This window comes from Spea bombifrons, chromosome 4 (assembly GCF_027358695.1).
Source record: "Spea bombifrons isolate aSpeBom1 chromosome 4, aSpeBom1.2.pri, whole genome shotgun sequence".
NCBI lineage: Eukaryota > Metazoa > Chordata > Amphibia > Anura > Pelobatidae > Spea > Spea bombifrons.
The window spans coordinates 45,232,889-45,352,201 of NC_071090.1; the positions used below are offsets into that span (position 1 = coordinate 45,232,889).

A 119,313-nucleotide genomic window follows, 5' to 3' on the forward strand; every position below is an offset into this window, starting at 1 on the left:
TTGGACAGGTGTCTTTTATACAAGGCTCCTAATCTTAGCTTGTTGCCTGTATAAAAGACACCCGGGAGCCAGACATTTTGCCGATTTATAGGGGATCAGACTTATTCCACTGAGTAAAATGCAAATCAAAATGCATTATTTTGGATTTTTTGTTGTTTCTCTCTCTGTTCAAATAAACCTACCATTAAAATTATAGGCTGATCATGTCTTTGTCAGTGGGCAAACGTACAAAATCAGCAGAGTATCAAATAATTTTTCTTCCTTCACTGTGAGATAAATAGACATTCAAGGTTAATGGTGGAGGAGTGATTTGGAGAAATGTGACAGCCTTGTTTTGCTTGAGCTATACCAGGGGCGTCCAACCTGCGGCCCTCCAGCTGCTGCAGGACTACATCTCCCATCCTCCTCAGCCAGCCCCTTAGCTGAAAGAGCATTATGGGAGATGTAGTCCTGCAGCAGCTGGAGGGCCACAGGTTGGACGCCCCTGAGCTATACCAAGCTTTATCAAAATGTGTAGGCATTGGAAATGGTTATACTATTCAGGGCAGATGTAGAAATTTATAGACATATATTGCATCTGGGTTCTTTGTTGAGATCAAGTGAGAATAACAAAGTCAGAGATCAATGTTTGGAGGAAGTATCAGGATTCTGTTATAAGTCAGGATGAAAGTCACAATACAAGGGTCACGTCCTGTTACTTTATTTTGTGTATTCTCTCTGCATCTTAATATCTCATTGTGTAGAATATATACATTGTATATGCTCTTCCTACAAATAGTATATTTAAGAGAGTAGAAGAACATAATTTCTATCCTCCAAATATAATTTAAAGGGGCAAAAGGGAATAAGTCTGAAACTCAGTATGCACTGGACAAACTATTCAAATCCAGTGGAAATACAGAAACGGGGGTAGGTTGTTTGCATGTATTTTACATAACATGTCCGCTGTGCAGTCATTGGTATGCAGACAGATTCGGTGCAGCTGTCAGATGAAAGGACAAAGGAAGACTAGCATTCGCTCGCGCTTGGAAGATGAGCATTACACAGTGGGGAGTGGTGGAAATTTTACAATGTGAAGATGCCAGAATTTAAACTTCTTTGATATCTCTTCATGTTCTGGTTGCCAGCTAGCTATAATCATCATTCAAGCATGCAATACCTACAGAATTTTTGTTTTCCAAGTAATAATTTCTTCTTGATCTAGAGGAAGGCAGCGGTGATGAAGAGGTGGCAGAGGCTTACTACACGTGAACAGTTCAACATCATAGAACCAGCAGGAATACTGGCACATGACTCTCGACAGTTCTGCGTTTTCTACTTTATTTTACATATAGATACAAAATATATAAATACCAACAAAGATTTATAAATGAAATTTAACAAACTAAGGTTTGAGAAAACTCTGATATTATCATATACACATGTGCGGGTAAGGAAGTATACCTAAATGAAAAGGGCATTCATTGGACAATGGAAGTTTAGGGTAAAATGAACTAGCCTAGGGGGTCAAATGAGTAAAAGTACCCTTTGCATTATACATAATCCAGCGAGACGATCTATTCATGTGTTCCCAAGATTTTGCATGTGAAAGGTAGAAAATGTCCTCTATTTCATTCTGATAATTGTTCTACCTAGAAACCTTTAGTCAGCTGGTTACCACAGTTGTTTCCAATTCCTTGCTATACAGAGATAAACTACGAGCAAGATATTAACATATACATTTTTTATCGTTTTAAAAAATCAATATGAAATAAAATGTGTTGGGGTTGAAAAATTATATTGATTTAAAAAAATCTCTCTAAACATATCAATCACTTTTTGCTTTAATGGGGTCAAACTTTCACAAGCTCACCAAAAATGATATATAGAGCCTATCGCCAACAGGAACCGATCGATGAAATGTATACATTTTAATAGGCAAGATACACCATCTATAGAGCAACTTTATGTATAAATCAACACAGTGCACAGCCTTCTTAGAGGTGGCCCAGGCTCGAAACTATACTTCTGGTGGGAAATGTAATCCCATGTCTGATTCCCATTTCTTTACATAACTAGATTTATCTGGATCAGACTCATCAAATAACAATAATCCTAATCTAAATGTAAGATTATCATCATCTTTTATTTATATAGTGCCAACAATTTACACAGCGCTTAATACAATACATATATTCAAGGGGTATGACAAGATGAGAATTGACAGTCTAGAGCAGGGGCGTCCAACATGCGGCCCGCGGGCCAAATGCGGCCCGCGAGACCTCGAGGTGCGGCCCGCGTAAGATCGGCAGCCAGGGCAACCGATCTTACGCGAGCCGCACCTCAAGCCCTGCTACTTACTTGTGGGAGGGTCTTCTGGACTGCACACAGAGGAAGCGGAGTTCACGTGACATCCTACTTCCTCTGTGCTTTAGCAGAGAAGGCAGAGGGAGGCCGCGCCCCCTGCTGAAGTCTGTAAGCGGCATCGAGGAGCTGCCTTGCAGGTAAGGAGGTGGGGAGGGTGTTTGAATGAGTGTGTGTGATTGAGGGAATGCATCTGTGAATGAATGATTATATGAATAAATGAGTGTGTGTGTGTGTGTGTGATAGCATGGATGTGTAAGTGCTGGAACCTAGGCATGATGGGTCTGTGATTGCTGTTAGCAATCACACTCCTATCATGCCAAGTCAGCCAGTACATGCTGAAACCTGGCCAGCTGCCCCCCTTGTGTATTGATGCTGCCAGCAGTATGGGGTCTGCACTTACAGCCACCCTGTACCAGCATGTACTGGCTGACTTGGCATGATAGGAGTGTGATTGCTAACAGCAATCACAGTCCCATAATGCCTAGGTTCCAGTATTTACTGGATGGATGTGTAAGTGCTGGAACCTAGGCATGATGGGACTGTGACTACTGTTAGCAATCACACTCATATCATGCCAAGTCAGCCAGTACATGCTGAAACCTAGTTAGCTGCCCCCCTTGTGTAGTGATGCTGCCAGCAGTATGGGGTCTGCACATCACTTACAGCCACCCTGTACCAGCATGTACTGGCTGACTTGGCATGATAGGAGTGTGATTGCTAACAGTAGTCACAGCGAGCACAGTCCCATCATGCCTAGGTTCCAGCACTTACTGGTTGCCAAGTCATATTGCTAATTTTGTCCAATTGTGTGTTACCTACTTTTATTAAAAATGTGAGTTTTTATTATTATTTTTAAAGGTGGGGGTCATTTTCGGTTTTGGCTAAGTGAACCCTGAATGTTTTGGTCCAGAATTTTCATTTTAGTTCATCCCTAGAATAAATCTAGGGGATCCTGAATTTGTAGTCGCAAAACTTTCTAGGCCCAGAAATCAGTGAGAGGAAGAGTAAAGGTTTTGTGTCATTTACTTTATTTTAATCTGCATATTTTATTAAAGGCCATATTTTTTGTCACAGTGAAAAATGAGTGCGGCCCGCACACGTATACAATTCTGATGAAGTGGCCCACTGCAGAAAAAACTTGGACACCCCTGGTCTAGAGTGTCTTTTAAGGTTATGAGAGAGAAATTTCCTAATTCTAATGTAGGAAAATTTCTCAGCAGATGGTAGTCTGAATTTAATTTGCAATTCATCAAATCTGATATCTATGCCAAGAGACTTCCACTTTTCTAGATTCATGTGACCTAAGGAAAACTGGAGTACTTTGGAGTGGCAGTAGTCAGATAATCTAAAATCTCTATATGTTTTTTAAATGAATACATTGTTTTGAAGGTGTTAGAGGTTACTGGGACTAGATTATCCCAATCTTTAGTCCTGTCTCGATCTCCCTTTATTGTATTGAGTTGTTTTCCTCTATTATATCCAATACATGCGGGATTGAGGACTCTGGCTCAGTTAGTGTTAATAAAACATTTTCAGCGTACATCTCTATCTTAAAATCATATGTTCCAAAATCCAGACCTTTACCTTAAGAAGACGGTGCTGCTTTTTATTAATATATTAGACATGTGGAAATGGGCCAAACACTATTTAGATTCTTTTTTCCATTAATTTCTTCCCATTTGTTTTCGAACAACAAATCCTGTTTCCTGCCTGTTCATTTTGGACAAAAATCTGGGGTCGTTTAAAATTCAGGAACAAAATTTGTTGTCTCTCCGATTTGCACTCACTTCAGTCTTATTGTCATTCACCCTCTTTCACGCTTTCTGAATGTTTCCCTACCTTCTCTGCCGTCCACTTTCATTTTCACTTCTGTTTCTCGCAGCTCCACCATGTCTCTCACATCTTGTTCTGCTTCTACTTCTTCTCCTTTCTCCTGTCTACTCTTTTTATCTCTTTGTCTTTGTCAAAACCTTCTGGCGAACTTCCACCAAAATGGTGGAGCTTCCAGAAGCTTTGTTATTTTGGCAGAAGTTCACACTAGGTTATCATAGTGCAAAATGACGGAGCTCCTGGTTATGTCCTCTGCCCGGTTATCCAAATGGGGGAGAGAACGTCACAATAAGTTCTGTCATTTTGGCGTAACTTCACAAAAGGTTATCGTAACGCCAAATGGCAGATCTTCCGGTGACGTCTTCTACCCAGTTCTCCAATCCAAGGAGAGGACGTCAACAGAAGCTCTACCATTTTGGCAGGAAGTCGACACAGGGTTATCTTAGGGAAAAATTGCAGAGCTGCTGGTGATGTGCTATCCCCATCTAGAGAATCGGGCTTGAGGATGTTACCGAAAGCTTCACCATTTTGACAGAAGTTTTCCCCAGGAGGTTATGTCAGTGGACATGCAGATGAAGAAAGAAGAGAGAAGAACAAGAAGTTGCGAGACATGGAAGCGAAAGTGGTCGGCAGAGAGGGTAGGAAGACATCCAAAGACTGAGAGATAGTGGAGTGAAGTGAAATTTTTAGCTTTTTGCTTTGTTTTCATGCATTCTGGGGCCTGGCCTTGTTTTCAGAGATTCATCCAAATTGCCGAAATCAGTACAGTTCGTTAAATCCGTATGCACAAGTCTACAATACATACTGTATGGATAAAAGCATTTAATAAATACTTAAATGTATTTAACAAAGACGAGAAGGGAACTTTATTTCAATGAAGTCAAAATGTTGAACATAATCCAAAACCTCCCATGAGAAGTGGTAGAGGCTAATAAAGTGAGGGAATTTAAACATGCATGAGATAGGCATAAAGCTATCCTGAATCTAAAACTAGATCAAGAAATGATTCAGGTCTGAGCCTTTACATCAGGAAAAATGGGAAGACTAGATGGGCCATGTTTGCCGTCACATTCTATGTTTCTAAGCACATGGACAGCCCAATATCCATTGTTTGCTGTAGTTTGCTGCCTAGGGTAATTATTATAGATTATCTATCCAGCTTTACATAGGTTTGACCACAGATCACATATTACACAGATGTACCTTACTGAAAACAAAAGTCAACCCTAACAAAATAAAACAGAAGAAAAAATGATAATAGAAGAAAAACGGCAATAGTGGTCTTGATAAATTTTGCATTATTTCTAGGGTGAACAAGGGGAGGGTAGCTGGTGTTAAATGTACAGTAGAACCAGTCACCAAGGAGAAGTAGTTATAGTGTATTTGAGCACCTTGCCTTTTCCTCTTCACTGTGAGAGTTCATTCTGTTAACTCACCTGAAGGTGAGAAATAACGTAAAAAGAATGGAAAGTAATTCACATTTTACTGAACGTATCCATGAAACAATGGGTTTTCGCACATTTAAACATGTGATATAACACAACTATGTGCTTATGTATATAGGTTATAGCCCCACAACCCAATACAGCATAGAAATACAATGCTGGGTTATACTCTAGATTTAATTTCTTAAGTAATAAAATAACTGAAATCTAGGAAATAAATCAGTGTTTGTCAAGGGTCACATTAGGTTTACAACCTGGGTCACTTTGATTCACGTACTTGCCTCTCCTCCACACTCTCTGAAGAATGTGAAGCTGTAGTTCTATTCTTGCTTATTAAACCATTAGCAGAAACTTACTTAGACAAGAACATAAACTGACGCCCATGAAACACAATTGGATATTTGATAGATCTATCTAACACTATCTGTATCCTGGTAGCACCCTTAAAAATATGGTGCATTAGGCAATTGGCTATGGTACGGGAAATCCATCGTTTTTTTGAGCAGGCTCATGTTGCAGTGCACATGCAAGATACCTCATGGATATCCTCAAGCTGGCAGCTCGAAATATACTGAATGTCACAGTGCACATTACTTAGCGGTGAGATGGACATGGAGAATGGGCAAAAGAAAACAAAATAGGAGGAAAGATGTGGACACAGGTAAAGAAACTGGGATGGGAGACATGGAGGAGAGAGACAGGCAACAGGGAAAGATGTAGGGTTTTGAAAACAGTAGGACGGCAAAGGAAAGGGTTGCAAGACCACCCCAGCAGTTCTGATAGAAGCTTTAAAGGGGAAAACTCAGCTTCTAGACATAATATATATATATTTTATTTTTATTTTACACCTGATGTGGTATATTTTCCATAAATTATAAAATTAATTCTGTAGATTATATCTTCTTGAGACACAAACACACACTATAAACACAGAGCAACACTGCATCAATCAAAAGGAGAAAGATGTTTCATGTACCAAAAATGTGCTCAAATTACAGACCGTATGTTTTAGCTCCAGTAACAATACTGAGTGTTTTGTACACACATAACATCCTTTCTTTTTCTTCCAAGATCAAAGCGGAGACATGTCTGAACAGAGACCCCAGAGAGTTGCAGTGAAACGTTAAGGTTATGCACCCCATTACAGCTCATGTTCAAATAAACAACAACAGATTTGTGATAATCTACATTGGATTGTGTTATGCTGATCTATGTATGCCTCAATGTGTGTGTTGGTGTTTTAGTACACACAAATTTGTGGGATGGGTGTTTCACCTTTTGGTCCTAGGTGGTCTGCCGGCTAATGTCTATACATAAAACTAGGAAAATATAAGCACCAGCTGCATTCTACAAATAAAGATCCCAGGTGTGGAGGTACAATACTTCTGTAAATAATAGCAAAGGACCCATAATCTTTTGTGATATATTGTCCAATGACAAAGGAATTTGCAGCAGAATTAAATGGATTCAGGGGACTCGAGAGTCTACAATGTTAGATTGCTTACTTAGAAAGATGGAGCCATTAGTTAAATGTGATACTTTTTATTGGGCCAACATAGAAAAGGTTGTTACCTTTACATTATTTCTTCTACACTCCTTTACTAAAGACTCCATTTTCTCTTGACCCTATTTGGGTATATTCATTTTCCTGCTTATCTGGATGCATGTACTTAAATGCTATAGTTTTGATTTTAGTCTGTGTTAACTTCTTCACAACTTTAGGACATATTATAACATTCTATAGAACATGATTTAGATGACCATTAGGCTGTAGTTATGTTTTTTTGTACAATGCTGATGCCACCAGAAACAATGTTTAAAGTGCCCTCTCAGACCCTCTTAGGACCTCTGATGACCTCCTTCCCTGTAGACCAATCACTGGTACCGCTATCAGCAATGCAGAGCAATAGGGCCCTTTTTTAACATTCCGCTCTATTTTTTAACATATTAATCCCCAAAAATATGGATTCTGCATACAAAACGTGTATCAATAAAGTGGCTTATCTGAGCGGGTACACCAAACGTAAATAGGGGAATTGTGATTGAACAAACGTATAATGAAAATGGCAAAAAAAACATGACAGATGCATACATGTTATCAATTTTTATTCTATAGTAAAAGGGGATTAAAACTCGTGTAGTTTGGATTGTTACTGGAGCATAAAAATGCTTGTATTCATGGAAGAATAGCGTTTGGCGCTCATATTATTTTGGAATTTAAACATTTTGGTGATTTATTGTGAACTTTGAGCTGTTTAGCTCTTTCTGGTTTTGTATGTTTAGAACATGTTTGGAACATTTACCAAAAGGTCTGCTCTCAAGGATTTTTATGTTTATCCTGAATTGGAGAAATATGTAAATATTAAAGGTCTATACTTTTAAATATGCCTTCCGATGTATGTCAGTAGGGAAAATATTTGGAAGCGGCGGCCACATAAGCAATTTGTGCCAAGCAGGCCTTAAAGCACAAGAATAGGAAAACGTACATAAAGTGCATTGATATCCCTGAGTTTGTGTTTTTGTAATGTAATTTAGAAGCAGTACATCCAGCGTTTGCTACAGTTATGTGTCGTCTTCTCTTGTCGTACATCAGACACTAGATTCCCTAGTAGACTGAGCTGATTTGACAATACGTGGCATTTGACGAATATTAAAATTTACATGAAGCTGCTCCGTGGATGACAAAGCGCTTAATGGGCAGAACTGTCTTTCTTTCTTCACTTACCAGGAATACTTGGCTTCTTAAACCGAAGGACTTCAGTGGCGGTTACCAAGCACTCACAATTGCATTTGTTTAGTGTCAATATAATCAGCTAGAATTACAAAGAACAGCCATTCACTTTATTAAATTATACTCTTCAGCAACGAGATTCAGGGAGCGACTGGCACGTTTCCATGGCTGCTATCCAAGCAAGTTTACCTATTAAATATATAGGGAAGTGAACTCACTTCCTATACTAATCAATAATTTGGGTCTGGATCTGTAAAATCTCAAGTATAACAGCCACATTTATCTCCTTTTCCGGGGCATACCTATTTCATACTATGTCAAATCATTATCCCCATTTAATGTCCCGCAATGGAAACGATCACTCCAGTATCCCGTCTTCAGCTCAAGAAATGTGCCATTCTATACTTCCCTTTCTAAAGTGTTACTTGGTCACACTGGGTCCAAATTGTTATGTGATGTATTAGCTTGTTAATTCCTATTTGCCTTTTGTACAACATTGCAGAATGTGATGGCGCTATATAAATCAATAAATGATAGGGTCTGTGGCATTTTAACCCCTTAATGACAAAGCCCATACACGTACGGGCTCATAATGCATTGTTTTCAATGGGTTTAGGGACAGCCCATTGCCCTTAAGGGGTTAAATGCCCATGTGCCACACAGGCCTCAACATACTAACTGGCCGAGATCTCATGGTCTTCCATAATCTTTGGAGTTTAATAAGAGTATTATAATAGGATCCCTTACCTCCTTTTATAAATACTAGATATTAAGGCCAAGTCAACATTAATGAGTACTTTGTAAATACTACTACTAAATACTAAGTCTCTCTGAGAGGCCGTGGTGAAGCGGGTGCTGTGAGGCGCCAGGTGGGTTCAGGTGCATTAAGTGACACTGAGGTAGAAGATAGGCAATGGTGCGGCAGGTCTCCGCAAGGTGAGAGAAGTAGTATATATGTATACTGTAGCGTACTGTAGTGTTAGATCAGTGTGTATGTGTGTGTATATATATATATATATATATATATATTGTATTGCCACAGTTAGCATATATGTATTGGTAGAGTTTGAATAAATGTATATATTTTATATATGTATAGTGTGTGCATGTGTATGTTGTAGGATAATGTGTGCATATGGATGAGTGTGTGTTGTTACTGTATGACATCACCTTTAGTGTGTATATCAGCATATAGTGTTAGACTGTGTGTATTAGTGTATGGTGTTAGCATATGTGTGTTACTGTAAGGTGTTTGTGAGCACATGATGTTAGCATGTGTCTGTTACCTGTGGTGTTAGAGTGTGTAAGTGTATTGTGTTAGCATGAGTGTGTGTTCGTATTTGGTGTCAGAGTGTGTGTTAGGGGTGAGCCTAGGGTTAGTGGCACCTAGGAGGACACTGCTTGACAGATGTGTGCTGCACGGGGTCACGTCAAGTGACAGGCCCAGTGAGCTCCATTCCAGGTAGATTCATGTTGATTCATTTATCAACTTTATTTAATGAACAATGAATTGATCTGTCTCCAGTTATTTATCAATTTATTTATCAATATAACATTTATCAATTATTAACTTGATTTAACAATTATTTGTGCTAATCAGCTTATTAAATGGATTTGTTTTCACTCATTTATTAATCATTGATTATCACTGATATATATTTGATAAACAGTTAATACTTTATTAAAAATGTTTTCTTTTTATTATAATTACGATTTGTATAATATTTTATATTAGAAGGGACATATGATTGTGGAGCATTACCATAGAAGGGAGATAAGTTTTTATTTTCATATATTTAATTTGTTGGCTGGCTCCTACATCCGAACCAATTTTGTATTGTACCCTAGTCTAAGATTATCTGTTTTGGACCTCCTGAACAAGTCAGCATCTCCTTCCCACATAACCTGATTTTCTGTAGAATTGTGGTGCCATTATAAATAAGCATGCATGTTACGACCATCTCCAAACCATGAGCCTTTCACACGGTGTATGCAGAATTTTGCTATGTCATACACTTGGATGGCACTGGCTAGGGTGGTGTTGGCTCTTTCTCTGTAGAGCCTACAAACACCCCAAAATAACCAAATTAAATAAACATAACATGTAAAAGGGCACTCCAGTATCCCAAGCAGCGTAAAGTACTTTGCAAGCACATAAATATGCATTCTTTCAGCCTGCCAAAAATACTTACCTTGAAGCTGCAGTGGATTGCCTCTTCCACGGTTCATCATTTGCTCCAGCGATTGCTCTAAGTATACCATACATAGCATGGCAAATAGCTGGGGTGCCGGAAGAGAGACAAGTGCATATCCTCCCATTCTGCAGAATTATCTCATGCGCTTGTAATACAAGTGGATATGATGGCTAGAGTGCACCCTTAATAATATCATCCTTTAAAAAGGATAAAGCTTAAAAGCTATGGTTTAGATACTTGTGTTACTGTGATATTAGAGGGTACTTTCAAGGGATTCAGTTCCAAATGCTGTATGATAAGTCAAATAGTGCTTAAAAAACACAGTATGCTGGTTGTTATAACATACATCAGGAATTTAGGCAAAAATATTTACTCACTACAGAAAGAATGATGGCATGTATAACACTGTGCATCTAGCACCCCCTGTTGGCTGTTTGAAGAAAATTCAGAATGCACGTGAAAAGGAATATTCCTAGTTCAACCAATGGTCTCTAGCACAAATTCTACAGACATTCCCATCAATATAAAACAGCATCAAACCAGAAAGTAAGGATGAGAAACAGTCCAAAAATGACTAGAAATGGAAAATCTGCCATCACTGTGCTGTAGGAAAACAAAACGGTACCAATCAGAATCACAACCAAAGGATCGGCAACTGACATCAATGTCCTTGACTTCTGAAATTACCGCCTATGGGGAATTTTGTGAATTGCCTGTTATCCCTGTTTGCCTGGAGAGGCACATTTATTCTTTGAATGGTAAACTGTGATTTAGATACATTGTATCATCCCCTTTTATAGATTAATGAGTTCATTTTATTAATGCATACAAAATATATGAGCAAAGCTAAACACTAAAGGCTGTAATTTTTCAGGCCTATTACCAGAATCAAATGGTTTATGTTGTAATATTAATAATATACTTCTGAAGCAGATTATTGATTGTTTTGCTTATTTAGTTGTATGTGAGGTCATTTTTACTCACTCTGCATAACTATGCATTAAGAATTGGGAACATAACCCATTTTACAATAAAAATTCCCCAGGGTAGGCCCTGAATTATTTATACTTCATGTTAGCTAATCGAAGACTTAGTTTTTTTAGTGAATAAACACAACCATCTTGCCCCTATGCTTTTAAATACTGTTTATAGTATTGTGATAGGTAGAGAAGCCATTGCTAAGAAATCCAGGTTCAGTGCAAAGCAGCCTGGTTACCTTGCAAAATGTTTTTCTATTGTTGGATTAAAGAAATAATCCATCCCAGCGGCTTCCAGAAATGCCGGCGGAATGGGTATGCTTATATCAAAATATATTTTATATATATTTATATATTTTTTGCCAGGAAATATACACTTATACCCCTGTGTAGCTGAAACCTCCCATTCCTGCAATAGTGGAAAAAAAACACAAGATTCTTCTAAGCATCCTTTTTAGAAAGGAGTGATTCTTGAAATCCCTCCAAGACCCTATTTCACCCTCTGATGCACCTTTTTCAAGGAGCATTTGCTGGGTATGAGTAGATTAGTGGTCTGCAGCCCTAAAAGTTATAGTAATATGTATATTATTAATATATTTTTAATTTTATATGTATCCCTTCTAAATCCCTTTCTCAACTTCAGAAACGCAAACACAACTATTCAGATAATGCCCGGTGGTCATTAGGAGTAGTAGTCCCAATACTTGAGTGCTTGGTCGTTTCTTTGTTGTTTTTGCTTCTCATCCTATACTGCAAATAGTATTTTGTTTTATATCCTTTATTATTTGTTATCTATGCATTCAATGGAAACAGCTAATAACCATAGTTATATGACATCATAATATCTGATAACTTAAAAAAAATTGATGCCTGTGATGCCAAAAAAGTAAATAAGTTTTTAACAGTACCATGATTAACCCCTGAAACTCAAAAATCACTGCAAACAGTTGGTATTCTGTCACCATACCCTGTCAGGTGAATAATACAATAATGGAATATGAAAATGTACACTAAAATCATGCAATTTTGCTATGTGTATATGGGTAGCCTATAAATATAAGGCCACGCACCTCTCTGATGGTATTGCATGATGGATGAGTATCTACCTGTACTCCTCAACATTGAGGAGACCATTAATTCAGACCAAAAGGTACCATCCATATTGAAGTAAAGCTTTGATGTGAAATAAAAAACAAACAAAAAAGAATTGCAATTAGATTTTAATTTAGCAGCTTGTGTTGTGACTTAAACATCCACCCATTAGTGCAGTCAATATTTATACCCGTTAAGCCAAAAACATTTTTAATGTAAAGATATTGCAGTAATATATTTTAAACACAAACATTTTCAAAACCATTAAAAAAACGTCAAGTCTTAAGTGTTACGCAATATTATAAAGAACCAAACCGTCAAGGTCAGTATGTAAAAATATACCGGTATTTTTTTTTTTGGACAACTTCCATCTGTTTCTTTCTCTATCCATTTTGCTCACTGTAAAAAAAATAATCTTAGGCGGCATGTTAACATCTACTCGGATTTTCATGAGCAATAACAACACATGTACACATTTACCATATTGACTGTAAGGCAATTTTAGATAATCGTGAAAAGTCCTTATAGATATTAAGAACAACATAAAGGGGAAGGACTGCTGTTGTGCCTGCTTTAAAGAGGATAGACTTCAGTACCCTCAAACATTTGCATTACTATAAGTAGCTTGAGCCGATCATGATGATACACAACAGCATTTATTGTCAGCACCACTAGGAATCATTTATTTAGGAGCACCTCTAATTTGCCAAGTTTCTATAGCATAATACTGTGTATCAGCGTTGTTTACGTATGTGAATAATACTGGGTTGTTGATAAGTTAGACATCACAGTTAGACCATTTGCTACCAACACATAGTATACATAAAAGTGTAGAGGGGGGGCACACTTCTCCATCCTTGGTCCTGAGCTGTAAAATGTAGCAGGTGGCCTCAGTCATGTACAAGGTAAGGAACCATGAAAAATAATGGAGAATATCCAAAGAAATCCGATGGACATTAAAGTAAGTGTTTTTGGTGACATCCAATGATAAGCTTCCTGGCTCCCCTAAATCTGTGCAGATTGATTTCAACCTTTGGAACCGGGCTTCAAGCTTGCAAACACTCTGGAGCTCTTCAGAGAGTGGGAGAGTTCATTGAGAAAAGAAATGAAATGGGAGTCTCTCTCTGACTTTTTTGACTCAAAAATCACCACAATTGTAAAATGTGGCTCGGGGCGCGTCATAAAGTATGTGCTTTGAACTTTTTCGTCATAGAAGTAGACAACCTTTTCCAAAGTATTGAGGTCAGAACTCTTGTCGCTCATTATCATGATGACGTTAGGCCAGTGCATTACAGGTCTATCATTGGGCAAAGACACTATCGCTGGGTACTGGTCTACACCTTTGGGTGCTTCCCTGTACGAATCTGGATGGTGATAACCATGACCTTGAAAACTATCTGAGCCTCTATTGTCAAAAATTAAGGAGACATTGACAGCATCATATTTTCTAATAAAGCTTGAGATTTTACCAAAATAGTCTGGATTTGTTTTAGCTGTAAGTGTCTTCATCTCCAATGTCTGTCTACTAAGAGCCTCGTGGAAGTAAAAGCTAAACTTGGCCACAAGAAGGTTTTTAAATTTCATAAGCCAAAGGAATAGATGTGGAGGCTGAACGGCCTTCTGAGATTGTCCTCCAAACAGATGTTTCCTTGTTTCTTTTTGTTTCTCAAATATTTGACCCAGAGTCTGTAGTTTTGTGTGGGCATTATGCAAGTTTACCAATGACAAGAGAAATTTCCACTCAAAAATCAAACACTGGGCTTTCAGAAGATGACCAAGAACGTCCAATTCAAGCTGAAATACACTTTCTAGTGGAGACAATATAGGGTGGTGAAACCTGAAGAACCAAATATATTACAAAAAAACAAGTTTACTGTAGGCACAAATCATGTATTTCTTATATAAATGTGATGCTTACAAAATTAAAAGTATTCCTGTTTTGTTGCCATGTCTATTTGTACCATTGTTCTACTGCTGTATGCTTTGTTTTCTTCTTGTAATAAAGAAGTTTTAAACAAAAGTATTCCTGTACTTTGTAAACAATCCTTACATGAATGCACCCATCAGCTAAAAATATGCCTATATGTCGTCTGTATGTATGTGAAGTAGTGCTGTAATCAGGGGATTTTGCTTTGGGCCGTTGTTCAACAATGGCATCTACTGTGTAGAAGATTTAGCGATTTTACTAACACTTATTTTTGAGGTCCTGGAAATGTTAAAATTGTGTAGGTACATCAAACAGAAATGGGGAATGTTGATTAAACCAACATATGGTAAAAATGGCATGGTACTAAAACCTCCCGCTACTGAACTAGGATAACTAGTTTTAGTTATCCTAATAACAGGTTTGTTAAACAGAATGGAAGTTATCAAAGTGACCTGTTTAATTTTGTACGGTGCAATATGCATATGTTCGATCAAAATCAGGGATTTTTCAGTTGCTTTATTCCCAAACTTCATATAGTATACCTATTTTTTGATTATTCAACTGACCTTGCGCTGTACTTTTTCAAGAGGGTATCCAAAATGCTGACCAGCTCCTCTGAGTTGATGAACTTTTGGCTGCTCAAAGTATACATCTTCTCGTAGAAGTCAGCAATTTCCATTCGCGCCTGAACAAAGAAGCACAGCTGCTCTGAAATGTGGGACAGCAGTTCTTCCAAGTGAGGAGCTGTCCCTCCAACAGCATTCCTACCCGTGGTCACCACTTTCTTCAGTTCATTGTACAAGGAGGTATAATTGGTTCTGATGGAATCCTTTCTACTGAAGAATGACTGTCCACCTGATGCAAACAAAGAACAAAAACTTTTTTATTAATTATCCCCAATATTATCAGGGCTAGAAAAAATCCACCCACCTGACTGTGAGGTGTCATTAATTCCCTTCCTATGACACCATGCATTAGTCTTTGCCCCAGCTGGCAATAGACAGACCTCTATGTGCCAGCAGGGGCGGCTGACTTTATATGTGAGAGGATTTACATGCTGTGTGTAAGGTCATGAGATGACTTCAACTCTATGAGGGCCAGAAGGCAGCTCCTTGTTAATAAAAAGGAGCGTTAGGCATGTCTCTAAGGGGCATCTGGGACATTAGAGAGCTTGATAATGCTACATTAATCCACGTCTTCGCATCTGGGGCAAGCTTGTTCAAACTCTTCACACTAAGCTGGTTGCCATTTTAAGAATGTATACATACGGGAATGGCTCTGCAATTTGAATTTATCAGTATTATAATACAAAAAAAGTTTTGACAAAACTTTGTCAAATACATGAACTGTTAAGAAGGGATCTTGCATCTTTAGTTATGGAGGGCTCAAGTCGTATTGGTATATCATAAAGAAATCATGGTAAATGGGGGGGGGCACCTTATTGATGAAGTGAATGAAAATACATCAAAGGCAATTAATATGGCAGTGGCTGTTGCTATTAATGTTCAATTTTGTATAAATAACAATAACAAGCAGCTTGGACATAAGTAGTATAAAGCGTTTAGGTGAAGTAAACATTCACTATTCACTAACTTTAGGAGAAGCAGTGTGACACTGGGCACAATAGGGTGGGCTAGGAACGCTATCAATAGTAAAATTAGAAATCTCTCCCGCGGATATAATGGGCTGGTGGGGTGGGGACCGGTACATTTAGTGTCACAGAAGAAGGGGACAGGTTACCCGGTTTCTGTCCCATAAAGCTCATGCTGTGATAAGCCTTCTCCGCCGCGGCCAGATGTGCCAGGGCTGCCAGCATGGAGCACCAGGAGGCGCCAGCATTCTTGTTGGCCTCCTTCTCCTTCTCCACGTGATCCTTGGCCTTGTCGTAAGAGAGGTTTCCCAAGTGAGTAAAGAAGGTCTGCAGCACACCCTGCTCCGCGGTGACCGGTGGGGACATAAGCGGAATCATCATAGAGGAAGTCATCAGGAGTAGCTCGTCGTCATCCTCGTCCTCCTGCAGCCCGGGGGCAGCCGGAGCATTGGGCACTACCATACAGTTCGCCGGGGTCCTGGAAACCAGGGTGATAACCGGTAGGTTACGTCCAGTTGCAGAGAAAAACCAGCTTCCTGGAACCCTGAGATGTTTACCTTACGCATGTGACAGGACCGGAAGCGTGGCGACGGAAATTACGTCTCAACGCTCCTGTTATTCGGTAGAATAAAAAACACAAGAGAAACACTTCCTCTCCCGAATGTCTCCACTAAAGGGGCTTCTGACCACCATTCGCAAGCTGCGAGTGTTTAGAATAATCCAATACCACTCGCCCAACGACATTTGAGCATCAAGTCACAATCGCCAACCGGATCGATGACCCGGCAGCCTGGCGATGCGTGCCACCCTTTATACATATTCATGCAATGTCATGGAAACACAGACAGGCAGATAAGAACCATTCCACTGTTCCTGATGTAAAGACTCCAATCTTAGTGAGCCCTTAGGCTTATCTCAGATTCAGAGCTATATGTCGATTCCATGCATGTGTAAATGGTTTTATTGTATTAGCATCTACCACATCTGCAGAGAGGCTGTTTCACTTATCTACCACCCTCTCAGTAAAGTCCCTTTAGACTATGACATCTTGTTCTATCATTTCTCGTCCTTTGAAATAAGCTTCTCGCCTGTCTGAGCAGCGATCTATAAAGTGTTACAACCACCTCTCTGGTCCAATCGTCTCCAACGATCGTCTAATCAGCAGAATACAAGCGATGGACAATGTCCGCAAGCATGTATCACGGGAGCCGTTATTCCATAATGGCCAAGGTGCAAGCTGTTTAGGAGGCGAGGCTTTCGCATACACCTCAATCATGTGAATGGCACACACTTTGTATAACGTCACACACTATTAGTCCTTGGTGCTCTGCAATGACAGTTCTAGCTAGGTTTAAGATAAATATTTGACTTGGTAGAAGTTTAGGAAATGGCAATTTAGCAGCATCTGGCCTCAGTAAATTTGTTTTATGTTGTGACCTGCCGCCTTCATATACAGGATAAGTTTACCAGCTATGAATTATTTTTCACCGGTTTCGTTATTAGTGGACACGCTATCATCCTTCATAACATAGGCAAGCCTGGTGTATCTTTTACATAGAATGCATGTAGAACAGTACTTATAAGGGACAATCCAACCAAAACCTGCACTTTCATGCATCTGATAGCTGTATGGTCCCTGTACATATTTGCCCCTTTACACCCATGCTGCGTATTGGCTCGATTATAAGCTGCACCCGATTATAGGCTGCACCCTAAGTGGTTTTTTTTTTAAACAAAAATTTAGATTCTTAAGGGGCAAACCATTCTGTAACCCCCCCCCCACCACTTACCAATGCAGACTCCTAGGTGTCTAGCGGGGAACATCTGCATAGTACGCATAGACAACTTCCGGTGATTGTTAAAGCACATCGTGCAGATGTTCACCAGCTACGGCGATGCACACGTAAGCAACCTCCGCTGCACTAGACTCCCCCATGGAAAGTGCTAGCAGGGGAGGCTGTCTCGGGGTATCTGAGAGTAGAATGCAGCGCTGTGGGGGTATCTATCCTAACCCTGCTGCCGTCGTGCAATACAAATTGAGCATTCCTGCGCTAAACCCCGATTATAGGCCACACCCCCACTTTAAAGGCTTAACGTGCCATGACCGATTGCAGCGGCAGGGCACCCTCTTCTGCGTCAGGCAAGTCATTTTGGAAGAGGGCATATTAAAGCACTTGAGTACTTTAATATGCATTATTCTTCTAGAGGGCTGTCAGTGACTTACCGTGTACTGTTAGAGAGCAGGGTCTAGAAAACCAAGCTACTGTGAGGCAAGTCTGACGGCCATGATGTAACTATCAGGTGCAAAACAAGACACCCACACCACCACAGGGATACCTTACAGTACCGGCTTGGCTTTCTGATAGGGCCCCCGCTGTTGATTATGTATCAAGTTATTAGAAAACAGGGATGCAGGGATAAGATTGTCAGCCAAGTCCTGTGACAATAGACTGAACTATTATTGGCAGGGGTTTGTTTGTTACAAGATACCTCAAGTCTGCAAGATTTGAGAGAAAATCTGTTTAAAAGCAATTTAAAGCCAAGGATAATTTGTAGTCAAGTGTATTCATATTTTCCAAGTTTTTTTTTTAATAAAGAAATATGTAACTGCTGTAAACTCTTGAGTTCCCCACCTCTGTACAAAGTAAAGGAAATATCATGGCATTAGGCAGGTAGTTAAGTGTTATAACCTATTGATGTGAGCAGGCTGTGATGTAGTCCTATCGCCCTAAACTAGAATACCAATGGACAAGACCATACAGATTACATTACAATAAAACAGAAACTAACTAGAACAGGACACCTGCATCTCTACATGATCACTTTACATAAGGTACTCCTTCATTCTGATGACCGATTGTTTTATTTGGGTGGTGAACAGGTTAGAGCCATTATAATCACCTGCATGATCACTGGACTGAGCATCATTTCTACCACTCAGTTTTACAAGTAATCGTAAAAGGCACCCTGATCCACCCTGCAGAAAATCCAGGTCATTGTCACTAAGTAACCAATCCACATACAAAAAAGTTTGAAACAAAAATTTATTAGACCACAGAACAAAGCTTGTTTCGCCTTGCTTAGAAGCAGGTGTTTGGTCTCTTGGTGGTGAAGCGGGGCTTGTGCTGGCGACGCAGAACTCTGTGAGGCAGAGGGAACTTGATCTTGGAGTCCTGGGTGGGAGAAAAAAAAAATGGCAAGAATTTGTTAATCTCCAAATGTACACAGGGCTTTTCTTAAATCCTAACACCAGCCATCTAGAGATGAACTGGGATATTGATTTAAAGTTACGCCATCAGCACTGTTTTGGCCTTTGGGTCTTTCACTAACCAGCATGTTTGAAACTGCATAGATTGATTGTAATAGACATTGACATAGTATAGTATAACCAATGAGTATACCAATGAGTAGTCAACACTGAACTTATTTTTTTGAAGACCATTTTGCTTCAACAGCATTAGCTCAATTTTTCAGTGAATGTGTATATAAATCAGTGTTAAGGCATCTTAGAAGAGGTAATCAATTTCCATTTTACATAACTTGTTCAAACCCTTAAACCTGTAAAATACTGTTGTGTCACAAAAATGTCAGTTATAAATTAAGCTGGAAACAATGCTTTGTAGGGTAGGACTCCGCTTTTTTCCATGCCACGCAGCAAACTGGCAGTTTCACAACACAGGTTGAAGTATAAAACAAATACATAGATGTGCAAAGAAAAGAGTAATGTTGTACTTACATGGAACTGCTTAATAGCAGGTCTGCGACATTTGTTGGCAGGGATCACCTCAACCTTCATGATCTGAATAGCGTGAGCACGAGCGCGATGGCGTGCACCCATATCACGGTCTGTAAATGGGTAACAATTGTTATTAACATAGCATGTCAACTGAAAAAAAGTTGAACATTTGAGGGCTGAATTAAGCTAGAGCCAAGCATGGCAGTGTTCAGACAGCAAGAACTTACAGCACTGGGTTACTGCAGCAGCAGTAGTCAGGTCTCTGTATTCCCTGTACATGTTGTGTGTTCCACTGCGAGAGTCATAACGCAGCCAGATACCAAAGTTCTTCACCTTCAGAGGAGATTTCTCAAACACCTGCAGAGTTGAACAGAACACAGCAATGAGAGAAGCCAAAAGTTACATCTATCAGACTTGTGCACATGAATGGGTTTTTGTAAACCAGACTAACAGAAAGATGTAATACCTTAATATTCACTGTCAGGAGCACATCAGCTCTTGAAAGGCGACAAGGTACAGATGATATGCGCACATCAGACAAGGTCAATACACAGGAAAGATAATGACCTTTGGGTTATATGTGCAAAGCTGTAACCAGCTCTAAAACCTAGACAAGACAATGCTAACCTCATACAGAAGCAAAAAAGCTCTGTGCCTAGGGCTCAAACACACAAAACAATGCTCTAATAAAAGCGACTGTTAGCAGTCAAAGTAACTGGAAACAGCAAGGAAGTCTCTATTCTCACTTTGCAGAAATGCTTTGTTTTGCATAAACAAAACAAAATAGTTTGGCACCCTTATAGCTCAAACCTACACATGGAGGTACAGAGCGAGACAATGACAATTTATGCTGTTCCTCCATACAGCCGTGCGGTGGACCATCAAGATTAGTCTGTTGCACAGATTCATGCAGTTTAAGAGTATTAATACGTGCAAGTACAAAAGTGGTAATACTAGAAAGTACTTTCTACATGTATTGCGGCAGCATAAAACGCAACTGCTCCATCTAAAAAGTAGTCTACATTGCTAGAATTGCCAGGCAAGCTGTTGTCCAACAAGTTGCCCTCAATGCCATGCACTGGTAGTGTACTTTCAGATTCCTACTAATGCACCACATATACGCACTTTTCTTTCCAGCAATCAAAGAAACCTATACAGATTCCGGGAATCAAAGTAACCTGTGGTAGTCAAGCAGTAATTTACATATGACTTAACATACGTTAGAACATATGGTACAAGTTTACCTGTCCGCAGTAAACAATCTCTCCAGAGGCCTTCTTCATCTTCTTAAGCTGGGAGACGAAGTACCAGAAGCGAGACTTGGCAACAACATGGTTGGGTGCGAAGATTCGCATGCGGTATAGAGGTGGGGATGGAACCTTTGCGGTGGGCAGGCTGCGCCCGATGACCTTATACTCCCTTAGCTAAAAGGAAAAACAAAAAAAAATAGTTTATACAATAGCCTTAATGTCCACCATAGCAGCTCATCAGAAATGGCTTCCACTGTAGTTCCTTCTGTTTCACTTTCAAGAACATACAAGCTCAAGAAAGGCGACAAGGTACCGTTAATTTCTGCACAACAGACAAGATCATCACAGTGAGATACAATGATCTTTGGGTTTTGTGTGCATTATTATAGAGGCATCCTTGGGGAGCAGGGCCCTCTACCTATTGTATCCCCCCAGTATCCCCCTGAACATATACATTGAGAAGCGCTGCGTAAACTGGTGCCACTATATAAATATTAGAACTTACTAGGAAATAAAAACGAGCATTATTCATTTTATACTCTGACAGAAGCACTTGAAAGGCATGCGTCACATCACAAGTTTAGTTACATACATGATAATATGAATAAAATAATCTCCCCAACCGAACAGGCACGTTAACCGATTTCACACTTTAAAAGGTAGTAGTAGATGAAGCTCGCTGGGCATTAACCAAGCTTCCCAAAGTGTCTATTTTGCCCTGTATTAACAAGTATTTATGACCCCTTAACACGAAGGGAGCCCGCTTTTACATTACACCATGCCTGTCTGACTCGATGGAATCCAGTGAGGTGACCCGCCAGCTATTACCCCCAAGCCCACCACACGAACGGCCCATGCATACTGACATACCGGGTCCCAAATCTTGCCTAGAAACTCGGTTTTGGACAGACTGTAAAATGCTAAACGCCCACCTTGTGCTTAATTTATACCCTCGCACGTAAATGCCGTCCCATCCCTGCTCTATCAGGTTCCTGCCCGGAGCCGCATGGCCGTGCGAAATCCGCCATGATGAAGGCCGCAAACAGACAGCCCACTAAAAGCTTGCTAAAAACACAGATTACCCCTCCCTATGCAGCTCATGGATACCGGGCTCTTGTAGGGGAACCTTCGCCCCAACACTTATACGCGAACAGTGCCACTAGGCCCTCGGTAATACCAATTTCTAGAGTTATTCTTACAGTGCCCGACGCCTTCATGCTGCCTCGATGCCTGCCAACAAGCGAAAGGAAGTGCTCCGGCAGGGGCCGCTAGACGTCACTCTTCTAGTGGCTTCCGATTGGCTAACGCAGAAAGAGAGGCGCGTCTGAATTGGATAAAATAACTGTCCGTCAAACGCCCTCTAAGGCTGTGTGGGGACGTTAGACGGCGTTATAGAGCGTAACGTGTGTCACTAGGCCTTCGGTACACTGTGATTGGTGGAAAATACAGAATAGCAGTGAGATTGTACAGGATGAACTATTCTATATATATATATATATATATATATATATATATATATGTATATACAGTATATGAAAAGGCTCCATTACAGGGTTATGCATCGTGCAAAGCAACATTGACATTATCCCACTGTTATAATGCGAACGGTAAATAAATTATAAAAGGTTCTTGCGTCCGTGATCTGTCTTTTGTAAATGTTTTCTCGCTACATTGTAGTATGCATTTTTCAAGTAGTATCCGTGGAATTGTTATACTAAACAGGCAGTGTTCAGTATCCCCCACTTTCTGAAAGTTTTGGCGGGTGCTACATAACTTTATACGTTACGACGCTAGCTTCTGAGGATACTGAGACCAAACTGGGTATGCCCCACTGCACCCTACGTGCGAATAATACGTAGCACCTGGCCGCACATATCCAGCCCTCTGCCTCACTTATGTCATCATGCCCTCGCTGGATCCCACAGCAGCTTCATCATCGCCAGTACAGTCCTGAACCATAGTACTTATTTTAGGTACCTGGGTTCCACCCTAGTCAGGTGAGAGTACTTTCCAATGCAGTTTTGTTATGATGAGATGGCCCCTTTACGTGACTGGAGTATATAGAATTTAATATAATTTGATGGCAGACAAGAACCATTTGGCCCATCTTGTCATTTAAATGTAAACATTGACATATTTATCCTGGTTGTTGCCGTAGGGTTAACCCAGGGAGCACCCCAAGCAGAACCCTCCTCACAGTGGAGCAAAGGACATCATATCACATGCTCCGTATCTTAAAGGCTCATGCAGCACAGACCTCATATTGTAAATGGACACTATGACTGCCTGCTTTCATGCCACTAAAAGTGTGCCAACAGATTGCCAGCAGATGTATAGCTAGATCCGCAGACTAGAACACAGGAAAAACTGTCCGATCCCTGGTGTGATGCAAGGATCAGACATTACGCCGTTAATACTAACTGATGCCAGAAGGACTTTATATTTGTAACATTAACAAGCCGTCATCGTGCTCCTTGAATCTGTTTCATGTGGTACGGCTCATAGTTCTACAAGTCATTAACAACCATTATATATATGATAATGCTCTGGAAAATAGCCCTCATCTTATATTCAAGGCCATCTTTTAATCAGACCTCAAACAGAGGTCTGCCTATAAGACTAAGCGCCAGATCCCTTGCAGCGCTGCAGGAGATCTGGATCCTCCTCTCTGGTAACCTCCACTGCTGTCAGCACTTCCTCTGGGGGCTTCTATGACAGAGGCGTGACATGACCTTCCAGTGCTCCATCATAGAAGCCCCCGGCGGAAGTGCTGGCAGCAGTGGAGGTTGCCTGCATAGCGCAGACATTCACCAGCTGCCAGAGAGGAGGATCCTTCGCAGCGCTGCACAGGACATGGATCCTCCTCCGTGGCAGCCGGTGAACGTCTGCGCGATGCACACAGTCAATCTCCGCTGCTGCCGGCACTTCTATGTCTGAGCACCGGCATGACGGCCTTCCAGTGCTCAGTCATAGAAGCCCGGGGGGAACTAACGGGCAGCAGAGAGGACACCAGAAGTATTGTGGAAATGTCACAATTTTTATCATACCAGAAATTATTTATAGATGCTCTTTAATCAGTTTGGAGAAAGTTTAGCATTAAGGAACTATTCAGCCGAACATCTCTGTGCACGTAATATACTTTCCGCCAGTGCTGGGGGTGTGTGCAGACCACCTGCGCACGAAACTCTCCCACTGATTCAGCTTCTTAGTGTTAAGATTGGGCAGCTGCATATTGTTTTGTTTGTTTCTTAGGAATGCATATTGAATAGTACTATAATATGCATTCTTCTGTTGAAGGCCTGTCAGGGACACTAAACTGTTCCTTTATGTTTCCCTCTCTTACTATGGACGGCAAGAACCACTCAGCTTCCACTAGTGAGGAGCAGATGCTTAACGAATGAGAAGGCACAATGCAAAAGCTCACATATTATATATAAAGGGATATACACTATAGGAACCTATAGATTAATCAATACACGTTAATAAACTTATTGATGCCTGACTCGTTTGCGTCTTGTAAAGTATCGATACTTTGAAAGATCGTGACTCTATTTATCGGTATTCTGCCGGCCTCACGTACGTGCGAATCTGCGATCATTCATTCTACGGATTCTCGTCACGTGCGCAGACAGTGACGTTGAATTTCTGAGACGGAAGTCACTTCCGGTGTACAGGCGCTAGTTATGTTGAGGAGGTAGTGAGTGGGGTAAGATAGTGCTGGCGTGAAGTTAGCGTGTTATATATACGCGTGCGTGGAACAAGCTTTGCTGAAGAAAAAAAAAAGCATTTTAATTAACCATGGTTTTTTTTCCGGAAGAAATAGGTGCAAGGGCTTAATTTAATTGCAATAACAAAAAACTCGTGATATCCAGAGAGGAGAATAACACTGCATTCCCTTACAGAGTACTCAGAGCTAAAATTCGGAGTTAGACTATAGCATGAACGGCCATATGAATTCCACTGACATTTCATAATCTACTAGATCTGTTACAGAGATCCCCACCCTTTACGAACCAGCCTCTGTCTCTTATTCCTTTACAAACCCTGCATCAATATATTGTGCATGGGGACAACACCGAGAAGCAACCTTGTTCCATATATATATATATATATATATTTATTTAATTAATGTAATGGGAAATAAAAGGAGAGCGAGCAGGGATTGTTGTATTTTAGGTTAGCATATCAGTGGTGCAGAATAGCACAACGTTTCAGTCCCAATTTATTCATATTTCTGTCAGTGGTGTGCCGGGTTACTACGTGTATATAACATAGCCGAGTGCAGAGCTTTTGGATGTTTATTATGTGCACTTGCCTTTTGAGCATCATATGCGTTTGTTTAGCAGCCGCAGCCTGGGTGCAGTGAGGTCAGTAGCTATCAGTCCAAAATCTCACAGGACTTTGCAAATAGTCTATTCACCAAGCCAATAGATGGTTCAGTGAATAAACTATTTCTTTGCTGAGTCCTGTGAGTGTGTGACTATTTTGGACTGATATATATATATATATATATATATATATATATATATATATATATATATATATATATAATGAAGAGTGCAAACTATGAATCTCTTTCCAAACGCATATATATACCCTTTTGTCTGATGTATTCATTTTTAATTTCTGACGCATGAGAACTTTTATTTGGTGATACATAGCTATAGCCGAAGTGCTATGCTAAAACCTCTGCCTTTTATCTATCCCATGTCTTACTGTAGTTTGCTTGCTCTGCTGATAAACTAAATGCAAATAATGCAATGCGTTTCAGTGAATTGTGTTCATTTCTGTCTCTCAAGGAAAAAGAAAATGCATCCTACTCCACTATATTCACACGTCGGTTGTGGTAATTTTAAAGATGTTTATGACCCAGCTGAAGACACATTTCTTTTAATTGATGCTCTAGAGAAAGATGCATTGGAGCTAAAGGATAGGTATGTTTCCCTACCAAGATTCTCAATAAATACTTTCAGAAATTGTGTCACGTGTTTATGATGAAAGTCATGCATAATCTTTAGTACCAGCAAGCACATGGAAATGTTTCATTTAAATGACTAGATTTTCTAATTATTTGTCTGAGCTTTGTCAGTAGCTTTTATTTAATAAAAGTGAGTTTTAGATGTATTGCCCAAAAAAAAGAATAAAGCCTGCATAAAAATGGAGTGGTAAATCTCTGTTACATGTAAAATATTTAACACTTCTTTATCATCTCACAGAGTTAATATCTGCCTTGAAGTGGGTTGTGGATCTGGTGTTGTGTCTGCATTTGTAGCATCTCTAGTTGGACCTACTGCTTTGTACCTGTAAGTATAAGTATACAAGGGTATTCACTTACCCGCCATGCTGTGTTCTTGTGACTTTGAAGAGTTATGCAGAGAGCGACTAATCATCTGACGTATTTGCCACCTTTACGCAAGCCACGTAATTGTCTCAAATATGGCAAACTATGTCTTTATTTACAGCCATACTGTGGCTTCATTTTCGGAGTGCTGATGTTAGCTCAGGCCAATTCCTCCCCTTACGTCCCCTTTAAGCAAGCCTTAATTGCTCTTTTGCAATTCTAAATAACCACTAAAGAAAATGATTACATTGGTCATTGAATGTGGTATATTGAAGGATGCTTGACGAAGATTAAGTTTTAAAGTTTGTTTATTTGTTTCTAGATGTACAGATATTAACCCACTGGCGGCTTTATGTACACTGGAGACTGCACAAGCCAACAGAGTACAAATCGAGCCAATAGTGACCGACTTGGTAAGATGCTTTTCTTTGCAATCCCAATTGTGTGTTTGATATATGTAGTCTATCTTTTTTTATGGATCAGGCACCCCGGTTTCCATGTTTAACTGTACATGATCTAGTGTCAAACAAACCTGCGGGATTTATTCATGCATGGGTCTATTTAAAAAAAAAAAACCATCCAGGGATGATCTAGAACCTGGGACTATATCTGAGAGATGTGTGTCCCTGCAGGATGTATATGATGGCAGAAAAGCCACATTTTTAATACATTTTTAATACATGAAAGTGTTATTGATATTTATTTGTATATTCCCTGGACAGGTTACAGGATTGCTGCCAAGGTTACAGGGACAGGTTGATCTGCTTGTTTTTAACCCTCCCTATGTGGTAACCCCCTCTGAAGAGGTACATTTTATCAGCTGTTGCCCTTTTATAAGAGATGCATGTTTCAAACATCTGTGAGAAAGTTGAGAGTAATTGTTTGTGAAGTTTGAAGTTCACTAGAGATACCTCAATGTCAATTTGCATTTGAGAAGCGGGTAGAGGGTATGATATAAGATCAGGGGAAGGGTATAAAAAAAGAGTGCATTACATAACATTTATTTATGTAGCGCCAGCAGATTCCATACAGCAGATTCAGTGGTATAATTTAACAAGCTGTTTTAACAACCATGTTAACGTGTGTGATGTTCTGTTTGGCTTTAGAGTACATTGTAGCTACAATCTAATGTTTAGTACAACTTCATCACTGCAGTCCTGCATGACATTCTCTGCTTCCTTCCACTCCTAGGTAGGAAGTCATGGTATAGAAGCTGCATGGGCTGGAGGCAAGAATGGCCGTGAGGTCATGGATAAATTATTTCCTTTAGTTCCTAAACTACTTTCTGCTTCAGGAGTCTTTTATTTACTTGTTTTAAAAGAGAACAATCCTGGTAAGTTTGCTTGCTGTTATGTTTCAAAACCAAGAAGCAGTTGCTAATTGTGGACTGAGATGGCAGTATTTTTAAGGGAAAATACCTGTCCTGCAGGAAGACCGACCTCTTTTAACTTAATAGCTTGTTACGCTGGTTAGCAGGCATGAGTGCCCTCTCTGGAGAAGCACTGGCAGGGTTCAGTCCTGGCACACTTATGTATGCCGCTAATGCACCCAGTGCTGCTGCCTTACAGGAGAAACAAAATGATTTCCCTTTCTGATTCATTCAACAAGATTTTATTATAAAGTGGCAATGAATTCCTCCATGCTATTTAACAGAATTACAAACATTTTCCATGACTACTTTGGCACTTACAACAGGGCTCGACAAATCCCAGGCGCCAGGTCGCCATGGCGACAGAGAATTTTGTCCTGGCGCCTAGGTTTTGTCAGCCTCTTACATCCAGAAAAAATTGTGGCTGTAAGAGGCTGAGTCACCACATGGGGGCGCTGTTCCTGTCTGCCCAGAAGTCTGGGCAGACAGCACAGCCACTCCGAGCCCGCCCCCAAGCCTGAGATCACTCCCACGGAGTGATCCTGTAGGCTGAAAACGCGGTTGCTGGAAAAGCAGCAATCGTGTTTTCAGCTGCCACAGGCAGCCTCAGGGAAGGGGTTTGTGTGTTGATTGGGTCCCCACACAAGTCTGGGGACCTCACCCAACACCCCCCAGCTGCCTGATCGCTCCATGGGAGCGACAGCGCAGCGTTAACCCCTTCAATGCCGCGATCGCGGCATTTAGGGGTTAATTCCCGTTTTGGGGGCTTTGCTGCTGGTGGTCTGCCTGGAAGCCCAGGCAGACCAGCAACAGCAAAAACGAGCCCCCACAAGCCCTTTGATGACTTCTGTAGGTATGGAAGCCTACAGCAGTCATCAAAGAGACTCCCTCTGCAATGGCTGGTCTATAGACCAGCAATTGAGTCCCAGCTGCCAGAGGCAGCTTCAGTGACAGGGGGAGAGGGTTCTTTGGTCTCCACATGAGTGTGGAGACCAGCCCCAACACCCCCCTGCTGCCTGATCGCTCCCTGAGAGCGACAGTGCAGCATTAACCCCTTCAATGCCGCGATCGCGGCGTTTTAGGGGTTAACTCCCGTTTTGTAAGGGGCTCTGCTGCCGGTGGTCTGCCTGGAAGCCCAGGCAGACCAGCAACAGCAAAAAAACGAGCCCCCACAAGCCCTTTGATGATTCCTGTAGGCATAGAAGCCTACAGCAGTCATCATAGACTCCCCCCTGCAGTGGCTGGTCTATAGACCAGCAATTGCTTCCCAGCTGCCAGAGGCACCTTCAGGGACAGGGTGAGAGGGTTCTTTGGTCTCCACATGAGTGTGGAGACCAGCCCCAACACCCCCTGCTGCCTGATCACTCCATGAGAGCGACAGTGCAGCGTTAACCCCTTCAATGCCACAATTGTGTATGACACATTCGTGGCATTGCAGGGGTTAACATTTGTCCCCACAAGCTTGTGGGGACTAAATATCTGTCAATGCTGTGCTCCAATGGAACATCAGCATCGAAAGAGTTAAAAAAATGAAAAAATGTATTTAAAAAAACAAACAAACAGCACTGACCTGAAAGTCCAGGGTGCTTCCAGGTCAAACGCTGTGAGTTTAGTAAGTGGGCTGATGATGATCGGATCACTCCTGACCAACTGTTAGTTTAAAAAAATCCTGGCTCCTAACTTTTTTACCTGGCGCCTAGATTCACAACAAATTTGTCAAGCCCTGACTTACAATATCATGTATCCTTCGGTCAGTGATAGTTTCTCTCTTTTTTTCTCTTTTATTTGCAGATGAGATTGTAGCGAGAATGAAGATGTATGAATTAGAAGGCTCCAAAGTGCTTTCTAGACAAGCAGGCAGAGAACATCTAACTATTTTAAAATTTAGGAAATTACTTGCATCACACTAAGCCGAATGTATGCTGTGAAGAGCAAGACAAGGATCTCACGCTAAATGCTAGAAAAGCCTGAAATATTGTCGGCTAGCATTTGAAGATGCTGATTATTAGAATATTTATTCCTCTGTGAGGAAATGAAATAATGGCATGAAATGATTCTAATTGAATAGGCATTTGGAAGTATTTTTATTTGTGCTTGTTGGGAACTGCAGTTACCTTTGTATGTACTTGCCTAAAATGTTACCACCTGGAGAAAAAAAAACAGCCGCAGTGTCCCATTAACCAGCACGATCATATGAGCCACCTACCTAAATATGCTTTGTTTTTGTGATTGCATTGTTTGTTTGTTTTTTGTAAAAATGAAAATACATTGATATTTACTTTTTTAAATGACTTTTTCAGTAAACTGCTTTCTGTTTTACTTATTCTTTGCATTAGTTAACTATACATGTATTATTCAGTGCAAAGGGATATTTTAATTTGCTGTCTTTATTAACCCCTTAGCAACCAGTGGCATACTATGACCCTGCAGAACAGTCACTTAATGACGGAGAATGTTAAATTATCTCCTGCGCTATTTTGCCTATTTCCTCCATATTATTATTATTATCTTTTATTTATATAGCGCCAACAATCTTTGCAGCGCTTAATACAATACATATATTCAAAGGGTATGACAAGACAAGAATTGACAGACTAGGTTCTAGCAGCTAAGATGATATGCTTCTCTGAAGAAGTGGGTTTTGAGATGTTTATTGAATGTTGGAAGGGAGGGTGAATGCTGAAGGTTCGGTGGAAGTAGATTTCAGAGATATGGGGCAAAAACATCCAAAAACTTTATTTGACATGGAGGATGTTAAATAAAGTAAAAAAAAAACAACAAAAAAACCCCCCGATGTTTTAATGTAATCCCTGTGCGGCCGCACACCCGTAAAGGCCGGCCCTGGCGGGGGCTTCCCGGCCCCTTAGAGTGGCGGACCCGGTCGCAGTTGCAGCTGGCTTAAGGGGCAGGTGCTTTACCCCATGTAAAGGAAAAAATGGGCGGGGAGCGGGGTGTGTCAAGACCCCGCTCCCGCGACCCGGAGGATTCGGGTCTTGACCCGGAGAACCGGAGGAGCAGCGCTTCCAGGGTATGGAGATAAGTGGTTAGTGGAGCAGATAGATAGTAAAATATAACACACAGTGACAGGCATGACATGAATTTTACCAAATAAAGTGGAAAAAATGCTACATATCCCAGTTTGGGCATTCCTAGGCTATCAAGCACAGACAGACAGGCAATTCTGGCGCAGAAACAGGAAAATAATAATAATAATACATAAAACAATAACAGATAATTATGGAGATCTCTTATTATGTACTTTCCTGAATGGGTCTTAACAAACAAGATTAATATTGAAAATTAGTTCCAATATAAACTAAACTGGGAGGGGATCAGAGGGTGTTATCCCAAAATAAAGCAAAGCCATAATAGAGATTTTTTTGTGGAAATGACGAATTTAGCACTAATGTGTGTAAAGTAGTACAAATGAAACCAATTTGGGGTTAATGTGCAATGCTTTCAACGTTTACATTTTTTTTTAATCAAGGGTATGAAATGGTTAATTGGTAAATAGCTTACATCAGTAAATATTACTAGATTTGAAATATGAAAAGCAAATCCGATTCGTACCAAACACCTAGAAGTGATCCGACTGTGAAAATACTTGGTGCTAGTACCTTGTAAAACATTTGCAGCTGCCTCAGTATGACTAGCAGAGTGGCGCAGCGGAAGCGTGCTGGGCCCATAACCCAGAGGTCGATGGATCGAAACCATCCTCTGCTAAATATTTTTTTTTTCCTATTTTTCTGGACCGTTAAATTATTTTAATGACCGTTTATTGCACTCGCTTAGTAAACCATTTTACTGAGTAAATTAATTTTCTTTTACAAATGAACATGCTGGACGCGGCAAACGAGCATTATGCGATGACGCGTAAGGCCGCAGGCGTGTCTCTCGGCAGTGGAGCGCGTTCTCGCGTTACTGCTGTTGGTGTGCAGGCATAGCAATCGCGCGTTGTAGGTCTTCACCCGTCTTGCTGTGGCGGTTGGTTTTAAATGCAATTGTTCCCGTTTTCCGACATCTTTGTATCTATGACAATGTCAGGATTCTATACAGCTTGGGTATCAAGCTCTGCTTGGGCCGAGCGATTCCTTCCTGGCCTCTTTTCCCCGTGAATGTACCCCGTGTAGTGGGCCACGGTATGTGCATCCCACATGCCCTACCTAAGCTGTGTGCTACAACACACAGGACTCGGCTATATTACCCAGGAGAGCCTGAGAGGGATGCGGCGGTAACCGTTACACTGTGAGGCAGTATCGCTTATAACCCGGCGCCGCGGTTTCGATAGTCACCGTAGCGTTATTGCCGGAGAGATATTTGCGCGGCTGTTGACACATATGAGAAAAAAAATACATCTATACGTATCACTTCTCGCCACACTGTGATATATATAGATAGATTTTAGTTTAGATATTAGATTTGCGTGGGTACCCCTCGGGAGTGTAACGGAAGTAATGCGTGGCGGACATGCGCAGAAGATGCATACCTTCATTGGTATTGTAAATGTATCAAACACACGTGGGTGTCTTGCTGCTGCTGGGTGACAAATAAGCTTCTTCCCTGATGCAGTACTTCGTGCGGCGGCTCCACAGCATTCAGCGTGCAGAATAAACCAACCTCTTGTGTTCTTTTACTGTGATGCAGTAAGTATGGAGGTCTTTAGGGCTTTATGAGCACACCAATTTGAATGTAATGGAGTGTTACCGGATTGCTTTGTTTGCAAGCCTTAGCATGGCTACTTCTGGAACGATTACTTTATTCCCTGCTGGCACCGCTTCAAAGGTTGTAAGAGCAAGATGTATTTTTCCTCCCGACAGTCCCAATTTGAAAGCTGCCACGATCACTTCCGGGGCGCCCCCCCCACCACAGGTGTCTCGATGTTAACACCTGAAATGCTGGGGGGGGGTGTATGTGAACACTGCTATAAGACTATGATTTTAAAAAGTGACATTTTTTTAAATTTGCTAGTGTACATATGAATGCTTCCTTTTTAAATAGAGGCAGGCGGGGAGGAGTTAAATGACAATGTTTTAAGCCACTAAAATGCATCGGACAAACTCATCGGGCGAACACTGTGGCAAGTCATTGATCGAATAAATGATACCTTTTCATGTTCACAAACTTCCGCTGTACCACCATCTGCTTGAGGTACGAGACAAACTATGGAAGCAATAATGCAGGTCAGGGAAAGCAAAGGGGGCGCCATCAAATTCCATAGCGCTGTACAATTACACAGGTGGTGTGACATTGTCGCTCTGTAACGGGAGTTACTATCCATGTGTATTTTCTTTTTACTATTGGATTATGAATTTTCAATAAAATTGTGTTAACTTAAATTGGCTTTACATGTCCCTATGTGTAATTGCATCAAAACAATGACTCCAAATACTTGGATCAGGCTACATAAAATTTATTGTTTTCTTCACATATAAAAATCCTGTAGGACTAGATGCTGCTATTTTTTTTATTTTTTTTTTTTTAACAATTACATACCAATCCCCCCACCCCCCACTTTATAATATAAGTGGTTGCATGATTTAATCCTGCATTTAATCAGACTTGGCATACAGACTCAGCGAGGTACAGAGCAGTTCAGGAAAAAAGTGCTGCAGAGGCATGATGTTGTAGTTTACTTAAAGAGAACAAAATGTGCAGTGTATTACAGAAATAGAAACCAGAGGTGAAGCTATGCCGTTTGACGCATTTATAATAATATGTCATGACTATGTACAAAATTAATTTGATTGTTTTTATTAATCCACATTATAAGATTAATGTCTTCAACTAAATTAGAATTTAAAAAAAAAATGTACATAAGGATTCTCCAGCATGGTAATACTATTTTACAGATTTTCAAATTTCCAAATAAAAAGAAAATTAAATTTCATATACTATTTGACATTGAAAAGGGCAAAAATCTTGAATTGTATGGCAATAAGAGGGTAGAGTCCAGCATCTCCTGTCCTAAGCATGTATCTCCACCGAACCAGCAATACATAGCAGTTATTTTTCTTTTAAATATATAATTAATGTTTTATTGCAGGCTGCAACTTCTGTAGCGAACATCAGTGGAAATCGCAAGTAAAAAAAATAAATTGTGTAAATCTACATAAATAACTGAAGTTCATGAGTAGCCAATGCATAGGATTTCCAGTTTATTTCTCAGGGTCTTGCTCTTTGAAAAAAAATCTGGGGGGAAAAATAATTAAAATATTAAGAGGGGAAGGGGTGCTCTACAGTCATTAAATCCAATAACATCTTCAAATCCAATACATACCTTTAGGTAGTTCTTAAAAAATTTAGCGTCTGGTTGTTGAAGAGCTTGACAAAACTCCTGCAGTAATAAGAAATATAGAAACAGACTACATTAGCATTGCCGTAAAGAATCAGCTAAGTGTGGTGTCTGACCCAAAAAATATCAGATAATGGCAAAAGCAGCAAGTTTATTGCAACACAATGAGAATGCATACAGCATGCCAAAATCGATTTTTCCTTTAAGTTTACATGCATCATTGTAAGGGTTTATATAGTGCTGTATAAAAAAAAATACAGGCATAATGACCGAAATTAAATGAATTTATCACTAATCTACATGTTGGGCAATATAAAATAATGTAGATAAATGCATGAATAGCAAAATCACCTGTATAATTTCTGGTGCAACTTGCAGCGAGGGTAGATATTCTTGCTGTAAATATTGGATAAATTCCGGCCCCTGAAAAGAAAAAAAAAATTAAAATCACAATAATTCACTTATTCATTATTATAGATGGTACCCAGGGACATAGAAATCACTCCAGCATGCCCTGCTCTATGTCGTGAAGGAATATTATCCCCTGCGCTGTTTTTTGCCAAGCAGAGTTTGGAGGAAACATTCAGGTAGTCCTGAAAACCAGGTAAGTTGTCTGAGCCTCCAGGGCAGAGAGTTTACCGATATAAACATTTCTGACAGGAATGCTACTGAGTCGCTTAGACGGTGGAATAAAATAGAGAAAATTTGGATAAAGCCTGGGTACACCAACCTGTTCTACTCAAATGTTAAAATTGGGTTTTTAGGTATACTGAGCTGAATGTTATATACATGAAAAACTGTTAACGTGATAAAATTAAAGCTACATGGACATTATTGTTGATAGCACATAATGTAGTTGAACAGAATGTGCACTTTCAATCTTAAAATATATATATATATATATATATATATATATATATATATATATATATATATATATATATATATGCTAAATTTTTACATAGCGACACCTTGCAGCTTTCTTGAATGTGCACAAAAGGACAGCACCTTCACTACTCATACAGGGCATGTATGAATGAACATGAACATATACACATCTATATATCTGTATCTATATAAATGGTTGAACTCGTATTAGTCCAATAGACACGATATCAAAAAACAGTATTGCACAATAAAATAAAAAGACAACACACACATATTATATATATTTCTGATGGCTTTCATTTAATATAAGCTTTATAAGTGGTATTGGAAACAGAAACATTGGTTTGGTTCACCTCCGGTAAAAGCAGGAAAGCTCCATGTTATATGTCTAAAAAAAAAAGCATGTCTTTCCCACAATCGTATTTTAATTATATTATTCATATTGGAAACAGTTCACTGTGATATTAACTACTTGCTAGTGAGAAATCAACCTTGTAGCACAGAAATAGTTACAATGGACTAAGCAGAAGCCTTACCCTTTTGAGATAAATGGTTTTAATAGTAACGGCACATTCTGATAAAGCCTGTGGTTGAGGGAAAAACAAAAAAAACATTGAAAAAGATCAAGAACAGAAAATAGTAATACACAAGGATTGTTTGTTGCACCATGTTGTAGAACCGTGCTAAAGTAAGTCAACTAATTTACTTAAAGGGACAGTTTAATGCATTACAAAGTTAATTTGGTAAGCTTTTTTCAGTGTTATAAACTATACATAATGAACAATGTTGGGTTGGCTTAATGTTTAGAGATAATAAAATGTAAGATGTCATGGTTTGGAGAATAAAGCCCCAAGTTGTATCTTAATAAAGGAAATCACTAAAATACAATTGTTACTAATGAAGTCCATAAATCAGACAACCTTTCTTTGCTTGCGACTGAAAGTAGTAAAATTATTTTCATAAGTGAAGCCAACTTTTGGCGTGGTCACGCTAAGCTAACAACCCAGTTCCTCTGAGGGACAACCTGGCGGCAAGGGTTGTGAGCGGTCCATTTTTCCCTTGCAATAAGGAAACCAACCATCTGTCCAAAAGTAGGTCTAAACTTACCAATACTGTCTGAGCATCTGCAAGGTCAAAGGTCGGCTTCAAAGGTGCAAGAAAACATGCAGGAACAATGTGCTTGTAAACAAAATCTGCAAAGCCCACCAATCCATCTTTGCCACCTGGAGGAAAAGAGAAAAATCGTTCAACACAAGTATAACACACAACGGTGTTTTTTTTTTTTTTGTTTTTTTTTTAAAGTGACATTGGACTTACCCCAAAGCTCTACTAGTTTCGAAAGGATAATGAAGCAAGTCTTCTGCGCGATTGGATCAGGATATTCCACAGCCCCTTGAATCACTGTGAATAATACACGTTCCACATTGTCTGCACCTAATTTCATGGAAAACAGTTTTTGTTTTTAAAAATCTTCAGAAGATACTAGCAAATTTTATTTTTTAATGGTATTTTGTTTTGTCAGAAATAAGCCCTACAGACACGGGTAGATGTCCAGCCCTCCATGATGGAAGAAGAATAGCTTCACTTACATAATAGAAGAGATAAGGAAAAAAAAAGTTTCTAATTTCTAACACATTAAATTATTCTGCTTGGTCAACCCAGCCCATCCCACCAGAGAAACTTGCTAGCATAGGCCTTTTATAAGGAATAAAGAAGTGAGTTAAAGCCACAACTTTCATTTTAGTGAATAAACCTTCTTTTAGCTGGAAAATGCACAAATCTGATCTAATACTGTGCACATAGGAAATATCGACAGTGCTTAAAAAAAAATAAAGATACAAGTGCCTCATAATTTGATATTCGTGCAATGACTCACTTTGATTGGCTATCACCTCATTCAACCCACTACCAGTAACTGTCTGAAGGAAGGCAAAATAACTTCTCCGTAACATCTGCTTGTCTAGAGCAGCAGACTGATCGTTTTCTTCTGCCGGACGGACCAACATCTCAAATATGGCGTGGAGAAGTGGCATGAAGACTTGTTGCAAAAATGGAGACACTTGCGCCTAGGGAATGTTTAGGACAAATAATCAGCAGAAAAAAAAATATTGCCACAAAACTAGCAGTTACAAAGTATTGAAATGCGGTTTCTAAATGAATTATTAAAACACTGAGCCAAACACTCTTCACTCATCTTGATGCAACACAATATCAAGGGTGCCCAGTGAGTTTTATAAATTGTATGTCTCGATAAACAGTATTTGGTTCACTAAACCTTTTTCTATTACACTATGTTGACAGGGTCTGCACAGATGGGACTGGTTTAACACCACCCTGTCATGGGACACATGCCATTCGCTTAAAACATACCTTAAACTTAGCAGTGATCTGATTTATTAAAGGAATGAATTCTTGCAGGTCCTTTGCTTCACAGTCTTTCAGCATGTGCTCTGAAGCTGTTGGGATGAATGGAAGGACCTCCTCCTCCAAACAGATGATCATTCGGTGAAGGAAAGTCCGCACACCACCTCTTAAGATTTCTTTCTGAACAGGGCAGTTGAGGGCCGGCAAAAATGTTCTTAAACAGTCCAAGTAGACTTCTGAACAACCACACTGCTTTACTGTTTGTTTGTTACTGAAGGCTTTACTTGTACGGCTGCATAGTAAATAAATTAAATTCAATATTGGCACATTCCGTTTCTTACATTAAAGAATGAGTGACATTACCTAGGCTAGAGAAGAACAATGAAACTGTGCGGGGGGGAAAAGTAAAGAATAATTTGGAAACAAATCCGATCACCTTAGCATAACTATATTCATTAACAGTATGTGCTTTATAGAGAATTAGGATTACTACATTAGAATCACCACACAAGTTCTACATGTAAACAATTTGAGCCTAGTTGGTACCTACCTAGCAAATCCCACAGCATGATTAAGGCAATCTGCCAATACTGTCTGTCTCTCTTCAACTTGCTCCATCATCAATTTTTCCAACAAAATTTTGAACTTTTCCATCAACGGAGCCAGTAGATTTCTCATTAGAATACTCTTCCGATCTGCTGGGTAGTCACTATTAACTATGAGTACACCAGCAGCTTCATATATGAAAAGCTGGTCATCGCTGCTAAGCAAGGTCTGAAAGCCATTTTCCTGAAATTAAAAACAAGAAAAGCTGGGAAACAATCTCTCAAAATATCCATAATGTGGTGACATACAAATGAATATGCAGTAGTAAAAAAATATTTAAAAAGGATCATTTGTCTAGCCTACAAGAATCACTTAAGGCAGCATATGTAACTATCCATTAGAGTTTGATTTTGCCGCTGCCGGATGCATATTAACAGATCCTACTCTATACATCTATACATCCTGGGAGCTTATCTCTTACCCAATCCTAACAAAAGTTGAAATCAGAGGGATAGCCCTCTATGCATACAGTCTTGCATGCATAGAGGGCTATCTCGTTCTGAAAGGATGATAGTGTGTATGTGCTTTGCCAAGTGAGAGATCTATTTGCTGGATGCTTTTACTGCAGGTGAAGCAGCTGGGTTTAGGGAAAAGGACAAACTCAGAGGGAATCTACAAGGCGTGTGTGTTATTACATGCATGGAAGTGCATATGATGGCTGGAAAGTGAAATGAAAGCACCATGGGTTAACTGGAATTTACTGCATAGGGTAACTAGTAGGGGTGGATTATATCAGCAGAAGGGGAGGAAATCCCTTCACGTGCAGGTAGGCGACAATAGATAAATGTAACAAATTTACACAACCACTACTTAAATGAAATGAATATACATGACCTGCTGGAACCATTATGCATCATTCGTCACAATCTCACAGTCAGCCTTTGTAGTTGTGATTCTACATTTGTGTAAAGGTTTAATTTTTTACATTTGTATTACCAAGCACACAAAGCCACTTATAAATGTATTTTAGTCTTTGTGGTTGGGCTGCCCAGGGCCTTACCTGTTGCAATCTCTTGATAATTAAAAAAAAAAAAAAAAAAAAAAAAAAAAAAAAGAAATCCATGCTTTACCATATAGAATATTTTAATAGCTCTACAGTATATACACACACATTAAAATAAATGCAACCAACTTCTGCAAAGAAAATACTCACGGGTGGAGACAATTGAAGTAGGTCTTGAATCCTACTCAGAATGTCTTCAACATACGCATTCATCTGTTTACTATATGAAAAGAGAACACATTCAGCAGGCATACCAAAGTGACTATTTGTAATGAAGCCAGATCACTGGATGTGAGTTTGTGGAGAGATCACGCCCGACATGTTTCACTGATGCAGTTAGGTATAAGGCAAAAATAATGAGTATCTAGCTTTAGGACGCATAAGCCATTCATTAGCAAAGCTTCAAAAAGAATATGCTCAACTGGCAATAGACCAGAAATAGCATGAAGCAATAACCCACTATAAAAAGACTGCTTCTCAACGAAACCTTATTATTTTGATACACACATCGAAGACCAAAAGAAATGATATACTATACATTGTTTAATGACAGTTACACCCAACTTAATGTTGGGGTACAATTTCTATGGAAAAATTCCAGGTAAAAAACAAAACAAAACAAAACTGCATATTAATGGACTAATCAGAAAATCAGCCATACCAGTTAAGACAGATATCAGACTGCAGGTAAATAAAATATTAAAGTTAGGTTAGAGTCCGCTTATGAGATAAATTGTCACGGTACACTGCACCAAACGTCATACCATTAATCAACAGCAATTAATTCAAACACTGTGAAGCCATTGCAAATAAAATACAAAACTAAAGGTTTGTATATAAGAAACGCATACTTACTGAAGAGACTTTACAAATCGTGAAAAAAGATATGTTGTTCTACTGCGAACTTTAGGACTAGAATGTCTCAGTCCTCTATGATCCAAGAATGCCATCTGCCGAAAATAAACAAAAAATACCTTTCAGCTAAGGTTCTCAGTTTTACCCTTAATGACAATGCATTGTGAGCCAGTACATGTACAGGCTTTGTCACGAAGGGGTTAACTAAAGCAATCCAGGCAAATTTAAATCATTATTGAATAGTCAAACTAAATTGACAGACAAGAAGCTTACAATGATGTAAATGTTCTCAAAGTCCATTGCTGTGCGTAATTATTGCTAATGATTTAATAGTATAGCCCCCCCCCCAAAAAAAGAAAGGGTCTTTTTCTGCTGTACACTATGGTAGACAAATGTTTTGATTTAAGACTAACACATGGCTGTATTTGTTTCTATAGCCATACTCATCTGGCTTGAGAAGGTAAAAAGTCTCAAAATAATCAGGGAAATATTTTGCTGACTTCACTCACAATAGAACATTTTTTATGAAATGTAGTTTCATAAAAAAAAAAAAACACTCCATTTCTATGACAACACAGACTCAGGTATGTAAGCATTGCGCTTTCTAGGGCAAAACAAGAATTTAGCTTATAAATGAAACAGATGCAATCTAAAAAACGTGAGACTATTTTAAAAACATGACCAGCGCAAACTCAAGTACGAAAAGAAATCTATTGTACAGAATGCATAAAATTGTACAGTGAAAAAAAAAATAAAAAAAAGACTTACCAGAACATTCGGAATGTGAACAGGCTCAACAGCAAAGAACTTCTCATATCTCACCACAGTCTCAAAGAACTCTAATGCAACAGATGTGTGATTATAAGAACTCACGCCAGATGTTACAAGCTGAAAAAAAGAAAAGTTCATTCATGCTAAAGACACTGTACAGCCAATGGGAAAAAAGAAACCACAGCAAACAAATGGGCACATAGATCTGTACTATATCTATATAACCTAATTATATGTGTTGTGCTGTACATAATGCTATTTCCTTTTACATTTTATTATAAATTAAATTAAGGAGATTTAATTAAATTTAATTCTACTCCACTCTTCACGGACAGAGTAAAAAGCGTAAGACTTACAGTTCTCATCATGTCTTGTAAAGCACTTGCTTTTGCAATATCGCCGCAGAAGTGAGCACCGTGGGATGCTGGGATCGCTTCTCCCAACATATACAGCAATCTTATCGCAACTTCCACTTCCATAAAGGGTGAAGACTGCCAATTCCTAAAAAGAAAAGAAACCCAAACAATCAGCCTGTTCTAGAGCACATATAGCAGACGAAGCCATGGCCCAAAAAAATCAACAGTGGTGGCTTTTTTTTTATGGTCATTCACCAAAACTAGGGAAGCATCTACCTGTTACGAACAGAGTTGCACGCAACCACATCACAAAGACTTACTGTAGTGTGCTGTTAAAGATTCTCCGAACAGAGGCCAACAACAACTCTGGTGAGACTTGTGCAAGACGATCCAGTAATAATTTTAACTGTTTTCTGTATTCTACAAACATTGCTTCATCTTCCCCCTGCGGACACAAATATTTTTAAACCTCTAGCAAAGGATTCAAAACCGTTCCTTGTAGAAGAAGTAAATATCACAGAACATCGCCGTCAATTTTATGGTCCATTTCTACAAACCGCTCTCTGAAATAATTGATCTGATGCATCTACCAGCTGAATCAGAAGACAACAAAGATGAAACAGTTCTTTAAATTTACACTATGAGCATAATTACAAACAGTTGCCCAAAAATGTTAAAGCACTGCTTTGCAACCATTGATGCAACTTTACGTTAAGGTGTTTCCTGGCCCAAGACTCAGGCCTTGGAAAGCATGCAGTGTCACTGTCGCTAAACCTGCAGAGAACATGGTGGGTAGAAGCTCGAGCTTGACAATTTAGAGCAACTGAATGATTATGGAAAACTATCATAATTCTGAGGGTAATGATTGGATTTGCAGAAGCCATCAACTCAATAAGCATGTTTAACATACCTCATTTTCAAAATTATATTCTTCATCATACGTTAACTTCTTCATAACAGCCAGCATTACCGCCTAAAACATGGAAATCATATTAGGACAAATATAAGGGAACCATAAATTGAGATAAAAACCCAATCATGTCTCAGGTTTTGCTACAGAAATAGGAAGACTAGATGGTCCGGATGGTTCCTATATGTTGACAAGTCCCAGAATATATAAAGAAGGGAGACACAGAAAACGGCAGCAGCTGCAGTAACTTCTTATATGATTAGTAAATATGGATGCTGCAGGAGGCATTTGATACCACCACATTTTGTCCACGTACACAACAGGACAAACCCTACTTGTTATTGATACAAGATACCAAGGTTACAAATTATATAGCAATGAATACACATTTCACAAATCAGGACAGGTCTGATGTTTGTTAGAGCTGCATAACACATTTGAATGCATGAATGTACATTTAGGTCATAGAATTCCAGGCTGAACCGTATGTCGGGAAATTAAGTGTCAACAAAAGCACAATGGACTTTAATCAGGTACCTGGTCAACACAGAAACATGTGTCAACAATCTACCCATTTTATCTAGCCATTACTGTAGAAGCTCAACCCGTTCTTGGTTTTAATGTTCAGAATAGCATTATATTATTTCTCATTCATGTGCTTGCCATGGTATCCTTTAATATTTCTACTGTTGGGCAATTCCACTGCGGTAGTATATGTGTGAAAGAGTGGCGCAAAAAGGGTGCAAGTCAAATGACTCAAAGGCATTGCATCCAGTAGATTGAGGAAAAGCACTGGCTTAGCAGGAGTTATGTCTTGTTGGATAAGACAAGAAATACTTAAAAAAAACATTAATAACCTACCTCAACATTTGTTTTCTGCTGATCTGAAAGCATGACAAGCTGTAAGAAAAATAGTAGGTTAAATATACCATACTACCTGCAAGATCATGTCACCTTTATTTGTAGACACAAGAATACCCATATGCATCTATGGATAGCAAACAAAAAAGTTCACTTGTGGAATATGGTGTTTACACTGATGTGTCTGACCAAGTATGTGGACACCCCACATAATTATTGGGTTTTAGCCACAATCATCAAACAGGTATATAAAAAATTAAGCACATCCATCTTTATAGACAAGCATTGGCAGTAGGATAGGTCATGCTGGTCCAAAGTAGTTTTATGCCTATCCCATGCATGTTTAAATCCTCTCAATGTATTGGCCTCTACAGAAAAAAATCTGTCAGCAGTTAGCTTCCTGCTAATTGGCACCTCCCTTCCACCAATCAAGCGTTTTATACACTTTTAAGATCTCCAGGTCATTGACTTCTGCCCAAACAGTCCCTTACCTTCTATCTCATTCCCTCTCTGCATCCTCATACATTTGTACACACAAAATGCAAAGTCACTCATTCCCCCCTACCTGTTTCAGGATGTGTAAATACTCATAACAAAATCCAATAATGTTGGAAGAAATGTCATCGTCTTCATGAACAAGCAACTGTAACATCAGAGGCACTTTGGATTCAATGGACTGTAGTGTGTCTTGGGCACTCTTCATGTCGCCGCACTTAACAAGCTTAGTCCAGCTTACAATAAGAGATTGACCCATTCCATTAACAAGTTTTGAGAATCTGGCAAGGAAATCCACATCTTCCTCCTGCAGCAATTGTTTAACAAAATTGTTACTAGTGGACGGACAGGAAGCAGATAAAACAAAGAGGAAAAAAAAGGACTAAGGCTTCAAGAAGTAATATGTAGCTTGGCAGCTGCCCAAACCTCAACCATATTGAGAGAAAAATAACTTTCATTGATTAATATACAGTGCACATTCCAAAAAATATCAAACCAAAGCACTTAACATTCAAAAAGTAACATAAACATAATAAAATACAAGGAACAGTAACCTTTAGAGCATTTATTGAAACAAAACAGTTTTTTGGTCCATGTAATTGTGTTAAATATATCTAAAGCCTGGAGACATTTTATACGGACATGTTAGGAGTAAGAGAGGGGCAGGGATGGGGTGCTAGAGCTCTTAGGGATCTCCATCAGCCATGCCCCCCTCTATATACACCCTTCTTGCTTGGTGCGGGCACAGCGTATAGAGCTATGCCAGAACTAGGTGGCGCAAGGTAACACTCTAGATGTGGGGTCTTCAGTAGCCCTGTGGGGATGCCACGTGCATTACCTTTTGGTTGGTGCTGCTGGGCTCTGTGCTACACAGTGGGCCTGTGGCAAGAAAATGCAGCAAAGGAGGTGTGCATGTGGTGGGATGGTAGGGCCAGGCAGAAGGATGTGAATGCTGAAGGCACCTGGTATCATCATTATATAGTTTATTGTCAAAGAAGACAGAGGGCACAGCCAGAGAGATTTGAAAAATGGAATACTGAATTAGGGGTCTGAGAAACGCCTGGTCTTCCATGGGAGGTGGTTGTGGCGGTGCGGGGGAAGGTGGGCAGTAACAAATGTGCTGGTTGGGAGACAAGAAGTGTTCAGTAAATTAACTGGCTTACACACCTGATCGATTCTGAAAAATCCTGCGGACTGTAACACTTGACACAAGGATTCAACTAATTTGGTTTTATCAATTGGATCCATTCCTTTATTTACAATTTCATACAAACAGTCACAAGCTTCCTCCCGAAGAACCTCTACAGACATATGACTTAGCAGCATATTGATAAACCTGAAGAAAAAAAAAAAAGCAGGAAAAGGTGAGACTTTACATGACAAGTACACCAACACAAATTGTGAAACAAATCAATTAAAAAGTACCTGTCATTAGCAATTAAGGTTAAGTCAATCCAAGAGACATAAGCTCCAATCACTTCAAGGCACTGGCATGTCAATTCTGAATGACTCTGCTGATAAGTCTGAAGGATCTGGTACCATGATTCTACCAGACTTGGAATACACTGTTCCCTCATTGTGTCCTTTAGTAATGTATTTCTCCGGCCTTCCTAAAATACAATAAAAAAAAAAAAAATCAGGCAAGTTATTCAGTTTAGGAAGATCCTAATAAATAAAGCTGATGTAATATATTCAAAATGGTCAAAACGTTAGGCAAGAGGCTTGTTTAGACTACTACTGAGAAAGAAGACAGAGGGGAGAATATGTATGAAAACATGTTCTTTTGACATAAAAGTACTTCTTACCTCTGGACTATGGATTATATCCCTGTCCACTACCTCTGCATCAATTGCCATTAGGATTCGGAGGTAGAGGTCCACGCCTCTAGGATTAAGGCCTACTACAGACAAAATATCGAAGAAGAACTTGGGCCATGTTGTGAGGTACTCTGTCACAAAGACCAAGGCAAACACTTGGGCTGCTTTGTTACGGATAAATGTTTTTTCTGGTTGTGCGTTAAGCATCTGCAGAGAAAATAAAAATGTTAGGTAAAATATGAAACTTATCTATATCCATTAATTCCAAATTTGCATTACCACCATATACTTTTTTAACAAATGCCAATGCAAAGTATTATTATTAAGTTAACAGAGAAGTATTATTGGGTCAGCACAACTTATTTATCGGACATGTGCAAACTGGCCAAAAATGGATTGACAAATCTTATCTGTTCTCTTAGTCCCCATCTCTGCGGACATAACCTGGGACAAACTTCCGCCAAAATGGCGGCTCTTCCGGTGAAGCCCTCTACCCAATCCTTCAATCAGGGGAGAGGATGTGATTGAAAGCGGCACTATTTTGGTGGAACCTTAGGGCAAAATAGTGGTAGTTTCGGTAACGTCCTCTTCCCCAATCCTCCAGTCACCGGAAATGCCGGTATTTTGGCATTAGTTTGCGCCGGGGTTACATCCACAGTGATGTGAACGGCAAAAGATAGAAAAGAGAAGATAAATGATGAGAGAAGAGAGAAGATGAACAAGAAAATGCGGAAAAAGAAAACAATTACATGAATGAACATGTATATACCTGAGATTGAAGCCATGTCATAAGAGTTTCCCTTATTAGTTGTTGTTGTAAACTCGTCAATTCTGAATACCTGCAACAGAAAGAGGCCATTGGACACTACCACTCAAAATCATTTTCTTCTCAAACGGTTCATAATGCCTTCTTATGCAATAGTTTTAGATAAAATAGTACAGATAAGCAAAAAGCTGTAGAAAAGGAATTCAGGTCTAACTGTACATTTGTGACGCTTTTTTCTTTTTAAACTAAAGTATAACAAGATGCTACTGTACCATATCTGTGGTTTTGGCGCCGTCAACTGAAATTTAGCAATACTCATTCGTTATCGGTTAATTTAGCAACATCATATTTGACTGTAGCGGGCCTCGTCATACACATCATATGGACAACGTCAACTTAAAGGCAGCATCAAAGTATTGTATAAAGACAAAAAATACAGCCCTTGTCATGTTTCCCTGGATCCAGTTGTGTTAGTCAGCTCCTGTACTGCCAGAGACTGGCTCTTTACAGGAACAGCGGGGAGAAGGCAAAACAAAACAAATTGCCAATTTAACAAATACTATCTCTGCTCTAGAAACAGTAACATTATATGCCATATGTGAACACATTACCAATACATTTTGTTCCACGAAGGAACAGATTCTCTTAAAAAAAGTTTCAAACCTAAGAGGCACAACAGACACTTACTTGAATTTAATTTGGTGTTCCAGGACCTGAAAACAGAAGAACTTGACATGATCGTCGCTGAAACAAAGAAAATAGATGTACAGCATTACTCATTGTTCCAGATCTGTAGTAGTTGCATGCAAACTCAACAAACTGAATCAACTTGAAGGGGCAAACAACCATTTCGGAATGAGTGAAGAAAACAGTTTAGTATTTGAAAACTGTAAGCAGCATTTTCTTCAGAAATATTTCAATATATATATATATATATATATATATATATATATATGTCACTTTCCACAGCAACTGCCTCCTTAAGCCAGTAAATAGTAGCAGGGCACAAGCATAACATTTATTTGCCTTGTTGTTGGGTTGAGCATTAAACAAATTATATATAAATATATGATCTTTAGTAGAAGAAGAAAAAAAATCATTTTAAAAAGGTCATCTCAGAGAGGGAACACTATCTTGAAGTGTTCTGCTCTTTATGAGAATTCCAAGGAGTGCTTTAAGGGGATAAATTATTAACTTTAATGATGAGCTTTTATTTAACACCACAGCAGAAATCACAAGATTTATAGTTTTGTTTAAACAACTAATAATAAAGTGTGAGTGCAGCAGCAAAAGAAAATACACTATATAATCCTAAGGAGAGGTGTATTCAACCAACACAAGGACAAATAAGAGTACAGAGAATGATCTCCATTCACAGGGAAACAAGTTGTGACTGTGTCCGAAAATACCACCTAATACACTATGTGCTGTACACTTAACAATATCCCTGTTATTGCAGTGCTTGGGTGAACTGGCTCTCACAAATACTAAACCAAGGTTTCAGTGACAAACTAAAAGAAATGAGCTCTATGCGTATTCCGTGCATGATTAAATTCCCTCACTGTTTTAGCCGTTAACACATCTGAACTAAATACAGCTATTTAACATTAATGTATATAGAATTCTGTTTAATGCTTTAAATTATTTGTTTTCCTGGGATGTCCCCCTTTAAGTTGTGCAAATGAAGATGTAAAATTAAAGGGGCATCGGGGGAAGTTCAGCCATCACAAGAACTGTTATAATAGCTGTGTTGTCCTTTTCGCAAATGCTCCCCCCATATTCATTTGTTTCTTAATCCACCCCTCAGCTAAATGCTGTGCAGGAGTTGTCTTCAGATAATATACCCCCCTCCAGTGCTGGCTTGGGGTACACTGCGGGAGCAGGTCGCTCAGACTCCTGCACGGATGTATGGAAAGTAATGCCACTGATTTCAGTGGGAGCACCTTCCTGCCAGTCATTGGCTGCTTATTAAGATTTGTTGGACCACTAAGAAGGTGGGCAACTGCAGCAACAGGGCTGAATCTTCAGTGTCAGGTAAGTGCTTTTTTCCCTTTTATGGAAGAAGTCATATTAAACTACTCATTTTTCTATATTAGGGGTGCCAGGGACATTAAACTGTCTCAGGCCTGGAAACAGGACACCATCACAAATGGAAGAACACATGACACACTGTAGGAGTGTAACAGGGAAAACGACGACCAGCAAAGTTATGACTCTCCCAGCCAGTGTGAGGTATTAATAGCTATGCATAAGTATTAGGAGACTTGCCCCAACCACAACTCAAAGTAAAACAGTATTAAATGCACTGGAAAATGATGAGGGGAAAAAGTATTTTGAAGCTTTCAAATGACACTAGTCTTGCAAGAAATTCCGAGCAGAGGCAATAATACCTTTAGCTATTATAGGTGCTTTTCATAAATTATTGGAAATAACAGCACTGTTATGTTAATCTTGTAAGCCAAAACAAACCAAATACCTACCTATACACACGCTGGGCTAATGCTTCTGCACAGGCCTGCCATGCATCATGGGAAACCTTTAGTTGCTCAAAATAGGCCAAGGCCTGCAATAAAGAAATTGAAAAAATGTATAGAAGATATGTAAAGCATTAACAAATAAATGGTCAATATTTATAATGGGAAAAACTACAGTTTTTGTGGCACAAAGTGGGAAATGTGGCATAATGATCATTTGAATACTCCTAAGTTGCTGCTTTGCACTGAAGTAGGTTTAATTTTGGGCCTACATTACATATACTTACAGCGCCAAAATGATGTATCTTCTGAAAGACTGAGGTCCCAAAAGCTACTGTAATTTTACACTTTATGATGGAAAAATAAAAGGTATCATCAACTACAGTGCCAACTGATTAGAGATATTACAACTGGGAGAATTTAACACTGATAAAGCTGATATATACGAAATTGGTAACACCACCAATTATTTACTTTTCTGAACGATCTATTAGCGAATATGCTAAAACAAATGTGCACTCAAAAAAAAGGGGGATTCATGGACACGAACAAGAACACCATGATTAAGAGAGCCCTTAACTTCGACTACATATTTTAACTTGGGTATACATGGACAAAAGATCAAAACGCCCTGCATTTATCAGGCCCCTTATAAAAGTATGTAATAGTATTTACAGATACATATCATATAATTACATATTTCTTATTTTCCTAGACAAGAAAAGTATAGAGTCTTTCAGACTGTGCCTCATATTCTATTGAACAAGACTCAACCATGATAAAATATTAAGTTTTAAGTTTTTTATTTTGTAAAGGTTACTTTTTCAAAAGTGTGTTAAAAAGAAAAAAAGTTTTTGTTTTGAAAACATACTCGTTCTCTGAAGTCAGCATTGGCATTTGGGTTTAGTCCAAGCAGTGCCTGTTCATCCATGTCTGCTGCTATACTCCCAGCTCCCTAATTCTGACAATAGGTTTGCCCCTTTCTGGTACAGCAGAATCAACCAACATCTGCCAAAGAATGAAAAAAGCAAAGTTAGGAGAAACATGGCATTTGCGAAAAACAATAGTGCTGCTTGTCTCAGCAAAACACAGGACAAGATAATCATCATAGCTGGACACATCTAAGCCAGTGAGGTAAATCTGCCAAGCTTGCTCGACATCAAGAACATTTTGGATCTCAGAAAGCTTGGCAACATTGTGTCTTACAATAACATTCACCAAACAAAGGAAACAATGTATAACTCTCCATCTATAGCTTAAAGACACATTCAGTTACACAGGTGTAAACATTAAAAGCGTACAGATCTGAAGAAAGAGTGGGAGACTCGGGCACAGCTGCCACGATGAATAATTACACTTATAGGTAGAGAAAATGTCAATACAAATGAAGTGACATGGATGTGAAAATCCACCAATGGGAAGATGTTCCCTACTGGAGATAGCAGCCATAACACGCAAGCAGGTGACATGTTAGCGAATGTACACATACATACATACGAGAAAGTATGAAGGTGTATAGTCAACATAGCCAGAGCGACACGACACACAAGTGGATAAAACCGGTATGAGCTGATCAGCTGCACGGACATGTGCTTTAGTACAGACAGGACACGAGCTGCAAGCACCGGGCTTTCACAGGTTAATAAATATTTGACCCTTTATTAGCCCAAAGCAGGGAGATGTAAAGTCTGGGGCAGTGAAAGTCGCACTGTGTCTGACACGTTGCTTTCAACCAGGGTGTGTGACACGTAGGACCACGAGTCAGCGTGTGTGACAAACTCGCGACAAAAGCTGTCTCGCCGACCAAGCAGGGTATCCCAGGCCAGCTCCATGTGCTGCTCCTGGGACCTGCGTGTCCCCTAGAGCGAGGTCGCCTCTCACAAGCGGAGGACCACATGGCGATAATGATGCTGAAACAGACCGCTGCTCTCTTCTTCTTTCACCACCTTCTTACCTTTCTCTAACCGCTTACTGCTCCATGCGAGGGAGGCTCCACCTCCCGGCCACCGTTCCGTTACACCGGCGCAGCGAACGTAGTCTCTGCAAAGCCGCGTATGACGTCACAGCGTCGGCGAGCGAGGACGAGTTGAAAACCGGGACCTAGAATTACACGTCCTGCCTCCACGCGCTTAGGGTGTGTGTCGTCAAGACGCACAGGCGCGCGTGCGCGCGACTGTATAACACGCCGACTTCCGCTCGTATGTCACGTGAATTACAGACGCAAGGTGCTGCGTTAAACTTTCACGTGGATTAGACCAAAAACCATCTCAGGCCTACGCTTTACGGACAAAAGTATCGAGAAACACCTTTCAGGGGCTTAACTATTAACCACAGGGCTCGGTCAGAAAATTCACCAACACTCTGCTGATTCTATAACTGAAGACTTCCACTGGCATTAATATCTGTGCGCAAAGTAAGCCCAATCAAGACAGAGTTGGATGAGTTTGGTCTGGAAGAACTAAACTGACCTCAAGATCACAGAAACACTCCAAAATCTTGCAGAAAGCCTTCCGAAAGAGTGGAAGCTGCTATAGCTACCAACTACAATGCAATGTCATGAAAGTCCTTATTGTTGTTAATGGTCAGGTGTGCCAATACTTTGGTCCATATAGTGTATATTGCTCGACGCAGTAGTTTAGATAACCTAGTGCGCACTCTTTCTAAGGAGAACATTTATAAACCTGTAAATGTGGAAAGTTATACATGTTAGTTATCATGCTTTGATAAAGGCAGCGCTGTTAGCATATTAATAGTGTTGTACTTATATAGTTATCTAATAGTTCTCCGGACCAGTCACTGGTATCACTTTTTTTTCTTCTGTCACCATTAGCATATAGGTATTATTTCCTAAAAGTACACCAAACAGTAATGATTATTTATGGACATAAATCAGTAGTGTATTGTGTATTAGTATTCTTCCAACTCAGAGACCTCTTCACACATAATGATAAAGCCTGCAACCATAGGGCAGGGTGGCATGAGGTTGTGGGGGCTAATAGAGGTCAGGGTTATCATTGCAGGTATAGGCTATGGGGTCAATAAAGGTCAGGTATCTTGCAAAATAAAAAAAAAAAAAAATGTGAAGCTTATGTAAGATTTTGTGTTTGCGCATGCGCTAGCGTCTTTGCCGCGTTTTTTAGCGTCTCGCGCTGCCGCGTGCCTGCCTCGCGCCTGCCTCGCGCCGCGCTATCGGCGGGAAAATCAGCTATAAATAGAGCGCTGTGAGGGAGCTGTGCACTTACCTGGCGAACCGCTGAGCCGATACTGCACTGACCTTGAGTCTGGTGAGCAGTGGCGAGGCTGGTAAGCTGAAGACTCCATGGAAGACTTGATGAAAATGCGCCCTCCCACCCACCCTGGATTACAATGTATTTTTTGTCGTGGCTTTTATCGGGGTATAGTTATCCTATAATTTTTAGGGTGAACTGTAAGTTTAAGTTATGCCGGCTGGCTTTTATGGCGGTTTGGCAAGGTTATGTGGTTTGTACGGAGGCTCTGGGCTTGTGCCAAGGGCTTGTTATGTTTTGATACATTGGTTGCAAAGTTATTTCGTTATATTTGAAGTTTGTATGTTTGATAAACCAAATAAAAGTCCACGGCCTGTTTCATCCAATTTTGGTGTGTTTGTTTTTATTTATTTATGTGTTATTTTGTATGGTTCAATGCCCCTTACAACCTCATGAAATACAAGCCATGTATTGAGAAAGCGTGAGCATTTACTCCAATTTATTATGCTTGGTTGTTGTATCAGCCAAATACATCGCGATGTCATATTATGCCATTAAGGCATTCGGTAGTAGTAATTTTACACTGTCCACCATTAACACATTGTACAAAGCTGTATTGTTGGCACTCACTATATACCGGTATATAAATAAATAATACATTAATGAGTGGTAACCAATGATATATAAACATATGCCCAGCTCTTGGAGGCTGCTGTTACGACCAATGCCAGAGAGAGACATCACAGTTTGAAATGGTTCCTCCATTAAGGCAGAACCAGACCAACTATATACTGGCCTGTCTAGCCATATGATGTACAAACATATTGATTAATGAAAACACATAAGGACGATTAACAAACACCATACAGGTTTTAATTGGGGGGGGGGTTAAGTTTCTGTACAATGATTGGAAACACTTAAATACCAATAGAAACAAATAAGATGTTTTTATTGACATTTTGCCAAGATGGGTTTCAACCAAATTTTAAGGCAAAATCTCCCATGTTTCCTAGTGTTAGAGCCAATATCCTATACCAAATCACATTTTTAACAGCAAATGATCCTTATATTTTTAATATATTCATATTTCAAGGCCCTTAATCTTATAAATTCGCTGGCCAACAGGAGAACGCAACTTTTATTCACCCTTAATTCTGTTAATTACCTCCCAAGTGTACCATATGGGTTTGTAAAGAGAAACCACATACTTTGGAACTCTATTCCTCTGCCTTCCCCCCTCTACCTGTGCTGTGAGATTGAGGCTAAATAATGGGCACGAGTTCAAAAATCTAAATCTAATATGATGTGGATACTACCCCCTGCTATTAGACAACCACCCCAGAGTATGGAGGTGATGGACAGGAGGCATTTAGGAGTCCCCTGAACGTTAGATCTATCCCACAAGTCTGGATCAATTATAAACTCACCCCTTATCATTCCACAGCATGGTAGACTGGGGGCAAGTGATTTAGGTTCTGCCCTCTAACCTTAGTTCTTCCTCCTCAAACTCAGTTGTCGGCCATAATGCTACTCACCAACAGAACTGAAGAGCCCTGCCGCCTAAATAGCGCTGGGCGACATGTAGTTGTGGGGATAGGGTTAGGGTTCACACAGAGGTCAGCAGTTAACCTCTGTGCCTAACCATTAGGTGTATGGTGGGGTCAAAAGTTCAGGCGGCTGCTTTGTAAAAAAAAAAAAAAAATAGGTGAGGTTATATAACTAAGAAAGTTCTGGAGTTGCGCGCGCCGCTTAGTGGTTTGCCGCCTTTGCCTCGAGGACGCTTTTGCAGCGCCTCGAGGTGCCTCGCGCCGCGCTAAAGGCGCGAATCTGCCCTATAAATAGAAGTGTCTGAGGTGCTAGCGTTCATGCCACAAGGCGAACTGCTAAGCTGTTGGTACTTACCTTTCGAGGCTGGTATTCTCGGCTGTGCAGGAGAGCCGCGGGCGAAGATGGAACTGCTGCTTGAGAAGATCCGGGAGAAAGCCCTGTCCGAAGGGGGTGAAGCCTGGTTGAAGAGTTGCCTCGGTGTCCATGCTGACGAAGAAATGAATCATGGCTGGTTGGGGAGTGAGCAGGAGGTCGTCGCGGAGGCGGAGTTGGAAGAAGTAACAATTTCGGCTGCAAGGGACGAGTCATCGCGGGAGCTACATTCAGTATCGCGGGATTTTGCCGGAGCATCGCGGGATTTTGCCGGAGCATCGCGGGATTTTGCCGGAGCATCGCGAGATTTGGACGGGTCCTCAAGTGAGCTGCCTGAGTCTGCCAGGAGGTCTAGCAGACGAAGAAATGTTAAATCTCCGGTCGGCGAGGAGCGGGGAAGCCGGGGTAAGAAACCGGTGGCCTGCAAGAAAAGGCCCCTACCTCGCTCTCCAGCCGTTAGAGGGGTAGGGGTGAAGAAACAGTTGCTGCTGCGGAGCAGTGAAGAGGAGCAGGAGAGACTTCAGGACCGGTATGGGCATCAGGAGAGGGCAGCAACCGGTTCTGGTCTGCAGCAGGAGGACTTGGCAGAGGTTGAGCAGGACAGAGGCAGAGCTGGGTCTAGCAGGGGTGAGTATGCAAATGAAAATTTGTGTAAATTGAATAATTTGGTGTGTTTAAAGGAGTTACAAGGGGCCAGCCCAGCTCAGGCTTGGGATAAGTCTGCTAATGTACAAAGAAAGAATGTGGTTAATGAAGCCTGCATGAAAGAGGCTTTACCTTGTGAAACTTCAGCATTAGGTTTTCATTTAAGTAATGCTATGAAGGAGAAGATATGGGGTAATGATTATATTGACATTTTAAGTGTTTCGTCAGAAATTGTCTGTGCACAAAAATCTAGAATGGGGGATGAAGGACGTGGGTACATGGATAAGTACGATGCTGCCTCAGAGAAGTACATCAGTGGTGCGGTCTCAGAATTCTGCAGGTCAGCCGCGTGCTAAAGGGGTATGTTGGGCGTTTAATGATACACAATGCAAGTGGCCCAATTCGTGTAAATTTAGACATGAATGTTCAATTTGTGCGGGTAGCCACCCGGCGGTGCGTTGTTTTCGTAGGAACCAGTCAAAGGAGGTTCAAAAAAGCGGAGACGCCGGTGAGGTGGCAAAGAATGCTCCCCTTTTTAGAGCAATACCCAAGCAGACGGAAGGCTGAGTTGTTGTTTTCGGGCTTTTCAGAAGGTTTTAGAGTTCCAGTTTTTTCAGGAGAAGAGTGTATTTTTGTCAGAAACCTGAAAACTGTGGAGGAAAATTTGGAGGTGGCTAGAGTGAAGATTCAGAAGGAATTAAGTCTGGGTAGATTTGAGGGTCCATTTTCAAAGCCACCGTTCGTTAATTTTAGGTTATCACCGTTAGGTTTGGTACCTAAGAAAGAGGCAGGTGCATTCAGATTAATACACCATTTGTCTTACCCTAAAGGCAGTTCACTTAATGATGAAGTTAAGCAGTTTGAGTTTCCAGTGCATTACACTTCATTTGAGGATGCGTTGAAGTGGGTTAAGTTGCTGGGTAAGGGTGCACTTTTGGCAAAAGTGGATATAGAGGCAGCTTTTAGGCTCTTACCTATTCACCCAGATTGTTTCTGTTCATTAGGTTTTCATTTTGAAGGAAAGTTTTATTTTGATAAATGTTTGCCCATGGGTTGTGCAATTTCGTGTTATTATTTTGAGGCTTTTTCAACTTTTTTAGAATGGGTAGTGGTTCAGGTTTCGGGTTCGGTTCAGGTTATTCATTATCTTGACGATTTTTTATTCTTAGGAAAAGCGGATAGTTTAGATTGTTTAAGGTTGCTTAATTCGTTCATGGGGGTGTCGGAATATTTTGGCGTTCCCTTGGCAGCGGATAAAACAGTTTATCCAACAACTAGATTGCAATTTCTGGGTATAGAGATTGATACCGAGGAAATGATTTTTAGGCTGCCGGAGGAGAAAGTTAGGAAGTTAAAAGATAAGATTCGTTTGGTATTGTGTTTACGGAAGGTTACGGTTAATTGTTTTCAATCGTTGTTAGGTTTATTGAATTTTGCGTCAAGGGTGATACCGATGGGGAGGGTTTTTTCAAGGCTTATAGGTAAGGGTATTTCGGGTAAGAAGGAGCTTTATCACAGGGTTAGAGTGTCTAAGCAAATTAAAGAGGATTTGCTGGTTTGGAGTCTGTTTTTGGATAAGTTCAATGGTGCGGCAGTTTGGCAGGAGGATTTTGTTTCTAATGATCAATTGGAGTTTTTTACGGATGCGGCAGGGGCCACAGGTTTTGGGATTTATTGGCAAGGACGATGGGCGGTTGACAGATGGCCGGTGCAGTGGATAAAGGCTGGCTGGACAAGAAATATGGTTTTGCTTGAGTTATTCCCTGTATTGGTTGCGCTGGAATGTTGGGGTAGTTTATGGGTGAATAAGAGGTTGTTGTTGAATTGTGATAATATGGGAGTGGTATGGGTTATTAACACGTTGAGAGCGAAATCGTTGCCGGTTATAAGCATTTTAAGGCGTTTGGTTTATTTATGTTTAATACATAATATATGGTTGAAAGCTAAGCATATAGCTGGTAAGAAGAATGTGTTGGCTGATGCACTTTCACGTTTTGATTTTAAGAGCTTCAGGAGGTTGGCGCCGCATGCAGAGGAGGAGGGAGTGATTGTTCCGAAAAGTGTTTGGGAAATAACTTCTCCCAGATAAGTGCTTTACTTTCTCAATCTTTGTCTAGAGGGACATGGAGTGCTTATACAAAGGCTTGGAAGTTTTGGTGTGATTTTGTAAAAATTAAAGATATGGATGAATTTGATGAAGGGCAGGATTTAGCTTTGGATTTTGTATTAATGATGATTAATAACGGTTATTCTAGAGCTGTTATTGATAGGTATTTACTGGGCATTTCTTTTTTCTTTAAGTTGGCGGGGAAGCGTGCGGGTTTTAAGGAATTCTTGATAAAGCAAGTTTTAAAAGGGTATAAGAAGGTTGTTAAGGGGGTGGATAACAGGAAACCGATTTCTTTTGAGATCTTGGGTAAGTTGGTGAATGTCTTAAGTGAAGTTTGTTGGGATGCTTTTGAAAGGCGTCTGTTCAGGACGGCTTTTATTTTAGCGTTTTTTGGAGCATTTCGTATAAGTGAGTTGGTGGCGGCGAATAAGACGGGTGGTTCGGGTTTGAAAAAGGTAGACATTATATGTGGGGAGCATTTGAAAATATTTTTGCGATCCTCTAAAACGGATAGGTCAGGTAAAGGTTGTTGGATAGTATTATACAGGATGGAATCGCAACTGTGTCCAGTGTTAAATGCGGAATTGTTTAATGCCATTAGGCCAGCAGGGGAAGGTAATTGGTTGGTTCACAGTTCAGGTACACCGCTGACAATTTTCCAATTTAGAAGCGTGCTTAGAAAGTCGCTGGTGCAGCTTGGGTTGGGTAATGATGACTATTCGTCGCACTCTTTTCGGATTGGGGCAGCGACAGAAGCCGCTATGTTGGGTTTGGACAAATCGGTTATAAAGAGAATAGGTAGATGGGAGTCAAATAGGTTTTTAAGTTATATTAGACCTAATTTATTGTAAGGTGTTGATGGTTTTTCTTTCAGGTGAGCGCCCATTTATAGTATGGATTGTGGGGCACTCCTTCATTTATTGGGCCCAGAACAGAGCGTCTCAAAGGAGCTACGGTGAAAATCTGGGTTTTGATAGCAAGTTTGTTAAAGTGTATTGGTTAGGTATTAGAGGTTTAAATATTTGCCAGTTAGAATCTATTGTTTTAGATTATGTAAATATGTTACCAATGCCAAATGTTATTATTATTCACTGTGGGGGAAATGATTTGGGGAAGACAAAATCAATTGAGTTGTTATTATTGTTTAAAGGGTTAATTCTGAATCTCAGACGTTATTTTAAGGATGCTATGTTGGTGTGGTCCGAAATGATTCCTAGGTTAATTTGGACCTCCAGACCTGAACTGAAGGCGCTCGAAAGAGTGAGAAGAAAATTGAATAGATCGATGGAGAAGTTTATGTTAATGGAAGGCTTAATTAGCTTTCGGCATATTGAGTTAGAAGGCAGTTGTGCTGGTTTATTTCGTAAGGATGGTGTGCACCTATCAGATATAGGTTGCGATATTTTTAATGTGAATTTGCAAAACATGGTGGAACAGGCCGTGTCTTTTATGGGTTAGGGCCGCAAATGTGGTTATACATTTGCGGCTGGTGGATGGACTGGTGAAATGTGTCAGCCTTCTGGCTTTTAGGGGCGGATGGCTTGGTATTTATATTTATTTGGTTTATTTATTTGGAGGTGAGACTCTGGGTTTGGGCCAAGAGTCTTTTAAAGTATGTTAAGTTGTTAAGCTAAATAGAAGTACACGGCCTGTTTATTCCACATTGATAGTGTGTGTCTTTATTTCAATTAAATTTGAAAGGTTACATTGTTTATACATTATCCCTTACAACTACATGAAGAGCCCTGCCGCCTAAATAGCGCTGGGCGACATGTAGTTGTGGGGATAGGGTTAGGGTTCACACAGAGGTCAGCAGTTAACCTCTGTGCCTAACCATTAGGTGTATGGTGGGGTCAAAAGTTCAGGCGGCTGCTTTGTAAAAAAAAAAAAAAAATAGGTGAGGTTATATAACTAAGAAAGTTCTGGAGTTGCGCGCGCCGCTTAGTGGTTTGCCGCCTTTGCCTCGAGGACGCTTTTGCAGCGCCTCGAGGTGCCTCGCGCCGCGCTAAAGGCGCGAATCTGCCCTATAAATAGAAGTGTCTGAGGTGCTAGCGTTCATGCCACAAGGCGAACTGCTAAGCTGTTGGTACTTACCTTTCGAGGCTGGTATTCTCGGCTGTGCAGGAGAGCCGCGGGCGAAGATGGAACTGCTGCTTGAGAAGATCCCGCCCACCCTCCCAAAAAAAAAATTATTTTATTTTGTCGTGTGCTTTTGTTGGGTTAAAGTCGTCCCTTATAGGGATGGACTGGTGAAATGTGTCAGCCTTCTGGCTTTTAGGGGCGGATGGCTTGGTATTTATATTTATTTGGTTTATTTATTTGGAGGTGAGACTCTGGGTTTGGGCCAAGAGTCTTTTAAAGTATGTTAAGTTGTTAAGCTAAATAGAAGTACACGGCCTGTTTATTCCACATTGATAGTGTGTGTCTTTATTTCAATTAAATTTGAAAGGTTACATTGTTTATACATTATCCCTTACAACTACATGCAAACTGCAACTTTAGTAAAATATCAGCCTCACCGAGACGACCTTGTGCCTTAAAAACAAATACTGATTTCCACCTAAAAAGTTTAGATGAAGTAAATTCAACTTGGTATGATTTTTTAAAGCACAGATTGAAAAAAGTTATTTGAAATTTATTATTGGTCATATACCATATACAGATTGGACTGTGTTTCTGTTAAATAGCATAGTTTATTAGTTACCACAGACCAAATTGTTGGTAGGGGATTTCTCCTACAAACGACAGCCTGGCGGTTAGAAATCATTTGCTTTATTAAAAGTCTCTTTAAATATACACTAGGGGTTCAACATTTTACAAACCAGCCATGACCGCACTCCAGTGACGACACTGCATTCACGTGCACATAACACGTACAAAGGCCAGTAGAGTGCGTGCGTTGGAGCAGAAACACTACCAGAATTTGTTTACAGATAAAAGTCAGTTTATTGCAAAATTAAGATGGTTGAACTCATTTAATTATAATTAATTTATTTCAGTCCTTCTCCAGAAACATAAAAGCAAACATTTCCTTTTGGCAATTAAAAACACTGTGGATTATTTCCTGTTGAAAGCTTCCAGCAAACGAAGAAGGTGCAGAAAAAGGTTAATGATGTCAAGATAAAGGTTGATTGAAGCCAGGATGTGTTCTTCTGGTGACAGTTTGTGCATCAACAAATGAGTGTCATAGATGATGAATCCGCAGAAAAGGAGCGCTCCGGCAGCAGCAATCACCACCTCTACTGTCTCACTGTAAAAGAATAGCTGGCAGGGAAAGAAAAGGTTACCTCTTTTTTAATGTAGTAAACATACACAATATATAAATTGGATCCATTAAATCCCTGCAAATGCCCCTTGACCCCCCAAGCTATTTTCTGTGCAGTAGACACGCTTGGTCACAGACACCTCCTTGCATGTGGGCCCTTGGAGCCGGCGTGCGTATGGGCGGAAATCGCTGCCATAAAATAGTCATACAAATGTCACACATGATTACATAATTAAATGTTTTGGTGTGTGAGTTTGATTTTCTCAAAGGCTTCTTATTGGTTTTAGGGATTAAACAATGACGTGCATTTTAGACTGATATTTAACTCCATGTCAACACCCTTGAAGTGAACTAAAGCATTATGGCTGATGAAATATATGATAATACAGCCATTACCAAGTAAGCTCATAAGTACACAGTATGAGAATCGCTTACCCTCAGAAAGCCAGCAATAATCAAGATCCACAGGCCTGCAAAAAGACTGGGGAAAAAAGAGGAGGTCATGGATTATTCTTACATATAACAAGTGATACAATCTTTAAACAGCGTGTAAGTTATTTCCAGCATGGTTAGTTGACATTTAAGGGCAAGTAACAAAATATCACACAATCTAGCAGGATAGCCGACTGGCTGGTTGGGTATGCTAACGTTTCAAGAAGAGATCACTAGTAATGTAGGGGCAGATGTGAACATCAAGAGAAATAAGCCTTATCACACTAAAAGTAAGATGAAACATATCAAGTCTGGGGCAAATGTATCCTAATTCAATAACAAAAAGGGCCTTCAGTCCTGCATAATACATGAAATGACATTCAAACACTCTCGCTGCATTATCTCTTTATTATGCAGGGACCTCACCTTGTTTAAAGGAGAAGCTTGTACAGGTCACCAATTATAGTGCTTGGAGAAGTCAGCAGGAATTATGGCAACTCACACTCACTGTTTGATTGCTTCAAAACAGACAAAAAAAAGCATACCCAGCTCCAAGCTTGCTGAAGTCTCTCTTAGACTGGAAAGTGAAGAGGGTCAGCCCGAAGAACACGGCTGCGGTCAATACGAAGGCCTGGATAACCACTGCTACTTCATAGAAAGTCACTGAAATGGAAACAAGGATACTTGTCGAAAATCATTCTCTACGTGAGTGAAAAAATAACGTGATCAATCCCGCTATAAGTTGGTTAACATGTTTATTTCTACCGTGATAAACACAATCAAAATATCTACCTGCAATACCAACTGTTATCGCCTCCAAGAGAGTCTGTAAAACAAAAAGGAATGGGAAATAGATGCAAAAATCAGTTACAGAACCACGCGTCATGTAATATATCAGCAGTGGACTGTATACACTGCATTTAGGTTTAATTCAAGGTAACCACAAATTCAGCCATCAATTGGTTCAATATGTACTGAAGAGTCACTTCAGGCGTTCAAAGATAGAATAGCATGGATTCTTAAGACTTAACAGTGTTATTAGCCATACATTACATATGGAAGCATCTGTTTCTACTAATTGTGAATGCAAGCCCTGCCACGGTAACTAAATGCGAGGAATATGCATGGTCCTACTGCTGAACTAAACATATTACATACCAGTAGTTTATGATTAACACTGCAGTCAGTGAAGAAGGAAAAGACAAATCTGAGCGTTCTAACTTGTAATCAAGCAATATCACCATGGGGCATGGAGAAAAGGGAATTAGAGCAGAGGTATGCAGGAGCCATTATCAGTAGCTGAACATTTGAGGACATTATTCCAGGGAATTACCGAAGTCTAAGTGGATTTTGGTGGGCCTGTAGCTTTTACGCAGCTGGTGATGGACATCTGGCTTAGAGATATTGGTGCTGGCTGTTTTAATTCACATTGGAAAAATTAGGAAGAAGAAAGGAGGTATGGCTGAAAAATCATCAGAAATGTTGCAGATGTCAAAATTTGTGGCCAATGCAGATGTGCCCATTGACCCCATCAACAATGGGTACATGATACGTCCATACTTTTGTGAGTACCATTCTCATATAGCACAGCGGTAACCAAACCTCCCTGGATAGAAACGACGGAACATATCCGATTCCAGAGCTGGCAGGTTTAGAGACACTAACATGTAACCATGGGTGGCGTATCCAATAGAACAATACAAATCCACGGAAATCACAAAATAATCTGCACATTAACAAATACTTCTTAAAAGTTTTATATAGTTAGAGAAAGATGCTTACGAATCCAAACAACAAGTACAGGTTCGCTGGATACTGATGCCTATAAATTGTCAGAGCGACTATTGTGACGAGTGATCCAATGGCAGAAATCAGAAGCAGAGCAGGACTGGAAAACAAGGGCAAAATAGGAACAGTAAATGTTAATGTTAAAAATAAATACATTGTATACTTACAAAGAAACATATACATTATTAAAACTTATTAAACTTATATGAACCAAAACATGTTAGCTTCATGTATAAGAGCAAGTTAACTCAGACTAGAACTTGGCTTGACATTTCCCAGAAAATCAGATAGCCATGGATCCTAAAATTGTACTGCTGGCTGCTATATTATATATAAGATTTAGCCAAACCCCGGACAAGATAGAATGATCTACAAGCAAGTTTGCTATTACTAAGCAATGTGAATTGTGCCAATCGGTTTACTTTATAATGCCATAAATCAACGTGTGGAATTTAGACAGCACGAATAGAGATGACCTGAAAGATAATGAACAATGTTGTCTATGGATAAACACTAGGTAAACTCAAAAGGCTGATGCATAACGTTGTCTTCGATGATCCTCCTCCTATATCCGACACACGTATGCAATCCGTATACAAGTCCAAGACACACACTTTACAAACTTTTCATCCACCTGTAACACCCTCACAACTACTACGGCACACCAGTCAACTCATTACTCTTCCACACCTATATCAAACACCAGCACTTAACCCAAACCCGAATGCACGTTTATTTTCTCTCCTTTGCCTACCTTTCATGCACAAAACTGCGAATAGAATCAAAGTAGAGGAACACCGCAGAGGTTACAGCTGTTAGGAGAACTTGGACAAATAGGGTGCTGTAGACCTTTCGCAGGAATGCTAAGGGGGGAAAAAAGTTCATACTGTTGCTGTTGGTTTATTCAATAAACAGGTTGGGGTGAGAAAATACCATCTTACTATGTCACTTACGCATTTAGAAAGACCAAATCAGCCAGACGTGGAGAAGGAACTTGCTGGGGTTTGCCCTTTGTAATATTTAAATGCATCTATTATGTTTCTATGTTTTATTATTTTATACATAATATTATTATTAATAATAATAAATCTATCCATGATCAAACATAACCCTTGATCAATGTATATGGATTGATTGCCATGCCAAGTTATCAGTTTGATTAGGGGTTAATAGGTATTTGAATCATCCATTGACAGATCTGCATTAATTCAGGGAGTTTTATTTTATGACAATTCAACTACAGACATCATATAATGACTAACCCTCTATTACAAACAAGACAATTGTTAGAACAACTAACAAGGGGCAGATTTTAGAAGGGAACAATGATCAATGAAACCAATGCAATTTGAGGGTTATATAACGATTTGTAAAGCAGGTGCATCATACATTTTACAGTTAAGTGCATTGATTTAATACTGCTATGCCTTCTTAAATGTACAACCCGGAAACATAAGTCTTTACTCTCCGTTTTAACCATATGCATGATTATTTCTCCCCAGTCCTTCCTCATTGTTGAGTAGGAGAAGGCAGTTTCCATAAACAGATTAGGCAATGTCGTAGATTGCGTATGAAGTATGTTTCAATACGAGGTGTGACGTCAAAGAGAGGACGAATAACCGTTTTTATCATCGTACAGTGTAACCCATTACGTTACACATATATGCTACACCATCGGGTATCCGTTTTACGGTAAAGCAGATACAGGCGTTAAACGCTTGGATTATCGACTCTTCTATGGATGGATGAGAACTGAAAATCAGGCATAACCGATCACACGGAGTGTACTTACCCATGCGGATGTAAGTACTGGCCGAGGCCACGTTAGTGCCATAATTAAAGTCATCCTCGATGGAGGACATGGGGTAATGGTCCGTCCCTGTCATCGTCAAAACCAGATTACCATGTCCATCCACAGTCCTTCCTGTTGACGACTCGTCAGCTGTGGGCAGGCCCTGCGCGTTCCACACCTCACTTTCATTCAAGAAACGCCCACACGCTTCTCTGTTTAGTTTTTTTTTGCTAGTCAGCGACTCTCCGAGTTCTAAACACGAAAGACACAACATTGTTGCGCTGACGTTTTCTGTAGCCCACTACTTTTGAAACCAGGTGCTTGTCCTGTTAACTACTTCAAAATATACTTTAAAATATAATGTGCCGAGAATAGTGCTACACCACAGCAAACATTTATTCGGGCCACCGTTTGGCTCCAGATAGGCGACATAGTGAGTTATTTTCATAGAGCTCTATAACCCAGATAGGGTGCCGTTTGCGTTCTTCCGTCACTGGGAAGTGCGTTTTGAGCTGCAAAGTGGTTTTGTATTTCCGGTTCAGTAGCCGCATGGTGAGTAACGTAAAGGAGGTTGCAGGAATCAATCTAACGTGTTTATTCTTTAGATTTAAGATTCTGGGTCTAAATGCGCGACGATATTCATATTCTGTAATGCGATGCGAAGTGCACATGTGTAAAGTAGAGTGACGCTAAATTACGGGAGTCTTGGCTTAAGCTTAGAATATGGCTAATGTCGCATCGTCCTTTGGTTTTATAAAGAGAATGGTTTTAGGAACGGACAACCCTTTCCCAGTGTTGGGAGTAACACGTATAAAGTTACGCTAAAATCGCTATATGAACACATATAAAACTTTACTGAACAGATCATTACTGCCATTTGTTAGGATCCCAGCTAGCGGCATGCAAAGCCCACGATCCAAATGGTCACCCATTGATCAGTTCCATCCTCTCCTAAAGTAAAGTACCAGCAGCATCTTCTCACTGACCTGTTATAATCTAAACACTCATTCAGGGCCAGAATTAACATGTGCAAACCCCATCGCCCAACTGCTTCCTGTTATCATGTTATTGCTCTAATATCGCTATGGAATCTGCTGGTGTTTTTTTTGTACCACCGGGTTCCTGTGCACATCAGTATAGATTGCTGGGACGTACTAAACAGCATATTGGGGATGATGGGATGATGGGATGATTGGCTGCAATATTCAGCACTATCAATAGGTGTCAGTATACTTTTTACACTCATGGTAAATCACAGTATGTTCTTTTTGGTAGTTCTTGATACTAAGTTGCAACGAATACATTGCAAAAAGAAGCTGCAAATGTTTAACTATTTATTTGCTGAAATATATACAGTTTTATAACGGAATCATGGTAAATTCTATAGAAATAATAGAAACATTTTAAGTAATCAACATATTGATATAATATGGTACATGTATGTGCAAACACTATATTTTACCTGTTTTGATTGGCACAATATGGGAATATATATTATTATTATTTTTATACGGGGATTATGGGTGGAATATTATAGTTACACATGCCAAGGAACATATTTGACCCATTTCTGATAAGAATATGGGTATAATTATTTTTTTACATGGGGATTATGGGTGGAATATTATAGTTACACATGCTAAGGAACATATTTGACCCATTTTTGATAAGAATATGGGAGTATTATTATTTTTATATGGGGATTATGGGTTGAATATTATAGTTTCACATTCCAAGGAACACATTTGACCCATTTCTGATAAGAATATGGGAATATTATTATTATTTTTGCATGGGGATTATGGGTTGAATATCATGGTTACAGATGCCAAGGAACAAATTTGACCTTTTTCTGACAGGGATATGGGAGTATTATTATTTTTACATGGGGATTATGGGTGGAATATTAGAGTTACACATGCTAAGGAACATATTTGATCCGTTTCGGATAAGAATATCGGTATAATTATTTTTTTACATGGGGAATATGGGTGGAATATTATAGTTACAAATGCTAAGTAACATATTTGACCCATTTCTGATAAGAATATGGGTATCATTATTTTTTTTACATGGGGATTATGGGTGGAATATTATAGTTACACATGCCAAGGAACAAATTTGACCTTTTTCTGAAAGGAATATGGGAGTATTATTATTTTTATATGGGGATTATGGGTGGAATATTATAGTTACACATGCTAAGGAACATATTTGACCCATTTCTGATAAGAATATGGGTATAATTATTTTTTTACATGGGGATAATGTGTGGAATATTATAGTTACACATGCTAAGGAACACATTTGACCTGTTTTTGATAAGAATATGGCTATAAATATTTTTTTACATGGGAATATGGGTGGAATATTATAGTTACACATGCTAAGGAACATATTTAACCTGTTTTTGATAAGAATATGGCTATAAATATTTTTTTACATGGGGAATATGGGTGGAATATTATAGTTACACATGCTAAGGAACATATTTGACCCATTTCTGATAAGAATATGGGAGTATTATTATTTTTACATGGGGATTATGGGTTGAATATCATAAATACAGATGCCAAGGAACAAATTTGACCTTTTTCTGACAGGAATATGGGAGTATTTTTATTTTTACATGGGGATTATGGGTGGAATATTATAGTTACACATGCTAAGGAACATATTTGACCCGTTTCTGATAAGAATATGGGTATAATTATTTTTTTACATGGGGATTATGGGTGGAATATTATAGTTACACATGCTAAGGAACACATTTGACCTGTTTTTTATAAGAATAAGGCTATAAATATTTTTTACATGGGGAATATGGGTGGAATATTATAGTTACACATGCCAAGGAACATATTTAACCTGTTTTTGATAAGAATATGGCTATAAATATTTTTTTACATGGGGAATATGGGTTAAATATTATAGTTACACATGCTAAGGAACATATTTGACCCATTTCTGATAAGAATATGGGAGTATTATTATTTTTACATGGGGATTATGGGTTGAATATCATAAATACAGATGCCAAGGAACAAATTTGACCTTTTTCTGACAGGAATATGGGAGTATTTTTATTTTTACATGGGGATTATGGGTGGAATATTATAGTTACACATGCTAAGGAACATATTTGACCCATTTCTGATAAGAATATGGGTATAATTATTTTTTTACATTGGGATTATGGGTGAAATATTATAGTTACACATGGTAAGGAACATATTTGACCCGTTTCGGATAAGAATATGGGTATAATAATTTTTTTACATGGGGATTATGGGTGGAATATTATAGTTACAAATGCTAAGTAACATATTCGTCCCATTTCTGACAAGAATATGGGTATAATTATTTTTTTACGGGGGGATTATGGGTGGAATATTATAGTTACACAAGCCAAGGAACACATTTGACCTTTTTCCGATAGGAATATAGGAGTGTTATTTTTACATGGGGAATATGGGTGGAATATTATAGTTACACATGCTAAGGAACATATTTCACCCATTTCTGATAAGAATATGGGTATACTCATTTTTTTACATGGGGATTATGGGTGGAATATTATAGTTACACATGCTAACTAACACATTTTACTAGGGCTGCAACTAACGATTATTTTAATAATCGATTAATCGGCCGATTATTTTTTCGATTAATCGGATAAAAAAAAACAATATGCAAATTTTTCGTTTATTTAAAAGAATTTAATGAACTGGATGTTAAAAAACAACTTAAAATTTACATTAACATTCTTATTTTGTTATGATGTAATAAAAAACAATATTTTCAAAGTACAAGAACCCAAACACAATATTTATGAAACAAAATAACCCCAAACATTCTGAAAAGAGGTGGACTATTACTGTTCAAGAAACTTTGCCCCAGCACTTTGCACTTTGCACCCAGCACTTTGCACCCAGCACTTTGCACCCAGCCCTGGCACTTTGCACCCAGCACTTTGCACCCAGCACTTTGCCCCAGCCCTGGCACTTTGCATCCAGCACTTTGCACCCAGCATTCAGCACTTTGCACCAGCACTTTGCACTAGCACTTTGCACTTTGCACCCAGCCCTGGCACTTTGCACCCAGCCCTGGCACTTTGCACCCAGCCCTGGCACTTTGCACCCAGCACTGGCACTTTGCACCCAGCACTTTGCACTGTGCCCCTGCACCCAGTCTCTAACTCTGCCCTGCACCCAGCCCTGCCCCCACATTCTGCCCTGCCCCCACACTCACACTCTGCCCTGCACCCACTCTGCCCTGCACCCACACTCACACCCTGCCCTGCATCCCCACCCCCACTCTGCCCTGCACCCAGTCTCCCACTCTGCTCTGCACCCACACTCACACCCTGCATCCCCACCCCCACTCTGCCCTGCACCCAGTCTCCTGCCCTGCACCCCCCACCCCCACTCTGCCCTGCACCCCCACCCCCACTCTGCCCTGCACCCCCACCCCCACTCTGCCCTGCACCCACACTCACGAACCGCTCTGTGCGAATGGAGCCACTCGCACAGAGCGAACCGCTCTGTGCGAATGGAGCCACTCGCACAGAGCGAACCGCTCTGTGCGAATGGAGCCACTCGCACAGAGCGAACCGCTCTGTGCGAGTGGAGCCACTCGCACAGAGCGAACCGCTCTGTGCGAGTGGCTCCATTCGCACAGAGCGATTCGCTCTGTGCGAGTGGCTCTGTGCGATCCGTGCACATAGACATGAAGAATACTTACCTCCGGAACGCGTCACATCCGTCACGTAGCTAAAAGAAGGCGGAGACTGCAGAGCGTGTAGCAGAAGCGGGGAACGCTCGCGGAGGTAAGTAAAAGGAGCCGAGTGCTCCAACAACGAATTGATCACTCGATTAATCGATAACGGAAATCGTTATCGATGATTTCCGTTATCGATTATTATCGATTTTATCGATTCGTTGTTTCAGCTCTACATTTTACCCATTTCTGATAAGAATATGGGTATAATATTTTTTACATGGGGATTATGGGTGGAATATCATGGTTGCAGATGCCAAGGAACAAATTTGACCCATTTTTGATAAGAATATGGGCATTTTATTATTTTTACATGGGGATTATGGGTGGAATATTATAGTTACACATGCTAAAGAGCATATTTCACCTGTTTCTGATAAGAATATGGGTATAATTATTTTTTACGGGGGGGATTATGGGTGGAATATTATAGTTACACATGCTAAGTAACATATTTGACCCATTTCTGATAAGAATATGGGTATAATCTTTTTTTAAATGGCGATTATGGGTGGAATATTATAGTTAAATATGCTAAGGAACACATCTGACCTTGTTCTCATAAGAATATGGGGGGGGGGTATATGGGGATGATGGGTGGAATATTATGGTTATAGATGCCAAGGAACATATTGGATCTGTTTCTGATAAGAATATGGCAATTATTTTTCTACATGGGGATTATGGGTGCAATATCAAGGTTACACATGCCAAGGAACATAATTGACCTCTTTCTGATAAGAATATGAGTATACTCATTTTCTATATGGGGATTATGGATGGAATATTATGGTTACACATGCCTAGTAATGTATTTCACTTGTTTCTGATTAGAAAATGTGTATGGTAATTTTTTTAATAGGGATTATTGATGGAATGATATGATTGCATGTAACATATTTGATCTATTTCTGTTAATAAAATGTGTATAAATGTTTTTCTAAATGGGGATTATGGGTGAAATGTCATGGTTACACACCCCTAGTAACATTTGACACTTGTCTTAATAGAATGTTGGTATATATATATATATATATATATATATATATATATTTATTTTTTATTATTTTTTTTTTAAATTTATCTCAACGAATTTTGACCACTGAACATGAATATAAATACCTTTTACAAGGCAATTTAGCTGCTATTATTTAGATAATTTAATCTGTTTTTTTACTAAAATTGACGGTACCATTGACACATACTTTATTGAATTTAAATTTGAATAATTGCAAATTGAAATATTTTGTGTTTTCTGATGATAAAGCTTCACATTTTGAATGAACTTTTATAGGTCTTTACTAGGTATAATCTGTGCTCATTGCAACTCTTTGCTGGCCGATCAATTTTGATGATTTAGCTACTGGGTTTTTTTTGTTTTTTTTTTACGAATATTCTTATAAGGCGATTTAGCTATCACTATTTAAAAATTAATAACTTCACTTTGAACAAGCGGAAACTGAAAAGTTTTGTGTTTTTTGATGATTAAGCTTTAGATTTTTGATGAATTAGCTTTTTTTTTTTAATTAATTTTGACCACTGAACACAAACATAAATATTTTTATAAGGTGATTCAGTCCTTATATAGACAGTGTATTTTCTATTCACTGAAAATTTGATAGAATTTATACATGAATAATTTCACTCTAATTAATTTGAAATTGAAACTCTGTTTTTTGATGATCTCGTTTTTACTTACTAAAACTTTGGTGTCATTGACATGTAGTTTATTGAATTTAAACACGGATAATGTATTAATTGGATTAAAAACTGTTTGTAGATGGTCACCTTTTAGATTTTGAATGAATTTTTAGAAGTTCCTCATCAGGTATAATTAATGTTTATCATAGGATACTATATAGATAAACTATGAATGTCATATTTATAGCCATATTCTTATAAAAAAAACAGGTCAAATATGTTCCTTAGCATGTGTAACTATAATATTCCACCCATAATCCCCATATAAAAATAATAATACTCCCATATTCTTATCAAAAATGGGTCAAATATGTTCCTTAGCATGTGTAACTATAATATTCCACCCATAATCCCCATGTAAAAAAATAACTATACCCATATTCTTATCAGAAATGGGTCAAATATGTTCCTTAGCATGTGTAACTATAATATTCCACCCATAATCCCCATGTAAAAAAATATTTATAGCCATATTCTTATCAGAAATGGGTCAAATGTGTTCCTTAGCATGTGTAACTATAATATTCCCTCATAATCCCCATGTAAAAAAATATTTATAGCCATATTCTTATCAGTAATGGGTTAAATATGTTCCTTAGCATGTGTAACTATAATATTCCACCCATAAACCCCATGTAAAAAAAAAATTATAGCCATATTCTTATCAGAAATGGGTTAAATGTGTTCCTTAGCATGTGAAACTATAATATTCCACCCATAATCCCCATGTAAAAAAATAATTATACCCATATTCTTATCAGAAATGGGTCAAATGTGTTCCTTAGCATGTGTAACTATAATATTCCACCCATATTCCCCATGTAAAAAAATATTTATAGCCATATTCTTATCAGAAATGGGTCAAATATGTTCCTTAGCATGTGTAACTATAATATTCCACCCATATTCCCCATGTAAAAAAATATTTATAGCCATATTCTTATCAGAAATGGGTCAAATATGTTCCTTAGCATGTGTAACTATAATATTCCACCCATATTCCCCATGTAAAAAAATATTTATAGCCATATTCTTATCAGAAATGGGTCAAATATGTTCCTTAGCATGTGTAACTATAATATTCCACCCATAATCCCCATGTAAAAAAATATTTATAGCCATATTCTTATCAGAAATGGGTCAAATGTGTTCCTTAGCATGTGAAACTATAATATTCCACCCATAATCCCCATGTAAAAATAATAATACTCCCATATTCTTATCAGAAATGGGTCAAATATGTTCCTTAGCATGTGTAACTATAATATTCCACCCATAATCCCCATGTAAAAAAATATTTATAGCCATATTCTTGTCAGAAACGGGTCAAATATGTTCCTTAGCATGTGTAACTATAATATTCCACCCATAATCCCCATGTAAAAAAATATTTATAGCCATATTCTTATCAGAAATGGGTCAAATGTGTTCCTTAGCATGTGTAACTATAATATTCTACCCATAATCCCCATGTAAAAAAATAATTATACCCATATTCTTATCAGAAATGGGTCAAATATGTTCCTTAGCATGTGTAACTATAATATTCCACCCATAATCCCCATGTAAAAAAATAATTATACCCATATTGTTATCAGAAATGGGTCAAATGTGTTCCTTAGCATGTGAAACTATAATATTCCACCCATATTCCCCATGTAAAAAAATATTTATAGCCATATTCTTATCAGAAATGGGTCAAATATGTTCCTTAGCATGTGTAACTATAATATTCCACCCATAATCCCCATGTAAAAAAATATTTATAGCCATATTCTTGTCAGAAATGGGTCAAATGTGTTCCTTAGCATGTGTAACTATAATATTCCACCCATAATCCCCATGTAAAAAAATAATTATACCCATATTCTTATCAAAAACAGGTCAAATGTGTTCCTTAGCATGTGTAACTATAATATTCCACCCATAATCCCCATGTAAAAAAATAATTATACCCATATTGTTATCAGAAATGGGTCAAATGTGTTCCTTAGCATGTGAAACTATAATATTCCACCCATAATCCCCATATAAAAATAATAATACACCCATATTCTTGTCAGAAATGGGTCAAATATGTTCCTTAGCATGTGTAACTATAATATTCCACCCATATTCCCCATGTAAAAAACTATTTATAGCCATATTCTTATCAGAAATGGGTCAAATGTGTTCCTTAGCATGTGTAACTATAATATTCCACCCATAATCCCCATGTAAAAAAATATTTATAGCCATATTCTTATCAGAAATGGGTCAAATATGTTCCTTAGCATGTGTAACTATAATATTCCACCCATAAACCCCATGTAAAAAAAATAATTATAGCCATATTCTTATCAGAAATGGGTTAAATGTGTTCCTTAGCATGTGTAACTATAATATTCCACCCATAATCCCCATGTAAAAAAATATTTATAGCCATATTCTTATCAGAAATGGGTCAAATATGTTCCTTAGCATGTGTAACTATAATATTCCACCCATAATCCCCATGTAAAAATAATAATAATATATATTCCCATATTGTGCCAATCAAAACAGGTAAAATATGGTGTTTGCACATACATGTACCATATTATATCAATATGTTGATTACTTAAAATGTTTCTATTATTTCTATAGAATTTACCATGATTCCTTTATAAAACTGTATATATTTCAGCAAATAAATAGTTAAACATTTGCAGCTTCTTTTTGCAATGTATTCGTTGCAACTTAGTATCAAGAACTACCAAAAAGAACATACTGTGATTTACCATGAGTGTAAAAAGTATACTGACACCTATTGATAGTGCTGAATATTGCAGCCAATCATCCCATCATCCCATCATCCCCAATATGCTGTTTAGAACGTCCCTAGATTGCTGGGCAAGATGTTTTTTTTTTTTAATGAACTCACTGGCAGCTGGTTCGGTTTTTGTTTCACTGGAGCCTTGTCATTACATTCAGTGCAGATGCCTTATAAAATGATGTCGCCAATGGAGACCACAGGGGAGAGACATAGGTTGGGCTGGATGGGTGTAGTTGTAAGGTCCTGGGTCTACATCCTGATGTAGTTGCAAAGCACCGCTACACCTGAGAACACCATTGCTCAATCTTTCTTGATCTTCCATTTTTTATACATTAATCACTCGCTGTGTTTCCTCCTGTGTACTCTAATAGTTACTTTATATGAGACAGCTTAGCTTCGATACAGCTGCAGTGAGGTGCCGTTGATATGGGCTGTCTATTCTACATGTCTGTATGCAGTCACAGGCAGTCCCATAGACAGTCCACTAGGCTCTAGGTATGGTAACACGGGATAAAAAAAAGATTTTCTTATATAAATGTTAGAGGTACTTCTGTATTAAACATAATTATTCACTGTGGATTATTAAGTGCCATTATATTCTGCATATTTTTACGAATTTAGTGGGGTCTGGGATAACAGAAGGGCCCATCCTTTGTGTTGCTATGGAGTGGCTGTGCGTGGCATGTAACAACCTATGAGTCCATTTTCTGCCTGTCCAACTCACTGATTGTACTCGTAGTAGTTTAGGTGTACATTTTTGTTATACGAAGCCGTTGACGGTGGCTGCGGACATCCCGTCAAATTGTGTCAATATGTCCGGTGTGGGTTACATTTACATGAGATACATTCTTTGAAGCATTGATAGGAGGGATTATTATTTATCAAAATTATATTATAAATAATTTCTGTAGAGCCATCATATTCTACAGCACTGTATATTGGGTAAAGAAGACATAAGTAGTAACTCACATATACTGCTAGTTTGATCGGGAGGGATCATTTGAAGTATAAAAATGTATAACTTATTTCTTTTTAATTAATTAAAAAATGATTGATTTGGTTGTTTTTTTTTTCCCATCTCCCTGTCTTCAGTAATATAATTGCCGGGCTTTGCAAGAAAAATGGCAAAAAGCTTACGCAGCAAGTGGAAGAGGAAAATGCGGGCCGAAAAGAGGAAGAAAAATGCCCCTAAAGAGCTCACCCGTTTAAAGAATGTCCTGTCAAAAGTCAATGCCGATGTCTTGATGGAAGATGTGAAAGAGGTTGCGACTGTTGTGACTGCTGAGGAAGTTAAGGAAAAATCTGAAATGTTGGCGAATACGCCTGAAGGTGAGTGTCCTCAATATCTGATCTGTATATACCTAACCCCCCCTCCCAAAAAACACTTATTCTCTAAACACTTTTAGAAGCACCCACTAACTATTTCTTATGTGCATTTAATTACCAAAAATCCATCTTAGCATACTTTTTAAAATATTTTATTAGCTTAAGGGGCTAAAAGATGACCCTGACAGCCCCAGCATAGAAGAATGCATAATACAGTACTTGTAGAGAGACACCTGGGGTTGAAACTGCCCCCCCTCCTCCGTAGTCCAATTCAGTGGGATCTGAATTAACCCCCGCTCACAGCACTCGCTGAGTACTTTTTTCTGTGCACAAAAATATCGCTGTTTATACCACGGAAATTTAAAAGGGCCCCCTAGTTCATTATATGCCACCGCAGAGCTATTTTAATAATAAACTCATATTGGAGTCCGTTTTGGATGGATTCCACTTCATTTAACTGCCTGTACACAATCTTGTGCTTTGTACTTGACCCCCTTGACCCCCCCACCCCTAAAAACACTATTATCGCTGCATTCTATTGTTTTTACAGAGCTCAGGACAAGTTACAATTTTGTAAAACATTGCTAAAATATTGACTGGTCTTGTATGAGGTTGCTGGGCCCTGTTTGGTCCATGGGCCATATATTGGAGATCCCTGTTCTAGGCCTATATTGACATTTCTCCCAACTGTCCCTATTTATTCAGGACAGTCCCGTTTGTTGCATGTACAGTCTATGATTGAGAAAAATGAATTTCTTGTTTTTATTTCCTTTTATTTGCTAACCCGCCCCCCAGTTATGCACATTTGCCCGCAGTCTTGCCACTCTACCCCCCCAGACCAATGCATTCCCAAACTTGCCCCCCCCCATGATCCAGACTCTCTGGTGTCTAGTGGGGGTAGCCAGTGGACAACTGCGTGATGGGGGTAGACGCCCTCTGCTGCTGCCCGGCACTTGACAGATCGCTGGAAGGACATGTCGCACCGACGTTCCGTCATAGAAGCCCCAGCGGAAGTGCCGACAGCAGCGGAGGTTGTCTACGTCCATTGTGCAGAGGTTCACCGGCTGCCAGAGATGAGGATCCACATCTCCTGCAGAGCTGCGGGGATCTGGAACTTAGTCTTATAGTCAGAACTTTATTTGAGGTTTGATTAGAAGACAACCTCGAATACAAGACAAAGGGTATTTTTCAGAGCATTTGCTCTGAAAAAAACCTTCTTATATTAGAGCAAATACGGTAACAAAACAAATATTTATAGTATAATGTGTTTTCTTTTCCTGAAACAATATAATTTGGCTGAGCACTGATTAGTCGGACGCGGTTCTCTGTTAAATTGGATGAGAACGTAGTGTATGAAAGATTGGAGAGGCTGTCTCATGGAGATCATAATTATGATTGTTGTGGGATACAATGTAAAGGAAAACAGCATTATACCTTAGATTCTGTTTTTTCCTGTAATTACATTATTGTGCATAAAAAGGCACAGCTTATTTCATAGTTACAGCGATATTGGGAAGCTGCGTTCTCCCTGTCTATTCACTTTAATAGCACTGAGTATACTAGAACACTAAAGACCATTTCCCATCAGTCCATAACTAAAGTGTGTTGGGTTTCTATGGGTATGGTATAGTATGTGGCAAATAACTGAAGCAAAGCCAGTGTGAATTTTCTTCTCTCATACTAATAAGCCAGTTATTATTTCTGGACAGTTGCCTTTTTGTAATCCCACGTGTAAAATACACAAACACCGCAATTTAAGTATTTAAAGGCAAGAGGCCAAAGAACATTCTTCTTAGATGGGGGTGTGAAAAATAAAAAATCCCTTGAGTGTCATTTATCTTTTAAAATATTAACAGCTCTGCTTTTAAATGCAATTTCTTCTCCCCTGTGGTGTTTTATTAATTATATATATATATCTGTATATATATATATATATATATATATATATATATATGTTTACAAAATAATCAACACAATGCCAATTGGTGTCTAAATCAGTGTGCAATAAATAAAGGGGAAACGCATATTCTACATTATGGTACATTCTGTGCAGCAGCAGCCAGTAAACATATTTTTATCTTTTTTACATCTTGCAGGTGACTCCTGTAGTATGGATATGGATGTAAAACGGAACAAAAGAAGCCTTCTTAACGAGCACGGTCAGTATCCTGTATGGATGAATCAGAGGCAACAAAAGAAGCTGAGGGTGCAGCGTGGAAAGAAGAAAGGCAAAGCCAAATCTCCCAAAGGACTGGCGTGGTAGAAATTAGGAGTATACTGTCTGTCTATACTTTTACTATATGGATGTTTGTCGACTGACCTGAATAAATGAGACTAAGCAAACAGCCCTGTCTAGCCGCAGGAGAAGATATTAAATATATAATTTTTGTGTTTTATGTTTCGATAATTCTGGCTTGCTTGATGCCTTTATGTAAGATGTTAATGCAGCAACCGCTTTTTATATGATATCTCTCTTGAATGCACCGTGAATGGTGAGATGAATAAATGTTCTATTTACCATAATGGAGCAGACCGTCTTGGTTCCTTCTGCTGTGTTCTGTTCAATTGTATACTTTGTGCCACCTGTTGGAGATGAACGTCAAACAAGTAAACATTGTACATACATTTTTTCACCAGTCCTTAATTATTTCAATGCCTTCTCCTTACGCCACACTTACAAAGGCCTGATGGAACAAACAATAGTTTGGTATGCAGAAGGTGGACTTTTAAGACAAATAGCTTATTTTAAAAACCAGGACACCGTATGTCTGTACTTGGTTTTTGTTTTTTTACTAGGTAGCAGCAATATATTAAATAGGCAAACAATAAGAAGAGCACATTGCCAGCACTCAAATCTAAACATGCAAATTCATCATTTTTTCTAGTAACCACTATGGAAATGGTTTCTAAGCCGGTTTAGTTTAGCAAAATAACACAAAACTATATTAATGTAGTGTTTTGAATGTTTTGAAAGTGGGGGCACAAAAAATGGAACATTCCATTACCCTAACTTTAAAGTTTTTTTTTTCTGAAGCCTGTCTTATTTGTGACTGTTTAGCAGCCCACCAGCTAAAAATACCCCCACAAAGTATATATTGATTGCAAGAGAAGACAACTTATGCAACCAGTTGGTCACCTGGCAAAGGGAGCCGTAGTGTGAATTTTCATTGCTTTCTTCCCCACAAAATTTTTCACGTTTTTTAAGATTGTTTGCGCAGATTACATGCAACCGAAAATCCATATATGCAAGGTTTTTATTGGTCATTTTTTTAGGTTAAGCACGACATGTCTGTTCTTTTTTCCAAACTTGAAATTTTTGAGGCCTATGTCTCATTTGGGACTGTTTAGCAGCACACCAACTCAAAATAACCCCATAAAAGCATATATTTTTTGGAGCGACAACAAGCCAGGGTATGACGCTGGGAGCATTTGGACATTTAGCATGAAACCAGTTGGACAAAGGAAGCCAGGATGTTGAATTTCTTTTGAACTTTGTTTAGTGCATGTTTGTGTGTTTTATGTATTAACACTGTTTTTTTTGTTTGTCACTGAAAACCACCACCACCACGGGGGGCAGCGTGTCCTTAAAAATGGCTTTTGGTGTGTGGAGCTGGGGTGTGCCTTTTGGCTGTCACCTTGAAGAGTTCAATGTGTCAACTTTTTCTTGATATCTAGCCCCAGAAGAAGATGATTGGTGACAGTCCACTTGTTTCACCGAAGATAGGCCACATGAGTACCTCAGGGTTCAAAGAAAAATTAGATTCTTGGGAAGTAGGACTAAATGCTGATTGGAGGTTTCAGGCAATTAGAAGTCAAAAGTCATATCCCAATGGCATGAAATGTAGACATGCTAAAAAAAAAAACCCACTAAATGTAGTAATAGCTAATGCTACAAGTACCATCGCTGGTCACACACACGCTCACACTTAAGTATGTATGTCCACAAAACATGAAGTTCTACAGAAGAGGGATATAAGGTTTGGAAGAAAGGATTGACTCTTCTTAAATCAAGTCTGATTGGCCACATTTATGTAATTCATGTTTGCAACTACGGTAGTAAGTTCTACAAATTCAAATAATGACACGTCTTTAAGTACCCATATCTCCAGTATCTCAGTTCCCCACCAGATTCCCCTGTATTCTAGGACCAGATTCCCCTGTATTCTGGGCTCATTTTATATGGTGTCTCATTTTCCACGTACCACCTCTTGTCCTTATATTTGTACAACTTCATATATGATAGACAACAGCTACTATATGTTCCAATGTAAGCTATCCTGGGGCTCACCCTTAGGGAGTAATGGAGCTGCTGTAGATTGGAAGGTGAAACCAGGTTACTAGGACTGTGAGTCCACTCCCTAAACAGAATCATTTCCCGTGTCATGGGCCTGATGCATATAGCTTTAGTTCCCGGTTCAGCCACCATTATATTGAACCATTTTGTGTTTTTTGTGTGCGTGGATAGAGGCACTTCAAGAAAAAGCTTATAGATCACATGTTTGATCTTTGTTCTTGACACAAACATGTAAGATTTAGGTGACAGATTCTTAGTAAACGAAATAACCTAAACATCTGTTGCATGTCTGGAGGTGGTTAAACATTTGTCTAGGAGGCCATTGACTTGGCCAACAGGAGTACATAATTACAAAGGGAAAACATTAATTTTAAAATGGTATAAAAAGCCCTTGCAGAACCACAGAACTAGCCCTGCTTTCTTGTTTTAAAAAGTGTTTCAACCATATTTACTATTATTTTTTATGGAATTTTTTATAAAGTACTAGCTACAAATCTAATGAAAATACAGAACCAAAAAAAAAAGTTTATGGACATACCAGACCCCTCTTAAATGTAAACTTTCGTAAAAGACAATCTCTCCTGTTACATGTGGTCTTAGTCATTTGTATTGAAGTAGGACAAATAAGAAAATATGTTAATACTGTTCAGATGTTTTGATTCACTGTCTTGAATTTTCATTACTTTTCTCAGCATGGTCATGACATTTTTATTGATCTTTTCTAGAGATAGTGTGTTACTTAATGTTTATACGCTGAGGTCCCAGATGCTTCGTATTTTCAATTCCATTCATGCAGGATGCTTTCAATCAATTCAATATTTCTCTTTCTGTGCATGGCTTCCCTGTTTTAGGCTCCTTCATCTGCTGTGACCAAAGGTCTTTCTATAAAAACTTTTTTGTTATTTCTTTTTCTTTTGGGTCCAACATTTTAACCTTACAGTTTATGTGAATAAAAAAAAAAATCTTCGGAGCATTATGTATGTAATACATTTGCACTTATCTTAAAGACACTTGATACCCCACTTTTGTTATAAACCACATAAGACGTTGGCCTTAGGCTCTAGACACTGGGCAACACTCAGAACATATTTAACACTTTAAATTCCAGATCATATATTCATGGACTTTATTATGGATTCACGTGTTGTCATGAACATTCAGGATACACTGATTAATATTCAAAGAATATGGACATTAGCAGAATGTTTAATCTACTTTTATATGCTATTTGCAGGTCTTCAAAATTGTTTTGCTGTAACATAACACAGCATCATTTCTTGTTCTCCTGTATCTCATTATTCATTGTTACTGGTATAATTTGTGATGAGGAGGTTTTTGTTGCTATGTTTGCCACCTAGAAAAAATCATGTAATTGTGGCTACCGTTATATGCACAGAAGACATTTTCTATCTTAGTATCCAGAGTTCACTGGCAGAACTACATATGGAGATAAGCAAACACAGGAGAACAAGATATCCTATTCTTCCTGTTGTCAGTTTGCATAATGGATCGAGACGTTAACCAGTTCATTTCTTCTTTGCTATACATAAGAAAAATGGCCAAATAGTGGGACAGAATCCCCAATATTTAAGATAGGTGCTTTTTGAAATGTATACCCAGGGTATGTACTGAATTCTTGCAGCAACCAGGGATTCTGAATTTTCCCATTGATTCAGCTCCTTGGTTGGCATTATACCCATACCTGGGAACTTCTGGGCTCTGGCTACCCGGAGCATTCCCTTGCGAGACATGGCCAGGACTGCACACTGCGGTCCCGTGATGTCGGTGGGCGGTCGGGTGTCCTGATGTCGGGAACTCCCTTTTTTAAAGAAAAAATGGGCGTGGAGCGGGGCGTGTCAAGACCCCACTCCCGCGACCCAGAGGATTCTGGTCTTGACCCGGAGAAGGGCGCCCACCCGGCAATCTCCGGGTCAAACCTGGAGAGTTTCCAGGTATGATTATAGCCATTAAAAATGTAGACAGGACTCACCAAACTTGGCAGTCTAAGAAATATATGGCCATATAGTGTGATGGAATCCCCAACATGTATGCCTTATAGGTGTTTTTGAATGGTATTTGCTGGGTATGCGTGGAATTCTTGCTTTGTTTTGTATACAGAAAAGAAAAGAACATTAATGGTTGGACAATCTCGCCTCTTCTCTTTTCTATAGTCATATAGAAGTTTTTGTCCCATACCTTACTGTCTTACTTGTCTGTAAAGCAGAAATTATATTAGTGCTGTATCTTAACACAGATCAGGAAATACCATTTGTTGAAGTGCAATCAATTTTCATTTTAACTTTTGAATTAACAGTTTTCCATTTTTCATAATAATAATAATGTTATGTGAACAGATGTGCATTATTTCACATTTCAGAGAATTCCAGTAGGTGTCGCCCCTGACTTAATGAACAGCATTTTTCTTCAAAAACATGTTGCACCATAGGCAAGTTTTATAAAGCAAACCAATTCATCTAATAATAATAATGTGCTTAAATGTGTTTATTTCAGTATGCAATAGTATATCTAATTTATTTCCAAAATTAGGATTGAAAGTATTATTTGATTTTTGCAGGATGCAAAACTCCATCTAATCTTTCAAAAGTAAGTTATAAATCGGCATGCATTTTGTGAAAGTAGAGCTCCAAAATATTTAGCAAAAACATCAGTTTTATGAAAGCATGGGTAACATCTTATTTTAAGTGAAATATTTCTATCAAAAAGTCAATTATATATCGATGGTATTTACATATATTAATGCAAACAGTTTGATTTCATAATGCGCTGGTAAAAAAAAACTTCTTTAATAAAGCAAGAAATCAGTGCACATCCAACAAATATATACTGCAAACACTATTTAAATTCACCAATCCCAAGCATAAACATAGAAGCCTCCCCACCTAATGTATAGCTGTCTCTGCAGTAGAGACTCATTGGGTTAAAAGCCATGCAAAAATGAGATGGGAGCTGACAAAATTAGCATCTTTTGATGTAGTTGCCGGCTAAGCAATATACAATATGGCCATAAAGTGTGACGGAATCCCCAATATTTATGACCATTCACAATGGGTTTGCACTGATTCCTTGTTTTGATGCATCTACATTTCGTTAATTTTACCAGCACCCCAAAATCTGTGTTTATATGCTTATCAGGACGTGCTTCTTTTTTTTTTTTTTCTACAACATTGTCGTTGACCTGTGAGGCAATTGGGCATATATGGCTGCTAGTGGCTAATATGTGGACACCAGGAACCCTAAAATGTACATAGGTTCTACTGCATTACATCATTATATTATTATTTTTATTTATTGATATTCAGCGTACATCGGGTATTATTTTTATGCCTTCTATGAACTACAGGACTTAAGTGTAAGAATCCCTTAGGAATTCCTTACTTGAGATGGGCAAGCTGAGCTACACTCACTCTAAAAACATAAATGCTAAAATTGGAAAAAATAAAATAGAAAAGACAAATCAACAGAAGAGGACTAGCTGACCTTGCACTGGATTGCCTTCCTCCATTCTTGTCGAGCAGGGTTGGGCCACACAAAGGGCTCAACACCAGTTTGTCCAGCTATACAATTTACATTTTAATGTATAACTCCTTGCACTATTTTGATATTTTAAACGCACTGTATATCTGTGAACGGGCTCATTTGTTTGGCTCAATAAAACAGTGTCTGGCTTCTTAGTTCTACGAATTAACTATAAAAACTATGCTATATTAGTCTGTGCACTGTGTCTATTATGTGACTTTATATTACATTTCCACAAAAGTATTATCTACTTAATACCATAATATACCATAATATCGTATGTCGCGGTAAATAAAGTTGTCTTTGCTGTGCTCGAGCTGTCAAGACATATAACAAAATCTGCTGAGAGTAGGATGGTATTGGGAAAACCCAAACATTAAGCTTAAATATCTAAATAGAGATAAAAAAAATAGTCTGGTTTTCGTTCTATTCAGTTGTCTGGTGATCTCTTTTTTTTCAAGTGAAGTATAGAAAAAAAAGAGGCAATGCACTTCTGTGGTTGTCAAAGGCATAACACACAAAGACAATCGCACATTAATGTATCTGAAAAATGTGGGAAAGAGCCCATGGGACAGTAGGCAGGGCAGACCACCCAAATCAATTCACATGTTTAATTACAGTTGTTAGCTCACTTCACTTGTGATCAAAGCTAAATTAGAACATGTGTCTCCATTGGTGAGACATAAGTTGCAAGATCTGTACATATGGCACATTTAAAAGGCGGTGAAAAATTGTTTTAGGGAGCTGAAACAAAAGGTGATCATTAGGGTGAAGGAAGGAGGCTGCTTTGATAGAGTTCATGCTGAGGACAGCGGCTATTCAAAATGTGCAGACACTACTTGTAAACAGACACTAATGTTCTCTTTGGGAAAAAAAAGGAAGGGAGACAGGGAGAGACATAAAGCATCTACAGATATGAGAATTTTAACACTAGACTTGTGGTATTTCACCCATTAACTCTTTGTCTCTTGTATATGCACACATTGTTACCCTCCAGAATTGGTATTGCACTAATAGAATAGAATAGCAAGACCTTCTTAAGTGCAGTCTCAAAATGGTAATGTGTCCCAGATAATACTTTTGACGAGTTAGAGGTCTAACGGCCATGAAGTGTTGGCATATTTATTTGATCACATTGATATGATTATATAAAGCATTTCTGGGTTTTGAATTGAGGAAAATTGCGTCTGCCAGGATAGGATCCCGAGTCTTGGGGTTTTCGATCTAATCTCAGTTGTTTGCCGCAGATCCTTTTGTATTCCTATAATCTAATGTGGGAGTCTTCCAAATGTTAAAGAGGAAACCTTTACTCAGACATAAGTGAAGATCAAGTAGGCTTCCAGCCTTGTTTGGGAGGGGTTCCTTGAAGACTCATCATAGATGACAAGTGATACACAGAAGCACCCTGCAGTTTCTTATTAGAAGGTTTCATTTAAATTGTCTTTTTTTAAGACTAAGCATTATACCTCCCAGGTGTTCCACCCAGACTACGAATTATACTTCTAAGGAGGGACTCAAATCCTTCTGGTCGCTTGTTCCTCCCCTGATGTCCCTCTTTTCTGGATGACAAGAGTGCTTAGCGGGCATGACTATATTACACTATATACATATACATGCATTACTGGTTTAAACTTCTGCACATAGGGACAGTGCACCAAGAAAAAAAAAAAACCATACAAAAAACTGTGAAAATTTCCAAGGAGTTATGTGTTTAATTTGTGGTGCTACAGCAAATGCCTTATTACACCATATTCAGACTATGGTCGACATAAGGAAATTAAATAACTGCTAGTTTTGTTCTTATAAACCTGTTTCCTTTATTGTATATGTGTATATGTGTATTCTATAGGTGATTGTGGTATGTAAATGGTAAATGCCCAAAGTTGACGCTGAATATTGTGACTAAGAAACCGGTGGTATAATTAAGCAGGCATTTTATTATTGTTTTTATTATTATTGGAAATGAGTTTTGCTGCTGGAACAAAATATTACCATTGAACAACCTCTGTTCTGATTTTATTAACGTGTTTTGTATTTACTGCCATTTTAGCTGTTAAATATTTCAATTCAATGACCAGACTGTTGATTAACATATAAAACTGATACTTTCTCCGAAATATTTTGGACATCTAGAACTATAACAATTGCATTAGGCTAAATTATTTTTTGAGAAAAAGTAGACTAATACTGGACCAAATTTATTCTTGAAAAAAATGGTTTTTTTTGTAAGTACACAAGGACAATTGGGTGAAGTGGCACAGCTGATTATCTCGGAATCCAAGCATTTTTAACAAAATGTTCTTATATGTCCTCATTTTCTGTTAGGTATTATGAATGGTTCAATTGAAGACAAGATAACAGCATACAATAACAATCATGAGACATTATAAATCTACATAATAATGACAATACAATCATGGTATGGTAATCCCTTATATCCTAGCACTGATAAGTACCCAGTAGGCACACTGAATTCTGAAAACATCTCCTATTACATCCTATGGCACAATTATTACAAATGTTCCCACCTGCCCGTTATCTATATATATATATATATATATATATATATATATATATATATATATATATATATATATAAGAAAAACTAAATAAAAGAGTACAATAATATGAAGGTTATAGGCTGAACTGGTCAGAGGATGTTAAACACTAGGGACTCAACTGAATGACTTGACAAAACCTTAATTATCCTCAGTGGTGTAACAAAAATCACAGCAGTTTAAAAGCCTGACTAAACCTCATATGGTACAGCTGCACAGAAAACTATAGATCCTGCCCTAAAGTTATTAAATAACGTGTGCAGCATGTCTAAGCACATTAAAAGGATACATTTTTACCTGAACATTTTAGACCATCAAATCCTTCGCCTAAATTGACCAGAGGTCTGTGGCAGAACCACCTTCGTCTTCCTGCTACTGATGCCTCTTACCACACAACCCAGCACTCTGCTTGCTTTTTCCAAAGCTTTATTGCATTGTCTCCTTACCTTTAAGTCTTTAGAAATAATTACACTGACAAAACAGTGCCCCAAGTGCTTTTCCTGCCTTGGAATGTTTATGTCCCAAGTGCATTATTTTCCTTTTATCAACATTAAACTGTAGTTGCCACATACTTTTCTTTTGATTTACTTAAATCATTTGCCATTTGACTTGTTCCAACCAGGGGTTGATGCAACGCTATGTGCACCGCCAAATACCTCCGGTGTCAGCTCTCTCTGACTCTTTCTCTCTATCTCTCTCTAAAGATCCTCTGCTCCTTAGCCCTGTGTTGTAGCTCAACAAACGTTCATATAAAGACCATTGTCTAATGATCGTTGGAAAGGATGTTGCAAATTGATGCCACTGTTTACTGCTTACATGCATTTAGGCTAAGTATGGTCGTTCATTTGCTTTTAGACAGAGGCACTGAATTTACATGTTCATACCGTGTATAGAAGAGTTTTTTTTTTGGCTAACAATGACCAACAATGTTCAGGCTCTATGCATGAATCCTTTATCAAAGGCAGTATAACATTGGTGGTCATGCAGCCATGGGCATGTTGATTCCATAAAATATTTTGTTTTAAGCATTTAATCTTTTCCTTGAATCCTAATATGTGTATACAGTATTTTCCAGTTCTGAAATGTTCTGGTGTCCTGCCATGTAGTAAGAAATATGCATTAAAATAGAAAGGGGCAAAAAACGTACTGTTGGCTCATCTTCTGACGTCTGTTTGTTGGATCATATTGACCAACATGCCTGATTTTTACTATATACTGGAGTGTATCAGATTTTTTGAGGAAGTCTCCTTCTGGGGCTGTTTGGCTGAGATGGCCTTGTGGTGTGCAAGTTGCTAGTCCTTGGAACCCTTGAACTATTTATTCATATCTAATACAACATCTGTGGTTTGTGTTGTCTGTCAAAGTGTATTTTCTCCTTTACTAAATGAAAATATTAAATGTTATTTCTATAAAACCATGTTTCATTTTAGGGAAACTTAACCTAGTTTAGCAATTGAAAATGATACCACATAAATTTAACTTTCCCATATTGAATATTTCAAATATTTGTAGACTACATAAGAGGCTGGATTGTTTTGGATTTATTTTTGTAATACCATATAATTAAGGGAGATATAGAATTTAAACACAAAGTTTCATTTGTTTTTGTATTTCACCAGTCTGAAAGCTTTGTATATGTAATTCCTTTTTGTACCTACAAGTATACCCCACCATTTTCTTAACACTCTCTGGTGATTACCTATGAATATAAAGGCTATTTTCAGATACTGATAAACACAAGGTGCATGGGTGAAGACTGGACCAATGCCTCAAGAATCTATATGTGTATTAACAGCAACTGTGGCTCTTTTATGGGCATACATGGGCCCTTTCCAGTGTAGGCTACCCAATGCGTAAGGAGTGGCTTTGAAAAGGGGCATGGTTAGCCATGTGAGGAGCGGGGCTAGCCACAGACAAGGGCAGGGCTGGGTGGTGGAATTCAGCAGGGAGTGGGCATGGCTAAACGTCTCTTCTCTAGGGTGACCACATCAGCCATGTTTTCCAGGACACAAATCATTTTTGCATATTGCTCACCAGTTCAGATAAAATGCTGCCCTGCAGTATGTGGGATGCAAGAACTTATGGAAAGGAACCGATTAGTCAGTATTTACAGGTGTTTACAGGTGTTTTTGGCTGCTTTATAATTGGGTCACTTGGTTGGGCCAGCCCCCTAGGCTGAATGTTGCAAGCCTTCCTAAGCAATGCTATTGTCAGTAGTTGTTCCTCTGTCAACCCAGTTTGGCGAGCATTCCGGTACTCCATATAGTCACACTACCAATGCACACTATGTAAATAGCTTACATCCTGTCTGTTGAAAAGATTAGAATGTTTCCTTGATGCCCATTTACATGTCATTTATAGGAAATGTTCTGCATCACAATAGATTTCCTTTTCTGTTTCATGTTAGTCTTAACCTTATCACTTCTTAATGTAACATTTTGTTTTCTTTTCAGATTTATTTTTCTTGGCTCAAACCTTATTCAGTCATTGGTCTCGTCTTATTTTCAGGATAGCCACATGCCTAGCCCATGCATGTTTAAATTCATTCACTGTATTACCCTCTATAACTGGGAGTTTGTTCCATTACAGTAATTTGCTTACAGTAGGAAAGAGCCAAGACACATGTTTGATCAAGTTGGCCAACACACTGCTGCATAGGATAACTACGGTGCAGTGTGAATATTTTATGTCACAATATATTTGCTCACTTGATCAAAAGTCCATCTTGGCACTCTCCTTCTGTGAACAAACCTCCTTAGTGGTGTCCGTCACCCTTCTGGCTGTCTCCAGAAGTGGACTGGACACAAACCTTCTGGAGGAGAAGGCCCTGTTGGAGAGATCATGGATCTCCCTCTTATCAGCTGAAAACGAAAGGAGCGTGAGGAACATTGCTCCCTTGTGATGTGTGTCATCGATTGACGCTAAGTCCTGGGATATGATGTCATATCTCAGAATTATCTCAGCACTGAAACAAAGGTCCCACCACAGGACTTAAGAAGAGATAGGTAGAAAGTAGTGAGATGGGGAGAAGGAGGAGAGGTAATGAGAAAGGAGATGTTTGTAGGCAAGCTTCAGACATGCCCAGTGCATAAAAACAAAGTGCAACGTGGAAACAAAAACAGTGCCCCAGCCTTCTTAGGCTAGGTTCATTAAAAAAATCCTTATATCACCAGCTAACCTATAAAATCTGGGGCTAGTGATGATATCCCAGTATCTAAATATGTTGAATTTTGAATGTAACACCTTGATGCTGCATGACCACATGTTTGTTCTTTATTGGACATGCACAGTATTGTTTCATAACTCCGCTCACTTACTGTTCTTGATATTGTGAATTCAAAAACATTCAAATTAAAAGCATTTGAAGAAAAAGAACTACAAAAATGTGTGAAAATGATATGCCTTATACTATGACAAATTATTTTACACAATTACAATGGTAATTTTTATTCTACTTACTGTTGAGGATTGGAGACCCAATATCAGAACCATTCGGTTACATTGAACTTAACATTTAGAATAAAATTATTGTATATAATTATAAGTATATTGTACCAACATTTACAGTAAAAATTATACAACACAGATGATTTATTGAGACTAAAAAACTTGAGAAAATATATTCCAATAAAATCACTGTTCATATTATTTTTGAGGGTAGAGTTTACACACCACAAGTAGTAAATTGTATTCGCCCACTTGAAATACTATACTTTTTACCACAAAGTTGCCAGGGAAACATCTTGCGCTTATGTTTGACCACTTATTATGCATTAGAACTACAGCAATTCTAAAAGAAATTATCACAAAGACCTTTAATTTTACCTGGTATATAATTTCAAACATCAATAAATGCACAGGAACTTCCTAATGAGTGTTTACTTGAAAGTTCAACTTCCGTCTCCACCCGATGTCTGTCTTACTAATGCAGCCTTGCAAAGCATACTGCTGTGAAAACTGGTCAGGGGGGCATAGCGTCTTAACTCTGGAGAAGACAATGTCAGAATTGTTGTCACGAGGCAAGGAAGTCAGGCAGGGGCGTAGCTAGAAACCACAGGGCCCTGGTGTAAAAATTGCCCGGGCCCCCAACTTCTCCAAGCAACATGCCCCACAGTGCCACCTTTGCCCCAAATAGCTTGTGAGCACCACCTTTGCCCCAAACAGCTTGTGACTGCCTTTGCCCCAAGCAGCTTATCAGTGCCTTCCTAACCCCCAAACAGCCTGTCTGTGCCATCTTTGCCCCCAGCTTGTAAGGTCCCCAGTTATCTGTGCCATCTTTGCCCCCAAGGAGCTGGTCTGTACCACCATTGCCCCCAAACAACTTGGGCCCTTTCTAAACAATTATGAACCTGCATGGGGAGACAGTTGCGACCGCTGACCCCTGTAGTTACGCCACTGGATGCCTGGGATAACAAGGACTCTGCCTGTACCCCTCAATGCATGATTAAAAAGCAGAAGACAGAGACAGAACCAAGCAGTTAGAAATAGATGCACCAAGATAGGACTGCGACCAGGCCAGATGGATAGCCTGGTGTGACACCTGTGCTTGCAGTTAACCTGGAAACAGTGCTTGCAAGAGTATTATACTTTTAAATATATGCAAGACAAAAATTCTTACTAGAAGTTCTGACGCTGGCTACTTTTCCTTCCTCCTCACCAAATGAACATTGACAGCATTTGAATTCCGGAGGCCTCTAACGGTCTGGCGTGGAATGGTAAATGCTATTATTGATATTTAAAATTAGAAAATCAGTACATAGCCACCAACCATAGGTGAAACAGTGGTGTATTCACTAAACTGGGAGGACAGTCATCTATAGACATGGTTTATTATGCATCAATGAGCATGCTTCTTCATATAGTGGTAGGGAGGGTATATTATATCAATGTGGTGGATCATTTGTATCTAACTAAAAATATATATTTTTTATTTCTATGGAAATATCCAAATTTCTCCTTTTAATTACAAATACAATAAAGATGGGGACAATAATCAAAAAGATTATATATATGTTGTGCTTTGTGAAGTGATGATATCAATATCCCTAAAATGCCCCTCTCTGCTTTTCCTAACTATATTTGTCAATTTTAACAAGGTTGAGCCAGCTGGATCTCTGAGCTTATAACAAAAAAATACACAAGATCATGATGAAATGATTTGGCCCTGAGTTAGCAAAAACGCATTTTTTGTGTCATCTCCTTTTACAAACATCCGTCTATACGTTTTCTGGTGATCATCAGGCCACTGTCATGGATACGTGCTAGACAGGCTAGGGAATCAGTACTAAAGGGGATTTATCAGCAACAGTCTTAAAGGGGCACTCCAGTGCCCCAAGCAATCTTTTAGAGAAATAATACATATTAAAGTACTTTATGCATTCCCTACACCTGTCAAAAAAGAAATGGTTTACCTTTAGTACCAGCTGCAACTACATATCTGCACAAGAAAGCCTCCAGCATGGTACGACTTTTGGCAGGAAAGTGCTCCCATTAAAATGAATGAGAGCTTTTTCCGCACATGTGCACAGGAGAAATTGCTGGACCCCCTACCCCCCAACCCTCACTGAGCCAGCGCTGGAGCTGATTTGGAGTAAGTATACAACTTCTCAGGAGATGTTTTTGGCCAAATAGCTGTCGGATGGGGAAAGGGAAAAAATACACATTCTGCAGAATCCCTTCATCCATTTAGAAGGAAGACATCACAAAAATATTTAAACCGACCACTACAGCCATCATATGCGCTTCAGTTAAGCGCATATGATGGCTGAAGTGTCCCTTTAATATAGTGCATATATTAATAATGTGTGTAAAGTGTGAATGTTTCATTAAGTCACTTCTGTGCCACTCTTATGTTGAGCAGGTTATGGGAAATCCAGCACAGCCTTTTATTTTTCTGTAACTTTTTTCCTTAACTTCTTTATTCACTTTGGCTGGTTGAAGCCAATTCCATTTTTAGTGGTCCAAATAAAACATAATGCGAATTTCATTACAAGTCAAAAGGAAAATATATTCGTGGTGAATCCTATATTTTAATTTATTTTGTTGTGGACTCGGATGGTTTTAGCAAAAGTAGATTGTTGAAAGCAATATCTAAGTGGCATAGAAATGTCTTCAAGAAAAACCCTAATCCTCCATTTGAGGCAGGAAAACGGAAGAAATATTGGGTGGTATGACCTTTCTGGTATGGGAGCCACAGGGAGAGTTTTCCTTCTGTGGTCTGCTTCAAAGAAGGAGTGCAGTTGGCAAAATGCCTTGTACCTGTGGTTTCGGATATCTGTAGCATATAAATCCATAAACAAGGTTACTTATTTGTGGGAAGTTTATCCAATACTTGTACAAGGTACACAGCCAGACGAATGCATCCTGTAGCCTTTACTACTTTGGATTAACTCTTGCTACTGGAGAAAGCATACAACTTCATAACTCCCCTTTGACCCCTTGTACATGTTGGTAGTAGGGCAGAACTTATAAGTTGGTGGACTAGTCATTAAATATTTATCTGAGGCTTGATACAGCATCATAAAGAATAATATGATGACCTGTTTCAGTCATCTGCCTTTTTTAGAGTTATTGGTCCTTTAAAGCCTGGTAGTTTCAACGAGTCTTAGATAATTCATCAGGACACATTATGATACGTTTTTAAAATGAATGTTTTATATTTTTTGGATTAAGGATTATGGATAAAGGATATGATCATGCTTTATTGGCCAACCGGAAACTGACAGGCCATGCAAAATGGTGAAATCGCCAAGGAAGGTATGAGAGTAAAAACAGCACAGAGAAAATTTAGGGACATTAAAAAAAAACACCAAAAAATATTATATATAGAAAAGCATTCAGTGGAATGATAGGGATTGTCTGAGATATATATCGCAATACTGATTTAATTTTGGTGCTATATAATTAAAACACAATAATAAGGTCCAGTAATTCTACTGTATCAGTAATCCTTAATGTGATCCCCTTCGGTGGTTACAGCATTCTTAATATTTACCTTTGTTGTTTTATACTAGGTTAATAAACTTATATTGGGAACAGGTTATATGAATGAAAAAAACAGTCTCCTCGGTATCTAACCTTTTCATTAATGTATGAAATAATTGTGCTGTAAATACCAAATGCCAACAAATGTTATAATTAAAATATTTTCTAATAATTTCATTCATTTCCTCTCTGATCTCACAAACCTGGTTCTCAGACAAGGTTTTCAGTTTAATAAAGACCCACACTGACCTCTAACGATGGGGATTTCACCCCTCCTTAAGGTTTGTGCCCATCTGGATTGCATTTAAAATTCATATGACTCATTTCATTTTGATATGAGTACCATACTACAGAGAATGCCTGCAAATATTTTACTATTTTAAATCAAATACCGTAAGGAATAACAAAGATTGAATACAATTTAAGGGCAAACTATTGTTGTAATTTTTTTCAGTGTTTTTTTTAAGTAATTTTTTTTAAATTATTCTTAGAGTTTTAGTGTGTCTGATTAGATATAATTAGCATCAAAGCAGAATTTTACCAAAAACAATGGATGTGTCTGCACTGTTTTATGTACCATACCATTGTTTCGAGGAAACCATTGTAGGGCTGTAAGATAATTAGTGTTGTGTTGTCATGGCTATCATGCTCTAAGGTTGGAAAAGACAGTAGCGAGTGTCATGGAAGCTTCATTTAATATTTCTTTTAATGTGGATATAAAGTTGTGTGAAATTTCACCACAAAATAAGCTCGATGAGGAATTTGTTTTGGCAAATCCACATTCTTTCTGTTCATGTTATAAAAAAGGTTATTTGCAGAGATACAGCCCAGCTTCAGACATAAGCATTTTATAAGTATGATATGTAATATAAAGAGACACAACTTGATATATCCCATATTTTGTTTCTTGGTATCCCTCCCATCTGATACTTCCTAAATCACAAACTGACACACACATGGTGCAAAGATGGCACTATATCCATCAATTTTGTTCCAACTTAGTTGTGATACATCATCCTTAACGGTAGATAAGAACATACACATCCCATATGCTCTATGTTCTTTAACCCCTTAGTTCCTGGTAATGTGGGAAAGCCTCCACATCTGGCAACTGGAACAGGCCAGGCCAGCAGCAATACGGTTAACATCAACTGTGCCACATCCTTTCCCAGACTCCATAATGAGTGTTTTGAAAACAGCTTTCTGCAAAGGAAGGATGAGCAGTTCTATAGGAAGTAAGGATGCTCTGCACTTCCTTAAAGTTGACATTTAACCCAGGCAAAGTGCTGTATTTATTTTTCTGTCATCACTGTCTTTATTGCTGCTTATGTTCTTATTCATGCATTTCCTGGTTTTGCAATGGCTGCGAAGTTATATTACATTTATTGAACATCTGCACACTCTGATACGGAAAAGGAGCAAAATACGTTCTGTGTAAATATAGTTGCGGCAAATATTCTCATATGATTAATTCATTTTATCCTATTATGCAGCAGCAATAGAAATCACTTGATGATATGTGTTTCTCATGGCGTTCAGATTTTCGGGGTGCATTTAAATGTAATAATTCTATATCATCAACATATATTCAAATGTTCTGCAATTAAATTTTTGCTCAGTCTTATATGTTCATGTGGACATATGCCGTACCACTGGAAGTGCTCGTTACATTGCATTTTATTTATAGAACCCAAGCAGATTCCGTAGTGCTGTTACAAAAGGGAATCGATAACAAAGAACGAGATGAAAATGGGCAATGTACAGGTATGGGTCAGGAGTTTAGATTTTATTCTGGATGGCATGAGGAGCTAGTGGTGGGACTGGCAGAGCAAGGCACTAGATGAGATAAGAAAAAATTAGTCTGGCAAATGTGTCTAGAATGTTTTGGAAAAGTGAAAGGTGGATGAAGGAAAGACCAGCTACTTAGTTGCAATAATCCAGACAGAATATTACAAGGGGGTGAACTGGTACAAATGTGAGAGGTATTTTGCAGGTGAAGGCAGCAGGATTTGATGAGGTCTGCTGGGTAGACTGGAATTCTCAATAGTGATGGAGATATCAAGAACTGGGAATTGAGGAGACGGGTAACTTCCATAAACCCAATCTTGCAAATGTTGAGTGTCTGGTAATGGGATACCATCCAGGATGCAGTTTGTGAAGCAAGTTAATGAAGGAGATGTTAAAGGATGAGAGAGTTCCAGTAGTTTAGAGGACAGTTCCAGTAGTTTAGAGGACAGGAGAAGAATAGAGACAGGATGTCAGCTAGACATGGATGTATGATCAAGGGAAAGTTTCATTAAAAAGGGAGGGAAAGCATGTTTGTAGGAGGATGGGAATACGCCAGCGGCAGGGGTGGATCCAGAGCCTGACCTGAACACAATCCGATACTAACACACACTAACACACCCAGACATATTAACTCACATACACACAGACACGGACACTAACACAACCAAACACTCAACGTTAACACACACACAGACACACATTATCATATCACACTAACACAGACATTCACACTAACACTAAACTTGCTGTACCAACCTACCACAAGACAACAGAAACCGCCTTAACTCGCTACACCTGACCAAGATGCCCTTGCCTCTACTTTCCAACATCTCTACCTAGGTGATATGCTATGGCTAGGTTTATGTAAGTTGTGAGTATATGTCAACAATTTTTTTTTCTGCTTCCAATTCTAATATTTCAGTCTCTAAACTTGAATTATCAGACACATTAAGACTTTAACATACACTATAAAAACATGCTATGCTTTTTTGGTCCAATAATAAATATGTTTTTTCTTACACAATTGGTACTCAAGCACCAGATGTGATGATGCATGGTAAATGTCAAATTGTGACACTTTTATGTATACACTTTCCACTAATCAATCACATAAAAAGATTTAACAAGTTTTTTCTAATCTGCTTGATATAATCTGAACAGTAAATCGAATATTTATGTGTTCTGCAGAATAGATTATTGCCATCTGCAGTGTTATTTTACAAAAACAGGAGAGGTTACATCGTTTTTTCCCGTTTTCCCTGAGGGTATTTGCAAATTTGCAAACTAAATCAGAAATGGGCAGCAAGGGCTGTCTTTCATACGAGGCAAATGGGCAGGTTTCCAGTGCTCAACCCTACTTAGTTGGTCATATATGCTTTTATGCTAGCTTGCCACACAACGCATAGACATTGACAAGCAAATCTTTAATGTTACAAAACAGATTGCTAAATCCTTTAACTACCGGTGTAAGTATGACTCTTATATGTGTTCTCCTACTACTTAGACAGCTGTATATTAGACATCTGTATGTGTCCTAGCTGTATGACCACTGGTGTAACTACAGAGGTTTAGCAGTTGCATCTGCAATGAGACCCATGCCTCTGGGGGACCAAGCGACCCATGCAACCACTTGTTCCTGTCACCTCTTACTGGTTCCAAATAGTTTAGAAAGGGCCCTTCTGTCCGGGACTGGTGCCAGTTGGAATGGCCCTTTCTAAACTATTTGGAACTGTCACGGGGAGCCAAGAAGGTATCAGAGTCACTTTACGTCACATAACCCCGTGGTGAAAACAAGGCCGCCTGCACAGTTAAATGAGTCTGGCAGAGGAGCTCCCTGCCGACGACCTATATAGTCACTCGAATAGACCTTTAACTCCTAGCGGTGAAACTCCGCCTGGGAAGACCTCCTGCTCCTACAGACCTTCAATTCTTAAGCGGGGAGACCAATGGTCTTCCCAGGCTAAGCTCCGCCGTCAAGAGTTAAAGGTCTGTACAAGCGACTCTATTGGTCACTTGTATGGACCTTTAATTCCTGGAGGGGGGAGACCAGTCTCCCCAGGCGGAGTTTCCCCATCAGAGTTAAAGGTCCATAAGAGTGACTCTATTGGTCGCCAGCAGGGGCCTCTTCTAGCAACAACCAATTGGTTGATGGCAGAGGAGGCCCCTGCAGGCGACCAATAGAGTCGCTCGAACAGACCTTTTACTCCTGACGGCGGAGCTTAGCCTGGGAAGACCATTGGTCTCCCCGCTTAAGAACCTACGGATTTCCGCTCCCGTTAACCCCTACGATGCTGCGTAGATAAGGTAGGCTAGATGGGGAAGGGACCAGGGAGATTAGTAGTTTAACAAAGACGAACATGAAGATTCTTTGTGTACGTTTTGCCGCTGCCATGTTCGTTTCTTCAGTTTTTGGGCTGAACAACGAAAACGCACCCTTCATGTTCATTTCCATGTTTGCCCGAATACGAATGTTAAGAAGAGGTGTTGACCTCATTTCTGTATGGCTACCTACTGGGATTTGCCCATTTGCAGGGCCATACCTAGAGTATTTAACACCAGGGGCCTATCATATATTTGGCATCCCTCCCACTTTAAATGTAAAAAACTTGCTTACTTGTTCCCTGGTGATAGAGTGAGATGTTTTCACAAGAGGACACACAATGACACACTCCAGAGTCCAGCTAGCTACCAATGCACTTGAAGGACACTCTGAGTGTGTGATGTCACCAGGCCAGCATGTTACCCAGGGCGATCAGCGTCAGCACAGACTTGCTACATAAGTGGAGCGCATACAGGCCTGCAAGTCTGTAATACATTGGCAAGACTGGAGGTCACCATCTTGAGGCTGGATGCAGAGCTTAACTAGAGACTGTTGTGAAAGTGCCATCTTTGTCCCTAAACAACTTGTCTGTGCCATCATTGCCTCCAGCTTGTCATTGCTCCCAAACAGCTTGACTGTGTCATCTTTGTCCTGAAACATCTTGTCAGTGCCATATTTGTCCACAAACAGCCTGTTTGTGCCTATTTTTCCCCAAACATTGTTTCAGTGCTATCAAACAGCTTGTCAGTACCCCCAAACAGCTTGTCAATGCCATATTTGCCACCAAGCAGCATGCCTGTGCCCCTGCTTACTAGATTTTGGGGTTTAGCCATTGAGTTGAATAACAAACCATTAATTTGTAAGCACTTTAACACCAAGTAAGATTTAAATGAGTCATTAAATCAAGCCAATTGTACATTAATTCAATAAAATGGGCTGATATGGAGAGTTGTACTTTATTTATGGACATATTGGATTTATGCGTTGGATTTAATGCTTTTTTTAAGCACAGACCTCCACAGGCTGTAATAAATTCAGTATGTATGTACCCATCGGTCTATACATTAAAAAATATGACTGACAATAAATGTACAGTACGTGTGAGTACACCAGCCCACCAAGCATTTGTATTGTTTGCCGTATGGTCATTATGGTCTTCAACACTTGCATTGACCAATTCAGGGGCACCACCTATTAGACTTTTTAACTAGTTTTGTTAGATTTTGCAAAAATAAAGAAATGAGTAATATTTGCATTTCCTTGTCATGTTGTGTGTTAAAGGTGTAACAGAAACGTAAGATTAAACCAATGTATTCACTGGTAGTCTCCTTTTTCCTAAAAATAAAACAAAAAAAAAGGACATTTTGTGTACACGGATGAGGCATAGTAAAATATAACATATTTGTATAATGATATAGGGAGTTTCTTCCTGTTTCCTCTGTACTTTCTTTAGATCTCACAGAATAGTATTTAATTCCATTACTAATGCAGAAGTACCTGGCAGACGTTATGAGAAGCAAACGGAAGCAGAGCATTGGTATAGTGCTTTGGAATGACCAGTGTTTGTATTTTAACTAATTTATCGGAGTGCCAAGGCAAGTGACTCTTATATTAGTCACTGGAACCTCCCAAATACCTAAAACACTTTCTACCGGTGAGTCAGCTCTATAATCACTAAATAACAAACATTAGTAACTCTGAGCTGCCTACTACACAGCCCACATAATTACACCACGCCTACTTGTTTTGGTGTAGGAAGAGTCTTGGTACGCCTGCTAGATGACTAACCAGGGGGAGAGGAACTAGGGTACTTTCCACCGAAAGCATTTTTAGGATGCAGGACAACTTCTGGCCATTTTCCATGTAATTGCAATTTAATGAGACACTTAGCAACTGGTTGTGATTATCTGACTAAACTGTGCTTAGCGTACACAAAACACCCTTATACCACTTCCTTACCACAGGTTAACTGTAGAATGATCCTGAAATTAAAACAATTACATTTTTTCAAGAAAAATGTGGACAAAACATTTTCATTATATTTTCTAAGCATTGATTCTTTCCCCCTTCCAGCAAAACAGCAGATTTGGCATAGAAACCGTTAAAGCATACACCATACCTCCCGACATTTCAAAGTGTAAAAGAGGGACACTTTTTTTTTTAAATCGCTCTTGTGGAACTCACCAATACAGCAATTGCACTTTACAATGTCGCACTTGCATCGCCACATAAAACACGCTTCATTTTTGTCAGCATAGTCATGCATATTAAAAATAACCAACACATTGAATTGAATTCACATAAGGCTCAGCCAGACATACTACTTCCATCATGCTGGCTGAGCATCATAGGAAGTGCAGTTAACAGTAGATAAAGCTGCAGATGTTAGCTGTGAACTACAATTACCATGACTAGGCATCATGGGAGTTGTAATCCACAACTAACACCTGCCACATCATCTGCTGTTAACTACAGTTCACATCAGGCTCAGCCTGCTGACTATGCATCATGGGAGGTGCAGTCAACAGTAAAGCTGCAGATGCTAGCTGTGAACTAAAATTCCCATGATTCTCAGCTAATGTTAGCCTCCCTCCCAGGACCCTTACACACTGCCTTTACACACACCTGCCCATAAAATACATATACACATACACTGCCCTTACATACACACCTGCCTTTACACACATATGTACATATACACTGCCTTACACACACATATACACATACAGTGCCTTACATACACACATATACACATACACTGCCCTAACACACACATATACACATACACTGCCCTAACACACCTGCTTACAAATACCTATACTGCTCTTACACACACCTGCCATATACACACAAGCTGACAAACACACACACAGATATACATACACTACCTGCACACCCCTTTCTCCCCATCTCTTACTTCTTTCTCCATCTTCCATCCTCCAGTGGGAGCACGAGGTCTGTCACTACGTGCTGGCTATTGATGCAGAGCACGGTAGTACGACGTCATATTGCAACATTTGCCAGCACAAAGTGATTAGGAAGCAGTAAAGCGAGGTCTGAAGTGACGGACCTTGCGCTCCCTAATGTTGAGCTGACTAGAGGGAGATTGTGATTTCCCAACAAAGCCTGCAGGCTGCAGCTGCTGATCGGGTTGCCAAGGTGAGTACCACTCTCGCCTCGCCCCTGCAAACCGGGAAAGAGGTAGGGATAGGTGAAACAGTGGAACAGTCCCAAAATCAGGACTGTCCGGCCTAAATCGGGACAGTTGGGGGCATGATACAGTGATGTTTGTGGGACGGTCCCAATTGTTCATGCACTTTCCCTCAGTCATGCTGAGCTGCCCCACTGTCCTGAATTTTCAGGCAGTGGATATCATGGACAGGTTAGGGGGATCAGGGTATCTCCCTGGCACACTGAGCTGTGAAATCATAAACATCTAGAAATCATAGAAATCTAGAAACATAGTATTGGATGTCAGATAAGGATCATTCTGCCCATCTAGTCTACCTTGTTATCTGAAACCTTAATCAATCCTTGGCCCCTTTTAGATTCAGGATAGCCACATGCCTATCCCATGCATGATTAAAGTCCGCTACTGTATGAAACTCTGCCTCTTCTACTGGAAGGCTGTTCCACAAATGCAGTCAAGGCCTGTGCTTTTACAACATAGAGATCAGCTGCAGCTCCCACATGGTCACCTTATGCTCATACCTGGGAACTTCCCGGGTTTGCCCCAGACATCTCTGGGTGAAGCACTGCTTCTCTGGTTCAACACCCGAATCCTCCTTGCCGTGTCCCGCAAGAGAAGGCTCCAGGTGGCCTGAGCTAAGAAGTTCCCAGGTATGCTCATGATGTATTGAAGCAGAGTGTGCTCAGAACAGCTATTGTTCATAGCATAGCAAGGAATAGCATTTTACCAGAGCATATTTTTATGTATTTAATTGCAAATAAAGATAATTGAAAACGTTTACTTGCAAGCGACAGGATTGTGGTTTTTTTTAAATGATCCTGTTACATTTTCCACTCATATTTGTCACTTGGTGACAAAATTAGGGCAAAGATCTCTAAGGTAATATTTTCATTTCTGGTCAAGTTCCCTGTTCCAACTTTCCTCCAGTTGACTGTTTTAGTTGGAGACTTTTTCAGCTTAACTGAGAACTGAATCTGAGTTCACATCTTCCAGCGGTGGGACAAGATATCCAAAGATGATCTATTTAGGAGCTGGGATACTGTGTCTGCAAAACCGTAGACTTAGACTGTACAATGTACAGATTGTGGTGCGTTAGAGGGGACTTAAATTACAAATGCAACACTGGGAAACAAATCGAATGGAGGACATTTTACCAGGAGACTCTCTCTTTTCTCTAATTCTTCCGGGTTTGTGGAGATGCTTCCAAAGGACACATTTTAATACCTGTTTCCATTATTGTTATCAAGTTTAAACATAGGTTTTACTATCATTCCCTGTACCCTGGAGATATGAAAGGGGAATAGTTGCTTTACTTTTATTTCAAATATATGCCCATTTTTGCCCTGGAGTTAGGGTTTGGCATCCATGAGTCAGCCATCAGGAAAACACTTTCAGCTGCTGTTTGTTCCGAATGTATTTGGAAAAGTGCACAAATGGATACTGCTCCAGAAGAAGACCAGTTTCATATGGAAAAAGGAAACTGTCACAGACTATCTAAGAAATAAAATCAGATTACGGGATCAGGGAGGAATAGCAACCTTCCGCCTGTGAGGTATGTCCAGCCAACTTGTCCAATATTATGCTGGTTCAAAATCGATTTTGCAGACAATATATCCAATCTTCAATATACTTTCCTGTCAGACACCTATTCACCAAAACGGACTTCATAGAAAATCCATGAAAGGTGCAAAGGATCCACTCACATATGTGGAATTTCGAGAAAATAATACATGTTTTTTACTGTGCGCATGCTTCCATTGTAGTTACGAAGCAGGAGACGAGTTTTATTTTTTAACTCTCTAAAAAATAAACACATTCACCAGTTACATGTAGTACAATGCACTAGAGTCAGTGCAAAATATGATCTATGATTAAATGCATTTTACATGACAGGGTTTGGAATATTAACTTCCTGTTCCCATAATCTGCATGCTTATTTCTCCCCATTATTTCTCCCCTTTTTGTTAAATTATTGTTCCTGTTCTATGGAGGCTGCCAATGGCATGTATACGTATGTATACATATGTGTGCGAGAAGGAGGAGAAAAATAAGACTTTTTAATCTCTATTTTCTAGCTAAAATAAACGAAATAAAATTGCCCCAATTGACATACAGTCAAATACATTAAACAATAAAAAATACTATTTTGGGGATTCGGCTGCTTCTTTAATTTATCAACAACCTCAGGGGAGGAAAGTTGGGGTTGATTACTGTGGTTGATTATGCTCAGCACAAATAGGAACAAATGGAAAGGAGAGCATGAGATACACGCACAGCCTCTTCCTAAACACACACATACACACAACCTTTGTCCATAATGTTTTGTTTAGATGTGTTGCATGAGGCTACGCACAAGTATGTATATGGGCTTTGTGACAGGTGATATCCTCCGAGGTCGTATAATCTGCTTTACATTATCTGCAGCTGTAATATGATGGCTGTCACATTAATATCTCAATATCTTGTGACCACCTGTAGACACTATGGTCAGCAAGTTCTATAACTTAATTTTACAGACAATTGTTATATCCAAAGCATCAGTCTGAAGGGATTGTCTATCCATTGGTTATACCTATGTGTGCTTCTTTACAGCCATTATTATGTCAATGAGGCTTTCCTCTCCTTCTTAAGTTTTATGCATTAAGGAGTTATATGTGGTCCGCATTAGATGATTTGAACAATATTTATCTATGATGGGACTGGCAGCTGATATCATTCACAAGCATAACTAAACACAGTGGGAATTTTGAAAACCACAAAAATAGGACCTTTATGCCTCGGTGTAGACTTTAATGATGTGTAATATCTCACAATGTAAAGTGATTCAAGATATGGCTGCCAGAAATGGCTCTTCACCCAAATTGTCACTGTCAGAGCTCAGGTAACAGGCTTGTGAATCAATGTGTCTTTGTTATCTGGATGACATTTCGTAGATTTTTAGAAATTGTGGTCCAGTATCCAGCAATATCTTTACACAGGGTCAGATTTTAGTAAACCTAAGCCTCAGACTATATGCTGTTATCAATATTTTAATAATAGAAGATATTTTGTGATGAAAATAAAAGTACCAGCATGTGCTCGAGCCATAGGGGTATAGCGGAAGCTCCACTTGTGGTACCTTTTGTAAAAGATGCCTTTTAGTGATGACATATCCATAGTAATGGATCCCCAGGGCAGAGGTGATTTTAATTAAACGTTGCATTTCTCCACCATACTTTGTCAAGGTTAAATTGGTTCCCCCTATGTTTCACGACGCAACATTCTGGAGTATTGTCCATACACTCTTCACAGAAATAGCTAATGTCTTATGCGAGAATCCAAGAAGAATGATGCAGAGGTGTTACTGCTTCCTACCAGGCTTTCATGTCTGTAGTGTTGCTGTGATTAGAGTAAATGAGAACAGAACTGACGTTTGGAGACAAATCTCATTTTGTAAGAAAAAGGAAGAAAATGTACATATACTTGTGTGGTTGGACGCGAGCATGAGACTCAATTATTTCCCAGTGCACACACGCATTAAGTTACATTACAGACTTTGCTAAGAAGGGATAATGTCTGACAGACCATTAGTCACTGGCTTTGATGATTTGTGCTTTCTGTAATTACGTGCTATTGCTATGTAATGAAGCGCTGATGTGGTGCCTAAGAATACTGGATAATTAGGCAATGTGTTTTAAATTTGACTTCATTAAGTTAAACAAGTGGTACTATAAAACACGTGACCTATAAAAACAGAGAGTTTATCTAAGATTAAACGTATTTGGAGGTGTGAAAAGCATTAGACTTGCCCATTCCTATTTTAAATGGGGAGATAAAGGTTTATAACGTTATTTTAAAAGAAACAAATTGAAATGTTAAGCTCAAAAAGGGATTTTTTAAATACATGTAAATAAAACAATATCTGTGTGTGTATAGCATAAGTGAAATAGAATATTGTACTCAGCGACGGCAACTATTCTAGCCTAGGTCAACTGGCAGGTCCAAGGGAGCAGAAGTGCCCCTGCTGCAAAACCGGGTGGCAGATTGTCCTCTTGGATAATGAAAGCAGTGTGCTATTGCTTAATAGGCCATTTACAGGGTAGATCTCTGTTCTTCCCATAAGATTGTATCCCAAGGGTACCTTTTGGCCCAGGGGCAGGTAAGCTAAGTGTCCCGTCAGCCCCTTGTCCCCTCGGGGACACACTGGCATACATATTTAGACACACTCCTGCACAGATACACACTAATCCTACACACTTACATTAACACACACCCTGATACACACTCAAGAGCAGGAACATCCTTTGTTTGTTGCTTTGATAAGATAATTTTTAAAACTTTTCACCAGAACTTATTAAACCATAAAAGTTTAAAATCATTCATCATTATTAATGTAATACGATGTGTAGGGGATAACACATCTTCACGCATCCCTCCAGCAATAAGAATGAAAATAATTTTTGCAGAAAACCGAGGATATATTTAATAAAAAGAAATAAAAATGTTGGCACAATATCCTCATGTGTTTTTTTTGTTCTTTTCCTGTTATTGGGAGCAAGCAATGACTTGTTTTAATAAGTTTCATGTGTCTAAAGGTTGTGAGTTTGTTTAAGGCAAACTTTTAACTTGCTACCCCTGCACTGGTACACATCAGACTCAGGGATCGTGTTATTAGTGCACACTAAAGGCTATATATGTTACGTTTGCCCCAAACAGATCAAAACAAACTAGCAGAGCCGTGACAGAATTAAGCCCAGTTGAGAGTCAGAGCAGGATATGGGTTTCTTTTACAAAAGTAACATAAAGGCAATTTCCAGATGTCCCACACCAACTCCTATGCTCCAGAATGTACCTTTAGAGTAGGTGTTCTCTCTACAGAGGAGGTCAGGATTTGTGCACTCTCTCTTACCCAAAAACACATGTTCTTAACACACACAATCATTCTTTGGATAAGAAATATTACACACTGGCAGTGCTCCATTTACAAAATAAGTGGAAGAAAATAACAACATGCTTTCAATTTAATAAGAGAAGCGGTAAATTAACATGTCAAAACCATTTCTTCAACTGACTTGATGCACATTTTCATTTCACTTCACTTCCTGATAATCCATCTACAAGATGATTTTGATTACAGGTCCAGACACATTTTATAAAGGAATTGCAACAGTCTAATACTTTATCATAAATAAATGCATTGTAAATATTTTAATGATACGAAGAAAATGATAGTCTAAGATGCACCTTTGTAAAGTTATTATTGTGAAGTGAGATTTATTATTTAAAGGGGTATTCAGGTGTTTTTCCTGTTCCTGTAAGGCAAGTATCCACACATTCTGGACATTTTTGTACTTTATCAAACAGCTCAATGTTGAAAGAGCTCTAAGGCAAGACACACACACGGTATCGATTAATTAAATCAAACTCACCATGGTAATATATCACACTGAACATATAAAATAAAAATACAATTAAATGATACGAAAAATGTTAGGTACCTATTAAAATGTCTAAATGGACCTCAGTATACATGCAGCAAGTCAAAAGTTTGTATTAAGGAACATATTGGGGATAGCTTTACGAAGCATAGCCTCTTTTCCCATTTTGCGAGCTGTCCCACTAGATGGGTGTTTAACACGGTTGGCACTTTAAGGTGGTCAGCCACCTAATCATGTAAGCGCAGACGATGGCTGAATATGACAGGCCGCACATTGTTCAAATGCTCATGTAACATGTGGCCGAGCATGTCCATCCGGTGGCCCCAAAGTACAGCACTTGCCGCTGGAGAGGCAGATCTGGCGAGTATGGAGTGAGGACGGGCAGCGGCCCACTAGGCATTTGCTCAGTCAGCCAGTCCGGGCCTAGTGTTGAATATGTATAACAGCTAGGGAGACAATAAATGAAAGTTTGAGAGGATAATGTGTTTTTTAATTCATTTAATCCATGGTAGTATGATTTTATATGCTATTGTGTAATTTTATATTATATATATTTGATGAATGACGGACATAGCTTACATAATTGAATGAGTTTATATGGCTGATGTCTGGTAATTAGTATATTTTATTTATAGAGCACCACCAGATTCTGTAGTATTATTACAATGAGGAAAAAAATATAATCATTAACAATAACATGAACAAAAATAACATCATACTAATGTAAGGAGGAGGCTGAGGGGGATTGAGGTAGAAGGAAATTTGTTGCCGCATTCCACAAACAACCATTTGAAAAAACAAGGAGTGCAACTCCAAATGAAATAGCAGCATTAAACAATGAGTGGCAATGCAGAACATGGTCCTCATGAAGTGCCTGTTATCCCAGGTAAAATATAACTAATGATCAAATGAGAAGAAAAACATAAATGAATAAAATTTACAGGACAGTCAACTAAGGAAGGGTTTTCCATCACCTTTACCCACCATAACTTATGTAATGGGATTTCCAATACAAAATGCAGAGCGCTGGTATATTACATCATATCCTAGCACTCTGCTAGATAAGATAACTAGAAGATGGTAAGCCAATAAGGCAGCTGGGGGAGCTGCCCTGGGACTGGCCTAGGACAGCGACCTCATAAATATGTCACTACTTTACATTGGGCTGTTTGTCCTTTTTTTACATTAAAGTTATCCTTATACTAAATAATTTTGTCTGCCAATCAACCGTAAAGCCCTTGTGAATAGCTTTATGAGGCTCATAAAACATTACTGTGACACTGACATATATGCATACAAAATTTTATAAAAGCCTCCAAAATTGAGTAGCTTAAAAAGACAATAAATGTTTTTCTATCAATAAAACATTTAATCACACTTTATTTTTTAAGAGTAAGGCTTTCACTTTTTTAATTATTAAAAGGTTTCACTGATTTTCTATTTAAAAAAATAGAGGTTTAGCTTTAATTCTTACTTTCTGTGCTGTGCAGTGTAGTGTGCGGTGAGTAGAGCTGTTCGCAGACAGTATAGTATCTGGTAGTGTCCAGTTCTTATATGTAATGGATGGGGCACAATTAACCTAAATAGAGGCTTTCTTGGCCAATGATACCTGAAATCAACAGGTCGTAGAGTCTCGCTTAAGACTTATGAATGGGAAGCCCTTCCTTTAAATTCCAACTGTGGCAGGTCAAGGGGAGAGGGTTGGAACAATTTAAATGAGGAGCTATAAAGAGAAGTAAGGTCTGAAATTGAAATCAAAATTGGCAAATACAATCCAAGGCTTGAAGTGATACATTCTGTCATGCTAGAGGAGGCCCCTGCAGGCGACCCATAGAGTCGCTCTTATGGACCTTTAACTCCTGACGGCGAAACTCCGCCTGGGGAGACCATTGGTCTCTCCGCTGCAAGAGTTAAAGGTCCATACATGTAACTTAATTCCTAACAAACCTTTGAGAAATATGGTGCTTGGCCAAAGTTATCAGGCACAGAAAAATGTCAAAATATATCCACCCCAAAGTGAACAATCAAAAGTAAACTTGAGTAATTGAAGAAATAAGTTTGCTAAAAAGTAGTTTTAAATTCAGTAAAAGTTAACTTACTGTTAGGGACCAGGGATCAGGCGGACACAAAACGTAAAATGCAATCACCTTTATTGTAATAACAATAGCGAACAAAGCCAAATCATGATCCAAGAGCGTATACCAAAAGACAAGCCGGGTCAGGAACCAAGACACAGGAACTCAGAAAAGCCGGGGTCAGGAATACGGAGATCAGCGAAGTCAGGGTCAAGCCAGGAATCAGGAGCCGGGAGGGACGTCAGAGAAAGCCAGGTCATACACAGCAAACCCATCAAATCTCTCCAACTTAGCATATGATCTTTTTTCTTAACAATGCACAATACGGGTGTGACAGAATGACCTGTCATACAGGGCCCCCAAGGTACTCCGAGATGGCTCCAGCCTGGCTGCCAAACAACGACAGCACAGGTAGGAACTCCATTGTTTAATTAATCCCATTAATAGGATTGCTGCCAGGGGATTAAAGGTTGGGTTGAATACATGTATCTGTTAATTTATGTTAATGCAGTTATGTGGATATATGAGGCTATGTTTTACAACAATAAAATGTTAATTCTTGCTGTACGCAATTCAAGTGTCTACTTATTGGGTACACATGGCAGGGTTCCAGGGTATGCACGCTGACTGGCAGATTTATGAAAATTCATACTGAATACAGCATTTAGTTGCTAATTTTATTAATACCAGATTACAGTGAATATATTAATCAAATTAAGTGTAGATCGAGGATTCACTTATGTTCAACATGATCCAAAATGAATAGAAGTGAATAGTAATTGCACACAGAACGCAGTAGTGTACACGTGTGAATGAGGCAAATAATATTCAGAAAGGCACATCATAAATGTAGGAACCCCCCAAAAATCTGAGGGATAGAATAGTGGACTGACTCTTGGTAGGTAGGGGCAGAGATACATTGCTCATGTCCCAGATTGCATTACAATTTTCGATAAAAAAAGATTAAAAATATCTTCTAAGTTGATCATTTGAAAAGCAAACTGGTTTTAAGAAATTGTATAAAGAAGTTTCTTGTATTTTGGATAGCTTTGCAACTTGTCTTGTTACTAGAATGACTTAGTTATTAAGGTTTCCCATAATCACAGTTTTGCAACCTCCCCACTTTGCGGTAAATTAGGTGTCTACCATTATTATTATTATTATTCTAGATATACACCTCCTGATCACTTGAAATAAAGTGTTCATAAAAACAAGCACCAGTCAAGGGGAACCCCTGGAGCAACTAAGCAGAAGGGAAGCACGACCTTGAACGAAGAAGATGAAATGGTGGAAGAATAAGGGTGGTATGTGGTTGTGGGACAACTTCTAGGGGCCAGGGCGACAGGAAGCCTTTACAGGGCTCTGCTTGCCCTTTTCCTTTTTTTGTTTTGGTTATAGCCTAACATCAGCAGCTAACACAGCATTTTTATATATAATTAACACTCAGCCCATTAGTTCAGCCTACCATGGCAGATCCTGCTTTGATTGCTGTGCTCACAGAGATTTGGGCTGTGGCCCTGTAACATAGGTCTTCTTGGCTGCAAGAGCAGATGGTGACACTTAGTGGAGAATCATCAATGTCTTCCCTTCCAGCTAACCCTTCCCTGGTCACTAGATCCAGGCCCACACATCTGCCCTGAGACTGGGAGATCATGATGCAAGTGGTTATGGTCCTGGAAAAGTCTAAACACGTATTCCTTTAATGCCACAGGACTCATGATTCAAAGCCCTTGGAAATAATAAGCCAGAAATCAGGAACAAGGAATTAAGAAGTCATAAATAGCACCAAATACTTTGATAGAATACTTAATGGATACATTCAATAATATTTATATACAGATATAAGACAGAGGTGGCTAATTCTGTAATTCCAAAACATAAAACTTCATGTGTGACCTAGAATGGAGGCATGCCATTATATTGTCATCCATTATAACAACAGCTGTCCCAATTTCTGACTTTGTAATACTGCAAATCATTTGTTTCCAGGAAAACTAAGCCTTTATAAACTTGAGGATGTCCTCATTCACTTTGGACATTGCAATACCATAAAGCGTGGCCGTATAGAAAGCTCATAGATGAACAGTGAATTCAGTGTGCTTAGGAATGCTTCCTAAATATCTGGTTGCAAATTAGTAGAAGCCCATGTATGGCCCATTTTATTATTAAAAACAGAAAAAAACTATACATAATGTGCCAAAGCCATTAAATCAGAGAGGCCTAAGGGATACTAACTCCCACCCAATCGTGCGTGCCAGCCAAGACGTATATCAAAGCAAAGATAACCATTTGGGATGTTAACATGAATGTAAAGCATGCATTTATTCTTATATAGAAGAACAGAATGTTACTTGTTGAAGGGACTGTGGTTTGGATAGAGGCAAGCTACAGGGCTGGTGTTCCAGGATACATTGGTTACCTTTTCTTAGCCAACGGGGTTTTTTATTTGGCTGATGGGTAATCTGATGGGGTCTTTGGATTTGGCTTCATATCCCATGGTCTGGGCTCTCATTTTAGTGATGTCTACACTTGTATGCAGTCAGGCATATTTCGGATTGGCATTATTTCAATGACCTGCAGGTTATTGAAATGGCTTCTCTGCTGTCATCTTTTTTAATTCTTGTTTCAAATTTATGTTTAAAATAACAGTGCAGCCTTTTCTTGGCATAAGCAGTGTTTCTCTTTTTCGTGGTTGGGTATCCTCTGTGGTTGAGGCTTAAAGTAGAGTTTATCTGGCCATCCAATGGCATACATCCCAAATATTTTACCATTAGCAAAAGATGGTTAATAGAACAATGTTTGCTTCAGTCGTACATTGCGTACTTTAAGTTACACCACATTATACATTATGTTTGGAATGCATCCTTTATATGCATCTTACTTTCCAAAGGACTCCCTTAGCATATGTGCCAACTGGAACAGAATACAAAGCTAGAACCACAATGTGTAAAGTAAGAGCTCAGGCTGAAATTCCTGGTCCACATACACATTACTTGTGAGATCCATTTTATTCTATTTATTTACTTTAAATGTAGAGCAGGACTTTGCTTATCATTCCCACATGCAATGAGTGGTGAAAAGGATTGTGGAAATCATTTTTATTGTCTGCATATGTTTTCTCCAACTGTTGCTATAAGAGCAAAACATATTACACTATCTATCACAATACACTATTGTTTAACGTCCAGCTTTACAATTTGTTTTATTAGCAGTCAATTTAGAATAGACTTTTTCTCTTCTGATAAATATTACACTGAAACCTTGGATTTTGTTCAGCAAAAAAAAAAAAAAACATTTCTTTAAAAGGCAGGCGTAATTGTTTTGGACATTTTGTCCAGTAAATAATATTGTCAACCATGGCAATTAATTGTCAAAAATGAAACACATAGATTATGTTGCTTCCAAGTGATCAGAGCAGGATTGGTTGGAAGATGCCCTTAGGGGCAGTTGCAGGCACCAGCATTGCTCATGGTAGACGCTTGGTGGACAATTATGTTATATGGACCTTCACAAACCTTGCCAGGCACACTGGCGACCTTGTGCAGACACTTTGCCTATCCCTGCTCAGGGGCTATATGACCCCACTCCACACGCCTTTAAAATGCAGCGTAATGTGACGAGATATGTGACGACAGCGGCTACAGGGGCAAGCGGTACGGATGTCTCAGGCACCGATCTGGGTCAGGGCTAGGGCAGTGCCCAGCCAAGCTACAGCACTACATTACATGTACACTCGAGAATGCCACAGTGTTAATTCTGTAAAACTATATTTTACCTATAGATAAAATCTGAGAGGAAAACTGTCAAACAAGGGTGATTGTTTCTGATGCGGAATGGGACAAGGGGTGACCTAAGCCTCCCTTGCACAATTGCTGTACATTGTTTCCTTCTTCTTCTAGCTTGTCTTGAAGGATTAATATGTTTTATTATATAAAACTGAGGATGCACATTTGCTATGAAAAGTCATGAGCCAGAGAAAGACAATACTTTAAGGGTATTACAATCTCACATTGTAGACAAAGACAAGCTGAGACAAGGGAAGATGGTCTTTTTGTTAAAAGGTAACATAATGTAAACATATTAAATAAAAATAAAGTCACAAACAAGAAAAAGGAAGAAAACTTGCAAGGTATTTGGGTAAATGTGGAATATAAAACACATATAACACATATAACAAAACACATATAAAACACAAATCATTTTTCCTCTAATAAAATAATTCTTATATTTTAGTAAATGCTAAAAAAATTACTTCTCATAGTGGATCTCACTTGGAGATCAAACAGACCTGCTTTTATTTTTGTTCAGACCTGTCTAAAATTTTACATTATGATATTACAGTGACTCCTATAGCAGTAGATTTACGACTACTGGACAAGCCTCACTGCAGAGATAAAATCTCACCCTTTAAGTGAGAGATAGGATGCGTCTCATTCAGTTCCTCCTGGAAATAATTCAAACCTCTCTCATATTTTTTAGATGCCATAACATTGGCAAGTGTGCAGAAGTGAACTATTCTCTCCAGTTTAGTTTCCGACATCCTTTTGATACTCATATTTTGAATATTTCTTGGCTGCTCATGAAGACCTGGAAAAAAACAAAATTTGGTCGAATCTAATATACACTGCTCAACAGAAACCTGATAATGAAAATCTTAAAAAAAAAGTTAATATTTGAAAGTTTACATTGCTGGTGCACTATATTTTCTTTATTTAAATGTGATTCTTAATAATCCTACCTAGTACCCTATACACTTTTTAAAAAATGTGTTTACAGTAATAATGGCCAGGACTGTTATCAGGATTTATTGTAGAACCTCATGTCCTAACCTTTTGCTTCTGTAAATCTGAATTGTTATATGGTGCATTACTTGTTATGTGCTGTTTGCTAATTATAGAAATCTGAGGAATATGATTGCACTATAGAAATTAATAATAATATGGTACTCATAACCTTTCCCTTTAGGTGCTTATTATGTACATGAATTGACCTTGCTTAAATAAATAACTTTTCCGTATAACTATTGTGACTTGAGAGCTACTGAAACCTACTGTAACCCTTGACCCAGGAGTTTTCATGGTGTATTTCCTATAGAAGAGATGTATTGCCTGAGGGAGTTGTGTATAGACACAGCATTTATTTAAAATAAGTATTTATAGTTCCAGAGACTGTACTCCAATTTACTTTTTATACCGCCCTCATTTCTGGATTCCTGTCCAGATCTTTTATAGCACTGAGCTCAGGCATCAGGTAAGTCACCAACATGTCAATAAGCAGCCGTTTAAACTCCAAGACTAAGATGCTTCAATGGACCTGTGTTGCTCTAGAGGCAAAAAGGATTGAAATTCTGTGAGTGAACCATCTGTCTTAATATAGAAAGGGCAAGCCAATCTTCATAGTCTGTTGGTCAGGAACAGTCTTCCTGACTGCCTGGTGTACTCTGCTCCACTGGCAACTCACCCCGCAACAGGGAGAGACGTCCAGTCTTCTAACATGTCTCTCCACAAGCCATTATCCCAACACACAGAACAGAACTGTAAAGGCCAATGGAATGTACATTTGCTAAGCCCACAACATGTGGGGAAGATGCTCTTTACAACTCTGATAAGAAAGCAACAGTTGGTCAACATTTCTCCATGCTTGAACACACAATATTTGACCTAATGGTAGCAATAGTAAAGGGCAATACAGGATTTTCTTGGTCATGCCGTTACCATGGGTTAAGGATTTTGATACTTTCATATCGTCTGGATACACATTGTATCACCTTTTGTATTGGGATATTATATGTATGATGGATTTGGCCAATTAATGCATTTATGTTTATACTTTACACTACACTTACGTGGGATAATCTGTGGGTTTTAAATAAATGATTTTATATTATTTATACTTCACCAATTACACATGGACATTTGGCATTACACCCTATTTTGGACGCACACACACTGTGTGATATGCCATGATGTCTTGACACCTGCCAGGTTGGAGGTTGAGGTAAGTTTGGGTTTTATTTTAATGTGTTTATACACGGTCACAGCAAGTGTTTCAACCCCTTCCCTTGATAAAGGTGTCCTGTACTGAAACATTGAGGAGAATCTCACAAAGGGCACTGCTCTCTTGTTACTTGCTGTACAATATACAGCACAGTATATATTTATACATACACAATGTGTTGTGGTATGTATATGTTTCTACATTTGTGAACTTCATGTTTATGAGTTCCTTGCCCTACTCACATATTGGTATACATTTAGACGTGTGTTGGTTTATGATTGATTTATTTAAACTTACCCCTGCTACCTAGCAATGTTTAATATGAAATAGCAGAGTAAGCCCTTTATTCCAGGGTTTTACCCCATAGACTCTAGGAAAGGATTCCAGTGCCATAGTACGTAACAAATGCAGAAGACAACCATGTCTTGTTCTATTGAAAATGTAGCTGTTATATAGGATTGGAAGGGCGTTGTGAGGGAGAATGTACAGAACACCTGTTTCATGTATGACCAATACAGCATATTAAAACATGTTTCTGGGTAGAAAACCAGGATTCTATCTCCTTAATTCTCACAAAGGGAATGATACTGAGAAATTTCTGCTTGGTGTTAGATACCTGTTGACCCCATACAAAGTCTATTTGCGCCCTTCTCGGTATGGAGGGGGTTAATTGAGTGGATGATATTTATGTATATGGTTTAATATCAATGTTTAACAGGGAAATAGAACACACATCTGAACATCTATTTGGTTGTTTCCCTGGTTTTGGCAGGGTGATGATTGTAGCCTCTATAATATCATCTGGGAAAGACCAAATTCCCATTGTTGCGTTGAATAAGGTTTGTAAACGAGTAAGTATATCTATAAAAACTTTATAATGCTCATTAAAAACTCCACCTGCCCCGAAGCTTTTGAAACGTAAGTTGTTTAATGGTCCCTACAATCTCTTCTATTAAGGTTAAGGTTTTACATTGAAATTCTTTAATATCTTGCCAATATATAGAGAAGGTCACATGGGTATCATGGTAACCTAGTGTTTGATTTTAAACCTTAAAGACGCCTAAAATCATGGGGTGAATGTTTTGCCTTTTTACTGTTTCACGTTCCAGAATTATAGTATTTGTTAAGAATGTCTTGACTCTATTTTTTAAATGCCACTTTTCTATGCGATGATGGAGCGGTATATATTGGCTTACCTACAAGAATATGAAACAAGTTGGTGGTGTTGTCTTGTGAGGTTTTTTTTTTTATAAAACAAGTAGAATATACAATCATTGTTTGCCTGCAATGTCATCCCTTTGTTTCTGATATTTTGTGTTTATTGCTAAAATCTAATGAATCAACTCCAATAAAAGCTGTTAAACAATTGACACCGATTAAACTCCAGCCAGCACAAAATACCTGACCTGATTTAAATCCCCATACATGAAGTTCTTATTGACTGCAGTGCATGTGCCCAGGTGCATCTCTTGTGCACTTTAATGTCACATTGTAAGCATCCATACTCTGCAAGCAAAAAGTTGCTGGTTCTGTTTACTATATGAACAAACGTATTTTTATGTTTGCTTTTTTTCATGGTGAAAATAAAGATGCTTTAAAACCGTTTTATCCCAACGGGGCTCTTGGAAAAAAGTACACAGGATATTACTATGAATGATGACTCTGAATTTTATAAGTGGGATTATGGGTTTTTGGAAACCTGGAGTTAAACTTCAGAAAATATTACATGTTCACATCTTTTCATGTCAAATTACTTGCAAGTAATGATGTGTGAATGATATTAGACAATTTGTTGCTGAGGAAAATACTTTTCAAGACACAATGTTTGGCTGAGAACACAAAGACGTCCTATAAGGGTGTATTTAAAATACACTTACTCATTACAGAATATGTTTATACACAAGAAAAAAAAAATCTATTTGTTAAAAAGAATTTGTCAACTGAAAATGTTGACTTGGGGAAATTCACAGAGTCAAGGTGTTGTATGTGTTTTTATTATATATATATATAGTGAATTTGATTTGGAGTTATAACGGTTAATAGCAGCAATTTCACCAAGGGCTGATCAAGATCGGGTAACACTGTTACATAGGTGCTTGCTCCAGAACGATATATATACATGTACACACATAAAGACAATAGCTTAATAGGCACAACCACATGCACCAAGCTGATGCCCACATCACCCAGCACAATAAGTACTACAGCCACGTATATAAATTACAATTGCCCCTTGTTTTGCTATGATATTGAATCAAGAGCTGCAGTAAACTTTTTTGACTTAAAGTTAGGATGTTTTTAAACCTCACCAATCAAATTGTATCATGGCTATTTTGATCTGTCTGGCATATACCCCGTCCCTGATTAATCACATTGCAATGTGTTCAAGGGAGCTCTCATTTGGCCGCACTGCCCTATTACCCTAGTTGCAAACCTGTTTCGCCCCATGATAGACAATATTACTATAAATATTCTCCAGTTATGGCCGATATTCCTAATCTTCCTGACATACACCAGATAACACAAAACAAATGCTTAATGCTGTCAAAATAACAGTGCCAATATATTTACAGTGGAAGAGCTCATTCAGTCCTCTGAAAAACATAAGGCCTTCTTATTGACTTTTTGTACCTTTTTTCTTTTCCCTGTCGATAAGAACCTTCGTTCCCTTGGGCCTTCCGCGCCCATCACACCCACTCACAATATCTTATTTATATAGCGCCAACTATTTACACAGCAATTCCACAAGAAACATAGCCCTGCTGAACATGTTACTTAACTTAATTAAGCAGAGTTTATTGATAAGTATTTCTTTCTCAAGAGAGGTGGAAGTTACTAAGCAAATTTGGACTTAACCACCAAGTGGTACTCAGTCCAAGTAAGCCAGGCTCCTAAAACTGTGTGTTGCAGGTTTGGGTGGATGAACTCTTCAGATCACTTGACTTCAATTCTCAGTATCCGCTTCTTTAAATAAATGGATCCCTTAAAGTTTCAACACCACAACTATAAAAGCATTAGACAAATGTGGTTGAAGCATGTGGTTGTATTTCATCAGGTTGTGTAGAAATACACACTTTCTGGTGGTAGTTCTTTCTATTTTCTCTGGATTCTCTTAGAATGCTTTTATTTTTTTCATACAATTATCTACCAGACGTGCTCTCTACAGCTATGCTGAACACTAGGTATTCTGGGACCTGCTGTTGAGTACTACTAGTGGCTCCAGACTTGTTTGTCAAGGCACACCAGGGATAACTCATGTATTTCAATAAGGGAACTTGAATCTGTTGAGAAAGCGTATGTAGCTAAATTAGCAGTAAGCAAAACGTAAAACGAATTTAACAGTCTTTTTTTTTTTTTTTAAAGGTTAATCTCCGACAAATAAAAAAAAAAAAAAAAAAAAAGATGACAAACTATCCATTTGTTGAAAAGTATGGGTGATAAAAAAAACCCCCCAAACCTATGGGAGTTTTATTTCTTTAATGGTACAGCTGCGTAGTCAGTAGTGTTAGGAAAGCAGTATGCTGGGAAAATTTACCTGACGTTGTCTACGAGGGTCCCCGCTCCATGGTTTCCTTCATATGGAATGCCAGATGCCCCTTCTGTAAAGCCGTGCATTGCCGACATAAAAGCCGCAATTTCCCTTAGCAATTATGTTTTTATTTTAAATGTAGAACATACAAGTATATACAGTGCCAGAATAACATATGTAATGAAACCACATGTGGCGCTTTAGTGTCAAATACTATTTTACCATTGGTGCATCCAAGAGGTACAAAACTCACTGCAAAGGAATGCTCCTCCCTTGTGTATGTATTGTACCGTTTGTCATTTACATTTATTAAAGTCCACCAGTCGAGACAAAAGAATGATAACAGACGCTATAAGGTTTATTGTGCTAAACAGACTGTAATAATCCATTCAAGAAATATGTTCAACAAGCAAGCAATTCAAAAGAAGTACAATCACAGACATGAAGTTATGCAGGGAGCAAGGCAAAGTTAGAAGACACTCAAAGAATAGAATTAAAAAGCAAACGTCGGTTTAAGCATTTTGATACTTTCTGCCCTGCACACGTTTTTACGTAGCAGGAATGTCAAGAAAGTAAAATGTCCAGTCTTATTTAGCAGTGACCTGCCAACAGCAAAGAACAGTCTTATAAAATTTATCTCCCACAAAAATAAACTATATGTATAAAAAAATTTATAATGTTCTTTCTGTCTGAGCTGCCACAAGCTGCTTTTATTCAGTCTGAAAAAATGAGGTATAGTAAGCCCTAAGAGGTAGTAATGTCTTTTTCTGATTGTACTACAACATATAGAAAATACACGAAAGTAATGTTCAGAGCCATGAACGCCTCAGTGCCTTATGTCCGTGTCACACGCTGCTCCCCCCCGTACACGTCACTGCTGTCCTGTTAACGGCCTAAGGAGGCCTATTTTTTCGCCATTTTCCATTGTGCCAAAATATCGGCAGAACAAACCAGAGTGGTTTTTTGTTTGTTAAAATGCTGGCACAGTTTGAACGGGCAGCAATGATCAATATCAGTAAGTCACAACTGGAATAATTTATTTGCTTAAAACAAACTCCATGGTTTTGGGACTTCATCCTTCAAAAGTAGCTTAGCAGCCAACTGTTTAGCATTTGCATTATCATATTCCATGCACATTTTTAATGCTAATGTCGATTTAAAGCTAAGCTTTTCCTGGCTTGTTTTGAGCTATGAAGGTTTCAAGTCAAAAAAGCAGTGACACAATAACCATTTTAAAATGTCAGATCTTTAGTTGCGTTTACACAGACATAAGCATTCCTGAGGAATTCCCTATTGACCCAGATATTAATACAATGTTAAAAAGTGTAAATACTGGCTATAAAAATCTACTTGAGCATTTAAAACAAATCTTGCTGAAACTCAAGAAAAAAACAACAAAAAAAAAAAATCACATTTGTGTAAAATACATGAACATTTCAAATGCATTTTGTTCCCCTACACAAAAAAAACACATACTTCTGATTGCATATTGCAGAAGTCAAGTTTGCATTGTCCCGCTCATAGTGTTTCAAGCTTATTTGCAGAATCCTACTAGTGGACACTGAGACCCAGGCCTAATCATAGGATGTGTTTAACACATAGCACTGCTTAGTAAACAAGGAACTACAAGCACTTACATATGTCCTACAGAGATACTTTGGGTATGGTAAGATGCAGTCCTTTTAGGTTGTCAACTGTGTTTCTATTAAGAAACTTTCTTTCCATTGCTATGGCGGTACTAAAGGTCATTCCCGATCAGTCCACTTCTTACACATTTGAGGTACAATATGGACAGTGAGGGTTATGCATCAGCTCTAAGTGTGTTGTATAAAGTAAGAAGGGGTCATCCAAAAAAAAAACAAACCCTACAAGAATTCAGTACAAAAATATATTCAAGTTAACAGTCCATTACATAGAAATCTAATTATTAAGTTGAAAACAGACACAAAATGCTCATGCAGAAACATACAAAAAGATATTGCGTTCATTACTGTGATACGGTGTTTACATACGTAATAAAATAACAAAATTATGGGGTACTTAACTGCCCTGTTAAAATTTTAGTATAGCAGCATTTGGTTATCAGGATGTAAATAGGTCTGTGAGGGGGGGAGAAAACAGAGGTAGTTATGAATAGTGGGGAGGAAGAAATATCTTATATACGACCCTGAACTGTATAAATTAAAGAAAAATAGGTGTAAAGCAAGGTGATGACTGTACAGATCACCTCAAGGTCCATTTATTTGCCAGAATCTCAGAATATGTATACACAAGTAAACATGGCTTTCTGTGTGTAGTCACCAAGTATGAGTAGGACAATACACATCTGTCCAGCTTCTTCAACATTCTAAAATTTGTAATGCATTTTCAAATTTCATTAACAAATCCACTTTTTTATGCTTTACATCTACTTCTCCTTATTTCCTGAACAATGCATGTGTTGGTTGACTTACTATGTTAAAGGTTATGGCCTATTAATAATAAGAGCAGTGCGGCTTAGCCAAAAACGTTCTACATCAAGAATATGAGTAAGGTCGTTGCTTGAGGTAACGTTTAGGCAGCATTGATGAGGTACGTGGTAATTGCGAGGGGACTGCAAAGTATCCATTGCCTTAGATTTTCAAGTTGCAGCCCCACAAACCCATTCTTTCCAGACGTCTGGGACTATTGAAAGTAGAATGTTTCCCATTCTTTGGTGCTATGTATAAAGAGCAATTCCATCAGCAGAAACATTGAGTGTTTTCATGGATGGAACCTATTTACACAAAGTGTGCTCATCATTTTAAAATGCAGGCACAGCACTGCAGAAATAGCTATGGCTGCAATCAAACTTTAGAGAACATGGATGTAGAGGCATTGGATAATGACACGTAAGCTATGCCATAACGGCATTCTATTCCCCCAAAATCTATTTACTTTTTTCTGATGATTATTCATAATGTTTTGATATGATATTGTAAAGCATTTGGTTTTTTTCCTATAAATGAATCTTTCATAAATTAGTTTTGAGATAAGCAACCACAGGTTACAGAAACAGATTGGATTTAAGATGTTGGATGGCTTTGTAGATTCCTTTTAAGGAGGAAGACAAGAGAACACGATACTTTAACACGAGGTGAATGAGGGTAAGAAGATTCAGTATAAAAACTGAACTCCTTATTCTAAGAAAGCAAACCTGAAAGGTCTCCAGGACTATGACAGCTATTGCTGTACCGTAAGTACAACTATGAAACGTCAATATAGAAATTCAGAAGGCAATTTTACTTCTGGGGTAGAGATGCACAATACCTAACTGAGCAATGACTCTGCTGTCACTTGTAAGAATTACCTGGCATCACAAACACTTTGATCACATGTGTCTTTAGAAAATGTACAATGTTTTCTTTATCTCAACCAATTCTATGTTACCAACTATGTTAAAAAAAAAAAAACCTATTGTGGCTAATTTTTGCCTACACTCGTTAGTTATTGTGCTGTTTCTTGCCCTCATATAGTATCACTTCATGGGTAAACCCAGGAGTCACCTGACAAAAGAAAAAACCTACAAAAAAAGCTTA

General features: G+C 38.8%; 6 protein-coding genes and 2 non-coding genes across 8 annotated transcripts; 2 read left to right on the forward strand and 6 right to left on the reverse strand.

Annotated features, from left to right (window-relative positions):
* Positions 1-13,584: 13,584 nt before the first annotated feature.
* KICS2 (KICSTOR subunit 2) lies at positions 13,585-16,611 on the reverse strand. Its single transcript, XM_053462038.1, has 3 exons — positions 16,284-16,611; positions 15,110-15,398; positions 13,585-14,453 (listed from the first exon to the last, which is right to left on the reverse strand). Exons 1-3 carry the CDS (start codon positions 16,594-16,596, stop codon positions 13,643-13,645), a joined length of 1,413 nt encoding a protein of 470 aa, XP_053318013.1. The 5' UTR covers positions 16,597-16,611; the 3' UTR covers positions 13,585-13,642.
* A 2,553-nt stretch (positions 16,612-19,164) lies between these two features.
* RPL18A (ribosomal protein L18a) lies at positions 19,165-22,401 on the reverse strand. The gene is made up of 5 exons (XM_053462044.1): positions 22,320-22,401; positions 21,115-21,294; positions 20,098-20,227; positions 19,871-19,980; positions 19,165-19,307 (listed from the first exon to the last, which is right to left on the reverse strand). Exons 1-5 carry the CDS (start codon positions 22,335-22,337, stop codon positions 19,215-19,217), a joined length of 531 nt encoding a protein of 176 aa, XP_053318019.1. The 5' UTR covers positions 22,338-22,401; the 3' UTR covers positions 19,165-19,214.
* Positions 20,326-20,457, reverse strand: LOC128492962 (small nucleolar RNA SNORA68). Its single transcript, XR_008354171.1, has one exon. It is a non-coding gene; the product is annotated as a small nucleolar RNA SNORA68 (small nucleolar RNA).
* LOC128492964 (small nucleolar RNA SNORA68) lies at positions 21,372-21,502 on the reverse strand. The gene has a single exon (XR_008354172.1). It is a non-coding gene; the product is annotated as a small nucleolar RNA SNORA68 (small nucleolar RNA).
* Positions 22,402-24,776: 2,375 nt separating the features above from the next.
* Positions 24,777-30,128, forward strand: N6AMT1 (N-6 adenine-specific DNA methyltransferase 1). Its single transcript, XM_053462043.1, has 7 exons — positions 24,777-24,826; positions 25,920-26,054; positions 26,337-26,423; positions 26,784-26,874; positions 27,184-27,267; positions 27,653-27,794; positions 29,622-30,128. Exons 2-7 carry the CDS (start codon positions 25,930-25,932, stop codon positions 29,738-29,740), a joined length of 648 nt encoding a protein of 215 aa, XP_053318018.1. The 5' UTR covers positions 24,777-24,826; positions 25,920-25,929; the 3' UTR covers positions 29,741-30,128.
* Positions 30,129-33,113: 2,985 nt separating this feature from the next.
* Positions 33,114-50,429, reverse strand: XPOT (exportin for tRNA). The gene is made up of 25 exons (XM_053462049.1): positions 50,243-50,429; positions 49,160-49,296; positions 48,295-48,377; positions 46,502-46,558; positions 45,818-45,887; positions 45,037-45,255; positions 44,657-44,841; positions 44,399-44,567; positions 43,302-43,538; positions 42,737-42,775; positions 41,876-41,938; positions 41,286-41,410; positions 40,966-41,110; positions 40,607-40,726; positions 39,839-39,933; positions 39,134-39,203; positions 37,925-38,163; positions 37,381-37,666; positions 36,887-37,076; positions 36,328-36,444; positions 36,118-36,233; positions 35,547-35,594; positions 34,474-34,545; positions 34,108-34,164; positions 33,114-34,019 (listed from the first exon to the last, which is right to left on the reverse strand). Exons 2-25 carry the CDS (start codon positions 49,217-49,219, stop codon positions 33,993-33,995), a joined length of 2,889 nt encoding a protein of 962 aa, XP_053318024.1. The 5' UTR covers positions 49,220-49,296; positions 50,243-50,429; the 3' UTR covers positions 33,114-33,992.
* Positions 50,430-58,944: 8,515 nt separating this feature from the next.
* Positions 58,945-63,661, reverse strand: TMBIM4 (transmembrane BAX inhibitor motif containing 4). Its single transcript, XM_053462042.1, has 7 exons — positions 63,468-63,661; positions 62,430-62,538; positions 61,670-61,775; positions 60,680-60,713; positions 60,433-60,550; positions 59,891-59,936; positions 58,945-59,454 (listed from the first exon to the last, which is right to left on the reverse strand). Exons 1-7 carry the CDS (start codon positions 63,559-63,561, stop codon positions 59,248-59,250), a joined length of 714 nt encoding a protein of 237 aa, XP_053318017.1. The 5' UTR covers positions 63,562-63,661; the 3' UTR covers positions 58,945-59,247.
* A 229-nt stretch (positions 63,662-63,890) lies between these two features.
* On the forward strand, positions 63,891-76,590 carry LLPH (LLP homolog, long-term synaptic facilitation factor). Its single transcript, XM_053462045.1, has 3 exons — positions 63,891-64,019; positions 73,834-74,070; positions 76,164-76,590. The coding sequence occupies exons 2-3, from the start codon at positions 73,863-73,865 to the stop codon at positions 76,328-76,330; spliced, it is 375 nt and encodes a 124-aa protein (XP_053318020.1). The 5' UTR covers positions 63,891-64,019; positions 73,834-73,862; the 3' UTR covers positions 76,331-76,590.
* Positions 76,591-119,313: the final 42,723 nt, after the last annotated feature.

Coding starts and splice junctions, on each gene's coding strand:
- N6AMT1 (XM_053462043.1), top strand. CDS start 25,930: ATGCATCCTACTCCACTATATTCACACGTCGGTTGTGGTAATTTTAAA. Junction 26,424..26,783: donor GGACCTACTGCTTTGTACCT/GTAAGTATAAGT, acceptor ATTTGTTTCTAG/ATGTACAGATATTAACCCAC. Junction 26,875..27,183: donor AGCCAATAGTGACCGACTTG/GTAAGATGCTTT, acceptor TTCCCTGGACAG/GTTACAGGATTGCTGCCAAG.
- XPOT (XM_053462049.1), bottom strand. CDS start 49,219: ATGGATGAACAGGCACTGCTTGGACTAAACCCAAATGCCAATGCTGAC. Junction 43,539..44,398: donor GATTTTTCAGAATCGATCAG/GTGTGTAAGCCA, acceptor CAATTGCTGCAG/GAGGAAGATGTGGATTTCCT. Junction 42,776..43,301: donor ATTTACACATCCTGAAACAG/GTAGGGGGGAAT, acceptor TTTTTCTTACAG/CTTGTCATGCTTTCAGATCA.
- RPL18A (XM_053462044.1), bottom strand. Junction 19,981..20,097: donor TGCTGCAGTAACCCAGTGCT/GTAAGTTCTTGC, acceptor ACCCATTTACAG/ACCGTGATATGGGTGCACGC. Junction 19,308..19,870: donor CTGCTATTAAGCAGTTCCAT/GTAAGTACAACA, acceptor TCTCCCACCCAG/GACTCCAAGATCAAGTTCCC.
- KICS2 (XM_053462038.1), bottom strand. CDS start 16,596: ATGGTAGTGCCCAATGCTCCGGCTGCCCCCGGGCTGCAGGAGGACGAG. Junction 15,399..16,283: donor CTTTATGGGACAGAAACCGG/GTAACCTGTCCC, acceptor TGTTTGCATCAG/GTGGACAGTCATTCTTCAGT. Junction 14,454..15,109: donor TTGAAAAAGTACAGCGCAAG/GTCAGTTGAATA, acceptor TTGGTTCTTCAG/GTTTCACCACCCTATATTGT.
- TMBIM4 (XM_053462042.1), bottom strand. CDS start 63,561: ATGACAGGGACGGACCATTACCCCATGTCCTCCATCGAGGATGACTTT. Junction 60,551..60,679: donor GATAACAGTTGGTATTGCAG/GTAGATATTTTG, acceptor TTTCCATTTCAG/TGACTTTCTATGAAGTAGCA. Junction 59,937..60,432: donor TTCAGCAAGCTTGGAGCTGG/GTATGCTTTTTT, acceptor TTTTTTCCCCAG/TCTTTTTGCAGGCCTGTGGA.
- LLPH (XM_053462045.1), top strand. CDS start 73,863: ATGGCAAAAAGCTTACGCAGCAAGTGGAAGAGGAAAATGCGGGCCGAA. Junction 74,071..76,163: donor GTTGGCGAATACGCCTGAAG/GTGAGTGTCCTC, acceptor TACATCTTGCAG/GTGACTCCTGTAGTATGGAT.